The 123788-nt window shown below is 39.8% G+C and overlaps 1 protein-coding gene across 3 annotated transcripts; it reads left to right on the forward strand.

Moving 5' to 3' along the window:
• The first annotated feature begins 47979 nt into the window (after positions 1 to 47979).
• Positions 47980 to 120661, forward strand: Smarcad1 (SWI/SNF-related, matrix-associated actin-dependent regulator of chromatin, subfamily a, containing DEAD/H box 1). 3 transcript variants are annotated; one of them, XM_028880754.2, is made up of 24 exons: positions 47980 to 48381; positions 48601 to 48841; positions 68662 to 68836; positions 74067 to 74232; positions 75336 to 75402; positions 79541 to 79635; positions 83935 to 84036; positions 85457 to 85538; positions 86988 to 87376; positions 96043 to 96242; positions 102213 to 102303; positions 104683 to 104782; positions 105627 to 105686; positions 105781 to 105856; positions 107715 to 107850; positions 108378 to 108515; positions 111271 to 111366; positions 111459 to 111576; positions 111901 to 112022; positions 113325 to 113513; positions 114149 to 114267; positions 115245 to 115427; positions 116457 to 116566; positions 118957 to 120221. In XM_028880754.2, exons 2-24 carry the CDS (start codon positions 48652 to 48654, stop codon positions 119016 to 119018), a joined length of 3066 nt encoding a protein of 1021 aa, XP_028736587.1. In that variant the 5' UTR covers positions 47980 to 48381; positions 48601 to 48651; the 3' UTR covers positions 119019 to 120221. The 3 variants fall into 3 exon arrangements, with proteins under 3 accessions (XP_028736587.1, XP_028736586.1, XP_028736589.1); XM_028880753.2 differs by having other exon boundaries at positions 47983 to 48119; XM_028880756.2 differs by lacking the exons at positions 47980 to 48381; positions 48601 to 48841; positions 68662 to 68836; ... (4 more) ...; positions 85457 to 85538; positions 86988 to 87376 and adding an exon at positions 87391 to 88044 and having other exon boundaries at positions 118957 to 120661.
• The last annotated feature ends 3127 nt before the right edge of the window (positions 120662 to 123788 follow it).

Below are 123788 nucleotides of genomic sequence, written 5' to 3' on the forward strand. Positions count from 1 at the left end.
TTTGCCCTGCACCAGGCATGCATGTGGAATACATACATGCAAGCCAAACACTTGCACATATGAAATTAAAAAAAAAATAAATGAAATCTAAATTTAAAAAAAAAACAATTCTAGTCATCTTTTATGTAAGATAAATTCCTATGGACTAATCTAGAAGAATGATGCACATTAGATCATGGAATAGGTTTTTTCCATGAAAACCAATATTGTTGGCGTCTAGTATATGGAAGGGAGTAGTAATACAATGTGGCATGAAACAAGGACTGACCACATACAGGAAGCCAGCATTCCTGGGAGATTCGCTTTTTCTTAAGTCAGACTCTCACTATAGCCCAGGCTGAACTCAAATTCATGGCAATCCTCCTCTCTCCTCCTGAGTGCCTGGATTACAGAAACAAGCCACTACGCCCAGCTTCCTATGAGATTATACAGGAGCTAATAATTCCTATTTATAGAGCATCCTATTGCAATACACAATGCATGTGTAATAAAACCCACTATACACACTGCCAGTCCTGCAAAAACACATACATCACACACATGCCATGTGATAATGACACAAGCAGCTATGTGTCTAGTTCATATGGTTCTTCATTATTTTAGAGTATCCCTTTTACTTATGATAATAAAAGTGTATGCCATGATGGCTTGTGTCTAAAATTCTAGCACTTGAGAGTGCCAGGTAAGAAGATCACAGCAAGATGAGAGCCAGCCTCGGCTACACAGTGAATTTCAAGATAGTCTAGGCTACAAAGTGAGACCCTGCCTCAAAAAAAAATCAATAAAAATTTAGTGCCAAGCAGTCCAGAGTGCCATGCCAACAACCTCATACATACTGTTTTCAGAAGGCCTCTTGGTTGCATCATTTCTCCTGCTTGATTTAATCTCATGTTGTTTTTTCTTTATGGCCCCTAAGCGTACAAAATCCACTGCTACTGTCATCAGTGATTGACTTGGAAATGGAGTACAAATGATTAAGGACCACAACGGCAGAACATCAGTGGATGTTTCTTGGCAACTGGGCATGCCCCATACCCCAATCCTGTGATCCCAAAAAAACAGAAACAAAATGACAAAAGCTGTTAAGGAACATGCCTTCTCCAAGGGATTTAAGGAGGGCCTACATTATAAACTGAGAAAGTTCTAATAACCTGGATTGAGGACCAGAAGTAGAAATGTATCCCGTGACCATCATGGCTAAAGCAAAAAGTCAGAATTTAAGGAAACATTTTATTCACCAGGTATGGTAGTACAGGCCTCTGTGATCCCAGAACTCAGGAAATTGAGGCAGGAAGTAGAGCCCCAGATCAGCCTGGGCTACATAGTCAGACCCCACCTCAACTATTCCTAGCCTGGGCTGCTTTCAGCAAGTCAAGAATTGAGCTAGGTATGGTGGCACACAGCTGTAAGTATCCAGTATTTTAGGCGAATCAGGGATTCAAAATCAACCTCCAATACATAGTGAGTTCTAGGCCAGCCTGAGCTACATGAGACCCTGTCTTTAAACAAACAAAACATCCTTATTAATTAACCAATGTGAGAATGAGTGGTGAGTGTGTAGGTACTCATGTGAAGGCGGCTGAAGGATTTTTGGAAACTCATAAGCTGATTGAGTGGGAAAGTTGTTTGTTCTTGTCAGAGCAGATCTGACAAGAAAACTTTGGCAGAACAGATAGAAAAATCTGGACGATAATACCAATATACTCTATTTTACCACTCTAAATTTTTTTTTTTCAATCTGCCGGTGCTATTGATTTGGGAGGTACTTTTTTGTTTATTTGTTTTTACAGATTGAAGGTTTGTGGCATCCTACATCAAGGAAGTCTCTGAGCATTATTTCCAATGACCTGTGCTCACTTCATGTGTCTGTAGCATGTTATTATTACATACATCCCTCATGGAGACTGCTGAGCAGTGGTATTTGCTGTTATAAAAGGGAGAGAAAGAAGAAGTTCCAAGTTGTGTTTATTTTTTTTTATGTGTGTGTGTATGGATGCTATATGTGTGCCAGTACCTAAGCAGCAGAGGGTGCAGGATCCCCTGGTGCTGATGCAGGCTGTTGTGAGCTACCCAACATGGGCGTCAGTAATCAAACTCTGATCATACGAAAGAGTAGCAAATTCTCTTCAGAACTGAGCCACTCTCCAGCCTCCCATGTTGCTGAAGATCAAAACCATGTAAGAGAGTGAAGTCAGTCAATGTGTGCTCTTTAACTGGAGTTTTTAGGGTAAACTCTGTCTCCATCAGCTCCAGGAACCGTGACTCAGCATCCAACCTCAACCCTAGTTCATCTTCAGGTTACTTAGGTTTAGGGGCAGGGTGAGAGTTATGCACAATGAAGCAGTCCTGGGGACTATGCCCGCCCCCATCATTGTCTCAGTTTCAATAGTGGAAGGTGCAAAGTGGTCCCATCAACTGTCAATCTGTTAGTCCGCTGTCATCCCCAAGAGGACCAATCTGGTTCCTAAAAAAGAGTAATTTTTTTTTTTATGTCTTTGGGGAATGAAGCCAGAGCCTCACGCATAGTAAGCCAATGTTCACCCCCAACCTAAATCCCCAGTTCTGGGTGTTCAGTTTGCTTCAGGTGAGGTGTCTTCCTCATGGGTGACTGCTCACATCTGGGTGTGAGGGAGGACAGCCACATTCCTCTGGGTGTGAAGGAGAAGCCCACTGCTCCTGGGATCCAAAGGGACTGCCGGCTGTAGGCAGTGAATTGTCCCTCTACCTTCAGCCAACAAAGAAGACAGACAATGGAGACAAAGGCCAACCTTTCACCTGTGTTTAGTCACCTGCCCAAGGGAGCGCTCAAAGCTTTAGAGCAAAAGCAAATTATGCCTCTTTCACTGAAACTGCACCACTTCCAAGCTGCTTCCTAGGGACTCTATTCCTTGGTTCCTTTTCCTGAGACAGCACTGTTGAAATCAGGCACCTCATCCACTACGATTTCTAAGTGTGAAAGGAAGACTCTCATGTTAAATCAAAGGCTAGGAAAGAAGCTGGGGTGGTGGCACATGCTATCATACCAGCACTCAGGTCAGCCTTGTTGCTGATAAGGAGCAAGACCTAGATATAGCAAAGCAGCTAGAGTATTCTCTTAAGCCAAAGCCTAATCCAGTTCTCTCCAGTTCTAGGAAGGCAGAAGAAGAAAAACTAACCCAAGTCAGTTCTAGTACCTCACACTTCTAATCCCAGCACTCAGAAGAATAAGGCTATTGGGTCTGAGGCAGTCGGAGTTACAGAATACTGCTCTGCCTCAAAAAGAAAAAGAAAAAAGTTTAGGGGCTGGAGAGATGGCTCAGCGGTGAAGAGCATTGGCTGCTCTTCCAAAGGTCCTGAGTTCAATTCCTAGCAACCACATATTGGCTCACAACCATCTGTAATGAGATTTGGTGCCCTCTTCTGGCCTACAGGAATACATGCAGGCAAATACTGTATACATAATAAATAAATAAATCTTTTTTTTTTTTTTTCATTCTCACTTTTTTTTTATTGTGGCCCATTATTCTCACCATATTCAGTTTTTGAATTTCATTCATAGGTCTCACAATGAGTATCTTTAAAATTCAAATAACACACAGATTTCCATTACAGAGGACTCATTCTTCCTCTTCTTCTCCTCCTTCTTCTGCTTTTCCTCCTTCTCTTCCTCCTCCTCTCCCTCCTCCTCCTCCTTCTTTTCTTTCCTGTTTCTAAAACATAATTTCTTTATTGACTCCTGGGGATTTTCATATCATGCACCCAAATTTTGCTCATCTCCCAGTCCCTCCATTACCTCCCCTCACTCCTGCAGCAACCCCCAAAAGAAAATTAAAAAAAAAAAATCAAACCAAACATAGCAAGCTAACAAACACAAAAATAGAACAAAACAACAACAAAAAGACACCTTCCCCCCCCGAAAACTTCATTTCTCCATTTTCCCCACCTCTCCAATACCTCCCCTCACTCATCCTTGTGGCACTGGGAGTGGTGTGTCACACAGTATACGCCCCTGTCCAACCGTCTTTACTAGCAAATGTTATTGCAGTGAGTCATTGGTCTGGTTCAAGGCTCCTGTTTTTTAACACACCTACATCACTGGATCTTGAGGCCACCCATATATTAAGGGAGACTCCATGGGAATTGCTTCACAGGACTTGTGCCCCCAAGAGCTCCAGCAGGTTCTAGAAGGGGTAGATCTTGGAGTGGGCTCACCCAGTTTGCCCAGGCAGCAAGTCAAGCTGATCAGTCCGGCCCACTGGAGCTAACCCCTTCAGGCAGGGGCCTGAGACAGCTCACCTATGTCCGTGCCATCAAGGCCATTTCTTCCCTGCCTCTGATGAGGGGTAGGGCCTCGAGTGCAGAGGGCAGCTCTATTGTGAGCCAGCTCTCCTGCTGCAGTACAGAGCTAGAGGCAGAGCCCTGCCAGGGGTATGGCCAGCAAGTCAAGGTTTTCAGATTCCATTACATGTGGTGTACTAGAATTTTCTGCTTGCCACAGTCAGACAAATTTTGTCATCCAGTCCCAGTGCTCAACCAATAAAAAAGATTATATTGCATACAAATGTATGCTTGCAGCTTTTGCTATTTTTTAGCTTAAATTAATCATTTATAATTTTACTTGACGTGCTGTGTTACTGCTCTTACATACTGTTATGTGCAGCTGATGTCTTGCTCGTTCTGCTTCAGTATTTTCTTTTGTCCACTACTTCCTGCTGCACTGCAATCAGTGTTTTATTTATTGACCAATCAGAGCAACAGATTTGACATACAGACCATCCCACAGCAATGTGGTTCCAAATAATGCCCCCCAACAGGTGGTACAGGTCACAGACATCAACACAGACCCCAGCTGCAGCTGGACCATGGACCCAGAAATGGCCCTCTGCAACCAGCCTGAGCTGTTTCCTAATGGAGTATTTTCTCTGAATTTGTGAAATGCAAATGGACTAGACATTGCTGATACATTTATTGCTTGTATATGTTGTATATACTTATTGTACTCATTGTATTTAGTTTTTCTTATATTAGTTATAACTTTTTTCATAATAAATAAATAAATCTTAAAAAAGATTAAAGCTCACTGAAGTTGGTTTATGAGATTTAAGAAAAGAAATTACCTCCACAATATCACATACCACTTCAGAACACCATATACTACCCCAGAATACTTCATACTACTCCATGACAGTGTATAACATTCTACAATACAGCATAATACTCCACAATAAAGTGTAGCACTCTTTAACTTTGTATATGTCCTGAGACCACAGACAACTTGGAAAGGGATAAAGAAATAGACATGGCTGGGATCTCAAGTGCAGGTCTATAACACTGCATACTACTCCATAACATTCCATAACACCACATAACACCCAATATCACTTCATAACACTCTATACTACCCCATAACACAATATACCACCACATACCACCCCATAACACTCCATAACATCCTATCACACTCCATAACACTCTATAATACCACTTTACCACTCAATAAAACTCTATAACACAGCATACCACTCCATAACACCCCATACCACCCCATACTACCATTTACCACCCCATAATACTACACGACATCCTCTATCACTCCACAACACAGAATACCACTCCATAATAATGCATGCCTGCCTTACGTAGGGTTTCAATCACTGTGATAAAACAACATGCTCAAAAGTAGGGAGGAAAGGATTTATTTCATTTTACAACTAGCAGCCCATCATCCAGGGAAGTCAGGACAGGAACTCAAGCAGAAGCCATAGAAGAGTGTTGCTTACTGGCTTGCTCTCTGTGGCTTACTAAGTCTGCTTTCCTATACACCCCAAGACCACCTGCCCAGAAGTGGTACCACCCACAATGTCCTGGGTCCTCCCACATCAATCATCAATTAAGGAAATGCACTACAGACTTGCCTACATGCCAGTCTTGTGAGGTAGTTTTCTTAATGAAGTTCCCTTGCCCAAAATGACTCTACCTTGGGTCAAGTTAACTTAAAACTAGGCCATACAACACCACTCTATAACACCCCATATCACCCTGTAATACCACACACCACTCCATAACACTGCACATCACCCCATACCATGCCTTCACACCACATACCACTCCAAATATGGACACTACTCTCTAATAATGCAATGCACTGCTTACACAAGAGCACTGTAAACATGTGTGGCAAGGTTGATGCTGTCTTCATGCTTTCTAATACAACATCCACTCTGCCTCCTGTGGTCCAAGGAATACTTTTGGTTTTAAATTGTTATTATTTGAGAAATGAATTTTTTCAAGTATCCAGAGAAGATTCTCTATTCTTTTTTTTTTTTTGTCATCATTGTTGTTGTTGAGATATGGTATCATGTAGCCCAGGCTGGCCTCACACTGATTATGTAACCTGGGGTGACCTTGAACTCCTGATCCTCTTGCTTTAGCTTCCCAAGTATTGGGACTTTTATTTTTTTTATTTATTTTTATTGTGGATGTGATACATGTATGTATTATGTACCATAGTGCACATGTGGCAGTCAGAGGAAATCTTTGTGGCATCAGTTCTCTTGTTCCACATTTACATGGGTTCCTAGGATCCAGATCAGGTCCTTGTCATCGAGAGGCTTAGACATCAAGTACTTTAACCACTGAGCCATCCCACCTGACCCAGTATTGTTTTGTTTTGAGACATGGTCCCAAGAAGCCCAGGCTGGTCTCAAATTCACTGTGTAGTCAAGGATGACCTTGAATGTGTAATCTTCCTGCCTCTACCTCTCAAATGCTCAGATTACAGGAATGTACCATCAACTAGACAAAGATTCAAGTTCCAAATGTCATAAGAACATGTATGGTTCAAGCCAGGTGTGGTGGCTCACACTTTTAATCCCAACATTTAAGATACTGGCACAGGTATGCAGGTGGATTCTCATGGGTTTGAGGCCACCCTGAACTACATAATGAGTTTGAAAAGAGTCTGAGCTAGAGTCAGACTTTGTCCAAAAAAAAGGGGAGGGCAGGAGAGCAGTGGGAATTCAAAATTAACAGTAATTTGGAAGTTGACCCAACCCTCATGGACAACTTTGAGAGCTTAAAACCTTCACTGGCCGAAGGACCCGCCGTCATGGTAGAAGTTGAACCTGGAGACCCAACTAAATGAATGTTACAGTCTCATGGGAAAATCCTTCTTACCCCCTCCCCTTTTCCCCTCACACCACATCTCTGTGTTCCCAGCTCTCAAATTAGGAACACAAGCTACCAAAATGTCCAACAGTCATTTCTTGAGGTGAAGGTCTTCCTCATGGAGGTGATTGAAACGTTGTAAACAACAGCACAGGGCTGTGATTAGTGGAGCACCTTGCTGATAAGAACAGCTGCAGAGTTGACAGAGTTGACTCCAGTTTTGAAACTGTGGCTAAAATGATTTCAAGCCATCACTGAATGCAACAGGAAATCATTCATGACTTGCTGGTCCATTTGGCAAAATGTGTTGTCTTTTATTTTAAGACTTGCCAAATGCTGTCAAAATTGTTAAGACTTTTATCACCACAGAATACATTTCAATTGAAGTGTATATATTATCATCCAAACAAAATACTATTACAAAATTCATAGACAAAAAAAAAATTTTTAGATCTATTGGGAAATCAAAATATACACATGCTTGTCTTCCTGTGATGTTCTCTGGATTCTAGTGGTAGGAAACTAAAGCCACAGTGTTTCTGAAGTGTGCCTGTAGCCTAATATTCCTCAGCAACACACCTGTGCAACATGTCACATTGCAGAATACTGTAGGCAATTAATTAAAATACAATGGCAAGAATTTGGATATCTCAAGACATCTAAAAGACAAAAACTAGGAGCTGAGAGACGCCTCAGTGGTTAAGACCACATCTGTTCTTGCTGAGGATCTGGGTTCAGTTCCCTGCACCCACAGGGTGGCTACAATATTCTTTAACTCCAGTTCCAGGAGACCTAACACCCTCTTGTGGCTTCTGTGAGCACTGCACAAATGTGCTGCACAGACATTCATCATTCATGCAGGCAAAACACTCACACACACACACACACACACACACACACACACACACACACACACACTAAAAATAAAGAAATCAAAAATATGAAAATTAAGTATATCTAAACACAGAAGAGATTCAGTAAAAATATGACATTAAAAATAAAAAATGGAGCCGGGCGGTGGTGGCACACACCTTTAATCCCAGCACTCAGGAGGCAGAGGCAGGCAGATCTCTGTGAGTTCGAGGCCAGCCTGGTCTACAAAGTGAGTTCCAGCAAAGGCGCAAAACTACACAGAGAAACCTTGTCTCGAAAAACCAAAATAAATAAATAAATAAATAAATAAATAAGTAAATAAATAAATAAAAAGTGGACTGGGTGGTGGTGGCAAACACCTTAAATCTCAGCACTTGGGAGGAGAGGCAGTCGGATTTCAGTGAGTTCGAGGCTAGCCTGTTCTACAAAGAGAGTTCCAGGACAGCCAGGACTGTTACACAGAGAAACCTTGTCTCTAAATATATATATATATATGGAAGGGCTGGAGAGATGGCTCAGAGGTTAAAAGCACTGCTTGTTCTTCCAGAGGTCCTAAGTTCAATTTCTGGCACCCACATGGTAGCTTACAACCATCTACAAGATGCTCTCTTCTGGCATGCAAGTATACATGCAGAGTATTCATACATGAAATATAAATAAATAAATTAATTAATTGATTAAAATAAAAAGTGAACAGAAAAAGACAAATGTGCTAAAGCTGCATGGAACATATTCTCATTTGATCCGTGCTGTAATGAATACCATTACCAAATGCAGCTTAGAGGAGGAACGAGTCTATTTCAGCTTGTATTTCAAGTCTTATTACTGAGAAAAACCAGAGTAGGACCTGAAAAAGGAACTGAAGTAGAGACCATGAAGAACCATTGTTTGCTGCCTCGTTTGCTGGCTCATATTCAACTAGCTTTCTTATATAGCCCAGGACCACTAGCCTAAAGATGGTACTTCCCAGAGTGGGCTGAACCCTGGTATATCAATCATCATTCAAGACAGTTTCTCATAGACTTGACCATAGGCCAATATGATCTGGGAAATTCTTCAGTTGAGGATCCCTCTTCCCAGGTAGTCACCTAAGTTGTGTCAAGTTGACCATAAAAATTGATCAGGATGGAAAACTGATAACAAATGGAGCTTGCAGAGCTGGAGAGTACTCTAGGAATGCCAGTGAATGAATGTCAGTGAATGTGAGAGTCTGGGACATTTGTGTATAAAATTCTACATTCTGAAACCACAGTAGAGTATACCCCCATGCCCTCAGTTCAACCACTAGCACTATTTGAAAAAAAAAAAAAAAAGATAAAAAAAAATATGTATAATGTTAAGTGGTTCCTACGTGGTGGTGGGGTGGCAGAGCACAGCTTTAATACCAGCACTCAGGAGGTAAAGGCAGGTAATTCTCTAAGTTCAAGGCCAGCCCAGTCTACTGAGCAAGTTCCAGGGCATCCAGGGCTGCACAGAGAAACCTTGTCTCAGAAAACAAACAAAAAAATCTAATCTTGCTTGTATGAGATCAAAAAGTAGTGTTTTCTGTGTGACATTACACATTGACTACTTATGTTTTCACCCCCAGGATCTTCAGACCCTAAACCCAGCCATGCCCCCTGATACCTGGGATGGAGGCAGCCTGTCTATTGTTATGCCTAACATGTCTCATGTTAATCAAGCCCCATTCTTCTATTCAGAGAAAGGGGGACACACCCCACACCCAACACCCTGACCTCCTACATAACCTAATTTCTACTCCTATACATTTGGTAACAAAACATGGGTCATACATTAACTAAGCCTGCTTCCCTGTGATTCAGGGCCTCCCCTTCCCTATGAAACCTTTAAGAGTAGACCTGACACCTAGAGGAATGAAGCTTCTTACTTCAGAACCTCACTGGGCTGTGTTATGCTGCCCGTCTGCCATCTGGTTGGGGATGCTGGAGGTTAAAGGCTCAGATGGGAATCAGGTGGGGAAATAGGAGAAAGGCGAGGGCCAGGAGTGTTTCAATCAAAACTAGAGTATTTTTTATACCCTTATAGGGGGTCTGGAGAGACAGCTAAGCAGTCAAGAGCACTGGTTTTTGCAGAGGAACAAGTTCTTGCAGGTTTGACTCCAAGCACCTATCTGGTCGCTCATAACTGTAGCTAGAGTTTTCTTGCCTTGCCCACAGTCAGGACAAGTCTTTGTCATCTGCCAGTCCCACAGCCGCTCAGACCCAACCAAGTAAACACAGAGACTTATATTGCTTACAAACTGTATGGCCATGGCAGGCTTCTTGCTAACTGTTCTTATATCTTAAATTAACCATTTCCATAAATCTATACCTTGCCACGTGGCTGGTGGCTTACTGGCGTCTTCACATGCTGCTGGTCATGGCGGCTGCAGTGTCTCTCTGCCTCAGCCTTCTGCTTCCCAGCATTCTCCTCTCTCCTTGTCCCACCTACTTCCTGCCTGGCCACTAGCCAACCAGTGTTTTATTTATTGACCAATCAGAGCAATTTGACATATAGACCGTCCCACAGCACATAACTATTTGTAATTCTAGTTCCAAGGGATCCAATGCTCTCTTCTGACCTCTGAGAGCACTAGACATACACACTCATACAAACAAAATAAAAATAAATGTTAATCCCACCAATGGAGAATAAGACCACTACCACAGTTTAAAACCAAATTTGAAGCAAGTTTTTATTAAATACTGGCCAGGTGGATGGGCTCTGGCCAGGTCCATCATCAGATTTCACGATTTGCAGAGGCTTAAGAAAGAAAACCCATAATTCATTGAATTTCCCATCAGATCTAATCAAGGGCAAGCATACATTGTGACATATTTCCTGCCTGTGAACTTCCTGCCCACATGTGATCAAGCACATCCGGTGCAAATGGGTAAAACAAACTTGTTTAGTGGAGTGAAAATATGTGACTTGTTATCTCCCATAAAAAAAAAAACAATAGCCTTCAGCCTTTCAGGAACTATCTGTCCTTGGACAAGGGGCTTCTGCAACATCAGAGGTATTTTTGTTTCATGGATCTCTAAGACATAGAAATTAAAACTTAACATTTAACTTTGGCTCTCACAAAAGCTTTTTTAAAAATAGAATAGTGTGTGTGTGTGTGTGTGTGTGTGTGTGTGTGTGTGTGTGTGTGTGTTGAAAGGGGCATGTCCCCCGATAGTCTTACGCATTTGAATACTTGGTACCCAGTTGGTGGTGGTCTTTGGGGAGGTTTAGGAGGAACAGCCTTGCTGAAGGAAGCATGCCACTGGAGGGAGGCTTTGAGGATTCAAACACTCTGCACAGCTTCCCGTTCACTCTCTCAGCTTCATGCTCCTGTTTTAAGGTGTGAGCTCTAAACTTCCTGCTCCTGCCTTTAAGCTGCTTGCTGCTGTGCCTCACCATGATGGATTCCTATCCCTCTGCAACCACGAGCCCAAATACACCCTTTCTTCTATAAATTGCCTTAGTCGTGGAATTTTATCACAGCAAGAGAAAGGTAACTGACACAAAATATAAGTGAAGGTGCTGATCATAGGCATCCTGCACTGGTAGACAATGCTTCCCCTAGAAGACATGTGTTCTCACATGAAAACTTCAGTGCCAAGGGTGGGCATCCCTGTGAATCTGGAAGTCTCCAGAGAATCAAAAATAATAATTAAAAAAAAAACCACAGACTATTGCTATTGCTTTTTGTTGTTCACCAGAACTGGATGGCAAGGCCTTATTGCTAACAACACCATGCACTTTGGTTGTAGGACATTGAGATATCACACTAGGAATTAAATAAAACCTTCCTACTGTCTAGCTTTCATAGCGACAAAAGGTGCTATGGATGGTGTTGGAGGAGAAAACTAATCAATGGTATTGCTCAGAGGTGAATCCTGAATTCTGAAATACCAAACAGACAAGATGCACTCACTAGCACAATAGTGGCATGAAGGCTACAGAAATGACCAACTGCTTCCTAATTGGTGTTGAGGCCTGCTCCACAGGAGAGAGTTCATGCCTGGTACTGAAAACCTACTTAAAAGACTGGTGTGGGACAGGAATATATATATTCATGGTTGTCAAGATTCTATTTCCATGCTTGCCCTTGCTTTCAGAGGAGCCCTTCTTTCTCTATCTAGAATAAATCCCAACTTTCTATTTTGATATTAAAAATGTTCAAGTTTTCCACAATTAAAAGTAAGTCTTTCCAGTAGCAATCTCTGAAGTCTCCAGAAGAAAGATGGGGCCCTACAACAACTCTACCCAGTCCAGAATGATGCCATGGTACCCATGAACATTACTCAGTGATCAACTTTGGAATGAAAACTCTCCAGGACAGTTCCAAGATGAGATGGTCCATCATACTTCACCTCTAGCCAGAATCTCAGACAACCTTATGCATTACTCTAAGACTGGCTGAAGAATCTACAGCTAGTCCTATTGAGACCTAATTATCTGAGCTTTCTTACAGGGCCCCACAGAGATACTGTTGCCTGGCTAGGTCGGTTAGTAGAGCATGAGACTCTTAATCTCAGGGTCATGGGTTTGAGCCCCACATTGGGCACCATATAATGGGATTAATCCACAGAGTCTATTTAATGAGCAAAGGAATTTATTTGGGAGTTAACTCACAATCACAGGAGATTTATCTGTATCTGGGAAAACTGAGCTAGGTCCCACGCTGATCTGCCTGATCCAAGATCTCATGATCTAAAACCATGAGGTAGCAAAGAGAGATTACATAAGTGCATCCCAGGTCTTAAGGGTTCCCCAATAGCCATGCCCCAGGGGCATGTACCTCAAGGTCATAGATAGGTCTAACAGTTACCTGATACCTCACTGGGGGCAATACTTCAGGGCATATCTCACACAACCGCCCACTACAAAAGACCATGGATGGGAATGTGATAATCTACTATTATATTGTCAAACTGTGCTACTTTGGGTAGTTTGAATGTGATTGGCCCCCATAAGCTCATAGGAAATGGCATTATTAGGAGGTATGGCCTTGTTGGAGGAAGTGTGTCACTATGGGGGAAGGCTTTGAGGTCTCCTATGCTCAAGCTATGCCCAGTGTCTCAGTTTACTTCCTATTGTATGTGGATCAAGATGTAGAATTCTCAGCTCCTTCTCCAGCACCATGTCTGCCTGCATGTGGCCATGTTGCACCATAATGATAATGGACTGAACCTCTGAACTATAAGCCACTCAATTAAGTTGTTAAAGACTAAATAAAAGATATTTTAATTAGTTATTTAATTTAAAATATTTCTAATTAAAATTATATTTTAATAATATAATTCTGCCCTAGAGGACAATTTGAGTTAGGGCTTTTCTCCCAAATCCTACTTCTCTTTTGTCCTACCTCAAAACTTAATACATATAATCTATGCACACCTGTATGTGTGTATGTGCGTGTGTGTGTGTGTGTGTGTATGTTTTAGCCAGGATCTCTGTAGCTGGAGAATTTTCTCTCCGGGTCCCGCCAAGCCCTGGCAGTCCCTTAGCTCACTTATAAAATAAACATATAGACGCTTATATTATTTAAACCACTTGGCCATTAGCTCAGGCCTATCATTGTCTAGCTCTTACTCTTATATTCAGTCCATTTCTATTAATCTATACTTTGCCACATAGCTTGTGGCTTACTGGTACCTTACATCTTCCTTGTCTTGGTGGCTGCTGCAGGCAGTCTCCCCCTTCCCTTCCTGTTCCCTCAATTCTCCTCTTAGTCCCGCCTATACTTCCTGTCTGACTATTGGCCAATCAGTGTTTTATTTATTAACACATTTGCCATACAGAACATCCCACAGCACTTAGCACTGGCTATCCTGGAACTCACTATGTACATCAGACTGGCCTTGAACTCACAGAGCTCCACCTGCCTCTGTCTCCTGATATTGCTGGCATTAACAACATACAATACCACACCTGGCTTCCACATTATTACTTATATAATATTCACTTATTATTATTGTTGTTATTATTATATTATTATGTTCATATTTATTCAAAACAGTATCTTTTTTGTTTTTGTTTTTGTTTTTGTTTTTGTTTTTGGAGACAGGGTTTCTCTGTGTAGCTTTGTGCTTTTCCTGAATCTTGCTCTGTAGACCAGGCTGGCCTCAAACTCACAAGGATCTGCCTGCCTCTGCCTCCCAAGTGCTGCGATTAAAGGCATGTGCCACTACCGCCCAGCTTCAAAACAGTATCTTATATAGCCTACACTGGCCTCAAATTCCTTATGTAGCCACGGCTGAGCTTGACCTCCTGATGTTCCTGTCTCCACCTCCCAAGTACTGATGAAAGGCCTGAGCTACAACACCTGGTTCTCCCATAAATTTTTATTTTGTTTGAAACAGGGTTTCAGTAGCCCAGGCTGATCTCAAACTCAGTATGTAGAAGAGGATGTCCTTGACTTCTCCTACCTTCACTTCCCAAGTGCTAGGATTACAGGCATGTGCCAGAATGTTCAGCTTGCCCATACACTTGTCACCTTTAGATTACTTAAAATAACTGATATAATTCCATCTAAACTATGATTTTTTTTTATTGCAGTGGTCTGAAATGGAAACCACATTATCTCTGAAGTGGCCTATAGCCTTTCTCCTCAACTTAAACATTACCATACTGTTTAAGGAATAATTTCAGGGGGGAAATGCCTGTATGTATTTACTACAGACAATTTTTTTCATGTACTTTTGAGGGTTTATGGAATCTGATGTGGACCCTACAATGGAGATGTCTCACACTTTCCTCTGTTTTCATTCCACAGCTATCCCCATTTTATTGTCATTGAAAGTCAATTCAGTGGGACAGAGAATTCAAACATTCAAGGGGTTAATTAGAGCAAGTAAGGAGGCAAGAAGACTGAGCAGCAGAAGAAAGGGTCTGGTAGGTCTGGGAATTATATTTTTCTTTTCATGTTATTCCCTTCCCTCTTGCATTTCCTAGGGTGGGCACTTCCAGAATAGAGACACCCTTTCCTCAGAAACCCATTTTACCCATAATTTAACCTGTTATTTGTAGCCAATAGGTTTCTGAATATACCTGACAGCACAATATATCACCACAGTTATTAATAGATTTGTAAGATGGAAGAATATGGATACTGTGGGATAATGCTTTGATACACTGGTTTAATAAAACACTGATTGTCCAGTAGCCACGCAGGAAGTATAGGTGGGGTGAGCAGACTAAAGGAATGCTTGGAAGAGGAAGAGGAGAGTCAGGGGTCACCAGTCATACACAGAGGAAGCAAGATGACAAGTCAGAACTGAGAAAAGGTGCCAAGACACATGGCTAACCATAGATAAGAATTATGGGTTAATGTAAGTGTAAGAGCTAGTCGGTAATAAGCCTGAGCTAATGGCCATACAGTTTATAAGTAATATTAAGCCTCTGTGTGATTATTTTATAAGAGGCTGCAGGACTGTGGGTGAGAGAATTGTCCCAACCACGGGCCAGGCGGGACACAGAAAAACTTCCAGCTACATAAGAACAGGGGTTTAAGTACCCCTGAAGTCTAAAAGCACTCTGTGTTTGCTCCCTGTTGACAACTGGGGAAGGTTTTTATTGTTGATGTTTGAGAAAGAACAGCCAGAGGTACCTGAAAGAGTCCAGAGCAGAGAGGAGAGAGAAGTAGACTGAACACAGCCAGCAGATTGGACATGGCAGGACTCTCTGTGAGAGAGGGGAGAAAAGCAGGAGATAGAGAACAGAGAAAACAGTGAGAGGAGCAGGAGCCGAGCAAAGAGAGAAAAAACACAGCAAGAATAGCAGGGTTGTCAGGAGAAGGAATACCTGGGCAAAGGGGAACCTGTGAGCTGGAGGGAGGCTAGGGGAGGGGTGGAAGGGAGAAAGACCAGATGCTAGCACAGACTTTGAAAAGTGTAACAGATACTTGGGATACTGAGGGAGCCTAGAAGCCAGCATGCACTTTGATATGCTAACAGGCAGTTATATGTCTCTTCTGTCAGAGATAAGGGAAATGACTCCTTTTGGTAGATAGGAACCAATTTCACAAGTTCCAGCATGGTTTTATCTGTCAGAAATCCTCCTATAGTTCAGACTGAGCTCATTTCTGGAAATTTGGAACTGCCTTTTGGGTTGGAGTTTTCCTTTGGACCTTACACTGCTCTGGTGGGGAGGTCCTTTAAGCTGCTCTGAGCTGACTGAGCAAGCCACTGGTACCAGTTGTTCATAACATCTGGGTTTTGAGGTTATGAGCTCGTCTACTTGAGAGGGGTAAGGGTACCTTCTCCCCTCAAAGAGAATAAGAGAGAGAGTTTATTGTGTGACCAAATCTGAGGGACCATATCCTGGGAACACTAATTCAGGTTGCCATAAGTACAATGTTCCACTGGGGGAACAAAGAAAGTCATAAATCAAAGTGTTTCTCAAGTACATCGGTGGGGCCAGGGAAAGGTAGGTGACAGCAAAGCAGGAGAAACTGTTACAGGTTTTATATAACAGCTGATGGCCTTCTTAGCGTCTAGATTGATGAGAGCAAGTGGTCTGCTAAGAATACATTATAAAGTGTTGATAGTCACAGGCGGCTAGGTCAGACAAAGGTGTATGTAGTAGACGGCTTTCAAATGAGCTGAAAATAGCCCAAGATAATTGGCTCTGGTCTGCAACATTTTTACTCGCCTTAATCTTGAAGTTCAGTAATTTGACCTTATCGAGTCTTTAGTAGGAGTGGAGTGCCTCCCTCCTCTTTCTTCATCCTGTTCTACCTGGTCCATCTGCAGCGACCACCCTATGATCTCTTGTGCTTTATGCCCCGTTTCATTTCGGGAGGCAGATTACTTGTGACTCCAGAAACGAACGGAAAGGTTGGTTACCCCCACAGATCCCGACCTGCCATATACAACAGGGTATAGAGTAAAAGGCAATAATCTTGACTTTATTTATTTATTTATTTATTTATTTATTTGGTTTTTCGAGACAGGGTTTCTCTGTGTAGCTTTGCGCCTTTCCTGGAACTCGCTTTGGAGACCAGGCTGGCCTCGAACTCACAGAGATCCTCCTGCCTCTGCCTCCCGAGTGCTGGGATTAAAGGCGTGCGCCACCACCGCCCGGCTTGACTTTATTTATTTATACACATATATCTATGTATTGTTTATATAGGATACCACATAGCCTAGGCTGGTTTTGAACTCACTTTGTTGCTGAGCATACCCTTGAGCTTCTGATACTCCTGCCCCGAGGAAACCAGAAAAAAAGTGAAAATGGTATGTGAGCATACAAACACACACACATTTAAAAATATATATTTTCCTTGTGGTTTAAAGGGATTTATTTTTAATGTAAAATGCAGATCAATGTGCAGTTTGTCCTTAAAGGTGCCTGAACTTTATTTTTAATGAATTTTATGTGTATAGGTGTTTTGTCAACATGCATGACTGTGCACCACATGCATACAGTACCCAAAGAGATCAGAAGAGGGTGTCAGATCCCTGTGACAAGAGTTACTAATGGTTGTGAGCTGCCATATGAACGCTGGTAATTGAACCCCGTGTCTTCTGAAAGAGCAGCCAGTGCTCTGAACAGCAGAGCCACCTCTACAACCCTGGAATTTAATTTTTAATAATTATTTATTAGCATTATTATTATTATTGAGACAGTGTCTTACTACGCAGTCCTAGCTGGCCTGGAATGCTCTATGTAGACCAGGCTCCCCTTGAACTCACAGAGATGTCTGCCTCTGCCCCGAGGGCTGGATTAAAGATGATTAAAGAGATAAAAGTGTTGCACCTCCTTGCCTGGTTTATGAAATGCCAGAGATCTAATCCACAGCTTTGTGCATGCAGAGCAAGAACTCTAAAACTGAACTACATTCTCAACCCTGGAACTTATTTTTATTTAGTTCTTATCTATTATACACAGTGGGGCCATAAAATGACAATAGAGCCACTTTTGGAGACCAGAGACAAAAGCTCCTAAGGCCTTTAAGACCGCTAGCCACCTAGTTATTCTCCTCCTGTGTCTACTATTCAAGGAATCTGCCTTTCTCTCCTTTTCATCCCAGCATTTATCACAAATGAAGAACCCACCAGGTAGAAGATGAAGACCCAAACCAGGGATGGTGGCACACACATTTAATCCCAACAGTGAGGAGGTAGAGGCGTGTGGATCTCAGAGAGTTTAAAGCTGCATAGCAAATTCCAGGCCAGTTAGGGCTACAAAGTAAGACACTGTCTCAAAGAAATCAAAATAATAAATAAAAAGTCCAGGGACAAACTGCTCATTGATCTTCATTTTACATAGGAAATCTCCATTTTCCAAAGGAACACACCGTTTTTTGAATCTGGCACACAAGACCACCACCCCTCCTCCAAGAACTAGATATGATGTCCACTCTTTTCTTTGTCGTGGGCAGCCTGAGGAACAAGTTCTCTGCAACTACTGCTAAGTTTAGCTTCACTCCGGCTAGCATTAACCAGAGATTCCCGATTCCAGATTCCAAATGTCCCCTGCTACTGCAGGAAGAGTTGCTTTGATTTCATGGAGTCTTGACCCTTGGAACTGAGGCCAAGGCTTTGTCCCTCTGAAATCTATGTAGACAAAGACAGAACAAAGAAGTACTTACTGGGCTTTAAAATAAATCACTGTTAATTGTGGTGCCCTTGAAACTCCTAACAGCTGTGTTGGGGCGTGTAAGGGGCCAATCACCTTGAAAAGGCCACAGAAGTTTCAGTAGGCAAGCCTGCTTGGCCCCCTTCGCCTGCTTTCCCTGTCATTGTTTGGAACTCCTGTTTGGAAGCACAATAGCGTCTTTGTTGCCGGGGCACAGGTAAGAGCTATGCGTGTTCAAAGGTGACAGGATCGCTTCATCATTAATCCCAGAGTGACCCCACCCCACCCTTCAGAAGCTCTTAGAGGAGCAAGGCTCTCCTGTATCTGCCTGTTATAACCAAGTCCTTCTAGCCCCACTCTTGCCTCTCTCCCACCTCCTCTGCACCTACTTTTTCCTTAGGCATTTTAAGTGGAGATCCAACCTTACATAAATGAGACAAAGAACATTCTCTTTACCCTTCCAACTAAAGGAATCTTCTGAAAATACGTTAATACAGGATTAGTTAAAAAAAAAAAAAAAAAAAAAAAAAAAAAGACAAAACCTCCTGCCAAAAAAAAAAGAGGGGGGGGGGAATCTTGCCAGTGGTGCCCAGAATTAATTAGATGGGCATTAATTTAACATCAAAATTGCATTGCAAATATTTTTCCCTCATCTTCAGCATTTAGAAGACTGACTTACCAGGCATATTTTCAGGCCAAGATTATTCATGTGGAAACTTTAGCTTTATCTAGGCAAAGCACTAAAAGCAATTTCAAGCATATATAAGACTGGAGAGATTTCCATTCGCCTCAAGCACACTTTTTGTTACCCTGGTCTCTTCCATCCCTTTTTATGGTATCCCAGTTCAGAAACTTGGAAAAAGCCAGAATCTGAAATATGTTTATCTTTGAAGCTCCCTGTAAAACAGTAGCAAAGATGTGAGACTTTAATCAGAGGGAGCCACTGAGGTACACTCTGCTCTTGTGTGGATTCTGAAAAGCTAAAAATCAGAAAACATCTTTCCCACTCACAAGCCTGAAATTGGACTTGAGAAAAAAACAAGAAAGGAGAATTAGAAAGGAAAGAGCCACATTTCAAAAACAAGTCAGCAGTCATTGGTATTGTAATGAAGTTCCCTTGACCTTCACACTCAGGAAGAAAAGCTATTCAGGCTGTGGGTTTCAGGAGCAGAGGCTTGTCTAGCATGTCTGGAGCTCTGGGTTCAGCAGCACCATACATGAGATTAATAAGTAATAACATTAAAAAGTCAGCTTTGCGAAAACCACTTACTTCAATTTCTCTGTTGTCCTATTTCCTTGTCTGCATCGTGCAAGGACAATAATTTGGAAATAACCCCCAATCTGCTTTTTATTCTTTTGTTTCTAATTGCTCAACCTCTCTCTACCTTAAGAACCTACCCTTTTCTGCTCAGATCATCAGAACGTTCATTCTCTTTGACGGAATGAAGTGATCACCAGTAAAGCCAAGGAGGAACTGGACACTTACTTGGTTGAAATGTCATACTTTGTCATTGACTTAGCTGATATCAGGACTCAGTGGGCACCTCTGGAATGGGGAGCAGTCCAGGTTCTGTATACTAGAACAAAGAACTGAGGAGACACACACACACAGCAGAAGCAAGGATGGCTTGTTATGATAGATACATTTCCAAGGGATGAAGTGGACCACAGTGGAGGGACTGCAGTAGCTCAAATGGCCTAATCAACCAAGAGTTTGGAGTTTAGGTCACATGAGGACTTTGAGGGTTATTTCTACAGCACCAGCTCTTTGGTCTATTTGGTTGATACCATGGATTTTTCTTTTTTTTTTTTTTTTTTTCTTTTGGATTTTCTAATAGTAACTGTTAACATGCTGCTCTACAGCAACTTCATGCATCCTATGTCTATTAGCATGTGAAATCCCCTCCCAAAGGCATGCGTTGTTATATTATAATGAGCCCACAGTCATCTTCAAACACTCCAGAGTGTGCTGGCCCCTGTTGGGTTCTGAGGATTTTGAGCCTTGTCCATGACAAGCTATTACATTTCAACCAAGGTATGACATTTCAACCAAGTAAGTGTCCAGTTCCTCCTTGGCTTTACTGTTGAATCACTTCATTCCATCAAAGAGAGTGAATGTTCTGATGATCTGAGCAGAAAAGGTAGGTTACTAAGGTAGAGAGGGTTCTTTTTTTTTTATATACTAATTTTGCAGCCTTTTTGCCAGGTCATGGTAACTCCACTCTCTACCCTGTTCTCCAGTCTCAGCAGGAGTTACTGAAGGTTGTGATCAATCCTTCTTGTATTTGGAGTCCTAATCATGGCTGCACACAAGCAAAGGCAAGGTGGCCATAAATCTTCCATAAAGGAAACATGCCCTTAGTTACAGCCATAGATACCACGGTGCCCAACAATACCGCACATGCCAGCATGCCCAGTTCTGAAGAGTTTTCATCAGAGCAAAATAGATAAAATCAGCTTATATTTGTTATCAAGTAATTGAGCAAAACTCTGCCATGGCAGCCATCTCCATAAGAACCAGAATGATGATTCTCTCAAAAAGGTATCCCATCAAAGCTGTACTTGTTCCAGAAAATATCTGACCTTACTGAGAGAAGGTACCAAGCTATATGGCTAAACGTAAATAGAGATATGGGTTAACTTAAAGTATAAGGGTTAGCTAGTAAAAAGCCTGAGCTAGTGGTAGAGCATTTATAAGTAATAAGCCTTCAAGTCAATTATTGGGGAAGTGGCTGCAGGGTTTTGAGAGTTGCTGGTGGGACAAAAACGTCAGACTATACTGATATTCTCAGATTCCCCCTTCTGCTAACCAGTTAGCCTAGGCAGAAGGTAATGCATTCACACTTTTTCCAGTGTTGTTTGTGTTTTGATTTTTCATGACAGGGTTTCTCTGTAGTTTTGGTGCCTATCCTGGATCTCACTCTGTAGACCAGGCTGGCCTCAAACTCACAGAGATCTGCCTGGCTCTGCCTCCCAAGTGCTGGGATTAAAGGTGTGTGCCACCACCACCCAGCCTCTTTTCCAGTTTTAATAGCAGCCATTATATGTTGGGGGGGGGGGGAGACCAAATACTTCCCATGAGGAAGTCTTTTAATTAAATACCAATACAAGTATTTTATTGTCCCAAAAGACACCTCATACTCTTCCTCCATTCCCCACTTACCTGATCCCTCCCACTCCTGTCCCCACCCACCCCCCAGTCTACCCACAAAATCTGTTCTATATCCACTTCCCAGGGAGATCCATGCTTCCCCGCTAGAGTGCTCCTCTTTACCTAACCTCTCTGGGTGTGTGGAATGTACCTTGGTTATCATTTACTTAACAGCTAATATCTACTTTTAAGTGAATAGATACCATATTTGTCTTTCTGGATTTGGGTAACCTCGTTCAGGATGATTTTTTTTCTAGTTGCACCACAATGAGGTCTTACTATAGGGTTGGGGATAGAAAGAGCACTTGTGCTGGGTTGCAGAGATGGCTCAGAGGTTAAGAGCACTGGCTGCTCTTCCAGAGGTCCTGAGTTCAATTCCCAGCACCCACATGGTGGCTCACAACTGTCTGTAATGAGATCTGGTGCCCTCTTCTGGCCTGCAGACATACATGCAGGTAGAATACTGTATATATAATAAAGTAATAAATCAGAAGAGAGAGAGAGAGAGAGAGAGAGAGAGAGAGAGAGAGAGAGAGAGAGAGAGACTCTGTGAGTTCGAGGCCAGCCCACTTGGATCTTGAGATTGAAGCAGTTCTCTATCCTGGGGATAGGCCTGCCTGGCTCCAGGCTCCAAGACTTTATTTGTAAGAGGCTTCCTTTGTCCCTATTTCATTCTATCTGAAAGACACATTTGGGTGATAACAATCTATTGAGGTCCTCACCCCCCCCCCCCCCCCAGACAGGTTTTCTCTGTGTAGCTTTGCGCCTTTCCTGGAACTCGCTCTGTAGACCAGGCTGGCCTCGAACTCACAAAGATCCACCTGCCTCTGCCTCCCAAGTGCTGAAATAAAGGCATGTGCCACCACCGCCCGGCACTAATTCTTTCTATCTACTGGAATTTTTTTATTCAGTTAAATACAAATCTGAAATGGCTTCTAACGAAACTATCACAACAGATTCATACAAATTTTAAAATGCAAATATATTTATTAATAAGACCCATCATTAAAGAGCTATAATCTATAAGACTTTAAAATAAATAGGAAAGCCGTTTTAATGTGAATTCCAGTGGCTCTCAATTACCTGTTTTATTATTTTTTAATTACTGTTTTCCTGTGTATCTCATTAATATCCTAAAACTGGAGAAGAAAAAAAAAAGTTTAGTGTTCTCAGCCAGAGTTGGTCAAAGACTTCATAACATACATAATTCAAAGTGAACACAAAACACTAGAAGCTACTTACTACCTTACCTGGAAGACAAGATACTGTTAGTACTAGGCCGTCATCCAGACTCCTCTTCACTCTCGCAGGATCCCTTCTGCCTCAGACCTTTCCCTGCTCTTAAACACCAATCACTACAGTAAGGGTACTGATTCTTTTATATCTTTCATCATCATACTTTATTATTTTGCATTTCCTTTCCCCTGTTCAATGATTTCCCATAGCTGCTGGCCTCACGCCCCTTTGAGAATGAACACCATAGAATTTTTTTCCCTTATCTTTTAGATGGCTCTCAAATAATCTTTTCATTTCATCTATGTTTCTGTGGGGCAGAAATGTTTACTAGTGGCCTCCCAGCTCTATAGCCTCCAAGTTGCCTCCCACTTTCCAAATCATTCTCTAATCTTGCTTAGGAATATAATGGCAAGAAAAACAATCAGATGAAAATGTTTGATGCCTTTCAGGTCCGGGTAGTTTGTATCCTATCTTTGAGAGGCACATATGAGTAATTATCCATCTCATCCCCACACCCCCAGTTTCTAACTGCTTGCTAAACTTACTGCTTCTCAACCTCTTACCTGGACCTTGGAGGATACCTAGAAGATCATGGGTAAGTTTATCTTGTCAGAGTCAAATGTTAAATAGTAGTCACCAGAACCAGGCTTGGTAGCTGCTCCTGCCTCTGATTCACAACTGTTACTATCTAGCTCAAAATCAGTCTTTTCCTACGCATGGCCACTTGATCAGAACAACAAATAAAAGCAGGCAGCACAGAATACTTTATTGATTTATTACAGCGATGAAGCAAGATCTATGTGGCAGCTCCCAAAGGTGATCAAGTGTGTGTGGAAACCCGGATCCCTGTCCCATCAGCTGATGGTGCTTCTTAATGTCAGTTTCAAAATGAACTTTTGGGAGAATTTAACTTGAATATCTAAAAATGGATCATTTCTGCTTCAATTAGTTTCTAGTGATACTTGCTAATTACTGGAATCCAAGGTACATAGAGCTCACTGCTCTACCAAAAATGTGGGAGACAGATGGAGGTGAATGGAAGCAGGTCTGTACAAGAACAGCACTTAAGAGGATGGAGGAAACATCCACACTTCAGTTTCCACCTTTTATTTTGAGACAGGGTCTCAGTAAATTGCTTAGGCCAGCCTTGAACTCACTCTATTGGCCTTGAACTTGACATTCATTCCCCCAAAGACTCCCAAGTAGCTAGGATGAGAGCAGTGTGCTACCAGGTCCTGCTCCAAAGTGTACTCCAGTCAGCCTGGTCTACACAATAAAACTCTCTCACAGAAAGCGACAGTCACCAGACAAATCATATGGTATCCCGATATACCGTGAACTACCTGTTGCCTGCCCCCCCCTTCCTTCTTTCTGTTTTTTGTTTGGGTTTTGTTAGATACATGCTTTTGTGGGTACTCCCTTGTAACCCATTTATTTTCTGTCATTTGTAGTTCCATAATTTAAGTGACTTAAAACTAATTCTGCTGGACAGATGGCTCAGTGGTTAAGAACACTGGCTGCTCTTCCAGAGGTCCTGAGTTCAATTCCCAGCAACCACATGGTGGCTCACAACCATCTGTAATGAGATCTGGCACGCAGACAGAACACTGTATACATAATAAGTAAATAAATCTTTAAAAAAAAACTAATTCTATTTTGGAGCTGGGGCTATATTTCAGTTGACAGAATGCTTATCTAGTGTGTAGGAAGCCCTCAGTCCAATCCCAGCAATGCATAAACCTGGTATGGGGGCATATGCTCATACTTTAATCCCAGCACTTAGGAAGCAAAGGCAGGAGGGTCAGAAGTTCAAGGTCATCCACTGCCTTGAGATAGGATTACTATTGCTGGGATGTATGAACAACAACAACAACAACAAAAATAAAGAAACAAAAGCAAAGAAACCTGTGATGTTAGATAAATGTTTGTAAAAATAAGCATCATGGCACTATTAAGCAGAAAAACATACTGGGTACAGGATTCAGGTTACGGCATTTTAAGGAAGGAGATGTCAAACATGACATGCAAACTGCATGGATGATATATGCATTAGTGGTTAAGATCAAGTTAACGATAATGCATCAGTGTCGCATTAAGAAAAGAAGTAAAAGCACTTCCCTGGGAGTCATTTACCAAAACTAAGTCCGGATTGGAATCCTCTACTTCAAGCTCCTTGACTTCTGTCCTCTAGCTATCTGTTGTGTGAGTCTGAATCTGTGCCTGCATTTATATCCTGTGTGTGTGTACCTGTGTGATTTTGTGTGTCTATCTATGAGTGGTGTCTGTGCCTAACAAAGTGTTTTCTCTTGTGAATGGACTAGACATTGTTAATGTAATTCTTGACTATATATAATGTATGTACTTATTGGATATAGTTTTTCTTGTATTAGTTATTATAAGTTTTTTAAAATTTTAGACAAAAAAAGGGGAAATGTGGTAATATTGTGTCCCCCCCCCAATATATTGTGCACCTTAATAAACTTATCTGGGGTCAGAAAACAGAACAGCCACTAGATAGACATAGAGGCCAGAAAATGGTGGCACACATACCTTTAATCCTAGATTTCTGGAGGCAGAGATCCATCCAGATCTCTGTGAGTTCAAAGCACACTGGAAACAGCCAGGCATGATGACACATGCCTTTAATTCTAGGAAGTGATGGTAAGAAGCAGAAAGGTATATAAGACATGAAAACCAGGAACTAGTCTGATTAAGTTTTAGGCTTTTGAGCAGCAGTTCAGCTGAGATCCGTTCGGATGAGGACACAGAGGCTTCCAGTTTGAGGAAATGAGATCAGCTGAGGAAAGTAAGGTTAGCTGTGGCTGGTTCTGTTTCTCTGATCTTTCAGCATTCACACCAATACCTGGCTCCGGGTTTATGTTTATTAATAAGATCTTTTAAGATTCATGTTACACTGCTGAACAGTGATACATGCCTTTAATCCCAGCACTTGGGAGGCAGAAGCAGGCAGTTCTCTGTGAGTTTGAGGCCAGCCTGGGCTACAGAGTGAGTTCCAGGAAAGGCTCCAAATCTGCACAGAGAAACCGTGTCTCAAAAAACCAAAAAAAAAAAAAAAAAAAATTAATGTTACATGCTCTGTGTTTCTTGAACACAGAAAGCATCAAATGAGGAAGAAATGGGCTACTTTGCAGAAATCTTTAGCAGAGGTTTGCAAGGGATTCAGTCATTGCCTCAAACTGATTCCAGCTTGACCCAGACAACAAACATCATTTTTTTTTTATCAAACAATATCCATTAATGAATGCTCTCAACCTCTAGGATAGATATTTAGAAAGTTGCATTTAACATCTGTATTTGCTGCTTTTAGCAAATGATTCATATGAATTACTCTGACTCAAGTGCATGGGAGAATATATAACTTAAGATGAAAGTTATACATTAGTTTAAATTGTAAGAGTTCATTCATTACAGGAGAAATTCAAAGCAAGTAAAGTTGATTGTTACATTGTTCTCTTAAAGCAAACATTGTGAGTACATAGTAATCTAGCAGTTTTTAAGTGACCTCAAGGTGTATCATTAACCTTGGCTGTGAGGTCCAGCAAAAGTTCCAGACTCTTAAAGAGATATTTTCATCCGGCACAGTGAATAAAAGATCAGGAAGGCAATATTGAGAGTAGTTCAAAGGAAAAGAAGTATCCGCAGTGATTTGGATGAGAATGTCCTCCTGTAGGCTCTGGTATTTGAATTCTTGGTTCCAGTTAGGGGAGGCTTGTGAGGTATGGCCTGGCTGGTAAAAGTCCCGCACAGGAAGTAGGCTTTGAGAGGTTCAAAAATATTTCAAGTCCACTCTCTCTGCTTCCCATTTGTGGTTTGAGATGTGAAGCTTTTAGCTTCCAATTACACGCACCGTGCCTGCCACCATACTTGCCTGCAGTGATGGTGATAGACTTTTAACCTTCTGGAATTGGAAGCCCCAAATAAACACTTCCTTTTGCTGGTCATAGTGTTTGATCACAGTGATAGAAAAGCTAACATGAAAGGATGATAAATGGCGCTGGTGGTGGCGCTGGTTACCGGTGGAAAAGTCACGAGCCAGGCCATGACTACCTAGTTACAGAGAGCTTTATTGGGAGGAAGAGGGGGAGAGGAGAGAGGAGAGCCAGACCTGGAGAGAGAGAAAGATGGTGGGGTGAGGGGAGAGGGGAGCAGAGCAGAGAGAGCAGATGGAGTGTGGAGTCTGCATGCGATTTTTTTTTCTGCATGCGATTTTTAAGGCGCAGATTGTGTACACCACGCATACGTAGTCACCAGCGTCCACTGATGACATAAGACTCAAGACTTCGAACTGTGCATGTACAATCATGTAGCTGGAATGAGGGCAGAATTCTAACATAACTAAGAAGTGAGTACCAGAGAGTGGGCTATTGCTCTGATAGGCCTAGTCATACTGTTTTTTGTTGTGAGATAATCTTTTTGTACACTGTGACTTATTGTTACATGCCATCCTTTCATATGGCATGGATGGAGATTTATATTACAGTTTGGTTACAGATGTCTTTTATTATTATTATTTTTTAAACTTTATTTTATGTACAAGAAGAAAAGAAAAAAAACAAAAAACTATTTTATGTGCATTGGTGTTTTGCCATGGGTGTCAGGTCCCCTGGAACTGGAGTTACAGACAGTTGTGAGCTGTCATGTGGGTGCTAGGAATTGAACCCAGGTCCTCTAGAAGAGCAGGCAGTGCTCTTAACCACTGAGCCATCATCTATCTCTCCAGCCCATACAGATGTCTTTTATTTGCTCAAACACAGAACAAAGAATCATCTTTAGCTGACTTGTGCATACTGTACATTCCATACGTGTGTTAATGCAGATATGTCTGTTACCTTTAAAATTTTGTGTGTTTTCAGAACAAAAGGACCATGCACCAATGAAGATAAAACAAATAGCCCAGGTGACCCAGTCACACAGAATGCCTCTGTTGAAATTTCCTCAGAAATTTGTATCCAGAGGTTGGAGAGAAGCTCAGAGGTTAAGAGCATTTCTTCTATAAGTTGCCTTGGTTCTGGTGTTTTATCACAGTAATAGAAAAGTATTAATACAGGAACGTATTTTGAAAAAGGTTGAAAATTGGCCAGGTATGGTGGTGCATGTTTTTAATGCCAGCACTTGATGGTGGTATACACTTTTTTTTTTGTACACACTTTTAATACCAAAACTTGGGAGACAGAGGTAGGTGAATTTTCATGCATTTAAGACCATCTTGGTCCACAAAGATAGTTTCAGGACAGGATGACATAGTGAAAGCCTGTCTGGAAAAAAGAAAAGAAAAAAGGAGGGGGAGAGAGGGAGAAATGGAGGGAAGGAGAGGGAGGGAAAGAAAATAGAAAAGAAAAGAAGAAATTGGGCTAGTTGTATGGCTATATTAATTAGGGTTCTCTAGAGGACAGGTGTGTGTGTGTGTGTGTGTGTGTGTGTGTGTGTGTGTTTATTAAAGTGGCTTAGAGACTTTAGTTCAGCTAGTCCAATAATGGCTGTCTCCTGATAGACAATCTAAGAATGCAATGATTATTCAGTCCAGGAGGCTGGATATCTCAGCTGGCCTTCAGTATAGATTGGAATCCCTAAGAAATCGGCTCTAACAGTAGTGAAGGAGTTCCTCAGCAACAGGATATATGAACTTGCTAGTAAGAATGAGGCCTGGATGGTGGTGGCACACACCTTTAATCCCAGCACTTGGGAGGCAGAGCCAGGCAGATCTCTGTAAGTTCAAGGCCAGGCTGGTCTACAGAGAAAGATCCAGGAAAGGCACCAAAACTACACAGATAAGAAACTCTGTCTTGAAAACAAACAAACAAACTAAACTAAACAAAAGAATGAGGGCAAACAGGCAAAGAACAAAAGTATCTTTTGTCCAAGTTCTTTATTTAGGCTGCCACAAGAAGGATTAGCCCCAGATTTAGGGTGGGTCTTCTGACTTCAAATGATCCAATTAAGAAAAATCTCTCACAGATGTGCATAACTGCTTGGGTTTTTTAGTTAATTCCTGGTGTAGTCAAGCTAACAACCAAGAATAGTCATCGCAGTGGCTCACTGGGAACACATGCCTACTGCCAGGCCTGCCAATCTGAACTTGAACTTGACCCACATAGTAGAAGGAGAGAACCAGATCCCACAAGCTGTCTTCTGGCAGCTACACACATATTATGGCAACATGCACACCCACAATAAGTAACTAAGTGTAATTTTTGAAAAGTGTAGAAATTAGTAACGAACTCCAGCGAACAGAAGGGTTGTAAAGCATGAAGTATAAGGAAGCATAAACTAGATAGGCTCGAAATGCCTACTAGGCATTTTGAGGAAGCTGGGTCTTCTAAGGGCCATGGAAGCCTTTGATCAGTCTGGAGCTTTCAAACAAGAGAAGACCTGTGGTTTAGCAAAGATTAAGTGTGGATTTTTTCCCCACCTTTAGTGTGCTTCTCAAAACCAACCCTTATGATTCTTGATGACCTCAGCTTTTTTTCTTTTACTTTTTCTTTTTTTCTTTTTTTTTTTTTTTCCAGACAGGGTTTCTCTCTGTAGCTTTGGAGCCTGTCCTGGAACTCCCTCTGTAGCCCAGGATGGCCTCGAACTCACAGAGATCCGCCTGGCTCTGCCTCCCGAATGTGGAATTAAAGGCGTGCGCCACTACCGCCCCGGCATGACCTCAGCTTTTATTTTATTTATTTTTCCAAATATTTGAGATTTTTTCCTCACCTGAGGAAAAGCTATCCCAGTGCAATAATCTGTGCTCTCTGTGTCAAGAGATCAGTGTACACAGAGAAGCCTCACAGCTGGGAGCTTCCAGGTGCAGTAGGCCTAGGAGAGTAAGGGCTCCCATCTCTACACTCTCAGCTTAAAGGACCCCCTCTGAAGAGGTTATGGGATGCTTCCACCATGAATAATACTGAATTGTTAAATTGCTTATTGATACAGATGCTGAAATGTCTTCAGGATATAATTCTTCTTTCCTTCCTTCTTCCTTCTTCCTTCCTTCCTTATTTATTTATTCATTCATTCATTCATTCATTCATTCATTCATTCATTCATTTTTGGAGACAGTCTTGTATAGCTTGGACTGGCCTCAAGATCACTGTGTAGCTAAGGCTATCCTGGAACTCCTGACTCTCCTGCCCCAGCTCCCAAATGATAATTTTACAAGCATGTGCTACTGATTCCAGCTTCCAGGATATGTTTCTGATAAAAGGTACAAAAAGTATGGGGCAGGAGATATGGCTCAGTGCTTAAGAGCCCTTGTTCCTCTTGCAAAGAATCCAGGTTAAATTCTCAGCAGCCATATAGTGGTTCCCAACCATCCATAAGTCCAGTTCTAGGGAATTCTCTTCTGACCTCCTCAGAAGCATGCAGCTGAGACACATACTTACGTGCAGGCAAAACACTCACCCATAGAATATAATGAACAAATCTGATTCAAAACTTGTTAAAGCAAAACTCGCAATACAAAAATTTTCCATAATTCCATTTTTATAAAACCATGTTATACTACCATGTATATATGTATGTGTCTTAGTATGAGGCTATAAAATTAATATGCATATATATATTTATGTATATCTCTCTTTTTTTGAGGTGGGCATGTGAGATATTGTAGCTAGAGTTTTCCTGCCTTGCCCACAGTCAGGACAAATCTCTCTCACCCGCCAGTCCCACAGCTATTCAGACCCAACCAAGTAAGCACAGAGACTTATATTGCTTACAAACTGTAAGGCCGTGGAAGGCTTCTTGCTAACTGTTCTTATAGCTTAAATTAATCTATTTCCATAAATCTATACCTTGCCACATGGCTCATGGCTTACCGGCATCTTCACATGCTGCTTGTCCTGGCGGCGGCTGGCAGTGACTCCTTCTGCCTTCCTGTTCTTTCTTTTCTGCTCTCCGTTAGTCCCTCCTACACTTCCTGCCTAGCCACTGGCCAATCAGTATTTTATTTATTGACCAATCAGAGTAATTTGACATACAGAGCATCCTACAGCAAGATATGGTCTATGTAGCCCAAGCTGGTTTTCAGTTCTCTATGTAGATAAGAATAACCTTGAACTTTTGATTCTCCTACCTTCAGCTCCCAAGTGCTGAAATTACAATCATGCACCAGCTCTGCACCTTGCTGTATAGTGATGCATTATTTATTTGTTTATATTGATTTCTTAAAGACCATGACCAAAACAAAGATGGGAGGAAAGGGTTTTTGTTCATTTTACACTTCCAGGTCATGGTCTATCCCTGAAGGAAGTCAGGACAGGCACTCCAACAGGGAAGGATTCTGAGGGCAAGTACTGAAGCCATGGAGGAACACTGCTTAAATGTTTGTCCCCCATGTCTTGCTCAACCTGCTTTCTTATATATCCCAGGGCCATGTGCTCAGGGGTGACACTATCCACCATGGAATGGGTCCTCCCAAATCAACTATTCATTAATCAGGCTGGAGAGACAGCTCAGTGGTTAAGAGCACCAACTCCTCTTCCAGAGGTCCTGAGTTCAATTCCCAGCAACCACGTGGTGGCTCACAACCACTTGTAATGAGATCTTGTGCCCTCTTCTGGCCTGCAGGGACACATGCAGGCAGAATACTGTATACATAATTAATAAATAAATAAATAAATAAATAAATCTTTAAAAAAATCATTCATTAATCAAGAAAATGCCTTATAGATTTTCCTACAGACAATCTGGTGGAGGAGTTTCTTTTTATCTCAGTTAAGATTCTGTCTTCCCACATATATCTAGGTTTGTGTGAGGTTGACAAAAAGCAACCAGCACAGATGACATGAATTTTTAGCACAGCTGTGAGAGTGAGTAAATTCATGTCCATTCACTGAGCCTTCCATTTCCTTTCATTGAATGAGCACACATTTGACTGCACAAGTAAAGAAACCTCACAGCCTGCTCCCCTGGAACTTTGGCTCAGTCCTCTCCTCTCACCTCCTCTTCCCTCCCCTCCCCTTCCCTCTCCTTTCCTCTCTTTCTCACCCCCTTTTATTTTTGAAACAGAACCTATCTTACATTCTCTTTTTCCCTGTTTTCACCACATCTTTGTTATCAAAAAGACAATCTCAATTTTTATCTCTCTACCAGCTAGAAAATGGTTGGTCTCTTAATCTGTAGCCACCCTCTTTTTTTTTTTTTTTTTTTTTTTTTTTTTTTTAGTTTTCCAGGAGAGCAAGAGTGCCATTGGTATAAATCTTCATCATAAAAATATTTTCCTGCCTCCCAAACTCCAAACTTTACACTGTCAGCAACCAGGTCAGATTGTTCCAATCTCTTACACATCTTCAGTTTTCTGTTAGGGGGCTGGAGAGATGGCTCAACAGTTAAGGGCACTGGCTGCTTTTCCAAAGGACCTGGATTTGATTCCCAGCACTTACATGGCCTCTCACAACCACCTCTAACTCTGGTCCATGGGGATCCAATTCTTCGTTCTGACCTCTGTGGGCACTACATGCATGTGGTGCACAGACATGTACGGACATGTTGCAAGCAAGACACACACACACACAAAATAAAACAGTTTTCTGTTTTGATTTATTTCAGGTGGGTTTTTGAGACAGGGTCTCATTCTTTAGCCTAGGCTGCCCTGGAATTCACTATATAGCCCAGGCTGCCTTCAAACTCTCCTCTGCCTCTGCTTCCTGACTGCGGGAATAACTGGCATGAATTTATTAACCACAGTGGCATCCTTTAACAGTTTTAAGGGCAGGAACCTTGACAAGTCAGTCTCCTTACAAACTGAAGACTTCATTTAATGAAGACTTCATTTAATCTGCCAGATCTCTGACATTACCCTGGACAAACATCCATCCATCTTTCCTTCCTCTCTCCCTCCATTCCCCCCACCCCTCTCTCTCTTATGTAACTGAGAACTCCTGATCTTCCTGAATCTGTCTTTCAAGTGCTAGAATTGCAGGCATGTGTCACCATGAATACCTTTTTTGAATGGTTTTTGAGTCAGGGTCTAGTAGTCCAGGCTGGCCTCAAACTCATGGCAATTCTCCTGCTTCAGCCTCCCAAATGCTAAGGTTACAGGTATGAGCCAGCATGACTGAATTCACATTTAAAAAACTTTTTTTTTTTCACCTTTCAAGACTGGGTTTCCCTGTGTAATCACCCTGGCTGTCCTGGAACTCTCTCTGTAGACCAGGCTAGCTTTGAACTCACAGAGATCTGCCTGCCTCTGCCTCCCGAGTGCTGAGATTAAAGGTGTGCACCACCACCTTGCCATATTTTAAATTCTTACTTAGTCCTTTTCTATACACCATTAGCCAACTCATGGGTCCATCCACATCTACGGATTCAGGGAGACTTCTGAACAAAAGGTAGGACCAGAGAGTTGTCACCAAATTCACACAGAACCACAATGGCAGTGGAGAACCATTGAGCCAGGCCCCAGACCTCCCTTTACATTGCTGCTGGTTTATAGGATGACCTTTTGAGCCAGGATGTCTTTCTTCTCTGCTTCTTTTAGGGCCATACAGCCCAGGCTACCCTCCCGCTTTCCAGTCCTAGCCTCAGTCTCCCCAGTGCGAGGGTTGTAGGTATATACCACTGTACCCAACTGAATCTTCACCACAAATTAAAATTTATCATAACATACATAGTTACCCATTTAGCATCTCTAGGTTAATTTCTAGCTTGTTTTATATTTTATTATTTATTTATTTTGGCTGTTTGAGACAGATTCTCATTCTGTAGCTCAGGTTGGCTTGGAATTCACTATGTAGCCCAGGCTTGTCTTAACTCATGATAATCCTGTTTTGTCTTGTCCTCCTGAGTACAGGGATTACAGTTGTGAGCCAACATGTCCAGCAGTTATTTCTTATTAATCATGTTTATTATTAGGTTATTATTAATAGGACTTTTTAATTTTTTTGGTTTTACGAAACAGGATCTAATATAGCTCAGGCTGGCCTCCAACTCACTATTATATAGCCAAGGCTCATCTTGAACTCTTTTTTTTTTCTCTCCCCACAGCCAGTTAGAGTTTCTCTGCACTTCTGGCTGTCCTAGAACTTGCTCTGTAGACCAGATTGGCCTCAAACTCAGATATCTACCTACCTATGCTTCCAGGGTTCTAGGATTAAAGGCGTAGGCCACCACACCCAGCTGACCATGAACTCTTAAAGCTCTGTCTCCATTTAGCAAGTGCTGGTAATAGATAAATTAGCTAATAAGTAAAGCCTGATTGCTACCTCATGAGAACATTTGACACAGAATCTCCAGACAAGGGACTCCAGATTTCTGGTCCTCGGAAATGACATGAAATAAGAAGCATTTATTGTTATACTTGTTAATTTTTAGAAATCACATGTTAAACAGTCATGGATAGCTAATACACATAATTGAGAGTACTGAAGTGTTACTAGTAAAATTTCTGGAACTCATGAAAATGAACTGATAAGATGTTAAAATAAGCCAGGCGGTGGTGGCACACGCCTTTAATCTCAGCACTCAGGGGCAGAGACAGGCAGATCTCTAAGTTTGAGGACAGCCTAGTCTACAAAAGTGAGATCCGGGACAGGCACAAAAACTACACAGAGAAACCCTGTCTAGGAAAAAAAAAGGAAGTTAAAATAAATGATGTAGACTAGAAGAGAGCCAGGTGGTGGTACACACCTTTAATCCCAGCACTCAGGAAATGGAGGCAGGATGATCAGCAAGCAGTTCAAAGCTAGCCTGGACTACATTACCTCATGTCAAAATATCAAAAACCCAAACCAGCCATGGCTGTTGGTGTGTGTCTTTAATCCTAGCACTTGTAAGGCATAGGCAGAGGATCTCTATGAGTTTGAGTACAGCTTAATCTACCTAGAGAGTTCCACACCAGCCAGAGCTACAGAATGAGATCTTGTCTCAAAGTGACACACTGTACATTTTATTTTGCCAAACTCCAGATGTTTGCATTCTATACACCTTTCCTTTATCATTATTAACATAAGATGATTACACTTATTTAAATGGTTAACGATTTCTCCTGTTATTCTACTTAAAAAATTAGTATTCATGTAGAAACTCATCTGAAGCTGTTTTTCTAGTTTATAATTTAGAGCAATGTAGAATACCTATTTCTGAACACATTTAGTAACCCTTGGCAACAGGTTCTAACAGATATGTTATAAAAGTCTAATTCTAACAATGATAATCCTCAATTTCAAAAAGTGTTCTAGAATGAGTTGTATGCCAATAAAATATAAACTTAAAACAATCATTGATTAATGACCAAAAAGATTAATTGTGTGGGAAACAGTTCTGACTATCTTTATTCTATTGAACAATTTTTAATTTTCTTTTCTTTTTTTTTTTTTTTCAAGACAGAGTTTCTCTGTGTAGTTTTGGTGTCCATCCTAGAACTTGGTCTGTAGACCAGGCTGGCCTGAACTCACAGAGATCCACCTGGCTCTGCCTCTCAAGTGCTGGGACTAAAGGTGTATTTCACCACCACCCGGATGAACAATTTTCTTTTTTTTTTTTTTTCTAAGATTTATTCATTTATTATGTAATACAGTATTCTGCCTACATGCATGTCTGCAGTCCAAAAGAGGGCACCAGAATCTCATTACGGATGGTTGTGAGCCACCATATGGCTGCCGGGAACTGAACTCAGGACGTCTGGAAGAACAGCCAATGCTCTTAACCACTGAGCCATCCCTCCAGCCCCCAACAATTTTCTTAATCACACTAAATTATTCATGTTGAATTTAGATCATTTTAATCATAATATGTCTATTTGTTGGTTTTGTGTTTTTTGCCACTATATTTCACTATGCAGGCCTGACTGTCCACGAACTCAATATCCCCCTGCCTCAACTACCAAGTACTGGAATTATAGGAATATGCTACCATACCTGGCCCTAGTAGATATCACTTAACCAAATATTTTCATTCACAGATTGAAAAATTCCAACTAATAATAATGGCATATTTTAGTAAGGGGTGTGTCTGTGGAACATCAATTAAACCCATGGCTCCATTCCTAGTTTTCAAGACAGGCTTTCTCTGTGAAGCTCTGGCTGTCCTGGAACTTGCTCTGTAGACCGGGCTGGCCTTGAACTCAGGGATCTGCCTATGTCTGCCTCCCACTTGCTGGGATTAAAGGTGTGTGCCACCTCCACCAGGCTTTGTTTTTCTTTCTAATAGAAGTCATCACTTTCTAAAATGCTGCACAATTTATATATGTTATAGAGTTTGTGACCTGTGGAAAAAGACCATAGACTCAATCCAATTATAATTGAAAGATTTATTGATTAAAATAAATAGCAGGACAAACAATCTCCAAGCCAAATTTGAGATTGCTGTGAAGGATGGGTATGGGGAAGGAGTTTTAAAGGGGGAAACCACATGAAGATCTTCCATCTCTATGCAACCAAGTTCTATTCTGCCAAGTTAAGTGATTATTAAGGCAACTCAAAACAATCTTTGGGTATCTGCTTAAGCAAGTTACAGAAGCAAGGAAGCAGTTAGTCATATCATAACAAGTAGATAGTCACAACTGTACATTTCTCCATGGGGGGCATCACTGAGTCAGGGTTACTAGGAACTTATCTTCCTGGAAATGGAGACAAACGGCTGATGGGTACTGATGGGTACCGAGATGGATGCCTAGCATAAAATGGAGCTTCTTTAGCTGTAACACATATTCATTATTCTATTATTAGGCTAAGTGATTTTCCCATTATCATACATCTTGAGCTAGAATTAGAATATGGATCTCCTTCTATAGGTTGACAAATAGGCTGCATGCTACTGAGTTGCACAGTACAATCTAGCCACAGACCAAGTTCCTCCTTTTTTTAAAAGGAGGAGGAAATGCTTTGAAAATGATTTGAAAGTTCAATGAGGATGTAGTGGCTCCACACTAGAGGCAGAATGAATGCAGGAGGTCAAGGCCAGTGTAATTTACATAGCAAATTAGAGGTCAGCATAGCTGCAGGTCTCCATAGGAAAACGCAATTCAGAACTTGATGTCTCCTGGCCCTCTCACAGGAATACAGAAATGTCCCTCAAAAAGCCAAGTCTTTCATCTTAGAGTATTCATGCTCACGATTAGCTGTGTGATTAGGAACTAGAATTCAGGCACAATGAAGAGCTGTTTGTGACTCACCACGAATAGGTTTTGGGTGGCACTTTGCCTGTGGCAGTCCAGGCCTGTAATGGCAAATCATCACAGGAATGATGATTTTTCTCCCTCCCGGTTGAAATCCTCTATCAAATGGATAAGTACATTTAAGTAGCCCAATACTGTAAACATAGAAGTTGGTTTATGATATTAATGTACCTTTTCCCAGAATTTTCACTGAGGGCTTATATTTAAGCAGTTTTATTTTGATCACTAGTTTGCCCCTATATAACAATTCCAAACTGTAACTCCAAATCGAAGGTGTTTATATACTAGATCACTTATATCTTTATTAATTTTTTTTTTGTTTTTGTTTTGGTTTTGGTTTTTCCGAGACAGGGTTTCTCTGTGTAGCTTTGGAGCCTGTCCTGGATCTCACTGTGTCGACCAGGCTGCACTCAAACTCACAAAGATTCACCTGGCTCTGCCTCCCAAATGCTGGGATTAAGGGCGTGTGCCACCACCGCCCGCCGAGAATGGTTTGTTATCATTGCGTTTTCACTTGCAGTGCTGGAGATTAAACTCTCAACCTTGCACATGCTAAGTAACTGCTCTACCACTTAAGATGTACCCTAGCCCTTGGCAGTTCAGATGACCCCAAAAACCTCCTTCCTGAGCATCCCTTTAGATTGCCATTATGGACCATCACTGTGGGATAGCAACACTTCACCTAGAAATACCACATGTTCTAAGAACACTGAGAATGATTAAAATAAGTCATCAAATTCTTCACTAGTGGACTGGGATCACCAGAAGGCAAGGAACAGTGTTCAGGGGCCAGAGGTGGGGAGCAGCATGTGTCAGGGCTAGAAAGGAAGAGTGAACCAAGATGGAAAACAGCAGATCAGTATGGTTCGTGAAGGGGTCCTTACTGAACATGAGATCAGAAAGGAACCAAGGCTAGAAAAAAATCTAGAAAAAATCATCCTGAGTGAGGTAACCCAGACTCAGAAAGACAAATATGGTATGTACTCACTCATAGGAGGATACTAGATGTGGAACAAGGATGACTGAACTGCTACTCACATCACCAGTGAGGCTACCTGGAAAACAGGACCCCAAGAAAGACACGAGGATCGCCCAATGATGGAGAAATGGCTGAGATCTACATGAACAACCTGGACATGAGTGGGAGCAATGAAGGGCGAGGGTCGAGGGAAAGAGAGCAGGAGATCCCAGTTGGATCAAGAACAGAGAGGGAGAACAAGGAATAGGACACCATGGTAAATGAAGACCACATGAGAAAAGGAAGAAACAAAGTGCTAAAGAGGCCCACAGAAATCCACAAAGATACCCCCACAAAAGACTGCTGGCAATGGCCGAGAGACAGCCAGGACTGACCTACTCTGGTGATGGGATGGCCAAATACCCTAGTAGTTGTGCCAGAAACCCCATCCAAGGACTGAGGAATCTGGATGCAGACATCCACGGCTAGGCCCCGGGTGGAGCGCCAGGAGTCTAATTATCGAGAAAGAGGAGGGTTTATATGAGCGAGAATTCTTGAAACCAAGGTTGGATAAAGCACAGGGACAAATAGCCAAATGAATGGAAACACATGAACTATGAACCAAAGGATGAGGGGCCCCAACTGGATCGGGCCCTCTCAATAGGTGAGACAGTTGATTGGCTTGATCTGTTTGGGAGGCATCTAGGCAGTGGTACCAGGTCCTGGGCTCACTGCATGAGTTGGCTGTTTGAAACCTGGGACTTATGCAGGGATGCTTGGCTCAATCTGGGAGGAGGGGACTGGACCTGCCTGGACTGAGTCTATCAGGTCCATCTCAGTCCTCGGGGGAGGGCTTGCTCTGGAGAAGGTGGGAATGGGGGGTGGGCTGGGGGGAAGGGGAGGGGGGCAGGAAGGGGGATAACAAGGGAATCTGTGGCTGTTATGTAGAACTGAATAGTATTGTAAAATAAAATTAAATTAAATTAAAAAAAAAAAAAGAAAGAAAGAAAGGCACCAAGGCATTTTCTCCAGTAAGAAAACTGTGCACTGAGCTATTTGTGGATGGTTCCAATTCAACTAAGTTCTTCACTGGCTTTTTGATTCAAACTCAAACCTTTGATTGTAATTTAAAATCAAATTCGAACTACAAAGGTACAAGGCAGAAACAGCCAGCAATGTAAATTCAAAGTGTGAAAGGCCATTTCCTTTAGCCCAGGCATCCAGAAAACCAGCCCTTAGATGTTTAAAGTTGGGGAAATAATGCATAAGGACAGAATGATGAGTTTCCTTTATGGCCAATTTAAAAAGAGACACCCCCCCCCCATTCATTGTTCCTTGTTTGTTTGGGGGAATTTTTTGTTGTTGTTGTTGTTGCAATTTTTGAGACAGTATCTCACTATGCAGCCCTAGGTCTCTCATCCCTGTCTCCTCTCTAGGAGGCCAGAGATTTACCCGGGAATGCTTTACCCATTAAGCTGGAGCTTTTCTTTTTTCTTTTTTTTTTCTGGAGCTGAGGACCAAACCCAGGGCCTTGGGCTTGCTAGACAAACGCTCTACCATCAGTCTCACTTGGTCTGATATGGATTGCTGCGTTGGTGGAGATGCTTATGGGGTGCAAAAAACTTTTCAAACACATGAAGCTTCACTTTCTCGAGGACCTTGGAAATGATTGCAACAATCCTCTTGTCTCTGACTCCTAATGGGATTCCATGTGTGCCTTGCCTTCCTTTGTTTGTTTTAGAAGCCTACGTTGACCTTAAACTCCCTAAATAGTTTAGGCTCCTCCTAAACTCCCGACCCTCCTGCCTCCTAAGTGTTGGAATTCCAGGCACTTGCCAACATACCTAGTATCTTAGTCATTGTTCTACTGCTGTGAAGAGAAGTCATGAGCAAGGTAACTCTTATCAATGAAAGCGTTTAACTCAGGGTTTGTTTACAGTTTCCAAGGTTTAGTCCATTATTGTCGGGACAGGGAGCATGATGATAATGAGAAGTAGCTGAGAGCTACATGCTAATCTGAAAACAGAGAAAGAGACTCTGGACTAGGCCTGAGAGAAAGCCACAAAAACAAAGTCACAAAAACAAGTCAGCCTTCCTGGAAGTGATGTGTTTCCCAGGCTCAGAAGTATCTTCTCTCAGGAAGAGGGAAAAGCCAGTATGTTATGACAGTTTCCAGTGGAGCTGAGGTCTGAGCTCGTAGAACCAAAAACACAGTGTTTGACTGCTGAAGGTCACTGATCTTACTTTTTCTAAGATTTAATATTATTATTTATTATGTGCGTGTGTCTGGGGTTACAGGCATATGTGAATGAAGTATGGAATCTAGAAGAGTACTTCAGATTCTCTGGGGTTGGAGTTAACAGTGAGCCTCCCTCCTAAGTGCTGGGAGCCAAACTCTGGTTCCCTACAAGAGTAGTATGTGCTCTTAACCACCGAGCAATCTCCTCAGTCCCCAAAGTCCCCATTGTTGATCTTTTTATATGTCTATGTCTTAGTTAAGGTTTCTATTGTTGTGAAGAGACACCATGACCAAGGCAACTCTTTTTTTTTTTTTTTTAAAGCAAAGAGTCTTTTATTTCAAGCTCTGGAGTCTGGAGCTTGGTCCCTCTGTCCGACACAGTGATGAGAGCAGAGAGCCAAGGCAACTCTTATAAAGAAAAAAGCATTTGCTTGGGGTGCTTTTCATTTTCAGAGGTTTAGTTCATTATCATCACTGTGCAACATGGTAGCATGCCAACAGGGTGCAGGAGAAGGAGCTAGGAGTCCTACATCTTGACCTGTAGGCAAGAGGAAGTGGTCTAAGTGTCACACTGAGTGTAGCTTGAACATAGGAGACCTCAAAGTTTGCCCCCAGAGTGACACACTTCTTTCAGCAAAGCCACATTTCCTAATAGTGCCCCTCCCTATGAGCTTATGGGGGCCAATTATATTCAAACTACCACAGACTATTAAGGCAATCTGTTGAAGTACCCTAAAATATCTTGAATATTGTGACCATCTGGCAACATCTTAAACAGACACCTCTAGACTTATAATAAAACTGCCTCCCTCTATATAATGGCTTAGGCATGCATTTGTCTTAGGACATAAATTTAAATACTTATTACTTCTTAGGTTTCCAAAGAAAGGTGGTATGTGTTTGCAGGTATGAGCACAGAGCATCTGCCTACCCCTCATGCATTTCGATCTCTAGTCAGAAGCACAAGTGAAAACCAAAGTCTGTGCAGTGGCACCACCTGAAGCAATGTCCGCAGCACATGTCACAGTAGATTTTTTTCTCTTACAGTATTTATTTACTTATTTATTTAGACAGCCTTACTCTATACCTCAGACTGGCCTGAATTCAATCTGTAATCAAGGCTGGCTTTGAACTCTCAGAACTTCTCTTGCCCCAGTCTCCTGAATACTAGGATTACAGATTTGAGAGAGCCCCCTCTCCAGCAAATTTTTATTTACTTATACTATTTATTTGCTTTTTTTTTTAATTTGGTGTTTTGAATCTGTACCCCAAGTTTGCTGGGAAGCAGGTTTGTAGCACTGGCTAGCCTCAAACTCCTGGTCATCCTTCTGCCTCAGCCTTCCTAGTGTTGGATTATAGGTGTGCCACCACCACTTCTGACTCATGGAAAGTTTTTATGCTCTATTTTACATTTATTCACTTTTTTTTTTTTTTTGGTTTTTCAAGACAGGGTTTCTCTGTGTAGCTTTGCGCCTTTCCTGGAACTCACTCTGGAGACCAGACTGGCCTCGAACTCACAGAGATCCGCCTGCCTCATTTATTCACTTTTGTAACACTGGCAATTGAACCTAAAGCTTCATATATAAAAGACAAGTGCTCTAACATTAAGCTGCACACTCCCTCCATTCCTTTCCTTCATTCTTTCACTTTTATCTTGGTTTTAAAACAGTTTCATTCTATCGCATGCTATCCTCAAACCTGTGATTCTCCTGTCTCATCATCGTGAATGCTAGAATTACAGGAGAGTGCCACTATACCCAGCTACATGGTGATTTTTTTTTTTTGCTTGAATTTTAAAATGATTGAATACTTTTTTTTAAACAGCATCTCACTGTGTAGCTATGATTAGCTCAAACTTGTTGCAAACCTCTAACTTCTTCCTCATGAATTTTATGGATATGGATGTGTGCTACTGTGCCCAGCTTAAACCCAGCACTATCCTTTTTTTTTTTCAATTTTTCTTATTTTTTGAGATTATAATTCCATCATTGCCCCAATTCCTTTCCTCCCTCCAAACCTTCCCAAGTACCCCACACTTGGTTTCTTTCAAATTCACAGTCTCTTTTCCTTTAGTTGTTACATATATACGTGAGTGAGTGAGTGTGTGTGTGTGTGTGTGTGTGTGTGTGTGTGTGTTCCTAAATACAACCTGCACTGGCTGACCATTTGGTATTGGCTAGCCAATTGGTATATTCTTCTCTAAGGAAGTCTGTCTCTCCCACTCTCAGAGTTCCTTGATTGCCTGTAGGTTTTAGTGTAGGGTTGAGGCCTCATGAGCTTCCACCTGAGCATGTCTAATAATGTCTTCCTTGTTCAGGTCGCGTTTAGGCAGCCATGCTGTTGGTAAGAGTAGATTCTGACATTTCTAGAAGACACATTTTCACAGCAACCTCCCTGATAATGTGGCTCTTACAATCTTTCTGCCTCCTCTTCCACAATGATCCCTGTGTCTTAGGTGCTGGAGCTGTATTGTAGATCTATCAGTTGGGATTGGACTCCACAACTCTGTTGTGGTTTTCTGTAATGGTCCCTGGCTGTTGCAAAGAGAAGTTTCCTTGATGAGGGGCATGATGGGTATAATGGTAAATATTTAGGTAGCAGTATCTTTCTTTTTTATTTACTATTATCATGAGTATGTACATGATGGGTATGGGGTGTATGAACAAGCCACAGTGCATGTGTGGATATCAGAGAAGGACTTTGTGGAGTTGGAGAGGTCTTTACGCACTGAACTATCTCTCTGGCCCCAATCTAGCTTTATTTACAGCAGCTGTGGGCTGGCTTTCTGGTCTTAGCTCTGTCCTCTGTAGCTGAAACACGGACAAAGTCATTGGCACTTACTGCTTCCAAGAGTCAGTTTCTTCATTTAGAATATGTATAAATGCTGTCTCCATGAGTTTTACCTGCATTAGCTGAAATGATGCATGTCGTTTTTCATTTCAATATTCTTTAATATTAATGATTTTTTTAACTCTCTAAAAATTTAAGGAATATCCACTCCAACTTCCCCCTCCTACTTCTCTCATCTTCACATGGCCCATCCTCTTAAAAAAAAAAAAAAAAAAAAAAAAAAAAAAAAAAAAAAAAAAAAAAAAAAAAAAAAAAAAAAAAAAAAAAAAAAAAAAAAAAAAAAAAAAAAAAACGCACTGAACCCATTTAGTGATGCCCGAACACACATGGGTGTGAGGCCATCCACCAGAGCACGAACCACCTGCCAGCAGCCACACTCCAAAGAGAATGACTCCACCTCCCCTAACTGCCCTCAGTTGCCGATAGATCCTCAGCTAGAGGTGGGGGTCTCATGAGCCCTTTCTCCCACCTTGCTGGAATGCTGAGTCTTACGTCCGTGACCATAGCTGCCGCGAGCTCACGTCCAGAAGAGAGCATTGCATTGCACTTCTCCTCATGCTTCCTCTTTTGCATTCTCACTGCCCCTCTTTCAGGCTGTTCCCTGGGCCCTGGAGGGGGTGATAGGGGTGTCCCATTTAGGGTTGAGCACTCAGTAACCTCACTTTCTCGCAGCCTTGTAACCAGTTGTGAGTTGCTAGATTAATGGGCTGCCCATCACAAAAAGAAGCTCCACAGGTCAAGCTTGAGCATAGCATTGCTACATTAGTATAGACATAAATATTTAGGAGGCACGTTGACAATGTGTCCACTTAGCAAAATAATAACAGGTTCCCACTTTGGGTTTATGACCTCCCCAGCCACAGACTTATGACCAGGTTTGCAGTACCAGGCATGAATTCTTTTCTGTGGAGCAGGCCTCAAATCAAACCGGAAAGCAGTTGACTGCTCCATAACCTTCATTCCACTCTTGTGCCAGTGGCCAAGCCACATCTTGTCTGGCAGGTGGATATCATATGCAGGGTTCACTGCTGGATAAGACCACACATGACTTTTTTCCCTGAGTGTGCTACACAGTACCATTTGTGGAATACACAAGGGTAACATTTATACATTTTTTTTAGTCTTTTTTTTTTTTTTTCCTTTATATTCTTCTTACTTTGGTTTGGTTGAGACAGAGTACCACACTATAGTTCAGGCTGTCCTAAAATTTACTATATAGCCAGGACTAGCTTTGAACTCATGGTGAACCCCAGCCTTATTTTCCCCAAGTGCTGGAATTACAGGTATAAACTGCTGTAGTATAGTGATTTCCTCTAGCTGACATATTAAGCAAGAAGGCACTTGAAACTCAGGAAGTAAACAGCTTACAAGTTTCAAGAAGTTCCTGGAACTAACAGGATACACAGGGCCCCTCCTCAAAGCTATGGAAGCAGTAAATTGCTGAGGTGATAAAGCAGCTCTGTTAGCCAAGCTGCCCGGAGGAGACTCCGACCTCTGGAGCTGCTGGCTAGTCTCGCAGAGAGCTCCAGGGATGCAGCTTTCATAAGACACTGCCCATGCTGGGATGGGCTTTTGGGGAATGTAGCTGCTTTTGAGTCACCCCTGCAAATGCAGAACCACTCACCCACAATCGAAAGAAACTTGTTGATTCACCAAGCTGGACTTTGCTGTAATCAGTGCCAGTCCCCTATCTTCAGCGAATAGACATTTATTTCTCCCAAGGAGAAAGTCTCACACAACAGCAGCCTCCACATCAAGTTCATCTGCGTATTTTCTGGTGCTTAGCTTTGATCCCACTGCCCAGTCCTCGCTAGCGAGCACTCTAACCCTGCACTGCATCCCAGCCCTATTTACTCCCCCCCCCCCCTGGCCGCCGCCGCTGCCACCACCACCACCACCACCACCACCACCGGAGCTGAGGACCTAACCCAGGGCCTTGTGCTTGCTAGGCAAGCGCTCTACCACTGAGCTAAATCCCCAACCCCAGCCCTATTTACTTATTTAATTTATTTATGTTTTTTGTAGGGGCTTTGTTGAGAAACTTGAGAAGTATTAAATATTCGTGTTTGCTGTTTTATATAAACCACACTAAAATGTGTTTCAATAAATAAAAGTCGGGCGCATCAGTCACTGGGGATTGTGACTAAATTGGCATGGTCAAGAACAGTACAGGTTGTTGCTTCTTTATTTTTTTTAATGACATATTTTTATTGATTATTTGGATATTTCACATAATGCACCCTGACCACATTTTCTTCCCAGTTCTCCCAGATCCATTCCCCACCCTTGTGACCTCCCCCCAAACAAAAGAGGAAAAAGAAAAAAATACCAAATCTAATTTGTGTTACCCATATACTCACTGGAGCAAGGTCAAACTCCTAGTGGGCAGCTCCTTAAAGAAAACTGAGTCCTTCCCCACCCCACCCCCGCCAGAATCCATCAACTGTGAAGAGTTTCAGCATCTCTAGCACAATCTTTAAGAATTCTCTTCAGTGGCTTCCTGTCTAGACTCGTTCTTTTTAGGGGTGGGGGTGGGGGAGAGAGGTTGTCACGGAGGCCTTCTGTGTCTTCATTCTCAACTATGAGTCTGCAGTCATATATACCACGGAAAAAGAAGCTTCCTTGTCCTTCAGGGTCAGTGGCAGCACAGACCATGGACTTCCACATAATTCCTTAATTTTTTTTTAAAAAATAACTTATTTATTTTATGAACATTGGTGTTTCAGCACCCTAGAACTGGAGTTACAGACAGTTGTGAGCTGCCATGTGAGTGCTGAGAATTGAACCTGGGTCCTCTGGAAGAACAGTCAGTGCTCTTAACCGCTGAGCCATCTCTCCAGCCCCATGCTTCCTTATTTTTAGCTACTACCTGTAACAGGATAGTGAACACAAATTGAAACACAAGCTTGACTTGCTTAGTTCTGAGACAAGAGACCTAAGCATAGTCTTTAAACATATTCATGTTACTGTAATGTAAATATAAGTATAAACCCAATGCTCAACAGGTCTGGAGGCAGCATTCCCCACTGCTGTACAAAGCGGTAAAGTCATTTCTTTAGAAAGAAACAGTAATCGTGTGAAGGTAATACAGACTCCGTCTTAGGGTAGGGCCGCCATCTTAGACCGCCTGCTGTACTGAGTTCCAGGAAGGACCTCAGGAATGTGCCATGACAACTTGAACAAATACAGAGCAGTATGCCTGGGGACATTCTGTCTGCAGTTTATGGCCCTTGAAGCTATCTAGATAATCCTGCTGAGCAGTCCAGATAATCCTGTTCAGTGGGTTGTGGTTTCCCGGCAAAAGTACAATCCAATAGTTTCAAATGTGGCTTCACATTTAAAGTATAACTAAACAAAAGTCTAGACTATTGTTTCAAAAAACAATAGTTTCAAAAAACAGTTTCTGTGTGTAGCTTTGGAGTCTGTCCTGGAACTCACTCTGTAGACCAGGCTGGTCTCGAAATCACAGAGTAATGGGATTAAAGGTGTGCACCACCACCACTGTCCGGCTGAAGTTTCATTTTTTAAAAAGGATCATACTACCTACGGGAGGCCTGTCCTTTCTTAACAGAAACAGAGGAGGAGTGGATGGGGGAGGGGAAATGCAGGGAGGAGGGAGAAAAGGAGGGAGGGGAAACTGTGGTCAGGTTGTAAAATAAATAATACATTTTAAAAGATATTTACTTCACTATAAGCCAATTTTACTTAAACCAAGACTGCTAAACCAAAAGCATCCTGTTGGCCATTCACAATCTGAACTCTGGTGTATGGACAAAACTTTAGTGCACACTGAAAGCCGTTTGACATTTCTGAGTTGCATTAAAGAGTAACTGTCCTATTTACTCATTAAGATATCTGTTGTTTCTTCCTGCCTGCTATTAGTTGCTCTCAAAACATCTGTATGTGGAGTCCTGAGTCCCAGTTAATTCAGAATGTGACCACATTTAGAGATAGGGTCTTTAGAGAGGTAATTAAGTTAAAACGAAGTAACTACTATGGGCCCTTGTCCAGTACAAGTCATGTTCTCATTAGGAGGAGAAATGTGGACCAGGGCAGAGGTAAGGTGTAGCCACATGGGGATGGCACCTGCAAGCCCAGAAGAGAGGCTTGGAATAGATCTGCTCCATGAAATAATTTCACAGTGTACTGAAGATCTGTGAGAAAATGCTTCCTCTTGTTTAGGCCATCTGGAATGTGCTATTATTTTACCGCAACTGCCTTTGTTTGGGTATGGCTCGTGTGTGTCACCCAAAGGGTGATGTACACAGTAGAAGCAAGTTCCTAGTATAGTAGGATAGTAGGGTAGACGTAAGGAAACCTTACAGGGTGGGGTCCGGTGATGGGGCTACGATCACGTGGAAGCCAGAGGACACCTTTTGCAACTGGTTCTCTCCTTTCCCAATATGGGTCTGGGTGATCGAACTCAGGTTCATCAAGCTTAGTAGCAAGTGCATTTCCGGGTTTAGTCATCTCGCTAGCAGGCCTCAGCTTTTTTTTTTTTTTTCTTTTTTTTGTAAACTATCTTGTAATGAAGGAGGGTACCCAGCTAAAACACTGTCAGGTCCAAAACGACAAACACAATTCTAGTGAAAAATTGCATTGCATATCTGACATTGTGGAACACAGCAGACAAACTACATGTTAATTATGCATCCCGACGCCATTTGTTACCATTGTGCTGCTATTGTTCTACTGGCGCAGTAGCTAGCGTGGAGGAATGGAACCAAGGAACAATCACGCGCCTCGAACCTAGCGGAGGTAGATACGAGTTACCATGACAACAGCGCGCTCAGACATTTTTCTGACCACGCCGCGCTTGGAAGCCCAAGGCCTGGGCTGCGTGTTGCGTCATCACTGCGCGCTCGGTGGCTTGCTCCGCGCTGTCTAGGAAGGTCCCGGCCGGGCTACCGTCGCCTCCCGCCAGGAATTATTTTGTTCTTTTCCACCTTTGTTACAACGCGGCGCTTGTGAAGCTGTAAGTGCGGTCGGGCGGGCGGTCGGGCGGCCCGGCGGGCGGGCTCCCCTCGGCGGCGCGCGGCGGCGGCGGCGCGCCGGCCTGTGGGCTTCCTCCCAGCCGGGGCCTCGCCGCGTCTACTTCCGGGCGCAGCGCCGCTCCCGCTCGGCCCTTTGTGTCCCCGCGGCGGAGGCGCGGGCCTGGCGGGCTGTGAGGAGGCGGCGGCGCTGGGCTGGGTTCGGGCGACGCGGCGGGAAGGCGGGCGCGCGCCTCTGCGGCCCGGGTGAGGACCGCGAGGGGTCGGGGCGACGGCGCGGGGGCGCGACGGGCATCGGGCAGGGACGCCCGCCCGCCGCCTCCGTAGGGCCTAACAAAGCGCAGCCGGAACCGGGCCCCGGCGTCTGTGCGGTCCCCCTTTCTCTCCGAGCCAAGTGTGGTGGCTTTGTGTGCTTCCTTGTTTTCACGGCCTCCTCCCCCCCCCTTTTTTTTTCCCTCCCTGCAGCTAGTTCATTGAAAGCTGCCAGCCCCCCTCAGGGAGGTGGTTTCTATCAATATGAATCTTTTCAACTTGGACCGTTTTCGCTTTGAGAAAAGGAATAAGATTGAGGAAGCTCCCGAAGCATCCCCTCAGCCCTCCCAGCCTGGTCCTTCATCACCAATTTCTCTTAGTGCTGAAGAGGAGAATGCTGAAGGGGAAGTTAGCAGGGCAAACACGCCAGACTCAGATGTAACTGAAAAAACAGGTGAGTTACAATGTTGCAAACTGATCGAGCATCCAAAGGTGACAGGCCCGAGGAATTCGTAATATTACACAGCTTGATACGTTGTCTCTGATTTTTGCCCTTTGAAGCACAGCCAGCACTGGTGCCGCCATAGGCACCGACACCTGCCAACCGAGCATACCTCCATTGTTGTATCACTTGTAGGAGTTCTTGGAATACAGCGCAACGATGGACGCGGAAAGCCCAGGGTTAGGTCAGAATGGCTACTCAGAGAGCAGTGTAGTCCGACCTGTCGTGTGCTAGGCCTCGAGGCTGTTAATTTGATTACAGGTTTTCATTCATTCTAATACTCGTTTAGGTTTTTTTTTTCCCCTGCCCCTTGTTGTTTGAGACAGGATCTGATTGTGTAGCTTTGAGCTGCTGTGAAACTCACGATGTAGACTGGGCGGCTTTGAATTTGTGATCCTCCCGTCTCTGCCTCCCGAGTGCTGGGATCACAGCCGCGTGTCACACCACATCTGGCATCTTCTGGCTTTTTGAAACTGGGTTCTTGCTGTGTATTCCAGTGCTGCTTGCTACTCATTCTGTAGACCAGTGTGGCAGTGAACATAAAGCAGTACCCATGCCTCACGCCCTCCAGTGCTGGGATTGCAGCCATGGTTACAGGCCGGACCCACTTCTGATGGCCTCTCTGAACTAGAGCATCAGAGGCCTAAAGATAATGTCTATGTCCAGCTAAAGATTAAGTACTGCTTCCAACTGACTTCTTGAAATAATCTAGAATTCACTTGAGTAGTATTTGTTATTACTCTTGGTGAATGACCATTTTAAGCCAGTTGTTGCAGATGGTTTGGGACAAGCAACTGAGGAGAGTAAGTCCAAAATGAAAAATTTTGGAACAAAGATGTAATTCACATAGCATGTTGTGGAGGTCAGAGGACAATTTGAGAAGTTTTTCTCTACATCGTGGTTCTCTGGGTGGAACTCAGGTTGCCAGGTTTATAGGGCAAGCACTTTTTTTTTTGGTTTTTCGAGACAGGGTTTCTCTGTACAGCTTTGCGCCTTTCCTGGAACTCGCTTTGGAGACCAGGCTGGCCTTGAACTCACAGAGATCCGCCTGCCTCTGCCTCTCCAGTGCTGGGATTAAAGGCGTGCATCACCACCGCCTGGCATCTGAATACTAATTTTTTTAGGTATAGTGGTGAATGCTTCTCATTATGACACTTAATCCTATAAGATAAATGTCAAATTTTTGTAAAGGAGACTCATGGAGGTTAAGATTTAAGAGACTTAGTAGAATCTATTACAAATTCAAACATTCTTGTTTCTGAGAACAAGCCACAATCATACTAGACAGTTTCTTCCTTGCTTCTCTCCTTCCTTTCTTTTTTGTGTTTTTTGAGATAGACCTTCTCTGTGTAGCTCTGGCTGTTCTTGGAACATGCTCTGTAGACCAGGCTGTCCCGGAACTCAGAGATCTTCCTGACTCTGCCTCCCAAGGCAAGTGCCACCATCACCTGGTTATATTAGTTTCTTATGAATGTGATGGTAATGTTAGAAGCTTTAGTTTCTGTTTCAAAAACTTATTTCTAATGACAAACAGTATTTCAAAAGCTTTTAAATTAGTGTGGCCAGAAAGATTGAGAGCATGTATTTTCGACCATTGTACTGGATAGTTTTATGTCAACTAGACACAAGCTGAAGTCATGTGAGAGGAAGGAAACTCAGTTAAGAAAATGCTGTAGACCAGGCTGTAGGCAAGATTTTTTTTTTTTTTTAATTTAGTGATTAATGGGGGAAAGCCCAGCCATTGTGTGAACTGATAGGGCTGATAGTCCTAAATTCTATAAGAAAGCAGGTTGACCTGGGCAGTGGTGGTGCACGCCTTTAATCCCAGCACTTGGGAGGCAGAGGCAGGCAGATCTCTGAGTTCACAGACAGCTTATCTACAAAGCTAGTTCCAGGACAGCTAGGGCTGTTACACAGAGAAACCCTGTCCTGAAGAACTAAAAAAAAGAAAGAAAGCAGATGAGCAAACCATGAGGAGCAACTCAGTTAGCAGCACCCTTCCATGGCTCCTGCTTTAACTCCTACCTCCAGTTCCCTGTCCTGTTTGAGTTCTTGTCATGGCTTCCTTTATTAAGGAACAGCTATGTGGAACTCTAAGCCAAATAAACCCTGTCCTCCACAACTTGCTTTTTGGTCATGGTCTTTCATCACAGCAATCAAACCCTAAGTAAGACATCTCTGTATCTTTTTATCTTTTTGTTTGCCACTCTTACCAGAATGTAACATTGGCTGGTTATCCTTAAAATAACCTTTTATTTTATTTTTTTAGACAGGGTCTTAATGAAGCCCAGGTTGGCCTTGAATTGATAGGTAGTGGAAACTGGCCTTTCACTGCTTCAGCCTCCCATGTGCTGGGATTACAAGTGTGTTGGGCAACACTCCTAGTAAGCAGGATAACCTTTTTTAAAAGACTTTGATGTAATTGAAACTTGATAGATTAAGAGTCAGATTTCCAAAGGCTTTGATCTAACTGGAAGAATTTTAAGCACAGAACTAACATTTTTGTTTACTATTTTATATTTTGAATTGCATGAAAATGTTGTATATACATATGTAGTTAATGTCTGGTATCCTGGTAATTTTCCAGTAGTTATTACCCCCCCCCCTTTTTTTTTTCTAGACAGAGTTTCTCTGTGTAGCCCTGACTGTCCTGGAACCCAGAGATCCCACTGACTCTGCCTCCCCAGTGCTGGGATTAAAGGCGTACACAACCACACCCAGCTAAACACTCAATTTTTTAAGATAGCCCAGGCTGGTTTAAGATAGCCTTTAGCTGGCCCGAAACTCACTGTGTAGACCAAGCTGGCCTCACAGGTCAGATCTGCCTGCCTCTACTGGGATTAAAGGCAGGTGTGTGCTATCCCATCCTGCTGTTTATTATTTATTTTTGGGACAGCATATTTTGTGTAGCTGAGGTTGAGCTTGTACATGTAATGTTCCTGTCTCTGACATACATGCTTTCTGGTTGCTCAGAGCAGAGCTATGGGCTCCCACACTAGGCTTCAGGTTTCAGGCTTCATTGGGTTGAGAAAGAATTGGATGTAGGTAGATCATTTTGTGTGCATAGAAGCCTCAGCTTCATTTTAATTCAGTAGGCATTGGGTGAGACTTTTTTAAGTCTCATCTCTGAAAGTAAAAACACTTTGTAAACTAGATTTCAGTGCAATGTTTTAGTTATTTATCAGTGCTGCTAATATGTATGTATTTTATTTTGTTCTTTGTTTTTTAAACTTAAAAAAATATTGTTGGGGGCTGTATGAGCATGTGTTTGGATGTCAGAGTACAATTTGCTGGGGTTGGCTCTCTTCTATGTGGGTCCTGAGATTTAAATTTGCTCCTTCATCTGCTAAGCTGTCTCACTAACCTCTTTAAAAGGGTTTGTTTTTATTTTTTATGTTTTGCCTACATATATGTATGTGCATCATGAGTATGCCTAATGTCTACAGAAGCCAGAAGAGGGCATTGAATCATCTGGAGCTGGAGTTTATGTGTATATTAGCCTCATGTGGGGGTGGGAATTGAAAAAACAGTAAGCCCTTTTAACCTCTCAGCTATTTCCCCACTTCGGTTTTTTTTTTTTTTTTCCAGACAGGGTTTTCTGGTATTTGCGCTTTCTGAACTCATTGTAGCCGGCTGCCTGAACTCACAGAGATCCACCTGCCTCTGCCTCCCGAGTGCTGGGATTAAAGGCGTGCGCCACCACCGCCCGGTCCCTCCTTTTTTAATATATGAAAAATTTAATTGCTTCTTCCAGGGCTGAGGGTGAAGCTCACTATTAGCATACTTGCCTAGCATGCATGAGGTTTGGTCCCCAGCACTGTCAAAATTGAAGCAAAACAAAAGGATTGGGTTGAATTGCCTTTTCTAATCAGAATGTGGTTTTGCTTAACTTTTTTTAAAGAACCATCATCATCTCTGTGTGTGTGTGTGTGTGTGTGTGTGTGTGTGTGTGTGTGTGAGAGAGAGAGAGAGAGAGAGAGAGAGAGAGAGAGAGAGATGTGTGAGAGAGAGAGAGAGAGCGAGTGAGAGAGAGAGAGAGCGCGAGCGAGTGAGCGAGCGAGCAGGTACTCGCAGAGGCCAGAGGTATCAGATCACACTGGAACTAGAATGGTAGGTGCTTGTGAGCTGCCTGATGTACTTGCTGAGACTTGAACTTGGATCTTCTTGGAGAACAGTGTGTGCTTTTAACCATTGAGCTATCTCTGTAGCTCCAATCTTATTTTTTTTTTTTTTTTCTTATCCTTTGTTTTTGTTTGAGACAGGGTCTATATATAGCCCTGGCTGCCCTGGAATTGTAGACCAGGCTGGCCTTGAGTTCAAGTTAAGATTGACTTTGAATTTCTCAATCATCCTGCCTACACCTCCCAAGTGCTGGGATTATAGACCTTTTAACAATCCTTATCTTTTTTTCTAAACATTTATATATTTATTTACTTAATTGTGTGTATAGGCATGTTTTCTTCCTCTTTCCCTTCCCCCTCTCCACCTCTTTCTTCTGTCCCTTCCTCTCCATGGCCTTATGTTTGATACACAAGCACTTAACACTGAGCTACATAGATGGCTTCATAAGCATTCTTAGCTTTTGGATTTGAAGGTGTTCAGTTAATTAGTAGGTCTTGATTGATTTATTTAATTTATTATGCAGAATGAACCCAGAACTTTAGAAATGCTAGGCAAATGCTCTGCCAAAGGCATGTGCCACTACACCCAAACATCTTTACTGTTTTTTAAAAGTATAATTTAAGTAGCCAGGTGGTGGTGGTATTGTATTCAGAAGGCAGGGGCAGGTGGATCTCTGAGTTTGAGGCCAGCCTGGTGAACAGATCAAGTTCCAGGATAGCCAAGGGCTACACAGAGAAACCTTGTCTCAAAAAACTACAGTAACAAAAAGTATAGTTTAGTGTTCATGACACATTTGGTCTAGTGCATTTGCATAATTTTGCAAACACTCTGTAGAAGTTTGCTCATCTTGAAACACTGGTAACTGCTCCCTGAAAACTACCTTCTACTCTTCTCTCTTAATTTTATTACACTGTGTACCTCATTAGAGTCATACATTGCTGGTCTTTTTTTTTTTTTTTTTTTGGTTTTTCGAGACAGGGTTTCTCTGCATAGCTTTGTGCCTTTCCTGGAGCTCACTTGGTAGCCCAGGCTGGCCTTGAACTCACAGAGATCCGCCTGGCTCTGCCTCCCATGAGTGCTGGGATTAAAGACGTGCGCCACCACTGCCGGCTACATTGCTGGTCTTTTTGATTAGCGTAATGTCCTTTTGGTTCATCCAAATTATAGTATATATCAGAATTTCATTAATTTTTTTAAATGATTTATTTTAGGTGTATGGGTGTTTTGCTGGGATGTATGTCTGCACCATGTGTATGCTGTGACTGAGTAGACCAGAAGAGGGCATCATATAACATGGAACTGGAGTTAACAGAGCTACAGGGTGGGTACTGGGACTCTAACTCTGATCCTTTGGAAGAACAGCCAGTGGTCTCAACTGCTGAGCCATCTCTCCAGCTCCAGAATTTCCTAGTTTTTATTAGCAAAATCATATTTCATTCTTTGTTACATCTGTCAGTGGATAACTGGGTTGGTTTTCAAATTGTGACCCATGTGCTATGAACATGGGTATGTGCATATCTATTTCTTTGGTGTCTCTGCTTTCATTGCTTTTTGAAGAACTGCTATACTATACCACAGTGGCTGTACCACTTAACATTCCTACCTCCAGTACATGGATTCCAGTTTTTTCACTTTCATTTTTTTTAATTATAAAATTTTACTCTGTGTGTGTGTGTGTGTGTGTGTGTGTGTGTGTGTGTGTGTATGTGTATGTGTATGTATGTGCATGCACGCTAGGAATTGAATCCAGAGTTTATGTGGGTTGACTGTATACAATACTACTGAGCTGCAACCTGAGTTATTTTCAATTCTGTTGCAGCTTGTTTTGGGGGAAGAAAAATGGTTTTAAGTTTTGTTTTTGAGAGCTTTGTAGTTTAGGCCGGGCTCATTACAATCTTCTTACCTCTGCCTTCTGAGTGTTGGAATTACATGTGTGAGTCACAATATCTTGCTGATTTTGTATTTTTGATAATAACCAACCTTCAGAGTATGAATCGGTATACATTGATTTTTAACTTTAAATCTCATCTAGAAATAAAGGGTGATGACTTTTTCCTCAGCTCAGTATTTACCAGTTAGCATCCACTTAATGTATTATCCTCATTTCTAAGGTCTTAGATGTTTGATTCTGAGGTCAATAGTCTGTTTTTCTAATCTATCAGTTCACTAGTTTATTTTAATTCTTCTAATGTTTACACATACATATATGTTCTAGAATTGAATGTGTTTCTTTCCCTCTCTTTGACTTGAAAGTTGTTAAAAAGTGATTTCTATGGATTTTGTAATTAAAATTTCCAAGTGTCTGAAATTATGTTTGCATTTTAAAAATACTTGCTGCAATTTAATTGTAGTTGATAGAACTGTATAAGTGGGGTTTGCTATAATATTTTCATATATGAATTATGTCATGTATATTGTGTCAGTCCACCAACCTTATTGAGATTCTCTTTGTAGCCTTAAGATGTAATTAATTTCTACCAAGGCTGTAGGAGCTTGAGGAGAAGAAAATATTTAATTTAGCGTCAACTAATATGCACTACTTATTTTTTTACTTTTAACTTTAGAAAACCAAAACCTGCCGGGCGGTGGTGGCACATGCCTTTAATCACAGCACTTGGGAGGCAGAGCCAGGCGGATCTCTGTGAGTTCGAGGCCAGCCTGGACTACCAAGTGAGTCCCAGGAAAGGCGCAAAGCTACAGAGAAACCCTGTCTCAAAAAACCAAAAAAAGAAAAAAAGGAAAAAAAAACCCTGAATATAATTTACAGCTGGTAAAATATTCACTAGATATTTTCTTTCACAACACAGCAATTAACATCTGCTGTGTGGTTTATGGATAGAGGATGAAGGTTAGACTTAGGTTACTCACTGCTTTGGAGTGAGGAGATCTAACACACAGATGGACCTGTAGTCCCGTGTCGTCGTCCCCCCCCCCCCCCCCCCCGTGTCCGCCCCCCCCTGTTTTGTTTGTTTTTGAGACAGGGTTTCTCTGTGTTGTTTTGGTGCCTGTCCTGGATCTCGATCTGTAGACCAGGCTGGCCTCGAACTCACAGAGATCCGCCTGGCTCTGCCTCCCGAGTGCTGGGATTAAAGGCGTACGTCACCACTGCCTGGCCATTAAGAAACAATTTTGTTATATTTTATGTGCATTGGTGTTTTTGCCATGGGTGTTGGGTCCCCTGGAACTGGAATTACAAACAGTTGAGAGCTGTCATTGTGGGTTCTGGGAATTGAACCTGGGTCCTCTGGAAGGGCAGTCAGTGCTGTTAACTGCTGAGCCATCTCTCCAGCCCTATTTATTTATTTATTTTGGTTATTTGAGACAGGATTTCTCTGTGTAGCTTTGTGCCTTTCCTGGAACTCACTCTGTAGCCCAGGCTGGCCTGGAACTCACAGAGATCCGAATGCCTCTGCCTCCCGCGTGCTGGGATTAAAGGTGTGCACCACCACCATCCGGCTGACCTAGCATTCCTAAGAGTGGAATTTTATGTACTCTGCTAAATAAAACAATGTACTCAAAACTGTTTGTCATTCTTTTTGTTTTCAGTCACAGTGTGCACAACAGCACAGCAAGATGGCATATTTGATTTCAAGTCACAGTTTCATCCTCTTCTGACTCCCCCCCCCCATTTTATGTACTAGGGATAAGAAAGTTCAAGGGCTGAAGTGATGGCTCAGTGGTTAAGAGCATGTTGCTCTTGGAGAGAACCTGGATTCCAAGTACCTGAATGATAACCAGTTCCAAGGGATATTGTATACCCTCTTCTGGCCTCTTCGAGCACCAGATATATGCTATACATATGTATATACAGGCAAACACTCATACACATTAAAAATAAGAATGTCCAGGCCCATATGCACCCACTAAGCATTTTCTTTTCCATCCACAACACAAAAAAGAAAAAGAAAACCAATTTTTAAATAATTAGAAATGATTGTATGTATATGTGTGTTTTGCCTATATGTATGCCTTTGCACCACATGTGTGCCTGTGCTGTGGAGCCCAGAAGCAGAAATTGGGTCTCCTTCAGTTGGAGTGGCAGTAGTGAGATGCTGGGAATTGAACCTTGGCTGTAGTGGTATTTGCTCCTCCCATGACCTTGGGCTGTACAGGCCGAAGGAGGCGGTACTTCTTGCCGTTTGCATGTGACCTCTTGAAAGTGAGAAGATGGGTCCTGAGGCCCCTTCTCCGTTTCCTGCGGACCGCCAGGTGAATTTGGTCCCGGCCAGATCAGAGGACAAATTAAGCTGTCTACTTAGTTCTGTATTCCTGAGTGTATTTCCTCAATTTATATCCTAATAAATTCCCTAATACTCCATAAGCAGACTCCTGTGGATTTCTCGAATTACTTGGCCCTCGGTCAAGAGTAGCCAGTGCTTGTAACTGCTGAGCCATCTTTACTTCCCCATAAGCCATTATTTGACTATGTTTTTATTTTTATTTCTTTGTAGATAGGGTCTTGCTATGTAGTTCTGGCTGTCCTGGAACTCACTAGGTGGACCAGGTAGGTCTCAAACTGATAGAGATCCCCCCTGTTGCTACCTTGAGTGATGGTGTGAAAGGCCTTCACCATTACACCCAGCTTCAGAAGCCATTTTTTAATGAGAAAAACGAGAAACTGGAACAGATTCAAGTTTCTCCATTAAATACTTTAAAAAGCTGGGGTTATGGCTCAGGTTAGCAGTAGGAGCAGAGTTGAGGTCATTCTCAGTCACCTTGGGTTACATGAGGATGCCATGTTCTTGTACATTTGTATGCCAAGGGGTCCAAGACAACAGAGTTCTCCAGGTACAGCGCTTCAAAGCATATAGCTCCTTTGTCCCCTAATGTGGATTTGCTACCTCAAAGGAGCTCCATCTTATTAATTCATAAGGGGGTTTCAAACTATGGAGTACAAGTATTTTTGTCATAAAATTAATTCTTGGTGTAACTTTTTGTTTGTTTCTTTCTTTCTCTGTTTAGCCTTGGCTATCCTGGAACTCTCTAACTCAAAATATCCATCTGCCTCTGCTTCCTAAGTGCTGGGATTAAAGGCATGTGCCACCACGGCCACTGTAACATTTCTGTTTTAAGTTAGTGTTTGTAGGTCTTGAGGTTACAGTCAGTGTGTTAGCTTGACAATCTAAACTGCCTTACAGTGGGGTCCAGTCACAGACATTTTTAAGCCTGTTCTGTGTCTTAACTTATTTTTGTGTTCTTTGCTTTCCTGAGACTTGAGGTGTTAACCTTTGTGCTTTTGACTGTCTTACACATACTGCAGTTTTGGTGAATTTTGTTATTAGTATTGACTGAGATTTCCCAGTTACGTTTTTATTAATGATATTCTGTGATCAAGTTCCTCTCATAGGCTTAATGTTTTCCTTTTCCATGATGAGGATAGAACATCGGGCTTTGCACGTGCTAGACAAGCACTTTACCATTTAGCTGTTTATCAGCCTTTTACTCATTTTTTTTTCCTCCTTTGGCTTAAACTTGAAGTGATTCTTTACTCACATTTCATCTTGGAACATGATATTAGAAATGGCTTTTCAATCCTGTATTTAGTGTATTCATCAATTTTTTTCCTAAAGCTTTCCCCACAGAGAGAGCATGCGAGTTATCTACTAGAAATTATTGTAATAAAATGATTTTCCTATTTTTTTTAAATATTCTTTTTGTTTGTTTGTTTTTTAAGACAGGGTTTCTCTGTGTAGCTTTGGTGCCTTTCCTGGATCTCGCTCTGTAGACCAGGCTGGCCTCGAACTCACAAAGATCTGCCTGGCTCTGCCTCCCGAGTGCTGGGATTAAAGGCGTGCGCCACCACTGCCTGGCATAAATATTCTTTTTTTAATGATTTATTTTTTTAATTTTTTGTGTGCATATATAAAAACTAGTGTTTTGCCTGCATATATGTCTGAGGGTTTAGGATTCCTTAAAACTGGAATTACAGACAGTTGTGAGCTGTCAATTGGGTGCTGGGAATTGAACCCAGGTCCTCTGGAAGAGCAGCCAGTGTCCTTAACCACTGAGCCATCTCTCCAGCCCTGATTTTCCTATTATATCATTCAAATTAAGATGGTCCAGTTTTACAGTGGATCGTTTTTTACATTCTAGTTGTCCTTTTGTCTATTTTGGTATTTTGACAAGGCTTTACTGTATATACCAGCCTGGCCTTAAGCTTAAGATCTTCCTGCGTCAACCTCTAATTGTGCTGGGGTTATTTTTAGAAAATTGTGTGTGTGTGTGTGTGTGTGTGTGTGTGTGTGTGTGTGTGTGTGTACTGAAGTGTATGTACATGCACCATTTGCATGCAGGTGCCAGAAGAGGGCTTTGAACAGTCTAGAGCTGTAGTTGTTGGTTGTAAGCTGCCTATGTGGGTGCTGTGAACTAAACGTGGGTCCTCTACAGTAGCAACTACTTTTAACTGCTGAGCCATTTCCCTAGCTTGTTTGTTTGTTTGGTTTTTGACTTTTTGGTGCATGATTTTATGTTACTAAGGTTAGTTTCAAACACATGAAACAAGACTGTCCTTAAATCTCTTGTATCTTTTCCCCAAGTTCTAATATTACAAGCTTGTGTCACCATACTGGTGCATGTCTAACTTCTGTTTGTCTTCCTCTACATATATATTATTTTATCTACCTCTGTCTGTCTATCTGTCTATCTGTCTATCTATCTATCTATCTATCTATCTATCTATCTATCTATCTATCTCTATCATCTATCATCTGTCTGTATGGTGAGGAAAGGTTGCACATGTGCATGTGTGCATATGTGAGTCAGAAGACAATTTTGTGGACTTGTTTCTCTTTACACTTTGATATGGGTTCTACCTCATGTCACCAGACTGGGACAGCAAATACTGTCCATCTATGGGCCATCTCACCAGTCCTGTTTGTTCGTTTAGAAGGACAAATACATGGTTTAACTGATATTACAGGAAGTTGTCTTGTAAATAAATTGTCATGTTAGAGCAATATCTATGATTATACATTGAGAATTTGCCAGCTTCAAGAAATCTACCTCATGGATGTAAAGATTCTTTTCCATTCTATGTTGATAGAAGCTTTGTTTATGGATTACAAGGGTAATTTAAATTAGCTCTGAATGTTTAATATTCCAGTAGTGATTTATTTGTTTTCGCCTGAGCCTTGGTGTTGGGCCACTTAAAAATACAAAAATCAAACTCAGCCTTTGGGAGGCTGTAGCAAGAGAATGTCAAGTTCTCAGACAGTTTGTGCTATATAGCCACATAACAAGACCTGTCTGAACCTCCCTACTCTTCAACAAAAGAAAAGACCAACCTAATGCAGGCATGAACCTTTTTTGAGACAGGGTCTCTTGTTTCTCTGGCTTGAGACAAACCCATTACATAGCTGATGATGACCTTGAACTCTCTAACCTCTTGTTTCCACCACCACCCCCCCCCAAATGTTTTGATCCCCATCATACCCTGTTTCACCTGAACTCTTAGAACTCTTACTCTGGTTCATTATTCAGATATGAGAATGGGCATAAGAGAGTTTAAAAGTTGGGTTTGCTTGTGCATACTGCTTGTGGAAAACTTATAAGCTAATGTTATTGGCTCCTGTTACTTTTGGTAATGATATAGTCTGCTTTTAAAAAGCCATTTTACTTTTTTTTTTTTGGTGGGGAAAAATAGCTTGTTTTCCCTCATTGATTTAGCATTTTGTTTAGTCTTCTTTTATTACATCTCTTGTAATTTGTGTATGTGATTCTTGTGTCATTATTTTTCTTTAAGGGCAAGTTGAACAATAACTTGCCTTCTGTCCGGAACCTTTTGTATTCTCTATCTAATGATAAGGTGCCTTGAACACAGAAGGCACAAAAGGCATTCAGCTGTGAGTTAGTGCAAGGCTTCAAACTGTTTGTAAATACACAATTTACTTAAAATGTCTTTAAAGAAATAGCTGGGTGGTGGTGGTGGTGGCAGCAGTGGCAGCGGCGCATACCTTTAATCCTAGCCCTTGGGAGGCAGAGTCAGGCAGATCTCTGAGTTCGAGGCCAGCCTGGTCTACAGAGCGAGATCCACGAAAGGCACAAAGCTATACAGAGAAACCCTGTCTCGAAAAACCAAAAGAGAGAGAGACAGACAGAGAGAAGAGCAGTGGGATATTTGTTTTCAGTTAATTGGTCACTTATTTGGCTTTTGGAGGCATGGTCTCACTTTGTAACCTTGGCTGGCTTGCTACTCATTGGCAGTCTGACTGACCCTGCCTACTGAATGTTGGGGAAACAGACATCTACCACAATGTTCAGCCACATTTTATTTGAAGGAATGATGGCTGACTAACTTATATAAACTTAGGTATTTGGCAGGGTTTCTCAGTATCATCAAAGTGATATCCAGGAAAACTACACAAGGCTTGTCAATATAGAGTATCTTACTTTCCAAAGGAAAGCTACAACTTTGGATTGCTAATCTACTAGTATACACAGCTCTGAGTTTGATAGCATCCAAATACTTAGATTGAAATTACTAGAGATATTGATAATATTATATATATGTATCTGTCAGGTGTTGGGCTCATGTGGGTCCCTGGAAAGAAGAAACATAGGCATTCTAGGATGAATTTTAGTCTTTTGTGGCCTAAGGAGAGTCAAGCCTCTGGTGAATTGATTCCTATAGCTTAGCCAAGTGCTCCTTTATTCAGTTTACACCTTTTAGCAAGTCAGTTTCTGTAAACTAAGACCTCTTATCTGAAGCTCCTAAAGAGACAAATGCCAAAGCAATTCCTAGCCACAGAACATCTCAATTTGCTGAGTCCTCCTATAACCAAATTTTGCTTAGACTTTGAACCTTTAGGAAACTCTTAGATAAGATTTACATACTTCAAACAGAAGGTACTGGACACAAAAGGTAGCAGTCACAAAAGGCAAATCAAAGCCAGGTCCTAACATTCTGGAGTCAAACCTGTAGTTGCATATTTTTCTCCTGCCCGCCAGTTCAAATAACCATTCAGAGGCTTAATATTATTTATAAATGCTCAGCCAATAGCTCAGGCATCTTTCTAGCTAACTCTTTCACTTGCATTAATCTATATTTCTTATGTGCTTCGCCATATGAATCGTGGCTTTTTACCTCAATTTCTATACATCTTCCTTCCTCAGCACCTGGCTGGCTTCTCCCTCTGACTCTGCCTTCTTCATCCCAGTATCCTCAGTTTGATTGTCCTGCCTAACTACGTCCTGCCTTTCTATAGGTCAGTCAGCTTCTTTATTAAGCAATGAGAGTAATACATATTCATAATGTACAGAAGGATTATTCCATAACATTTCTCACTTTTTGTCTAATTAAAATGGAAGGTTTTCACCTTAACATAGTAAAACTGTATATAGCAAAATAGTTAAGTAAAAATTAGTTACAATATCTAGTTTATTTGTATTTGGCAAAATTAGATACTCTTATCATTTAACTTTGTGAGTTCAGAGTTTTGTATCTAATTTACCTTTTATCATAACTAAGGAAAACTCCATCAGAAACCCCAGAAGAGTGAAATGTTACCTAATGATAGGGACATCTTGCTGCCTGGACAGTCAGCCAAAGTTCCTCTGTAACTTTGGGGTATCCAACTCTGGCCTACAGGCCTAGCTTATCTGACAGACTTTGTTGTGAAGCAGGAAATTCTGAAGAACTAACTGTCCTACTTGTCTTGGCAAAGTTTGGCAGTTGCCTTCCTTGCATCCTGCTGGTGCAATTTGGACAGTGTATTGTCAGCAATTGAGGCAAGGGCAGTTTCTTGCCCTAATGGCTCATTCCACAAAGAAAGCAAACTCCATATGGAGTTTCTTCGATGCCTATCATCTCCTCTGGAGTAGATTGGTGCTGCCAGGAGCAGACATGTCTCACTGTCATGAAAAGCCTTAGGTTATTAAACATATTAAATGCCATTGTCTTTGAAGTGTTTGAAGACCTTCTATCTAAATATATTTGTGTATGACCTTGAAAACATACCTACCATGACTTAAGTTTGACTATTATAGATGACTGTTAATCTGTATTTCTTAATTATACACACACACACACACACACACACACACACACACACATTTTGGTTTTTCAAGACAGGGTTTCTCAGTGTAGTTTTTGGTGCCTGTCCTGGATCTCGAGCTGTAGACCAGGCTGGCCTCGAACTCATAGAGATCCGCCTGGCATTGCCTCCTGAGTGCTGGTATTAAAGGCATGTGTCACTGCTGCCCCACTTAATTATACATTTTTAAATGAGCTACGTAAGCACAACACCCTGAACAAGAGTAGAAATACACACACACACACACACACACACACACACACACACACAGTATAACAAAATTAACTTTAAATTTGTATTAATAAAGCAAATCCATGCCAATGTAAAAATTTTAAGTTTAATAATTGTATTTTGGGTTAGAGTAGATTTAGTAATCTACCCTTTTATCCTATCATTTCTGAATTACCCTCTTTCCTTTTTAGAATGAGATCCCTGAATCTAATCTCTCTTGTTCAGCTTTTTTTTTTCTGACCATATCCATTAACAACTTGTAAACAATCCCCTTAAATGATAATAAATATTCATAACCCATTTTTTAGGAATATGGACATAGTTTTCGAGACTACTTCCTGTTGATTGGGGCATCTGGTAATTTTTGGAGGAACCTTGAGAAAATCAGGATAGGTGTTAGGTCTTGGATGTAGTATTCTATGAGGCTGAATCATCTCAGTCAGCCTCCTGGAAGCTGTTTTGGATGCTGGATCACTGGGCCATCCATTTTCATTGGTGTCTGGTCTCCTTACTCTGAAACTTTTAAAGGTAACTTGCATATCTGCATTAGTACAAGTATAGATTGGGCATTATACACAAGTCAAAGGTGATTTTTTTTGGTTTTAATGTGTTTGAGCAGGTAAAATATATATCACATGTCTTGTAATTCTTTTAGGTTTATTTCTATTTTTATAGACAGGATTTTCAGTGTGTCTTCCTTGATCAAACATGATCATCTTTAACTTTGAATGAATCTACAACCTTTTATTTCCTGTGGAAATAAAAGTAAAACCACTCCCCCAAAGTAGCACACATTTTTGACCTAAATTTTGAAGTCAAGATATTTTTAAAATATATAGGTTGGTTGAATCTAGCAGTTTTCATAATGCATTGTCTCTTAGCAACCAAAAAAAAAAAAAAAATCAGAGACAACACAGTAACATACAGGATCCAGACTCTCTGTGTATTTCCTTCTTTACGTGACATTTTTCTTGGACTTTATTTTATTATTTTAAAACTATATTTTTTTAAATCTATGATTGTACATGTTCTTTCTTTTCTCTCTCTGAAGCCCATGTTTATTTTTAAACACACTGTGAATCATTCAGAGTTTGTTTTTTTTTTTCCTCATCTGAATCTGTCTTTACTGCATATCTTTATCTTTTTCTGACTATATGAGCTTTTAAACTGCTAAGTAGTCTGGCTAGAAGTAAAATAGCTGCCAAATTGGCAGCTGGCTGTGCCTGGCTTGGTTTCTTGAGAGCCTAGCTTCATGATCGAGGTACCAGGGAGAGTCATGCTTACTGCCCCAATTCTGGGAAGCTGTTGGGTAAATGCTGCCACCAAGTAGCATGCTGTCCACTGCTCATAAACACCATTTAAGTGTTTGGTAGTAGGACCTCTTAAAAGAGCTGCCCATTTTTGTCTCTAGCATCATACCATAAAGCCCTCTCTTAGAGGAGCCGTGCCTCTCCTTACTGCCAGCAAAAAGAGCCCAACTGAAAAAATGCTGCTACCAAGAAGCCATGCTTGACTCCATTCTTGTGTGTCTAGAATCCCTTTTTAAGCTTTGGTCAGGTTTTACATGGAAATTATGGCCCCACTGGGTGGGAACACCCTATGTAGTCAGAAATTTGCTACTGCCCTCCAGTTCCCAAATAACTACTCAGAGGCTTAATGTGACCTATAAATGCTTAGCCAATAATAGCTCAGGTGTGTTATTTGCTATCTCTTACACTTAAAATTAACCCACATTTCTTATTTGTGTTTCGCCTCGTGACTCTTGGCTTGTAACCTCATTTTCTTTTTTTTTTTTTAATTTCTTGTTACTTTGCTTTCTGGCTATTGTACAGCTGCTTGACTCACGAGATCGCTGCTCTGCTCGAGTGCTGGATGGCGTGTGCACAACCCGCGTACCTCATTTTCTATACATCCTGTTTTCTCAGTGGCTGGCTGGTGTCTCTGTCTGACTCCACCCTTCATCCTGGTATCCTAAGTTTGATTGTCCTGCCTAACTTTATCCTGCCTTGCTATACGCCAGTCAGTTTCTTTATTAACCAATGAGAGTAATACATATTCACAGTGTACGGAAGAATTATTCCACAGCAAAAACCAGCTGCAGAACTTTGCAGGAATTCCTGTAACATGTTCACATTTGGAAGATGTACATTAATCAGCTGGTATTTTCTAAATGACCAAGCCATATGTTACAGAATAATACATGGATTAAATGAGGCATTAAAATGCAGAATGGGCCAGTGATTTTAATGTAACATAATGCAATGGTTTTGTCAGATAGTTACACATTCCATAAAGCATCTGACCTTTTAGATGAGACCACCTGTTAAGCCATTGACATAGCTCTTAAGGTTAAGGTCAAGACTGACCTTGGTTCACCAGGACCCTCATGATAGGAGGAGAAAAAGTCTCCCATGTTTTCCACTGACCTCCACATGTATGCTGTAATAAATATGAGAAAGAAACAGTTAAGTTTGGATTTAATATCAAGAACTACTCAAAGAAATCAAAGGTTGGAAAAACAACTGAAGCATGACTTTTTTCCACAGATGAATGAAGTATTTGGCTAACTTGATTTACATATATTATATATTGTTCATGTGCCTTATGATTGCTGGGGCTAAGATAGAGCTCTGAGGCAGTTTTCCTGTATGAGGCACTGTGTTCACTCCCTACCACTGCATGGAGAATAAAGGAACGAGTATAACGATGGTTACCATGGTTCTGGAGTTTCAGACTGCTCATTTAGACTTCCAGATGGGGGTTGGAGCTGTTCCTTTCTTAGCACGTACCAGGAGATGCTCTTTTATTCTTCACTTCAGTTTCATTTACAAAATAGTGAATTGCTGTGTGTCCTACAGGGTTATTGTTTATTATGGTTGAGGGCTTGATAATGACTTAGGAAGTAGTTAATCCAATTACTATTACTTAAATTTTTAAAAAATTCATTTTTTATTCGACAGTTTTATACATGTATATAATATATTCTGATTACTCTCTCCCACCTTCTCATCTACCTCTCAGCCTTATCAACTGCTATGCACTCATCCCTACCAACCTTTTCCCAGACTCTTGACTGTTGGTTGTGTTCTGTCACCCATTTAGTTCAGCCAGGACCATCTGTGTGACCATTTGATTAGAACTCCCCATTGGAGGCTAGTGGGGTCATATGGTGGTTACCTCTCTTCCTGAGTCTATCAGTAGTGAGGGGTAGCAGTTATTAATTTTTATTGTTTTGTTTGTTTTATTTGAGATTTAAAAGTTTCTTTCTTTCTCTCTCTCTCTCTCTCTCTCTCTCTCTCTCTCTCTTTCTTTCTTTCTTTCCCTCTCTTTCTTTCTCTCTCTCTCTCTCTTTTTTTTTTTTTTTTTTTTTTTTTTTGGTTTTTCGAGACAGGGTTTCTCTGCGTAGCTTTGCGCCTTTCCTGGAGCTCACTTGGTAGCCCAGGCTGGCCTGGAACTCACAGCTATCCGCATGGCTCTGCCTCCCGAGTGCTGGGATTAAAGGCGTGTGCCACCACCGCCCGGCTCTCTCTCTCTCTTTCTTTCTCTCTTTTTCTTTCTTTCTTTCTTTCTTTCTTTTTTTCTTTCTTTCTCTCTCTTCCTTTCTCTCTCTTTTTTCTCCCTCTCTCTTTCTTTCTTTCTTTTTCTTTCTTCCTTTCTTTTTCTTCCTTTCTTCCTTCTTTCTTTTTCCAGAGCTGAGGACCAATCCCAGGGCCTTTTGCTTGCTAGGCAAGCATTCTACCACTGAGCTAAATCCCCAGCCCCTAAAAATTATTTTTAATTATGTGTATGTATGTGTGTCTCTGGGATTTTGTGCACATGAGGGCAAAGGTCAGCAGTACCTGATCCCACGGAACAGAGTTATAGGAAGGAGGGTGTAAGCCACCTGATTTGGATGCTGGAAATCAAACTGTTTCTCTGCAGTAATAGTATATGCTCTTAACTGCTGAGCCTTCTTTCTAACTCTAAGATTTTCTTTTGAATGTTTAGATCAGCTTTATTAATAACACTCAAAGCCAGAATCACCACGATGTTTAACTGGAGAAACAATGAATATGAATGAAACATAAAACTGTTTTGGGAAATCTTTGGAGTTCTTGCTAACCTTTGAGGCACAGTCATTTCATACTAGCCCTAATTGACTAGTAATTCTTTTTTTTCTTTGAATGGTGACAAGAGAGCCTCACTATTCTGAGAGCATATTATGCAGTTAATGGTTGCTGGGTGACAGTTTCTTCTGTGGAGTAGCCTCTAATGAGGTACCTATGCTTGGTGTAAACAGATCCTCCTGGTACTCTCCTATAGGTATTGAAAACCAGTCTTCAAAAACATACAAGACAATAGAAATGTGTCTGACAGGAAAGAGGAAAGGGATCAGTGGGAGTGGAATGGTAAGGGAGGGATGGTGCTGGTGGATATAGTTGAAAATGTGTATGCGTGAAAATGTGATGAAGCTATATTATGTCTGATTAACACATGATATTAATAAAGTTATAGGAAAGACAGGCATATTGGCTTATGCCTTGTAATCCCAGCCCTTAGGTAGCTAAAGCATGTGGTTGCAGAGAGATTTTGAGTTTAGGAAGGCCTTTTCTCAAAGAAAAGTAGTGTCAGCAGTGGTGGAGGCAGAGGCACAGGTCCAGGCTGTCACTCTTAGCAGCCTGAGGAGTTCCTGTATTGCTTTGGTACCTGACTCAGGTAAAGCTGCATTCTTTTCTTCCTGCAGAGAATAATTCCAGGATTAACCTAGGTACAGCAGATTGAGGTTTATTAAACGACACTTTTAAATAAATAAATAAATAGATAGATAGATAAATAGATAAAATAAATAAATATATAATAAATGTGTATATATATATATATGTATATATTAAATATACAAATAAAGAGAATTGTTTGGGTAGAAACTAAATACCCCAGAACATGATGATGGGTTAGAAGTAAGATTTTGGAAGTTTTGGGAGTTCCCTTGGTTTCTGGGTTTCTGAGGTACCGTTCCCTTCACTCTTTATTTCTCTTTGATAATTGAGGTTATCAGATGGCTGTATCTGTGGGATTACAGTCAATAAGATAAAACTAAGCCACTAAATTTGCACAAAGGAGTTGAAGCTTTTACTGTAAATCTCTTGTTTACAATTGGTTTACAATTGGGAAGAGAGAAAGACCTCAAGCAAATGTTGGTTGTATTGTAAAAAATCTTCGGGTTTTTTTTTTCATATCTTTTCATATTGCCATAGTTTTTCTTGTCCTGTTCTTCATCAGTGGAAAACTTTTTTTGGTTTTAAAACAGAAGCAATGTATAGAATTGGTGAATTTTATAATAGCACATGAATGTAATTAATAAGAATTTCCCTTGGAATTGCTCAGAATATCTTCTTTTTTCTTTTGCAGAAGATTCTAGTGTTCCAGAACCTCCAGACAATGAAAGAAAAGGAAGCTTATCATGTTTCCAAAGTCAAAGAGGAATACAGTATATTGATTTGTCTTCTGATAGTGAAGATGCTTCCCCAAATTGTTCCAGTACAGTTCAAGAAAAAAAATTCAACAAAGACACAGTCATTATAGTGTAAGCCACTTAACAGTCAACTATGTTTGCACCTGTTAAGAGTTTTCAGAAATGATAAGTAATTTGAAATATTTGTGTAATTATTTTTGTCTTTATTTGTGTGCATCTTTATTGTTTTTTCTGTCTTCTGTTTTCTAGAAAATGATTTTTTTTTCTTTTGGTTTTTCGAGACAGGGTTTCTTTGTGTAGCTTTGGCTCCTGTCCTGGAACTCACTCTGTAGCCCAGGCTGGCCTCGAACTCACAGAGATCCACCTGGCTCTGCCTCTTGAGTGCTGGGATTAAAGGTGTGCGCCATTACTGCCTAATATGGGTTTTTTAAGAACAGATGGAAAAGCTTCATTGAGAACATGGTGCTGAGCAAACACCCGAGGGAATGACATGTTTAGTGGCCCTGAGGTGGTAATTGCGTAGTGTTTGTAAGGAAAGCTGGAGGCAAGTTATGAGGTGAAGATTTCAATGTAAAGGATATGGTAGAGGTGGCTTTTTTTATGTTAGGATCATAGTCTTTTGGCTTCTATTGCTTTTGTTTGTGTTTTGTTTTGACATGGTCTCATACTGTGTCTAGGTTGGTTTGTATAGTAGAGGCTAGTTTCTAACTTGCAGGGCTCTTCCTGTTTCAGCCTCCTGGGTTCTAGGAGTTTAGCCATATACCACCAATCCTGGCTTGATTTTTCATTATAGATGAGATGAAAAATCTACAGAGAATATTGAGCAGAGGTACAGTGATCTTGGATGTTTAAAAGATTTTGGTAATTCTGGGGACATGGATGAACCATAGATGTTATTGTTACTTTTCAGTAAAAAATACTTGAGATTCAAATGCATTCAGTAATTGTGCAAGTGAAAAGTGGTTAAATTCTAGACATTCTTTGAAAGTAGAACAAAAAGAATTTGATCATTGATTTCTCATGGGTTGGAGAGAAAGGAGTCACCCCATCACTTTTGGCTGAGCAAGTGACAGGATGAAATTACCCTTTACCAAGAAAAAAGACTTTGTTATGATCGGGAAATGACTTTAGAGTGAAAGTCAGCAATTAAGTCTTACATGTATAGTGTCAAGAAAACTCTTGAACATCTGTAGAGATGTTAGTGAGGATATTCAACATCTGAGAAGTCTAGGTTGGTATCCAAATTCTAGGGTCTAGAGTATTATTACTCTGCCTACCTACTTACCTACCTATTGCATCTTTGTCTCTCTTTATTTGGTGTTGGGGATCAAACTCAGGACCATGCTCATGTTAGGCAAGTGTTCTGTCAAATTCCAAGCTCTTGTTTTGTCCATGTAGCTCTGGTTGCCTTCAACTCATGACCTCCTATCCCTGACTTCTGAGTGACTGGACTGTTAAAGTTAAAGCCACATTGTCATATGAGGTCATTAAAGGATACAAGTATAACTGAAGAAGACAGGGCCTCTAGATTAAAATACGTAAGCCAGCGGGGCTCTGGTTAATAGGGAGGTGAAATGATATCTAGAGAAGGCTCTTTAGAAGGATCAATCAGAGCCGTGCAGTAGTGGCTCACACCTTTAATCCCAGCACTCAGTAGGCAGAGGCAAGTGGATCTCTATGAGTTCAAGGCCAGCCTGGTCTACAGAGTGAATTCCAGAACAGCCAGGGCCATTATGCTGTTATATATAGAAACCCTGGCCTGAAAAACAAGAAAAACAAACAAACAAACAAAAAAAGGATCAGTGAGCTTACAGCCAACCAGTTATGTGATCTCAGGGTTGGAGAGAGGGTTCAGTGGTTAAGAGCATTGACTGTTCTTACAGAGAGGACCCAGGTTCTATTCCCAGCACCTATATGGTGGCTCCAACTCAAATTCCAAGGGATCTGAGGTCCTTTTCTGCTCTCCATGGGCACTGGTCAAGCATGTAGTGCATGTTCATACGTGTAGGCAAAATACTCAGTACACATAAACATAAATCTTAGGGGAAAAAAAGGTTATGTGATCCTCTAGAATCCTAGCAAAGAAAGTGTTTCAAGAGGGAACAAAAGGTCAGATTAATTTCCTGCTGACAGTTAGATGAGGTCTTACCTTAAACTGAACAAAGCCATACATAGTAACATCTTATTCTGAAATAGAAAACCGCATACAGCTTAATGTTTAGTCCTGACAAAAATGAATGCATTAGTTTTCCTAGTCCCCACTTTTTATTTTAGAAAAGCTTTAAGTTTATGGAAAAGTTGCAAAAACAATATATCCAACTTCTCTGTAAGAAGAATCACTGATGATTTCATATTTCCTTTAATAAGCAATTTAATACATAGTAAATACAGTATGGTATAACTATTCAAAATGCTGATTTGTAAACAAGAAAGATTTTCAGCAAGAAAATCTTTGGGAAAAAAAAATCAGCCCAACTAAGCATTGTACTTAATAACATAGTTTTTTTTTTTCCCCCCCTTTCTTAAATCAAACGTAAGTTACTTATGTTGTATTGACATGTTAAGCAGTTGGGAGTGCTAGCAGTCATCTCTTGGACCATGAATTGAGTAGGATTTTATAGTCATTTTCCCCTCAGAATCATACAGTGGATTGATTTATTATTGTTGTTAATATTTTGAGACAGGGTCTCGCTCTGTTGTGGCTCATGCTAGCCTGGGACTTACTTTGTATCCCAGGCTGGCCCCCAACACCTAGCAATTCTGCCTTATCCTTATGCTTGTTTGTCATATCTCTTTAATTTCATTTGCTATGAACTGTTTCTCAGCATGTTTTTTCATTATAACTACTTTTAAAGGTGACAGGTCAGCTTTTCTTAGAATGTCTCTAAATTTGAATTTTCCTGCTCTTTATCATTAAATGTAAATCTACTGGGAGGAATACCACAGAAATGATCTTGTGCACTCATCATGTTGTAGGAAGTGAATGGTATCCATTTATTTGTCCCAGTCTTTGCTCTTGTTTTTTTCTGGCCTGAGCTGAATTTTCCTAAGGAGTTACCATTTTTTCCTTTTTTTTTTTGAGATAGGGTTTCTCTGTATAATAGTCCTAGTTGTCCTGGAACTCGCTTTGTAGACTAGGCTGGCCTTAAACTCACAGAGATCTGCCTGCCTCTGCCTCCTAAGTGCTGGGATTAAAGGCATGCGCCACCACCGCCCCCTTTTTTTCCTTTGTAATGGTTAAACAGTCTTTGGAGAGAGTCTTCAAGATAGGGTAACACCCATTTGTTTGTTGCAGGAGGGCTTCTCTCCAGGTTCCACCAAGCCCCTCAGTCCCACAATCCACGTATAAAATAATCACTCAGACGCTTATATTACTTATAAACTGTATGGCCGTGGCAGGCTTCTTGCTAACTGTTCTTATATCTTAAATTAACCCATTTCTATAAATCTATACTTTGCCATGTGGCTTGTGGCTTACCGGCATCTTTACGTGTTGCTTGTCCTGGCGGTGGCTGTAGTGTCTTTCTGCTTCTCCAATTCTCCTCTCTCCTTGTCCCGCCTATACTTCCTGTCTGGTCATCTTTTTTTTTCCATTTTTTTTTTTTAAACTTTTTTATTTTATATGCATTGGTGTTTTGCCATGGGTGTCAGGTCCCCTGGAACTGGAGTTACAGACAGTTGGGAGCTGTCATGTGGGTGTTGGGAATTGAACCCAGGTCCTCTGGAAGAGCAGGCAGTGCTCTTAACCACTGAGCCATCTCTCCAGCCTCCATTTCCATTTTTATTCTATAATTCTTGCCTCCATTGGCAATGCTAATTATAAAATGGGGTATTTTGACTTTTATTCTAGAACTTAAACTTTTCATTAGTTTTCTACTATATAGAAATTTCACCCTTCTAATTTATTCATTTATATAGAGTATACCAAATGTCAATATAGAGTCTTAGATGCTTATTTATTCAATGGCTTATAATCATTACTCATCTTGATGAGCATAATTGTTTAGTTAGATGATGACCCTTTCAAATTAGCTGCTGTATCTGGTAAGATTATCATTTTGGGTGTCATTTCCTTCTGGCACAAGAGTTTCAGCTTGGACTTGTCCCTACTTCAGGCCTGAACTTAGAATGAACCATGGCTATTGTTCGTTTTAGTAGGGAGTGGGTGGTATTTTAAAATTTATTGACCCATGTTCTTTCTTCGCTGTTGTGTGAGTTAGAGGGTTATGACATTGTCCTTCAAACACAATGACTTAGGTTCTCAGACTGGGGAAGTAAGAGAAGGGGAAGCCACAGCATGTGGTGGTACAAATCTGTAATCTCAGGACTTGGGAGTTGCGGGGCACAAGACTCAGGAATTCGAGGCCATCTTTAGTTACACAGCAAATTTAAGGCCAGCTTAGGCTAGATGAGACCTTGTGTCTTCCTTTCTTTTCCTGTTGCTGTGATAAAATATTCTGAATAGGAATTTGTGCTTACTTGTGCTCAGCTTGCTTTCTTATTACACAGTCTAGAATCCCTTGCACAGGAAATGATCCAGCCTGTTATTAACGTGGGTCTTCTCATATTAGTTAACATGACCAAGATAATCCTTCACAGATATCCCCAGAGGCCCATCTATCAGGTGATTCTAGATTTTGTCAAGTTGATAATTAATACCATCATACTCTATCTGAAAAGAAGAGGGGAGAAAAATAAAAAGTAAAGGTGAAGGAGAGACACAGAGAGAGTGCATGTGTGTGTTCTAGTCTTAGAAAACCAATAGTGGACAATGAGATTCGCTTGGGGCTAAGTGAGGGAAGTTTGCTCTAGATGTCGAGCATAACAGAGTGGAACAGGACTAAAACTGGTTGTTATATATAGAATAAACCCCCTTGTGTAATAAATCCTTTGTTTGCTGAGATGTTTTGTTCCTGATAGCCAATAGTACCTCTTTGATTTTATCACTACAATCCTGTTAACCTAGCTATTTACAGAAAAATTTTCTATTTTTGTGTGAATGTAGGTTTCATACTGCCCCAGGAGCACATACTTAGCATCATCCAGCATGGTGAACAGAAGTTTAGGAAGGAGAAGGTGGGAAATTGGTAAATGTGTATAGATATATCAGTGAGAGACAGGGAGTTTTCTTTCTGAGAACTTTTTCAATGTGTTCTTGTATTTATAATATAGATTGTATACCTGACAGTGTTAAGATGATAAAAGTTATTTTCCTTTGACAAATATTGGTTACATTTAATATTCTTATAAATGTTCTTTATGTCATGTGTTTGCATATAGACAGCATGATAGCATTAGTGGGATACATTAAGAGTGTTTTCCTGTGTGATAATATTTGTAGTTCAGAGCCATCTGAAGATGAAGAGTCCCATGACCCTCCTTCTGTTACACAAAGAAATGACATTTCAGAACTGGAAGACCTTTCAGAATTGGAAGATCTTAAAGATGCTAAGCTTCAGACGTTGAAGGAACTTTTTCCACAAAGAAGTGACAATGATCTCCTAAAGGTTATTTATACCTTTTTAAAAATTCGTACATCATTTTAGTTATTTTTTTAAAGACTTTTTTTTTTTTCAATTTATGTGTATGCATGCTCGCTTGCATGTGTGCATGTACACTGCTTACATGCCTGGTACTAGTGGAGACCAGAAGAGGGTGCCAGATCCCCCTGAACTGGATTCACAGACCATTGTAAGCTGTCATGTGAGTGCTGGGAATTGAACCTGAGTACTCTGCAAAAGTAGCAGCTGCTCTTAACCGCTGTGTATGGTGCATGTGACATACACACACGCCACTGCATACCTGTACAGGTCAGAGCACAAGTTGTCTGAGTCAGTTCTCTCCTTGATCTGTGGAACCAACTCAGGTCATGCAGTTTGTGTGGCAAATGGTGTGCTTGTGCTCACTCATCTATTTAGTTTACGCAGGTTTATACCTTTTATGGCAGTTATTTGCTGCTGTAATGATTTAAAAAAAAAATAAATAAAACGTCTCCTGAATTCGATACTGTATTTGTAACACATAGACATTTATCTTGGCACCTTGTGAGGCCTGCTGGGAACAGGACCTCTAAAAGGCAAATAGTCTGGAAGGCGGTGCTGCAAGGCCATTTTGCTGGTCCTCAGAACCAAAGAGAACAAACAGCTTTTCTCAAAATGGAAGGTGGTTGTGCTGGAGATGAAACTGAATTCTACTTAGGCTAGAGATGTGCTTATGTGTGTAAAGCAAAAAACAACATGGTGACTCCTGGAGGTAAACCAGTGGCACAGTTCATGCCATATTCCTAAGCAACCTTCCCCTAGAGGCTGGTGGGTACAGAGTCTGTGTGACGCTATACCCCTCATGGGTTACATGATAATGAAAAGCAAATAGATAGGAGTGGATTTGTGCCTTTTTTTTTTTTTTGAAGATATCTTATGTTTTTATGTTTGAATTTTCAGTAATAAGTGTAAGCCCTCAAAATGAAAATTTACTACAGGCTTAGACACTGATCAATGCCCCTGCCTAGATGATGTTTCCTATATTTGTTCTATTTGTTTGATACTGAGATCTTTGTGAAATAGTTCTTTTAGGGGTTCATTTGTAAACATCTGTCTTTTTTCCTTGTTAGTTGATTGAATCAACAAGCACTATGGATGGAGCCATTGCTGCTGCCTTGCTGATGTTTGGTGATGCAGGTATGCTTTCTTTAGCCTTGTTATCATAGATACCATCTCTTAATGCTTGCTTAACGTTTACCACCAACTTTGTGAGGTATCAGTAGCTTCCGTTTCTGGTAGAAGAAACCAGCTTAGGAAGGTTAGGTAGTGATGGATATCACACAGCTGTTTGGTGATTTTGCTTGTTTTCTGTAGATTCAATTCTATTAATTCAAATTTTGAAAATCATGTTTACTCAACTCTCTTTTCTGATTGCATGGTGATTTTGTTTATAGGTCTATAAACTTGAGTCAGTAAGATCATAATTAATGTCTTGTGAAAAACTAACTGGTAATCAGCATTCTTTCTTGTGTAAATATTTTTGCTGTTTCAGGCTTCTGATAGAAAACCAAATGGATTTGAAGGAGCTTACCACAGAAAACATCTTCAGTTGTTTAGCAGTTTTGATTTTCCTTTAACTTATGCATATCTATCATCTATCTATCTGTGTATATGGCTATGTATCTATCTACAGAGGACCTGTAAACTTACTAAAAAAGCATATAAATTGATAAAAGTAAACTCTTATACTCTATTAACCACTGTTAACTTTTACTTTTGTGAGTGATTGTGTTTTGAGATAAGACTTTACTTTGTTCCCTAGGTTAGCTTTGAACTTTCAGTCTTCTGCCTCAGCTCCCAAAGGGCTAAAATTACAGGTGTATCTTTTCCACCCCACACAAAACACATTAGATTACAAAACGTAAAACTATTAGCTTACATTTATATAACATGATTTTCTTTATCACAAATAGCATCTCGGTTCATCTGAGTTTTTCTAATTTTAAAAAGGACTTTATGGTACTACTTTGTGATTCCTTATAGGATTTCCTGTAGGCATTATATCCATTACTTATTATACTAATAAAGTAAATCTCTTACATAAATCCTAGGTTATTCCTCTAGGCTAAACTTCTCACCGTGTTGCTTAATCAAAATGTATGTACATTTATATGCACTTCTATATTACTTTTACTAAAATTTATACGAGTTTATGATTTCAATAATGAATGCTCATTTTCCTGAGTGGATTTTTCTATTAAAAAATTAAAAAAAATTTTTTTTTTGGTTTTTCGAGACAGGGTCTCTCTGTGTAGCTTTGTGCCTTTCCTGGAACTCACTCGGTAACCCAGGCTGGCCTCGAACTCACAAAGATCTGCCTGGCTCTACCTCCCGAGTGCTGGAATTAAAGGCGTGTGCCACCATTGCCCGGCAAAAAATTAAAAAAATTTTAAACTCAAAATACATAACCAAAAAGTTCCTGAAAAAACATAGTATGTTCCCATGGACTCTGTCATCACTTTCAGCAGGTTGTCTACCTCATTTTCTATCCCCTCACTGGATTGGCTGGAGAGGATTCTAAGTGTGATGCCATTTCCTCCCCATTAAAAACTTACATACCTTTCATTTCCTCCAGTTTTGACAAGGGAACAGTATTATGTGCGTGCCATCTGCATAGAATATTGAGGATATTTCTGTAACCCCTTCTTAGGTGGCCTGGGGCAGTCCTGCCCAACTCTTCTGAGTCTTGTACTCCTTTGCAGTGAAGGGTATAAATACTAGTGTCAAACTCATTGGTTGTGAAGAAGTGATGAAGCAGCAGATGCTAAGTCATTGTGATGACTGGTCCATGTTACAGCTCTTAGTGCCATCTAGATAGAGAAACGCTACAGGAGCAGGTTGACTGTCTTCATTATTTCAGAAGTTCCCAAAATGGGCTCAGTTAATACATCAGTTGCATGATGACTTTGGAAATTTCAGACATTTTCTTTTTTGCTTTTAGATTGTTCTTTAATCTTTCTACTGAAAAGTAGAATAACCATTCAGTTGTAAACACATCTTTTTCTTTTTGTCTTAAATAACATCTCAATTGATGTATTAATTTAACAAGTATTATTATCATTACTATTCAACTAATAGGTAGCACCTGCTATTTTAGGTACTTCAGATTTATAAAAAACAAAATAAAACAGATAACCACCCCTGCCTGGTGAAGTGAACCTTAACCATCTGGGTTTATTTCTTCTATCTTTGCCTTCTTCTTCTTCTTCTTCTTCTTCTTCTTCTTCTTCTTCCTTCTTCTTCTTCTTCTTCTTCTTCTTCTTCTTCTTCTTCTTCTTTCTTTCTTCTTCTTCTTCTTCTTCTTCTTCTTATTTATTTATTATTTATTTATTATGTAATACAGTGTTCTGCCTGCATGTATGCCTGCATGCCAGAAGAGGGCACCAGGTCTCATTATAGGTGGTTGTGAGCCACCATGTGGGTGCTGGGAATTGAACTCAGGACCTTTGGAAGAGTAGCCAGTATTCTTAACCTCTGAGCCATCTCTCCAGCCCTGCCTGCTTCTTATATGTCACTTAAGTGCTAAGTGGCAAATTACACGGAAACAAGAAATTAGGACTTTCTTGTTCTTTAACTAACGTTCTTTTCTAATTCTTGGGATTAACAAGGCAGTCATATTAGACATCTTCATTTTTAGTAGAATGCACTTTGAGGTGCTGTGTAGAATGACAGCTTATCTAAGCTAAAGATGAGCTGATCTTCAGTATACCACCTGTCGTTAAGACACAGCGTTATTTTGGATATTTTGAGATGTTTTTCTAACAAAAGGCTTTTCAAATATCTGTGAGTAATCTTAGATAGTTATACCAATCATAACTTTGAACAGCCTATAGATAGTATCACCCTTGGGTAATAAACAAGAAGGTGTTTTTTAAGCTTGAAATTTTTCAGTTGTGCATACTGAGTGAGGTTTGTTTGTAATTTTTTTTAAAGTTTGATTTAGTTTTTATGTATGAGTGTTTTGCTTGCATGTATGTCTATGTACCACTTGTGTACCTGGTATCCAGGAGCCAGAAGAGGGCACTGGATCCCCTGGAACTGGAGTTACAGGTGCTGTGAGCAATCTTGTGAGTGATGAGAGTTGAAGCCAGGCCCTCTGAAAGAGTAGCAGTGATCTTAACCACTGAAAGATCTCTCTAACCTTGATATACTGAATTTAAAAGTATGTCTATATCTCTACTTTCAACTTTATGAGACTAAAAAATAAGATTTTATTGATGTTATCAGAGAGAAGACTCGAGTTATGTCTCTATTTAGGTAAAAATTAAGCATATGTATGTTACATAACAGAAACTGTCTATATTGAAGCTTTTTTTTTATTTTTTTTATTTTTTTTTTTTTTTTTTTTTTTTGAGACAGGGTTTCTCTGTGTAGTTTTGGTACCTGTCCTGGAACTTACTCTGTAGACCAGGCTGGCCTCAAGCCCACAGAGATCCACCTGGCTCTGCCTCTCAGTGCTTGGATTAAAGGCATGTCCCACCACCTCCCAGCTTGAAGCTTTTTTATGAGTAAAATATTACTGGCAGTACTTACATAAGTCCACCAACTATGTGTGATGATGAGGTGGATTTACTTTTTCCTTTTAAAAGGAGATGCTGAAAATCAGTTGTATGTGCAGAAGGAGATATATTATGAAGTAAACCAGGAGGACACATTAAGTATTCATACTAACCTGATTGTTAGTCTATAAAAAACCAGGAATCAGTTTTCTGTTGGAGCCATCATATTGGAAAGTTTTCAGCTTAGAACTCCAAAGCTGCTGTGTATGTACTCGCTTTGAGTAAGTGTATTTGACTGCAGGTTAAAAACATGTGTCTTCATTCCTTTTGATTTGTGAAATAAAAATATGACCCTTTTGTAGGTTTGTTATGGAAAATAAGTGAAAAATAGTTTATACAAGGCCTTGCAATAGCCTAATATGCAGTAGGTGCGTATTTACTGGTATCACTGATGCTGTTCTGATAGCTTAAGCTTGATGAGCAATCATTTTCACTTCTAGAACCCATAGTCTCAATATTATTTTGTAGAATTACTTGTTGGACAAAAGAAAGAAATTTTTTAACACCAGTAATGTAATATTTTATAAATGAAGTGTAGCAATGACTTCCCTTTAAAAAGATTGCAGAGAGTCTTTACTTTTCCTTTAATCTACTCATGTAACTGTAGAAGAATCATAGTCCCTCTGTCAAGACAGCTATATTGATATAATACTTTTTTGTTTGAATTGATTCTTGTTATTTCTGTTTAAAATCTGAGTGTGTTTCTCTTTTAAAAGGTGGTGGACCCAGAAAAAGAAAATTATCTTCTTCTTCTGAGGCATATGAGGAGGATGATGATGATCAGTCTTTAAAAAAGCCTCGAGTGGATCGTGTAAGTTGCATTTGAATTGTTGTATGAGAATTAGAGTATGTTGAGTGTAGGGCTACTGAGGTGGCTCAGTAGTTAGGAACACAAGCTGCTTAGCCAGAGGACCTGGATTCAGTTCTAAATAGGGGGTTCACAGCCCTCTGTAACTCCCGTCTCAGGGAGCCCAACGCCCTCTTCTGGCCTTCATAAGCACTGTAACTGCATGCACGTGATGCTTACATGCAGGTGGAAAAACTCACCATTCACATCAAATAAAAATAAATAAATAGGGTTGGAGATTTAGCTCAGTGGTAGAGCGCTTGCCTAGCAAGCGCAAGGCCCTGGGTTCGATCCTCAGCTCAAAAATAAATAAATAAACAAACAAATAAATAAATAAGTAAATAAGTAAATTAATTAATTAATTATTTTAAAAAAAGGACTATGCTGAGTGTGTGGGTATCAGACCTGAATGTCTACCTAAGTAAATCAGTCTTTTTGGGGTTTTTTGTTTGTTTGTTTGGGTTTTTTTTTTTTTTTTTTTTGGTTTTTTGTTTGTTTGTTTTTTCAAGACAGGGTTTTTCTCTGTGTAGTCCTGGCTGTCCTGGAACTCGCTCTGTAACCCAGGCTAGCCTTAAACTCATAGAGATCAACTTGCTTCTGCCTCCTGTGTGCTGGGATTAAAGGCGTGTGCCTCCACTGCTCAGCTGTCAGTCTTCTCTTTTGCAGATTCTGTGTCATTCATAGTAGTTCTTTTTGCCATGCTACTAGATGGTTCTAGTAATCAAGCCAATGTTCTTAAACCGTGTTTAAAGTTGTTTGTTTCCTTTATGTGGTCATAAACTACTACACATATTGCTGTAAATACTGGTTGAAGAACTGTTAGGCGTGTTGTTAGGGTTAGAGCATGGATCTGGGCAACCCTAAAAATCTAAACTCAGTCCTATCCTCAGTAGGCCAACGGACTAAATAAAGACAGTAGAAACCTAAAAACATGGCTTGTAAAGCATTTATTTGCATAATTATTAGAGCCATCCAGTGGTAAACACCTGCTATAAAATAGCCCTGAAGAAGACTGTTGCAGTTGGGGTTGTAGAGTTGTTAGAGTGCTTGCCCACCAGCATGAAACACTTGAGTTTGATCCCCACGGCTACATAAAACTAGATGTGGAGATGTAGGCCTGTAATTCCAGTACTCAGAAGGAGAGGCAGGATGACTGAAGTTCAAGGTCATCCTCATTTACATATTGAGTCCAATACTAACTTGGACTATGTGAGACTCCATCTAAAAATAAATAAAAGGCATTGCAAGAGAAAAATGTCAGTAAGGACAAGGCATAATAAATGAAACTGAGACCAGTTGTAGAATGTTTGTTACCCTGCTCATGGCCCTGAGTTCAAGTCCTCATACCACCAAAATACATAGCTAGAGCACACACTTATCAGCAGCAGAAAGCATACATAAGTCCTGAGTCATGAAGTATGGGACCACTGTGTAGTTTTAAAAAAAAAATGCTGTGTATAGAAAGTGTCTGTAATTCCAGTACTTGGGAGGCTAAGACAAGTTTCAGTTACAACCTCAAATTTGGAATAGTAGCTGCAATTGGAATCATCATCTGATTTATTTATGTTGCTCTGAACAAATTCTCCAAAACCCATCCACTTTTGCGGTGAGCCAAGGAAGTGTATTACATTGGGCTGAGATGATCATTTTGTTTTCTGCAGTTCCCTCAGGAACGTGATTGTGATCATGGTTTGAGTGAGAAGGGCAATTCTTGGCACTTTAATTTGGTATTTCCTCACAGTGGTCCATACTTTGGTCTACATGGCCTAATGTGTGATTTCTGCCATTGGTAAATTTGTTCTGTAGCTATGTATTCTGGTGCTGGAATCCTAGGATTAAATCATAACTTCTAGTTCCACTGAGACAGATTTGGGTTCAGACGCCACGTATGGCTTCTGTGCACCAGTGTAACCATTGAACCTTGGGTACTTTTCTTTTTTATTTCTTTTTTGGTTTTTCGAGACAAACGGTGACTACTATAGCTGAGAGAAGAATGGAATCCTAAAGGAATAAAAAATGATAGGCACAGCAGCCCCTGAATGCTGAGTGTTTCATTTGTGCTATCATATATTTCATTCGAAAAACTGTTTTCCAGATACCTGGTTTTGGAGGTGCTTTCATGGCTGTTATTTGGTCTTGGAGTTATGATCGAAGCCTTGCACGTGTTAAGCTTGCATTCACTCCAGCTCCATATTTTGTTGAAGAGAAATTGACATAGCATAAAATTACCATTTTAGCATGAGCAGTTTAGTACATTTAGAACATTCCCAGTGGTGGGCACTGTGACCATGCTTGTCTAGTTCCAAATGTTTCATCATTCCATGATGGCAGGCTGAACACAAAATGAGGGTCTCCTTGTTTTCTTCATTTTCCTGGTCCATGGCAATCATCAGTCTGCCTTTTCCTCCTCTGGATTTACATATTCTGGGTATTTTATAAATATAATAATACAACCATTATATCCTCTTTGAAGGTTTATCCAAGCTGTAGCATATATTTTTTGTTTGTTTATTTCTTGAAAGTCTTGAAAGACACTGTAGTCAGTCTGGGCTCACCTTGAACTCATGTTAATCCTTATGCCTCAGCCTTCTTAGTGCTGGAATTAAGTTTTCTATTTGATGGGTATGTCACCCCACCCCCCATAGTTTGCTTTTCTATTCTTCATTGATAGGCATTTGAAATGTTTTTAAGACAAAACAGGAATAAACAGAATTGTGGCAGCTAGAACCTCTATTCCCATAGCATTTGGGAGGTAGAGACAGGATAATCAGGAGTTTAAGATCATCCTGGCTATATAGCAAGTCCAAGGCCAACCTATGCTACACAAAACCCCGTCTCAAGAGGTGGTTCAGTGGTTTATAGCAAGTTTGGTTCCCAGCATCCATGTTGGGTGACTCTCAACTGCCTTTAATTCCAGTTCCTAAGGATCTGCCACCTTTTTCCTGACTTCCACAGGCAATCACACACATGTAGCAGACACACTACACACAAATAAATAAAAGTAATACAATTTATTAGTTTTTGGTTTTCATAGGCAGGGTTTTTCTATGTAGCCCCGACTGTCCAGAAACTCCCTCCATAGACCAGGCTTGCCTTGAACGCACAGATCTGACTGTCTCTCCCTTCCAAGTGCTAGGATTAAAGGCATTGTGCCACCATGCCTGATCTAATGGCAAGTCTTTTTAAACAGATGTACAAAGAGGGTCTGAGAAAATGACTTAAGTTGGTACAGCACTAATGCTTACCCTGAAAGCATGGAACCTGACTTTTGATCCCTAGCAGCCACATAAAAAGCTGTGTGCAGCGGTGTGTCTGTATAAGCCCAGTAGCAGGGATCAGAAACGGGCTAATCTTTGGAGCTTGGTGTCCAGCCAGTCAAGCCAATTGGTGAGTTCCAGATTCACTGGGAGTACCTGTGTGAGCAAAAGTGTAGGGTGCTTAAGAACACTGTTATCAACCCATGGCCTCTACATGCACAAGAACATTACACCTACACACACTTGTACCCACGTGAACACATACCCTCTGGGATGACTGAGGTTTCGGAATGTGTTGTGGAAAACACCTGTTTATTTTGCCCTGTCTGTTGGCTGTTTATGTCTCATCTGTAATTTTTGATTGTGAGCCTAGCCTTTTAACAGCTGAGCTATCCTTCCACCCCTCATCTGTAATTTTTAAAGTGCTTAGAGATTTCAGCACCTTCACTGAATGCAATGTTTCAGTTCTTTAATGTTTCATCAACTTTGTTTTGTTTCCCAGATAATATGAGTATGTTTAGGGTCACTAATGCTAAGTGAAGTTGTTTAAATTTCTGAGGATTTTGGAATATTTCCTCCAAATACTATTGTTCCCCTGCTCAAAATCCTATTCTTCTAATGCTTCTGAGTAGTGGCTTGTAGCCTGTGACGCTCACTATATTCCACCCCACCGCACCACTTTGTTATGAAATGCATGCAGTTTTATTCTTCCTATTGCCGGTTTGCTTACAGTTTGTTTTTACATTGTTGGCGACCCAACCCTGGCCTTTCCGGGTGAGGTATGAACATTCCCACAGGTTTTATGCCCCCACATAGGACTTGACTTAAACCTGTCTTTATAGAGTGTCATATTGTCCCTCTGTGAGTAGCAATCACAAGTAGATATTTTTTCTTTGGCTATTGAAAGAGAACTGTAGCAGCTCAACTGCTAGATAATACAGATAAAGGAGAGTGGGGAAGACTTGATCTTGTCTGTTTTCCTTTCCCCCCACCACTTACCCCATAGGGAGAAGAATCAAATGAGTCTGCAGAAGCTAGCAGCAGCTGGGAGAAGCAGGAAAGTATTGTATTGAAATTGCAAAAGGAATTTCCAAACTTTGATAAACAGGTAAGAAAGGGTAGAAGTGTTCAAAAATTTAATGTGTGCTATATGTTTGTATTATGAAATAGTGTTTGAGTTAAACCATGTCTAAATTCTGATTAGTATTATATAAATATTTTAAACTACCTGCTAAATACCTTAATTATTTATTGTTTACTAACTGTGGTGTCAACATTATAAATGAAATCATAATAAACATACCTGTAGTAAAATTGTGAACCCTTAAGTTTAAAGGGCTGTCCTAACTGCTCCCATGATGTTCTCACTCTTGAAATTTTTCCTAAGTTTTTTTTAAATTGCCATAATGATTTCAGTGTCTTCATGTTGCATAAAGGTCCTTCTCCTCCCTAGTTAATATGAAAATGTTCAGTGTCACTCATGTCTCATGTCAAGCATGCCAGTGCTTTAAAGAGGCCTCTGCACTATCGCATTACTACATATTGAAGCACATACTCGTTTAACATTTGGAAAATCTTTATAGTGTTGTGGATGAGTTCCATTTTGTGCTCAGGCAATCCATCTGAATTCTGGTGAACTGAATATAGTCTTGATATGCTTGTTCTTTATGTGTGTTTTCCAGCTGGGGATATAACACAGATGGTAGAGCACACTTGCCATATATACACAGAGACTAGGCTCCATCCCCAGAAACATACTGTGTATGCTGATGTATGCTTGTTATCCAAGCACTAGGTAGGTGAGGTAGGAGAATCTGAACTTCAAGGACATCTTTGGTTACATAACAAGTTAGAGGCCAGCCTGGACTACATGAGATCCTGTCTTACAGAAAAAAATGAATTACATATTTTTTTACCAGTGTAGTAGTGAAATAATTTATAATCTATAGGCAGGAAGATGAGGAGTTCAAGGCCATTTCTGGCTACATAATCCCGGTCCCAAAGAAACAACAAAACGTAGCAAAAACAAAGGCTGAAGTTGGCAGTTTATAAATGCCTAGCTGAGAATGAAATACCTGTTGTAGTTACTTAAATGGATTTTTGTTCTCTAGTGTTTAAAATACTTTAAAGAGAGCTAGAAATTAGAAAAAAAATCACACTTTCATCCCTTTTAAAGTCTGTATTTCTGAAAGTGAAATTAGACAAATAATTTATAGAGTAGCACTAAAACAATGACAGTGCTGGGCAAGGTGGTGCACACCTTTAATCCCAGCACTCAGGAGGCAGAAGCTGATAATGGATCTCAGTGAGTTCAAGGCCAGCCTGGTCTACATAGAGAGTTCCAGGACAATCATTGCTACAGAGTGAGTCCCTGTCTCAAAAAGACAAAAAATAATAAACAAAAAAAGATAGTGATAGTGATATGAATTCTTTATTTTTTTCAGTGATTGCAATTTAAAAGAGCATAAACATTTTTCTATATTGCTAATTTCACATTTTTAACAGAAAAATACATAACTTAATTTCAGGAACTCAGAGAAGTGCTCAAGGAGCATGAATGGATGTATACAGAAGCCTTGGAGTCTCTCAAAGTGTTTGCAGAAGATCAAGGTAATCATAATTGGCAGTGTGCATACCTCCCTCAGCCCTGTGTCTTACTGTGGAAGAGCCTTTCAGATACTGACTTGCAAGTGATGCTGGGAGTAATGATGTTCACTATAATAAAAGTCAAAATAATACATGACTCCTTCTTATATAATCTTTCCTGATTCTTAAGGCAGCCTTTAAGTTGTGTTGAGTTGTTTACATTTTGACATCTGTCAAGATGGATTTTGCAGTTGATTACATATTAGCCTGCACTTGCATGAATTTGAAAAGCACTGGCCTTAAGAACTCAAGAGTGTTATCACCCTAGAGGAACAGTCTCTTAATCCATATGGAGCTGTGAACTACAGAACGTGGTGGAGGAGACAGGTGGTGACACAAAGTTAGGTTGTATGTATTTAGTGATGTTTCTACCCAAGAATCAAACCAAGTCAACATTTCATAATTGTAAAGATGACTTCTAAAGTCTAGCACAGGGACCTTGATTTCTGTTTTAATTCATTTAATTATGTTTTTACATGGACAAAAGCATGAACATATAATAACAAAACTCTGGAAGCTCTTTGAATAAATAGACAATAAAAATTATAAATAACCACCTCTTATTATCTGTGGGGTTTGTTCAGGACCTATACTGATACCAGAAATCAACCGGCACTCAAGACACTCAATTCTCTTATGTAAAGTAGCATGATGTTTACATCTGACCTATGCATATTTCCATATGCTTCAAATCATCTTAAGATTGTTTACAACACCTGATATGACATAAATGCTGTGCAAGTTATTTTTATCTTATGTACAGAATAATGATGAAAAAATTTATGCATGTTCAAATTAGTTCCAAGTTTTTTTTCTAATGTATTTTTATATGACGTGTTGGATCCATAAATTTGGAACCCAAGGATACAGAAGGCCAGGGCGAATGGTATGCATTTATAGATTCATTAGTGCCTTTTTCTTATGAAAATATTGTCAGAAGAACTACTTAAATCATTACCATCAAGCTTAGAATTCAGGGAAATACAGAGTTGTGGCACTTTGAAGTAATATATTTAAATAATGTTTAAATGATGGTAAACTTGAATTAGTAGGCATAGTGACACTGTTCTGCTTCCCTCAGGGTGCAGTGAGGCCTGGCCTCCTGGATGCTGTTTGGGTAGTTGTGCATATACAGCAGCTGTCATCTGTATCCTAGGACCTTGGATAGAAAGTAGATTGATGTTTAAAAAGGAGTTATCACCTCCTTTTGAAATAAGTCTTTCTAGCTTATTGGTGACGACTCCACATTCTGTTTTATATTGTTCCAATATATGTCAAGATTTGAGAGTAAGTTGTGGTTGAATTCTTCAGTGTTCACAAGGAAAATGTAATGTAACCTTATTTGAAGTCTTACGCTTTATATTTTATTTATGTATTCCTAAGTTAGTTACAATTTTTATGTTTTGTACACAGATATGCAGTCTGCTTCACAAAGTGAGGTTACAAATGGAAAAGAAGTTGCAAAGAATCAAAATTATTCTAAAAATGTAGCTAAAACAAAAATGAAACAGAAAATTTCTATGAAACCACAAAATGGATTTAACAAGAAACGTAAGAAAAATGCATTTAATCCTAAGAAAGCCACAGAAGACTCTGAGTACGATTCAGGTTCTGATGTCGGGAGCTCACTGGATGAGGACTACAGCAGTGGTGAAGAAGTGATGGAGGATGGCTATAAAGGCAAAATTCTCCACTTCCTTCAAGATGCTTCAATTGCTGAACTGACTTTAATTCCTCAGTGTTCTCAGAAAAAGGCTCAGAGAATAACAGAACTCCGGCCCTTTAATAGTTGGGAAACTCTGGTAAGGCGTGTATGTGTGTGTGTTTGTGTGTGTGTGTGTGTGTGTGTGTTTAATTTACAGTACCGTTTATAGTCAGATTGTCTTCAGCTCAGGGAAGCATAGATGGGTGGCCTTATCCTGTGGAGAGTCAAACATTACTTTCATTGTAAGCCAATAGTATTTCAAATAGTGTCATATGACCTAATTTTGAATGAATTAAGGGGTGATTTTCCTGAAAAAACCCAAGCTGATTGGCTGGGAATGCTGTCACTCATCCTTTTGCATAGAAACTTGGTTCATTTCACTGCAGAAGAAGAAATTGGAGCTTACTTTCAGGAAGGAGTTGTTTGCTAGCCAGTTCTGATCTGTTACTGCTGAGACACCAACCATGCAGAAGGCAAGAATGTGGCAGACTTTGACTACAACGCGTGAAGAGCAGTAGCAGCGGCCAGAGGCGTTCCATGGCCCACATGCCGGCCTAAGTGCTTTGTGCTTCCCACAGAGAAGCAGTTGTTTATTTTCTTTTTCTTCTAAATGTGTCAGCTCAGTTTCTAACGTGTTTCTTCTGGTTAAACAACGTGGCCTTTTGATGGAGTATAACAGGTTACAGCATTTTTAATTGGAAAAATAGCAAAGTTGTGGAAGCATAGAATTCAAGTGTAGGTGAAAGAAGGGCGTGATGAGTTCTGGTGAGTACACTTTGCATGATCATTTTGTGGTGTTTGACTTCCTGTGAACGAGTTTTATCTAAAATACCTGTTTTTTGAGTTTTATGAATCTCACCAGTTCTCAAATCTTACTCCTATACTCTTTTGTGTTTTAGATTTTACTTCAACTTTTATGAAAATGTGGGGCTTTATTCGTGAGTTTGTATAGGCCCTCCAAGCAATGCAATATGGACGGTTGTTTATGACTGAGAGATGAGGCTGCTTTGTGGAGGTTTCAGAGTTGTAGTCATTGTGCTGTGGAGTGGAGATGCATGCATTTGTGAATAATGTGTACCTGTAACAAATCTAAATGAGCATGAGTGACCTCGGCCTTGAGATGCTGATCAGGGAGGTTTCTGCACAGCAGTTTTAAAAAAGCCTTTTGTTTTTTAAATTAAAGTATTTCAGCATATAGAAAAATATTAGTCCAGTACAACTTTAAACACACACACACACACACACACACACACACACACACACACACACACACACACACAGACAACCCTTTCGTTTTGCCCTGAGCGTTTGCTTTTACAGAGAACATCTGTCAAAGCAGATCCCTTTCAAAACTTGTTTGGCTTTGCCTGAGTGATTATTTGTTGAGGTATTTGCTGAAGGGCTTTCTCGTTCTTCTTTTTTCCCTTTTTATTTTTCTTTTAATCTTTAATAGTCTCCTGTGTTGTTATGGAGTTGGATTGCTCAGGCTTGTTAGGATTCTAATTTATTTAATAAGGGATGCAGTTATCTGTAATAGTTTGTGTAGTCACTGTAACTACTTGCCCAGATAGCTTATAATAAAAGCAGATTATACAGTTTTACAAAAGTATATGTGCCAGATGCTTAAAAAAAGATTAGCAACTTAACATGGAAAAGACATATTTCCTTAATTAATTGGCAGAGTTTATATCAGTCTTGACATGAATTTGGAGATTATGCACTACTTACTCAAGTCTCTTGACTTCTTTTACCTTCAAGAAATGGAACATAAAGACTATATTGTTTGTTCAGTCAACCCATCTTAATGTTGAACACTTTATGAAATAGTGAAAAAGTAACTGAAAAGTAGACAGTTTACTTCAGTTCACTGAGTACAGTGTTTTGTTATCCTGAACAAAGTATACACATAAGCTTTTGCAAATTAGTAATTAGATAAATAAATGTCTAAGCCTAAATTCTTAATTTCCTTAGAGCTTTTAGCTTCTACTTTCCAGGACCAGCATTTTGAATGTGACTATAAAGTAATTTATATCAGTAAAATTATCAGTCAAAAAGTTAATATTATGCACATTTCTATAGACGCTATGTAATTTACTCTGTTCCTTTTTATTGGTAATATGTGATAATATATCCACTGTTACACAATAGCAAAAATGCTTATTCCCCCCAACTTTTTTTTTTTTTTGATACCTGCTGTACTCAGAAATTACTATGGCAGTAGAAGTTTTAATTGCGTTACACAAAACTTACTGAATTTACAAATATTACAAATTTAAGATAGCCTTAAACCCTTCAATCCCTAAAATGATTGTTGGAGTTTAGTCTTAAAGATTATATGGCTGTTTAACAGTGTTTGGGTAAACTGTAAATTAATAAATCTTTCAATGATGCAAACTTGTCAAAAATGCAACTTGAATATGAAAACTTGAAACCAAACTTTGAAAAGTCCTAGAGCATGGGTTTTCTTTAAAGCCTTATGTATTTAATGTAATGTAAATTAATTTACATAATACATAATATATTTTCTTAATAATGGCATATAATATATCAGAATAATTCCAAGTCCTATAGTTTTCTATATTACTCTAGTTTTCTTTCCAGAGGATTTTTATCCCTCCTTAAGTTAAAATGTTTTCAATTTTTCTAATCACCTTCATTTTATTTGAGAAAAAAAAAGGTCACTTAAAAGATGTGAATTGAGAGTATTTATATTTGTAGCTTTGTTCATTCCTTTCTTTTTCCTTGTATTGTGATTTCAATAATGTTAGATTTCCTTTATGGTTTTCCTCTTTTACTCAAAATCTTGTTGTTTTAGAATAGCAATACTTTACATGCTCATATAAGGAAACTAAAGCATTAAGTCTAGCAGCCTTTGAAATGTAGCAAGTCAAAAATGGCATTAGTTTAAAAGTCAGTATTGTTAAAGTGATAAAAATGGAGTTTTTTATTGGCAAAGTTCACATTTGATGCCATCAGTTCACCAATTCCTTGCTGAATTTTGGTTTTTCTAGCCTAGTATAAAATAGGTTAAGGGTACTATTACGTCCATATTGTATTTTTAATTGCAGTCTTTTTTTTTTTTTTTTTTTTTTTTCCTTTTTGGAGCTGAGGACCAAACCCAGGGCCTTGCTAGGCAAGGGCTCTACCACTGAGCTAAATCCCCAACTCCTTTATTTGCACTCTTATATGCAGATTAGAATATGTATTTATGGGGGCTGGAGATATAACTCAATTGTCATAGGCTTGCCTGGCACACATAAAGCCCAGGGTTCAATCCACAGCACCAAATAAATCAGACACAGTTGCATACACCTATAAACATAGCACCTGGGGTCTAGATACAGGAGAATCAGAAGTTCAAGGTTCTCCTTGGCCATGGAACAAATTTTAGGCCATATTGGAATCTAGGAGACCCTGTCTCAAAATAAATATACTTTGTTCAAAATGCATGTGTGTTTATGAATAGCTTGCTTCATGAATGTTGACCTACCATCTTCAGATCCGTATCTCCGTTATGAATGTTGTGTTCAGTATAGATGTGATTGAACATTGCCTGAGCAGGCTCAGCTCCTGGCCAGTGCTTTGTTCTGCCAGTACTGCTTTGTCTCCTAGTGAGTCACAGACCCCGTGCCTGGCTTTCTTTCCCTGGTGTGACTCTAAAATGCCTGTCTGCATGTCACTTCAAGCCCTGACATGGTTATTTCTTCTTTGAGAGAGAGTGGCTTCATTATTCTAAGATTACTTACTCTCCTGGGGCTTTGTTTTAGTATGTACAGGTTTGATAAACTTCTACTTAAATTACAAATGCATTCTGAGTAGTTTGAAGGCTGCTGCCAGATATATGTAATAATGAGTAAGACTGTGCTCAAGCTGCTTCTTAAGTAGGAATTAAGTAACTAGAAATTTGCCTTTAAACAATTTTCCTCCATTTAGAAAAATTCAAAAGTATTTGTTTTGCAAGAGTGACACACTGTGGCAGGAGAGAGGTACTTCAGGTCCAGGGTCTACCATTCCCTTCTCTTCTCAGTCCTAGGCCTCAAACTCAGTGCAGAGGTCCACCCCCCCCCCCCCACACACACACACACTCTGCCTTTCAAAGACAGAAGTTCTTGGGATGCTCCTTGAGGTTTTAATGAGATGCTGATCATTGTCATGCTGATAGTCTTTTTTGCATGTAACTATCCAGTAAGTAGGAATTGTTTGTTTTCTTTATTCTCCCTGAATGAATGTTGCTTTTGAAGATGATTTTATTTGTGTAAAGGAATGAAAAATGTAGTTTATTCAAAATTCTACCAAAGAGACCCACCACTTAAGATAGTTTCATTGTCATGTTTTCATTGATATATTTCATGCCATGTAAACAAGATTCTATTTTCTATGCTTATCTGTGACCTAGGTTTACTAAAAGTCCTGTTTATAGGGTGACTTTGTCCTGCTTCAGTTTGTATTTAAAATCTCTGGTAGTGGTTTGAACTGTTGGCTTTTGCTCTTTTGTTCAACTTTTCTGCATTATAAATACCATGTTATGTTTTTTATTTTTTTATACTCAGGACTAGAGTTAAACAGTTTACACCAAGAATTACAATCACCTTTCTAGTACATAGAATTTGTAATAACATAGTAATATTCCTTTGAATTTTTATTTGAATTAAACTTTTTTTTTCTTAATTCTATTATGTGTATGGGTGTTTTGCCTGCATGTATGTTTGTGCACCATATGTGTGTCTGATGCCCATGGAGGCCAGAAGAGAGGGTGTTGATTCCAGTTGTGACCTGCCAACTCTCTCCTGCGGGTGCTGGGAATTAAACCTAGGTCCTTTGGAAGAATAGCCAGGGAATGCTCATAACTGGTGAGCTGTCTCATGAGTCCCTTTTATTTTAATTTTTTAGACAAGGCTGTGTGGCCTAGCTTGACATCAAATTCTTGATCCTTTTGCTTTGGCCTTCTGACTGCTGGATTGAAAGTATGTATAGGGTCTCATGTAGCCCATGCTGACTTCTGCTCAATGTATAGTTGAAACTGGCCTTACACTCTTGATCTGTCTCTATCTCCCAAGTGCTGGATTTATAAGCATGTACCACAAGACTTCAAATTCAGTAACTTGTTAAAACTAAAAAACTTCCCAGGCTTAATGCTTCTTGTGGTCAAGCTTTCACAGTGTTCTTTTAAAATAAGAAATCTTAACCTTTTGACTTAAAAATTTTCAATTGCTTTACAGTGTTCATCAGAGTGGTCCTTCTATCCTTTCTCACTTGCTTGTTGAAAATAATCTTGTGCTCTTCTAGGCTCTGACATGTTGATTTTGTGGTTAAAACAGTTCTTTATTACATCTGGGCTTACTGTACTGAAAGGACTTTCTAGATTTTAGTAGTCTGCTTGTGATACAGGCCTGTGAAATTGATCCTTTATTGTTAACATTTAGATTGTCTTTCCTAATAAACCATATGAGGGAGGAACTGTTTCTGTATAGCAGGTACTTTTAACAGTTAGTCATATTTGCTAAAGAACAAAACAAACAAACCTCCATAATATTTATATAATAAATAGTAGTTGACTACAGAAAAGAATATTAATTTACAGAAGTGATATCACTTTACCAAAAAGAATATTACTTATTTTGAGCTTTAAAAAAATTTTATCTTTTCTCTATGTGCATGCATTTATGTCTGTGTTTGTATGTACATGTGTATGATTGTCTGCAGAGGTCAGAAGAGGGTGTTGGATACTTTGGAGCTGGAGTTATAAACCTGATATGGGTGCTGAGAACCAAACTAGGGTCCTCTACAAAGTAACAAGTACTTTTAACTTTGAGCTGTCTCTCCAGCTCTTGGCTTCAGGTCTTAAAATTATTTGAGGGGAGATTTGTTTACGTTAAAAAAAGCACAGAATTTGGATTTTTATGGAGCTTTATGACATAAATTTTATGGATCAGAATTGTTGGTTTAATGAGATGTTGAATAAAATGCACCTTTTATTTTTTGCACACAGTCTATGTTCCTTCTTGATTTATAGTTAGTTTTGGAGGTTTTCTCTCATAAGCAAACTTACAATAAACTGCACAGTAGACATGGGGATTTTTTGCTAATTTTTTTACTCATTTTACACACCAACCACAGATCCCCCTCTCATCCCTCTATTTTTTAATGATTTTTTATTATTTTTTCTTTTTACATTCCAACTGCAATTTCCCCTCCCTCCTGTCCTCCCAGTCTTCCTCTCCTACCTCCCCTCACCATTCCAATCCTCCTCTGTTTCTATTCAGAAAGGGCCAGGCCCCCATAGATATCAACTAAATATGGCATATCAAGTTGCTATAAGACTAGGCACCTCCCCTTGTATTAAGGCTGGGCAAGGCAACCCAGTATGAGGAATAGGGTCCCAAAAGCTAGCAAAAGAGTCAGAGACAGCCCCTGCCCCCACTGTTAGGAGTCCCACAAGAAGACTAAGCCACACAACTGTGACATATATGCAGAGGGCCTAGGTCAGTCCCATACGGTGTTTTTCTCTATAACTTTTTATTCCATTTAAAATTTCATTTTTTTTTTTTTTGGTTTTTCGAGACAGGGTTTCTCTGTGTAGCTTTGCGCCTTTCCTAGAACTCACTTGGTAGCCCAGGCTGGCCTCGAACTCACGGAGATCCGCCTGCCTCTGCCTCCCGAGTGCTGGGATTAAAGGCGTGCGCCACCACCGCCCGGCTCAAAATTTCATATTTTAATGAAGAATTCTTATAGAAACTCTTCCCCTACTGATTATGGATAATTTCCCATTGAATGAACCAAGAGGGCAAGGGGTCACCTAGTGATTGTGAATATTGTCCCTGTAGAAATGTGATATACAAACATGTAGTTGGGGCATTGGAAAGATATCTCAATGTTTAAGAACACTCACTGCTCTTCTAGAAGATCCATTTTGATTCCCAGCATTCATATGGAAGCTCACAACTGTCTGTAACTCCAGTCCCAAGTTATATTATGCCATCTTGTGCTCTCTGTGGGCACTGTATACATGCAGGGAACATACATGAAAGCCAAACACTCATACACATAAAATAACATATTTTGAAAAATAAAGGATATGGGAGCCAGAGGTAGACTGATCTCTATTAAAGGTCACAAGGTCTATATAGTGAGTTCTAGGCCAGCCGCTATACATTGTGAGACTTGTCTTAACAACAAAAATACTGTAGAATAGATTAGAGAATTTGTCTCCTACCAACTTACTCTAATATAGAAATGAAAATGTATTTTGTAGCTGAGTGGTGGCGCACACCTTTAATCCCAGCACTCAGGAGGCAGAGGCAGGCGGATCTCTGTGAGTTCAAGGCCAGCCTGGTCTCTAAAGCGAGTTCCAAGAAAGGTACAAAGCGACACAGAGAAACCCTGTCTTGAAAAACCAAAAAAAAGAAAATGTATTTTGTTACAAATTGCATTTTTTTTTAACAAAAATAGTAGCATATTTCAGAACTGAATATCTGTTGTGTGTGTTTCTCATTACATTTATAAACACTAACCACAAGGAAGACTTATTGTAACTTGGAAGTATATGGTAAGGTGATAGGAATCAAAATGATCTGTTTTTAATCTAGCAGATGGTGTGTGTGAGCTTTCTCTTTTCAGCTCTGGACTGGGTTTTTTCTTGATTCTCAGCAGGCTGTCAAGTGGCTTCTGAGCTTTTTCATTGTCTCACAAGATAATTTAGCTTTGTTCTTCTGGGTGAAGATTTTTTAGCTATCTGTATGAAAAATTCAATTCAGGGTTTACTTGTGAAGACATTCTTTAAAGTTTCACACAAAATCATTTACACAGGTGCTATATTATAATTGGTTTTAAAGAGTTTTATGTAATTACTAAATTGGTCATAATTAGCTTGTGTGTGTGCTGCTTGTGATCAAGCCCAGGGTCTTTCACATGTTGGCAAATGCTCTACCACTGTGGCATACACTTAGATCCTAAAATTATCTTTTGCTTTGTGATACTTTCCTAATTAGTAATCTCAATTTAAATGTAAGATAATAGCCTGTGTCATAACACATGCCTTTAATGCTATTCACTAAGGAGGCAGAGGCAGGCAGATCTCTATGAGTTCCAAACCAAGGCAATATGAGAGCCTGCCTCAATAATTGATTAATGAATTAAACAAATAAATAACTTGATATGTTGAATGATAAATAACTGTTTTTGAAACTTGTGGGTTGTACTTTGCTAGAAATGTCTTAAGGCTAATCTTAATACTCTGTCGTCACAGAAAATGACGGAAATGGAAGTGAGTTTAGACCCACAGTACATTTTGCTGTTATCTCTACCCATAGGGATGAAGCTGTGCTTTGGGGGAAAACTTAGCTGATAGAAATAGGAAAATTTCGTATTTCTAATATAAGGAAACAGTTGCTGTCAGTATCAGAGTGATAAATTGGAGACTGTATTTTGTGTGGAAAGAGACCTACTGTGTTAGAAGTGGCAGGATATCAGAGCGAAGCACATAGGAATTGTGATGTGGATATGAAAAGCCAGTTTACTCAGCTCTTCAGGAATAAGGCTTTACAAGCTTTTCTCCCCTCAAAGAAAGAACTTGGCTGCCCAGCATGGTTGTGCACTCCTGTCACCCAGTGTTTGGGAGGCAGAGCGAGCAGGTTGCAGTCTTGAGGCTAATCTGAGTCATAGCATGAAACCTTCAGTAAGTTAATTAGGTAAGTAGAAAAGAAATGGAATTCTGCTACTGGATTTGAACTGTTAAACTCTTTTTTTTTTTTTTTTATGTCATAGTTTACAAAGATGTCCAAAATCAATGGCCTATCTGAAGATTTGATATGGAATTGTAAAACGCTAATTCAAGAAAGGGATGTAGTTATAAGACTTATGAACAAATGTGAAGACATTTCAAATAAATTGACCAAACAAGTGACCATGCTCACCGGAAATGGAGGCGGATGGAATATAGAGCAGCCCTCCATTCTAAACCAAAGGTATCATTAATTGAACACAGTTATTTTGATCTTGTATAAAGTATTTGAACATTTATTTGCCTTGTGGCTAGGGAAATTAAATGTGATTCAGCAACTAAGATTAGAAGAAAACTCCCTAAGTTTTCTCAGTGGCATATAGTAGTATACAAGTGTATTTTCATTGGTTGTTCCCTCCCCAGCAGGGTATTTTATTTATTCTGTTGCATCATAATGTAGTCTTATGTAACCTTTGTCTTCCTTACCTGCTAATAGATAGTTTTATGTGTATTCACAAAAGTTATAAGGATTATTTTAGCCATGCTTCTGTAAGCTGAGTGTTTTCCTCTTTGTGCTTCTTTTCTTTTTTCTTTTTTTTTGGTTTTTCGAGACAGGGATTCTCTGTGTAACAGCCCTAACTGTCCTGGAACTAGCTCTGTAGACCAGGCAGGCCTCAGACTCACAGACATCCACCTACCTCTGCCTCCCAAGTGTTGGGATTAAAGGCATGTACTACCACCACCTGGCTTCTCTTTCTTTGTTTCTTAACTAGTTTGAAAAGCTCTGATTTTTCAGTTTCCTTGGGGATAGAAACACCTTAGAGAGGACATGGCAGATAATATCTTTCTTCCAGATGCTACTCAATAAAATTATAATACCTTGCCAGAGCCCTGGCAAAAGCTAAACCCCAGAACCATCCAACCATCAGTAAATACTCAAGTGGCATTTTGTCATTGTGAACTGCTTATGTGGTGGTATTGGAGGATTGTGGTAGGAAAAAGTAAATTTTTTATTTCTTCTAATAATTTGCTTAATTTTAAGTAGTTTGGAAACGTAGAGCTGTTCAGAATACTTCCTTTCAGGAAATATCTGCAGTTGCTTATTTTGATGTTTTCTTGTTTTTTTAATTTTGTTTTTGAGACAGGCTTAATCTACATAGCCTTAGCTGGCTTAGTGCTCACTCTGAAGTCTAGTCTGGTCTCATTTTCATGGCAATCCTCCTCACTCACCTACTCAGTTTATAGTTGTACTCCATCCACACCACTGTACTTGGCTTATTATACTTTTTGTGGTGGCAAAACTATGAAAATAGCCCAAGTTCTTAAAACCAGGGAATAGTTAAAATAGATTATGGTAGATCTACACTATGCAGTGTTGCACAGCTTTAAAAGCATCCCTGAAATCCCAGCAGGGAGACCAAAATAAGGAGGATCATCATGAATTTGAGGACAGTGTCGACTACATTGTGAGTTCTAGGCCAGCTTGGGCCATGGGGGGAAACAACCAGAGAGAGAGAGAGGTTGTTTACAGTATTTGTACTTTTATGGTTGTGGAAAATGTTTCTTGCATTTGTTTTTGTTTTTAGCACTAGGGTTTTGGCAAAATGATGACCTTAGTTGCTTTTAGTTACACCTGTATTTTTCTAATTCAGTGATCAAAGCATGTTTGCTGATGATCATTGGTTAATAGTTCAAAATCATAGTATGAAGCAAACAGAAAGAGATGTGGTTATTGGCCTTTAATAGTAAGCTCGAATCTTTTCTGTGCCCTTCTAGGGTGCTATGTGGTGGTGTAGGGAAACGTGATGCAGCTCCCACAAAAGAAGCCCTTTGTGTGTTTCGTAGACAGAACTATGTCAGCAAAGTCATCTCCTAAGTGTAGTTGGAGCTGCTGCTGCTGCTTGTTCTTCAGCGTGGACGTGGGGAGTTCTTCACTCTGCCAGACTTTCCCAGTTGAGTCCACTTTATCATAACTTGGAGTTGAACATTGAGTACTTTACTGCATCACATAAAAACTCTCAACTCACATTCACCAATTCCTCTTCTAAATAGTGTGGTCAGGTAATACTCTCCTTGCCCTTAGACTAAGGTTTTTAAGCCATAGTTTAATTATAAATAGTGATGGGTTTCTTTATGACATTTTTGTTTTTAATGAAATGCTTCATAGATGAGAAATTAATTTTTTCGTTCTCCTTGGATCAAAGTCTGAGCTGTACCCCCAGTTTTTACTTGGACTGGCCAGCCTTTGCAGCTGCAGGGAGAAACATTTGCAGCTGGTCCTTGCCTTACAAGGGTAAACAGTGTCCAGTCACCAACTACCACACCTGCATCTTTGTTTAGCTTTGATGGTGCCAGAGATAGAACCCAGGCTTTCCCTCGTTTTTTACAGTGCTGCATTACATCCCCAGCCCTAGGATCTTTCTCTGAACAAAGCAGACCCTCTATGGCGAAGTATACACGGAAGCAGTGCTAGTGCTAAGTATTGAGTTTTCCACTGGAAGTTGGTGTGAATTTTAAGAGGAGAAAATTTGCCTTTGGAGGTACAGACATTTCAGAATTCATGTTATAAGTGGTATCAGGCTGTAGAGATGGCTGCTCCTTCTGAGGACTTGAGTTCAGTTCCCAGCACCCACATCAGGCAGCTCACAAATGCCTGTAAATCCATCTCACTCCAGTGATTTGATGCCTTCTTCTGGCCTCTGTGGGCACTCATATACCCCTTTCCTTCCATACACATAAATAATAAAAACAAATCATTAAAAAAAATCCTGTAGAGAAAAATAAAATTTGTTATGTGTACTTTCAAAACTATTATTCATACTCATTATTTCACAATGTTAAATTTGTTTAAAGTTAAAAGATAATGATGTAAGGAACAGTGGCATCAATTTTCAGCTTAATTAGTTCACCTGTTTAGAATAAGCATGTTGGATATTGTTTGATAGTTTTTTTTTTTTTTTTTTAACTAAAGCTTCAGTGGTTGATACAGAATTGATCAGTTTTAAATTCTCACTGAAAAGATTTCTAACTTGTTCGAAATATAGTATTTTGCCTGTCTTTTCCAAGCTAAATCTATCAAAGTCCTTATCTTGTTTGAAAGGATAGGCTTTCTGTCCTGTTTTTAAACAGGAGCTGGGACCATTGACAATATAATATTTTTTTAAAAAGGCCATGATATGGAGTCAATGCAAATAGTTTAACTTGAATGGGTCTATTGAAATAACTAATATAGTAATGTTTTTAGGAGCCATGACATGCTTAGAAGATACAAACTTTGGTTGGATGGCAGATCTCATCTTTGTGTGGAGCACTGTTCAGACAAGCTTTCCAGCTCCACATTTTTTAATTTCACACTAATTATATGTGGTCCTGGCATCTCTGCTCTGTCCTTTCACTCCTTTGAAAGTCATGTTGAAACTAGCTTTTCTCACAGCAGATGTAGGCCTTATTTCATTTCACACTGAAGAAATCAGAATGACCGGGAGGATTCTTTTTTCCCTATAGCAGAAAAGCCACTTCCAAATAATCCATTTCTTCATTTTCTTTTGTAATCACAGGAGACCTTAAAGTAGTAGCATTTCCCTGCATGGCAGGCAAGAGAACCTCCAGCCTAGAGATGTTTGTCAGATTATACATTTAGAGTTTTGAATACTTCCTACATTCTTACCAGTAAATAAGTGGTTGGTGTTCACACGCAGTCATTGAGTTCTTAGGAAATTGTCAAAATAAGTGAGAGGAAGGTTTGATTACATAGCATCTAGATAATAGGACCTGCTGGAGAAAGAATATAGCTTACCTATTTCAATAATTTGCCATGTTAATTAGAGTGCCGCCCCCCCTTTAAAGTGGTATTGGGGATCTGACCCAGAGCCTCATCCATGCTAGGTAAGCACTCTTTAACAATTGAGCCGTATCTCCATCCAGTAAATGTAGTTTAAATTTTCTTTTTTAAACCTACCTATATCTTCATTGATCCTTTTACGTTGGTTCATTTGTGTTCTGGAGAAAGGATCTGTATCAGGCAGCAATTATGTCATATGAAGCAACACAGTCATGTGATTTAGACAAAAGTAGCCAAAGAGCATATGCATGAATATTTTATTATACACACACACACACACACACACACACACACACACACACACACACACACACACACACTTATATGTGAGTATGTATTTTTGAAACAAAATACTCCTATTAAATAAAGCTATTTAGTCAAATGCTAATCCAGGTACCTTAGTTAGGCTTCCTTGTGATTGTAAATAAGTCAATATTCCTTGAATGGGCATTTCTGTGTAGTTGATGCTTTTCACTTACCACATTTAAAAATTGGTATATAAACATTTTGACAGACCTTTTAAACCTATATTAGTGACGAAAACTTGTAATTTTGGTTGAAGACTATTCCTTGTTTTTTCTGATAGGTTGTGTGTTGGAGTGTTGTGGTAGCCCTCAGATATATTTTTAAATGTTATAATTCTCCCTTACCAATTTTTTTTTTCATGAAATATCAACTTTATATGTATATGATGACTAAAGAAAGCATCGGTAAGGACTCAAACATAATAGAGAATTAGGTGTTGACTTGACCATATAGGATCGGTCAGCAAAAGCTTTTGGGTTTTGTTATTTTGTAGTTAAAGGGTGGGCTTTGGAGCTAGAGAAGTGCCTTAGCACTTAAGAGCACATGCTGCTTTTGCAAAAGACCTGTGTTCAGTTTCTAGCACATTGAACAACTCACAAACCACCTACAACTTGAGTTCTGGTCTCCAGGCACCAGAAGTTCATGTGGTGCAAAGACAAACACCTGTACACATTTAAAAAAAATAATAAGTTATTAAGAAAGGTGGGCTTTAGATTAGGTCTGATTAAATCCTGGGGCCTCGGGAAAGTCTTGTCACACTTCTCAAGGCAATGGTGCTGCATGGGTAGGCTCATTGCCTCTGTAGGAGCACAGAGTAACATTGGTATGTTTTTTTATAAGGCGGGCAAATAACTGTGATGGCTTTAGAAATGCTGATAACGTTTTTATGTATTGCAACCCCCAAGGCTGAGACATAGATTCGTGTTTAAGGTGGAGGACTTTGAACCCCACTTCACTGGAATAAAAGATGTTTGGTTTCAGACTTTAACCCCATAGCCACTTACATGCCACAGCTTATGTCTAGACCTCTTTTCTGTATGTAGACAGAATGTATGTAGGAGAAACTAAGGAGGCAGAATAAAAGCTGGGGATTTTTTTACAGGCTTTCACATTTATGTGTGGTGAGTGCTGTCCTCCTGTATATGAGAATAGGCTTTGGATTGAGTATGACTCCCAAATTAAAATCTGAGACTTTACATTTGTAGTTGTCCAGCCCCAAATTCCTGAGTCTCACTTTTTTTCCATCTGAAAAACTCATGACAATAGCTACTTTATAGCATTCTTAAAAAGTTAATAAAGTGACATCTGAAAAATGACGTGTTCATTACATAGTAGATTTTCAGTAAAATGACTTAATTTTAGTTTAATATTTTAAACGTTTAGGAAAGTGTTGTTTTCATCCATTATTGCTCTCTAAACAAAACTATTCTTAGGAATTAATTTGTTGATGCATTTCCAAGTTAAAAACACTTGCATATTACTTCAGTGTTCATCGATGCTTAACAAATTTATATATGTAAATATATGTATATGTGCATATATGTTGCTTTGGAACTACACAAAGCCATTATTAAGTAACCTGGCAAAAGAACAAATTTTGTTTGTGCCTTTAGTTCCAAAACTTTTAAGTTCTTTAGTGTTTTAAAAGTCCAGTCATTATAATCCAATCTACTTCTCTAGAACATGTGTGAATTTTATAATGTATTATCATAGTTAATATTCTGATCATTTATGGAATTCAGTAACTTGGTGGTATTATGATTTGACCAAATATAAAAATGTTTTATGTAATTTGTACTGCCAAAAGAAATAAATGTCAAACTTTGATACATTTTTATGAGATTTTAAAATTATTGTAGATTATGTTTTAGATTTACTTTCTTAAAATGTACATAGGTTGTAAGATTCAAGCTAAAAGGTAATGCTCATTTAGCTAGTTCTGGGTATTTTTTGTGTGTATGTTCATTATAACCCAAATGTCAGAAAATTTTATAGAATAGAAATTTCTACATTAGTATAGAAAATTAATAAAAGTATAAATCTGTAATATTTGTTTTTTCTTATCAGTTTGTCCCTCAAGCCCTATCAGAAGGTTGGTTTGAATTGGCTGGCACTGGTGCATAAACAAGGTCTCAATGGCATTTTGGCAGATGAAATGGTAAGTATATACTATTAATAGAATTTGTGATACAACATGTCATTCAGAGTATGTTGACATTTAAAACATGGCATCTTCTCTTGCTGTTGTTTTGCTTTTTTATGGTTTTTATTGTTCTTTGGTTGCCAGGTTGTTTTTGTGGAGCTGTGAGACCCAGGGCATGTTAGGCAAGCATCCTACCACTGAGCCACTTCCTAGCCCTCCATTGGGCATTATGGTTTTCACTGCTCTCATTTCAGCATCTTACACACTCTCCCCTTCCTTTGTTTTTATTGCTGTAGTTTTATCCTCACTCCTCCACAATTGAGAGAAGCTTATCTTTCTGGTTATGATTATATATCAAAGTAAACATTACATGACAATATCAGCAAAATCATTTCAGTGTCCTTGTAATTTTATTAAATGTCTTTCCAAGTTATTTTCCCCCAAATTACAATTGCTTTGAGCTAAACTCATAAAATTTGTTACAACCACTATATATATGACCTTAACTGTTAGTTTGATATGACCACCACCTTCCTTCAGCTGTACTTGTAAAAAGTATTTATTGTACATGAGTTATATGCTGGCTCTGTTGCATGCAGCACTTGGGAGACAAAGGCTGGAGGATTTCAAGTTTGAGGCCAGCATGGGCTACATGTGAACCCTATCACAAAAAAGGCAAGCAAACAAAGAAAAGGTTGTGTCCGGTGAATAAACACTGAGTACATTAAATCACATTGCGCATTGGAGTCTCAAAAATGAATAAATGCAGTAATGCATATTCTCACTGTCATTTTTTGGTAGGTGGGGGTGAGACAGGGTTTCTCTGTGTAACTTTGGAGCCTGTCCTGGAACTCGCTCTGTAGACCAGACTGGCCTCGAACTCACAGAGATTCACCTGCCCTTGCCTCTCAAGTGTTGGGATTAAAGACATGCGCCACCACTGCCCAGCCTCACACTGTCACTTCATACTTACTAAAGATGCTATTTATTCAATATAAGAGTAAGTAATGTCTGAGGCATTTCAAAATGCTTACAAACATCAATTGTAAAGAGCCTGACAGTTGTATAAATGAACTTTGGAATCAGACCTGGGCATTGAATGTCAGCCTTGCCTTCCATGGGCTATCAAGTTCTTACCAGATGACATAATCTTTGAGAACTAATATTAATAAAAATATTTTATTTCTATATTAAGATTATATTTGGTATCAAAAAGAATATATGATGTGAAGTTTTATACATAAAGCACAAATTTGTAAGTTGTCTGATATTTAAGTTTGTCAAAACAAAAATACCATGATCATACCATACAAGTTTGTTTCCCACAGCTCTGGAGACTAGAAGACTAAGATGAAGGTGCTAGCAGGCTTGGCTTCTTTTAAGGCCTCTCTTATCTTGCAAGCATTGACATTGTTTCTATGTCCTCAGATGTCATTGCCTCTTTGTGCCAATCCTTGGTCTTTTTCTTCTTAAAAGAACATCAGTTTGAGTGGATTAGGACACCACCTTCAAGACTGCATTTACCTTAAACCTCTTCCTATGGCCAGTCCTCTGAATATTGTATCCTTGAGTGTTAGGACTCCAGCAGAATGCGTTCAGTTTGTGACAGTTGGTTGGTGCTACTTAGCTCTCTTGAAGTGCTAGTTCAGTGACCTTTTATGTTGTGCCTTTTTGTTTTGAAGTAGGGTTTAACACTATTTCCCAAGCCAGCATGGAACTTTCTGTATTATAGCCCAAGCTGTTTCTTCTAAAATTGGTGTAGAACATCTTCCTCAGCCTCCCAGTTGACTGGGATTACAGATGTGATCACCAAGCCTAGCTCTATACCTCAGTTTTGAAACCTGTCACTAGATGCTGACCTCAGGCTACACTGTACAGTTTTTCTGTCTGGCTCATTCAGTACAACATGATGCTGCTGGGATTCATCTGCTACCATTATGTCAGAGTTGGTTTTCTTTTTAACTGCCATGTAACATGGTCTTCTTATCTATCCTTAAGAGTGCACTTGCAGAGCAATAGAGTTAAGTATATGTTTTGCTCTATTTATGAAATGTAGCTCAGTCCATCTAGGCCACAGTCCTGGGCCCATAATAATCAAAAATTAATCTCCTTCTAATACAGTGCAAAATTCTTTCATATTAAATGTGTGTCATATATAAACCATGTTAAGATCCATCATCCATGCTGCTCATTAAAATAAGTTATAGAATCATTTGTAGGTTCTACTCATCTCATTTGAGGGCTAAAAACTTTGTAGAAATTCTCAGATGTGGATTATGGGAAATGGAAAAATCAATCCTGCCCAGAAATGCTACTTTTGCTTTTGTTCTTTCAATTATTTATTTTCATTCACTTTAAATTTTCATATATTGTCTTTTAAACTTTTAATTTTAGGGCCTAGGAAAAACCATTCAAGCCATTGCATTCCTGGCATACCTCTTTCAGGAGGGTAATAAAGGGCCTCATTTGATTGTTGTTCCAGCCTCCACCATAGGTTTGTAAATACCGGGGACAGCTCTTTGTGTTTCATGATGTTTTATATTAGTGTGTATATGTGGTGGTGATGATGAATATACTTTCTCCTTTTTATAAATGTACGTGTGGGGGGGGGAGGAGAGTTTGGGTTCATTAACAATATTTTCAAAGAACTTGACAGTCATTTATTTTGGTTTCATAATACTTATAAATTACTTTTTGGAGTCAGAGGAGCTGAGTATGGTGGCATACACCTGTAATCTTAAATACTTGGGAGTAGAGTTAGAAATATTGGGGTTCAAGGTCATCTTCATAAGTGTAGTGAGTTTGAGGTCCGCCTTGGCTACACAAGGTCTGTGTGGGGGGAACAAAAAATAGCCAAATGCAAAAAATAAAAGAGTATGATACAATTTTAGGGGATGGGGGTTGAAAGGAACTCTTTATTATGTTGTCTATCCATGCTTCCATGAACTCTTGGACTAGGGTGATCCTTCTGGCTTAGCTCCTGAGTAGCCGGTATTACTACCCTTCCCAACTTTATAAAAAAAAAAAAATTGAATCTAGAAGTATGTAATTTAATTCCTGCTTAAGTAATTAATCTGCTTCTGAATTAATTGAATGTACAAGTTGGCACGAGAGTGTTTTGTGCATATAAGTATAAAGTAAAGACCGTCTCTCCCTGAGTTGAAATTATCACTTCACTGAAGTTGTCTTCTGCCCCTTCCCCTGACCTTGATGCCGCTTCAGAACCTCTCATTTTAATCCTGAGGGGTAATATTCATAGTGATGTTGTCAAAGCAAAATTGACTTCATAAATATAAATCCTGTAATAGCAGATTCAAATCATCTCTTGTGTTTTATAGATAACTGGCTAAGAGAAGTTAACTTATGGTGTCCTACTTTAAATGTGCTCTGTTACTATGGTAAGTCACTTGGTTTTCATCTTAAAATTCTTCAAAATTAAAATATATAATTAAACACAATACAATTAAAGTATGCTTCCTTTTAAAATTCTAGGTTCTCAAGAAGAACGTAAACAAATTAGATTCAACATCCATAATAAATATGAAGATTACAATGTAATTGTTACAACGTGAGTAATTGTTACAAAGAAAATTTGGGGAGGAGGTGGAGAGAATTTGTATAGTCCTCTTTTTTTCTTTTTTCTTTTTTTTTTTTTTTTTTTTAAAGGCAGGGTCTCCTTATGCAGTCCTGGCTAGCCTGGAACTCTATGTAGATTAAGCTGAATTCCAACTTGGCTGCCTCTGCCTCCCAAGTACTGGGATTAAAGGCATGTACCACCATGCTCAGCTAGAAAAATATCTTGTAGTAGTAATGTGTAAGTTAGTTTATGCTGGGACTGTGCAACAGAAGTGATAGAGTGATTTATGCTAACAATGAAGGCACTTCCTTTTAAATGTATTGTGTAAGGCCTTTTGTTTGAGTTTGTTTGGTTTTGGTAGCTCACTAAAAAAAATGGGGGTAAAATTTTGTTCATTTAATTGAGAGCATAACAAAACTCAGTTAAGCTTAAGATAAAATTTGAGATCTCGTACCAGTAATTTATATTTGTAACTTGCAAATAAGTATAGATAATAAATATAATGAAATCTCCTACTCCAAATGAAAAATCTGAATTTGGGCAGAATAAGGAATACGAGGAAACTAATTCCTTTTGTTTGTTTCTTTCACCTTTTTGAGTTGGGGAGTCTCATTTAGGTGGGCTGATCTCCAGTTCACGTAGCTGAGCACATCCTTGAACTCTTGATCCTTTTGCCTCCTGCCTTTCTCCGCCAGGTGCTGAGATAGATGTCAGGCTGGCACCACAGCCAGTTTCAACATATCTAAATAGTCACTATGTGCTTGGAACTATGAGTGTAAATACGTGGTGGAAAGCTTAATATTTTTATAGGACATTTAAATTTTTATTACTGCCATCTTCTACAGGAGTCCATTGTTGAATTTGTCCAATTTCATATATGAGCATATGTGCCTAAGTGTATGTACAGTTGTCAGCAGAGACCAAAAGAGGGTTTCAGATCCCCTGGATCTGTATTTATATGCAGCTATGAGCTGCCAGTATAGGTGTTAGGAAAGGAACCCAGGTCCTCTGTTCAAGAGCAAGAAGTGCTCTTAACTGCTGAGCCGTCTCTGCAGCCCACCCCCTTTGAAGAGATTTATCATTTTTTTTCTTAAGTCAAAAGACCCTATATCTAGTCTTGAACTCTTAGGTGTTAACTGGTTGTTAGTTCTTTGACCCTTTCCTATTTCACCTTTGTGTTTTACTCTGCTTCCTGGAAAAATTTATGGGGCAAAGTATACAGCAGTGCTAGATTATTTCTAAATTATTCTCAAATTTGCTGCTTCCCAAGTGTGTCAGAGTTGTCTAATATTGTGACATTTCAATTTCCTTTTTGTTAATACTGCATAATTTGGTTACACATATGTAAATATTCAGTAAAAATACATTGGTATTTGAGAGCTGACTGTTTATTGCTGTCTTGTTAGAGCTATTAAAAAATGTCAAAAGAAAATAATTTAGAGGCCAGTGAGATGGTTTAGTAGGTAAGGCAATTGTCCGTGGACCTGACAATGTGAGGAAGGAAAGAACATGATGTATACACCTATGCCTTTGGTGTCAAAAATGTAATTATATAACAAACAAGAAATAAGTAAATGTAATTAAATACTTTTTTTTTTTTTTTTTTTTTTGGTTTTTCGAGACAGGGTTTCTCTGTGTAGCTTTGCGCCTTTCCTGGAGCTCATTTGGTAGCCCAGGCTGGCCTCGAACTCACAGAGATCCACCTGGATTAAAGGCGTGCGCCACCACCGCCCATTAAATACATTTTTAAGAAAAATGTTTTTAAAACTCACATTACATTGTATCCTAGTAAACTCTAAGCCTCTAAATGTATGCATAATCTGAAACAACTCATTTTCTTTGGCCCCAGGTATAATTGTGCAATCAGCAGCTCTGATGATCGCAGTCTCTTTCGACGGCTGAAATTGAATTATGCAATTTTCGATGAAGGCCATATGCTGAAGAATATGGGCTCTATCCGATACCAGCACCTAATGACAATTAATGTGAGAATGTGCTTTATAAATGGTTGTGATAAAATTTACCTTCCCTAACATAGTGCGCATGCACACGCAAGCACACACATACAAAATTCTATATCAAGGAACCAGCATACTTTGTCTTTAAGGACCTTTTTGCTTGGCCACTGTCATGTACTTGTTTCTCTTTCTTCATTAATTCTTTAAAAATGTAAAGAAAACCAAAAACCAAAACCAAAAACCGACAAAACCTCTTAGTACTGTGTTGCACATGAGCTTCAGTTTGTACGACAGGCTATATATATCAAGTATGGTTCATCTTTCACCACCTCATAGACATTACTCCGTTCCAAATGTGACCAGCAGTTTCACATTCTGCCTGAAGTACAGCAGATATTAGTAACTGACATCAGTATCTCAACTCTCTTCTACATGGAATGTAAAACTGCTAATGATGGTTATAATTTTCTTGTGTTCTTTACTGGACAAGGTAGACAAGAAGGGAAGGAGAGATGCTTAAAGAAAACTAATCTAAGTTTTGTCTTCACTCTCAGGCCAATAACCGTTTACTGCTCACGGGTACACCTGTGCAGAATAATCTGCTAGAACTCATGTCATTGCTGAATTTTGTTATGCCACACATGTTTAGTAGCAGCACCAGTGAGATCCGAAGGATGTTTTCATCTAAAACGGTGAGCATGCATGTTTGTTTTCCTCAACTGTGGAGGTGGTGTTCTGACTCTTGTCTTTTACTCTTGGGTCGATGGCACACGTGCTATCACATGAGCTGAAGTACTTGGTATACCTGTGTATAAATATATCCACCACAGTGTGGAGGAAAATAATGATCAATTCTATTATTAGTATTCAGGAGTTTTGAATTTTGAGTATCCTAACAAGTTGAGTAAATACATTTTTTTTTTCCTTGTATATCCTTTATTCGGCTTCTACTAATTTTTCCCCCTGAGACAGGGTTTCTCTGTGTAGCTTTGTGCCTTTCCTGCAACTCACTCTGTAGCCCAGGCTGGCCTTGAACTCACAGAGATCCTCCTGGCTCTGCCTCCCAAGTGCTGGGATTAAAGGCGTGCGCTGCCACCGCCTGGCTCGGCTTCTACTAAATTTAATATCTTATACAGTTATCTTTATCAAAATACCATTATTAAGACAAAACTTGTATAATACTATCAACTAAAAGACAAAGACTGAAATCTAGTACTTAGTACCTAAACCAGAAAGGTCCTCCATCTTGGAGAGGGTGACTGGCCTTTCCAAAGCTAGAGCTAGGGTCTTAGAGTTTAGGATTTCCAGATACCCAGATATCCTGTCTGCCTAGGCACTGTCTTGGGAAGCCAGAGGCTTCTGGGAGTAGAGCTTAGAGGTCTTACCCAGAAGCCTGATACTAACCAAGTGACTCCCTGACATCCCTTTAGATCTATGACTCTACCATGTATAGTCTGATGAGAGGGAAAATAGTGTGTTCTCAGACTTAGATGCATTTCATAAGAATCTCTTGTGGTCTGTGTCTACAGAAACTATCATGATTAAATTGTTAGATTTTAATAGAGAATATGAGCATGTGAAGATGCCCAGTGCTTTGTGCAGGAAGCTCTATTTTACTGCTTCATTCCATGGCTCTTCTTCTCCACCTGCTACAAGCAAAGAGAGTTAACTGGAGTCAGGGGGTTCCATTTCTTTGCTTTGAGCTGAGTGAGTGACCTTATCTAAGCAGCTTCATTCTTGAGCATCTTGCTTGAAGCTTGAGATCCACCCCCGAGATCCTTAAGATGGCCTTCTTTGACTTTTCTGTTTGTGCATGTGCATGTTCAAGCCAGAGGTTGACATGAGGTATCTTCCTCTGTTGTTCTCCACCTTATTGTTTTACTATTATTAATTTACTCATTGATAATTTCATACATGTTTATAATACATTCTCGTCATATTCATCCCCCAGCCCTCTCTTAACCCCTTACCTCCATCTGCTACCCTCTTCTCACCAAGTGCCAATCCCACTTTCATATCTACTGTTTTTACTTGGCAACCCACGGGGCTTAACCAAATCCATATTTACTGGAGCATTGATAACTCACCAGTGTCTATAGCATGAATGCAGTGACTTTGATTTCCCCAGCAGCTCTGACTACTATTAGCTCCTCTGGACAGGCCTAATGACCCCTGCTCCCATCTGTGACTAAATATTTAGGGGCTCTGTTTCATGTAGGCCCCCTAGGCAGTCTGTCTCCATTGCTGTGAGTTCATGAGTGCCATGGCCATGCTCTGCCCATAGGACAGCATTTCATAGTCCTCATTCCCATCATCTGACTCTTACACTCTTTTTATTCCCTCTTCCAGAATGGCCTGTCAGCTTTGCAGGGGGTGATTTGAGTGTCTTGTTCAAAGCTGTGCACTTGTTTAAGGCTGAGGGCCACCCTAATCTTTTCACTGCGATGTCCACTAACCATTGCTATGTGTCCAGGGCTCTCTGAGCTAGTCTGTTCCTGTAAACCTGGCTTATCTCTGGACCACTGACTGGTCCTAGTGCCCACCAGCACTTGGTACCTCTCCACTGAGCTGGAGCACCATTTCTGCTAGACTCAAGATGTGTATTTTTCTTATAAGATTGTTTCTATGGATTGTTGCACTGCATATCATCTATCTGTTTGATGTTTACTGATTAATTGCTCCCATTTGATGTACAACTGTAGAAATAGACTGGAAGATTTTATGAACTACTCTTCCAGCTCTTAAGTCTACAGGACCCTTCACATAAAGCTTTACTGTGTAATTTTTTTTTTTCCCCCCAAGACAGGGTTTCTCTGTGTAGTTTTGGTGCCTGTCCTGGATCTTGCTCTGTAGACCAGGCCTACCTCTGCCTCCCGAGTGCTGGGATTAAAGGCATGCTCCACCACCGCCTTGCTACTGTGTAATTCTTTAAAAGCACTAGCTTTGACTGGGTACTGTTCCTGTTTTTAATTCCTGTGATTTGCATCACATTATATTGACTTTGGGAAAGACTTTTTTTTTTAAACAAAGACATGGTTTGTTGTCCCCTCATCCTCTTGTTCTCTCTCTTTAAACGTGTGCACTCATTTGATCTATTCAGTCAGTGACTGAATTGGATGATTAGGTCTAAATATCAACTAGTCTGGTTCAGATTTATTTCTTCAGTAAAATATATGATAATATACATGAAACCTCAAAATATATATGGAGCTTTAAATAGATTACAACTCAGAATTTAAAAGTGACTTTCTGGGACCAGACAATAGCTCAGTGTAAAACACCTGCCTGTCATATCCAAGGCCATGAGTTTGACCCATACCACTGCATAGGGGAAAAGCCCCAACAGTCAAATGTGCATTCCCATCTGTGACTCGAGGGTCTGCAGATTATGCATATTGTAATACGGGATTGTTGTGATGATTTAAAAGATGTTTTTGTTTTGCTTAGAAACCAGTAGATGAGCAGAGCATCTATGAGAAGGAGAGAATAGCACACGCAAAGCAAATCATAAAGCCCTTTATTCTCAGAAGAGTGAAGGAGGAGGTAATTCTTCATCTTGGTGTTTTGGGGATGTAATGTTTTTCTTAAGAATTCTGTTTTCTTAGAAAAATCATGAAGTGATTTTCCTTTCCCAGGTTCTCAAGCAGCTGCCTCCTAAGAAGGATCAGATTGAGCTGTGTGCAATGTCAGAGAAGCAGGAGCAGCTCTACTGGGGCCTTTTCAATAGACTGAAGAAGTCCATCAACAACCTAGGTACATCTATCTGACGTCCACAGCCTATGGGAACGTGACCTTAGACTAGGGCGGGTGGTAATTAGGGGTAATTATCTTTTTAAAGTCAACTGGGATTTGAAGAAATTTTCTTTTCTTTTTCAAGACAGGGTAGCCCTGGCTGTCCTATTACTAGTTCTGTAGACCAGGCTGGCCTCAAACACAAAGATCTGCCTGCCTCTGCCTCCTGAGTGCTGGGTGTCTACTACCATTGCCTAGCTTAAAGAAATATTGAGGTAGACTTTAGTAATAGTTCCCTTTCACTTTGATTTCTTTTTTTTTTAATGTATATTCTTTGGATCACAGAAAAAAATACAGAAATGTGCAATGTCATGATGCAATTGAGGAAAATGGCCAATCACCCTTTGTTACATCGTCAGTATTATACACCTGAGAAGCTGAAGGAGATGTCTCAGCTAATGCTGAAGGTAAGGAAGGGCTTATGCTATACTCTCGCTGAGCTTTGCTGATAACACTGGGAAATGTTTAGGATGGTCTTATGCTGAGAGTCAGGCTGCTGAAACATTGGGCATATTCACCTTTGAACCATTGCAGGACTCGCACATGCTACCCAAGCTCTGCGTCATCTATCTGTAGCCCTATTCTTAAATACATTTTATAGGCAAAGATAATTTGAGGGACAAAAGAGAAAGGGCATATAATTAGGCCTAGAGTCAGCAAACTGGGCCAGTAACTCTTTTTGTTAAAACACAAGCATGCCCATTTATCTGTGTTGTTCTTTTAGGGTTTCTCACTGTAGGGGCAGAATAGTATACCAACCAAGCCCAAAATACTTAGTATTTACGAATTGACCCCTGGCCCTTTATGAGAAAAGTTTGCTAATTTTTCAGCTAGGCTTTCATACACATTTTTAAGTTTTATAAAAGAGAACTAAACCAAACTAAAAGATCCTCAGATATGTGTCCTGGTTAATGGGATAGTGTCCTCATTTATTTTCTCCACTTTGTTTTTCCTTTGTTGTGTTTTTCTTCTTGTCAGTTTAGGCTTTATTTTAGACTCATTCTTTCTTAACTCCTTATTCTTTTTGTAGACAAATCTGTGTTCAATGCAATGAGTTGTCTTTTAATTATTTTGATATTTTAAATTTATGGAACATTTTAAACACAAAAATACGAAGAATTCCTATAATGGACTCTCTCTGCCTGTGTTACTTTGACTCATTTTTAGTTAGCATTCATCATGATACTACTCTTGTTTCCTGTAAACCTCTAGATAACTTTGCCAGGGTTATTTTGAATTTTTTTTATTCAATTTTAAATTCCAAATTGTAGAATAATTATTTATATAGTAAGAGCAAAGGGTGTTTTTATATGTTAATAATGTTTTTTGAGACAGGGTTTCTCCATGTAGTTTCCTGGATCTCACTCTGTAGACCAGGCTGGCCTCGAACTCACAGAGATCCGCCTGGCTCTGTCTCCCAAGTGCTGAGATTAGAGGCATGCACCACTACCGCCGGCAGAAATGGTTATCTTGATAAGAAGTGTTCAGACAAATACAAGCAAAAGTTTTTTTCCTCTGTGTTTGAACATGCTATCTCTAGAAAAGTTACGAATGATACCCCAGATTAATACACATTTCTTATTCTTAATCTGTTGTACTAAAATGGTGTCTGGTTTGGGTATTTTTTCAAATTTGGAATGTTCCTATTAAATTATTCTCATCATATTATAAATTATGTATTATGTTTTGTTGTGTTTCATTTTAAAAAGGAACCTACACATTGTGAGGCTAACCCTGACCTGATCTTTGAAGACATGGAAGTTATGACAGACTTTGAACTACATGTACTTTGTAAACAGTATCGACACATTAATAATTACCAGTTAGACATGGATTTGATCTTAGATTCTGGGAAATTCCGAGCCTTAGGATGCATCTTGTCTGAGTTGAAACAGAAGGTATTTAAAAGGATGACTGTCTCTGTATCTGCCCAGCTGAAGTTTTGAAGCAGAGAGCATTAGAAAGAATGACTCTCCTTTTGTTGTTATCCCAGGCAGTTTAGTGTTTAGAATATTTGCTTTTACATATCTTTCTTTCTGTAGAACTTCAAAGAAAATATAAAAGTCAGATTAAATCACCTGTGTGTTAATTTTTTAAGTATTAATTATCATTTCAAAGGTAACTGATGTCTTCAAATGATACTGCAATTTGTATGAAATAGCTCAAATTTTCAGTGTTAATGTCCAAATAGTGATTATGTAGCTGGACTCGATGAATGATGCTGTTTTATTATAAAAAGGAGATAATAATCAAACCTTCAACTTAAAACCTGACAGTTAAACTTCAGTTACTGAAGTTCAGAAGTAATGTGAATTTATCCATATACAAGGAAAAAATACATTTATCCTTGGTATCATTATTTGATTTTTACTTTAAAAAAAATTAATGAACGCTAAATAATTTTATCATGAAGAATTTTCTGCAAAGTTGCCAAAAGGCTCTTTAAAGAACTCCTTATTTTGTAGACCTCAAGGCTTTGGGTAGTATAATGGTTTTACTTTCCTGTTTCTAATCCATAAATGTATTTCCACAGGGTGATAGAGTTGTATTATTCAGCCAGTTCACCATGATGCTGGATATATTAGAGGTTCTCTTAAAGCATCATCAACATAGGTACCTCCGATTAGATGGAAAGACTCAGATTTCAGAAAGGTTGGTATTACTGTCAGACACCACATTTGTGCACCTGCTAGCATTTTTAATGAGAGAGCATTTCATAGAAATTTCTCGTTATAAGTTAGTTTCAGCCTATGTTATTTCAAATTATTATGGGGTATGTGTGTGTGTCTTATTTTCCTTTAATTTTTTCCCCCCAGAATTGTATGCTTTTCATAATTTCCCCTTTTATGTTATTTTTATTTTTGCAGTGTTAGGGATTAAACCCAGGGCGTTTCATGTGCTAGGCAAATACTCTGTAACCAAGCCATGGCCTCAGCCCTGAATTTTTCCCCTTTAAAAGTTATTTATGTTTAAGGCATCTTACTGTTTAATCAACATTATTTTAAGCTCAGATTTTTCATATTTTGAAGGTTTATTAAACTTTTAAAAATAAAAGTTCTTGTTTGGCAGGAGGATCTAACATTGGAAGCCAGCCCAGCCCCTGTGCCCACCCTCAACCCCCCCTAGCCCCCCAAAAAACAAACCCCCAAACAAGTTTTTACAGGTTTTTTTAAAAATGAAGAAAGTAGAATAATTTTTCTAGTCTGTTTAAGTGGCATTTGTATCTTGGTTTATTTTTATCAGCTAGGGTGAATTTTTCCCCCTGTATTAGTGTTAACAGTCAGAGTCATGACAAACAAATCCTGGGATGCCATCAGATCATGCAGTTCTTGGTTCATCTGGTGTATTGCTGTCTACTGGTAGCTGTCAGACAGCTGAGAAAGTTAGACTGGATGAGTATTCTTTAGCCAAATCCAAAGTACCCAAAAAATAAAATAGTATTTCAGTCAATCAAATGGAATGGTTGAACTAAAATGAGAGGGTCTTTAGACATAGGACAGAAGAAAGTAGATGTAATGGGAAGAAAATGTATGTATGGCCCCTAGGTTTGCTTTCCATGTGAAGTGATTGTTTTCAGTTTTACGTATTTACCATTTAGTGAAATTGAACCTAATCCATTTGTCTTATAGGATTCATCTAATTGATGAGTTTAATACAGATATGGATATCTTTGTATTTCTCTTGTCAACCAAAGCTGGTGGATTAGGAATAAATCTGACTTCAGCAAATGTCGTCATACTTCATGACATTGATTGCAATCCATACAATGACAAACAAGCAGAAGACAGGTGTCATAGAGTTGGGCAGACTAAGTAAGTATTGTCAGTTAAAATTTAGTTTTCATCAAGTGCTGGCTTGATTAGTACAGAATGTGTGCTGGATGCTCTGTCTTTAGGTTTTATTTTTTAATCAACATACATTGATGCTATCCATTATGTAAAGTACTGTATACTCATTCATTTTCTAGTAATTAAATTAGCCTCCTACCTCCATCCCAATTAGTTTTACAGTTTACGAGACATATATTATCAGTAGTGGTAGCCTATATGCATCACTTGAGAGGCTAAATCAGATTGCTACAAGGTTCAGGCCAGCCAGCCTGACCCTACAAAGCAAGTTCTTGGTAAGCTTGGGCTCCATAGAGACCTGGGCTAAAAATAAACCAGAAAAATATAATCAGGCAATCATGCATGTCTAGCAAATGCTCCATCACCAAACTATCTCCAGTTCCATTGTAATGAGGTTTTATCAGTAATTCTCAAAGCACACATATTTTTCTGTTCTCTTGGATCAGTAGGAAAGGATGGATGTCTGGATGTTTTAATACTTCTAAATGCCAGTCTCAAGTAGTTTGAATAAAAGAAGTTAATTATGGGTCTGTCTTATTCACTGTCCTATTGCTGTGAAGAGACACCATGACCAAGGAACTCTTATAAAAGAAAGCATTTAATTAGGGTCTTGCTTACAGTTTTAGAGGCTTGATCCATTGTTGTGATGGTGGGGAGCATGGTGGCAGGCATGGTAGATGTGGGTGCTGGAGTGGTACTTGAAAGTTCTACATCCTGGTCCATAGGCAGAGAGACACTGGGCCTGGTATGGGCTTTTGAAACTTCAAACCCACCCCTGTGACACACTTCCTCCAAAGCCACACCTCTAATCCTTTTAATATGCCGCTCCCTGGTTGTGACTCAGCATTCAAATACATGAACATATGGGGGCCATTCTTATTCTAACCGTCAGAGTCATTTGCTTACTGTTCTTATTAGTCTTATTGAACTGTTAGAAATATTTATTTAAATAACTTTAGTGACATATGGACAATGTCATGTGTTTATTTTTAGAGAAGTATTAGTTATTAAATTAATAAGCCAAGGAACCATTGAAGAGTCCATGCTAAAAATTAACCAACAGAAGTTGAAACTAGAACAAGATATGACCACAATAGATGAAGGTAAGCTGTTTGTAAGCAGAAATGCTGATATTTATTAAAGTATAGATTACCAGAGATCTTAACTAGCTTGTATGATTTGGAGGACAAAATAGGAAAAGATGTGCATAGTTATGTCAAGTATAACAGTAACTAAGATTTCTTTTGCCAGAATTGATAAAAACACCTTGATTTTGAAAACATCTGTCTCTTCCATCTCATATAATGGACACCATAATATCCCCAAAATGAAATCAAGTTTGATCTATAGCTTCATTCACAATTTTATGATTTGTCCACTAAATGAGTAACATTATCAACTCAAAAGGTTGAAAACGTATTTTATAATGTAAGTAACTTTAAGAGCCCTAATACTTAGATCATTTTATTTTTACTAGTAAATATTTATCAAAAGAGAGTACAATAAAATACACTTAAAATTTTTAATGACGTTTTTCAGATTGAATTACTTGGGCCTTAGAAACCTCAAGTAAATGACTCCTTTCTATGCCACTGTTAAAAAAGATAATTTTAAGTTTAAATGTTTTATTTTTGTGTGTGATTTTTAATGAGTAGTATAGTCACATAATTTAAAACTGAAGAGATAGAAATGTGCAAATGGGGCTGGAAAGATGGCTCAGTTGTTGAGAGTCCTTCTTAAGCTCGTGAGTTCATCCAAGCACATTGGGGAGCTCACAGCCCTCTTCCCCTGTGTGTTTCCTTTGTTCTGTGAAAGGTGTTTACCTGTTTGTTGTTGTTTGCAACAGGAGATGCTTTATTTCTTGCCCATAAAGCTAAGGATACAATGTTACCCTTTTTTACTTTCAACTGTAAGAATTGTATCTTTAGCTGTGGCCGCTTTCATTTTTAAAAAGACTTGCTGATGCTGGGCCTAGAGTATATGTATTCCTTCCTTTCTCTCACATGGAGTTCTTTTGCCCTGTGAATGAAGGCACATTTGTAGATGAGTGTGTATATTGACAGCATGGTTAAAGCATGATTCCTCTTAGTCTGTTTCTCTAGAGCTGGTCTTGGGCTCAGATTCTGCAGTTACATGTATCACCTGGGCACCTGCCAGTTTGAAATGGAGATTTCCAAATTCTCTATTGCACTTATGTGCTTAGGAACTGTGGTGTTGGTACGCTAATTCAACAAGCCTTCTAGTTGTATTAAGCAGAGAACCGTTGTTTTATGATAAAAATTGTGGGATTCTTTCTTAAAGCAACTGGTTAATTATACTTTTGAACTTTCATTACAGAAATTTTGATATAAAAATGCTGGAAAGATAGTGTGAAGGAAAGCTCACTGACTGACAGCTTTGATGGGTACAGTCTGTGCTTACTTTCTCTTCTCCAGCACTCAGGATTTTAGACAAATATTTTCTGAGTTGTTTCAAGCAAGTGATTTTCAGATATAATCACATTTCCTACTGAGATTTCTCCCAGTGTCCTTTTAATATTTTTTAATGAGATTTGTTTACTTTGTTATGAGTGTGTGTGTGTGTGTGTGTGTTTGTGTGTGTGTTGCCTGCATGTATGTTGTACACTGCGTTTGTGCAGTTTACACTGAGGCCAGAAGAGGGCGTCAGATCCTTGGGAACTGGAATTATCAGCCATCATGTGGGCGCTTAGAATTGAACCCAGGTCCTTTGGAAGAGCAGCCAGTGCTCTCAAATGCTGAGCCATCTCTCTCCAGCACCCTTATAATATTTTTATAGTTACTTTTTTTTGAAACCAGGGTCCTACAAAAGTTTACCCTTTAGATATTACTTTGTTCTGTCTGTAGTATCTTTACCCTGAAAAGACACTCTTTGCTCTCCTTGCATTTCTTTAGGGTGGTACCAGTTAGTTTAGGACAAGTGTTAAAACTTGGTACCATGGACTGTCTTCAGGTCTGTTGAATAAGCTTGGAGGGAAGGGGATCCAGGAACTCCTTAAGGGTTTGTCCAGTGTTCTGGGCCCTGCACATTTGTGTCTTTTACCAGAGAATACTGCAGGTGAAAGTGTTCTTGTAGTTTTGTGTGAGAAGTGATTCATTGTGCTTCATTTCAGCTGTGTAACTCATAAAGTCATTTGTAGTTTATGGCTGCACACATTAGAAATATTTGTGACTTCACAGCTATGCCATTGCCAGTAATTAGGAAATGAATAACTCAGTTGCATGGTTAGGACAGATTTTTTTTTTTTGAGCTGAGGACTGAACCCAGGGCCTAGCAAGCGCTTACCACTGAGCTAAATCCCCAGCCCCTAAGGGCGGGTTTTTAATGAGATGACGCTGAAACAAACTGGGTATGAGTTATAGGTAGGAACTCACAAAAAAAAAAAAAAAAAAAAAAAAAAAAAAAAAAAAAAGAAGTATGTCTTAGAAGCCTGGATATTTCTGTGTAATGTTTCACATCATTTTCTGACCTGCAGCTGATGAAGGGAATATGCCAGCAGATATAGCCACATTACTAAAAACGTCAATGGGCCTGTGAAGGGAGAACTCAGAAGTCCCGATTGATGAGGAAATATCAACTTGGTGCACTCAAGGACATTCACATCACAGTGACCATGGGGTTTATGAGCATTTGTAACTTTTTATAATTTCATGTTGCATTTCTCATAGTATGGACAGCTTTTTGCCACTAACTGGATTCTCCAGATATTCACATCCTGAAGATGTTGAATCATCATTTTACAAAGCAGTTTTCTGAATGGGGATTATTAGTTGGTGATTGTTTGTAACAAATATGCTAATGCTTTAGAAATGTCAGTATTTTTGTAATTATTTCTACCTCCAAATATATATATATATTGTCTTTCACTGGATAATGTGTGTAGATTTACATGTGCCTTATTTGACAATGCTTATGTCTTGTTTTTGCTTGTCTCATTTGAAGTTTTTATTATGTTAAAGAATGAAGCAGTATAGGTTGTTTAGCCTTCATTTTATTGCTATTTGAAGCAGATGTTCACCAATGTCAGTAAGAACTTAGCCTGAATTGAAAGGTGGCATTCCATCTACTAACATCCCCAGGTCCTCTTCCTACTTGTGTTAGACTCATTTGTTTGGCTAGGCACTAAGTTGTTTTCCAGTGGGTAGTAACTAAAGCCTTTCTCCTGCGCTGTGGCTCATTCCTCCTCTCCTTTTCTTTCTGCACGTGTGTGCTCACTAACCGCCTGCTCTGGTGTGTGCTGCCATCTCTTTCCTCGCCCGCTTTTGCTTCTCTTGCTGTTGCCCAGTCACTTCGGCTGCAGTTCTCCACATACTTCCTGCTACCATACACAGACCGGCAACTGCTGCGGATGCTCTTCTAGGCCAGCAGAGCAGGTTAACTTCAAGTTCCTTCACTTCAAAGGAGACTGCGTGTGACTTCACGCTAAGGCAGCACATAGACATAGGTCATTATAAATTCTTACCAAAATATAATTTACCAGTTCCCAGGATTTCCAATACAAGACCACTGAAGAGAAGCCATTGTTCAATTCCGGATCAGTGTGGGTGACAAAAATGAAATTTAGAAGTAAAATTGTCTAGATGATATTTCAGTCTTTATTAACTATTCCTTTAAATTTTGCCTGTCAGTCTATATTGCTGTTTTTATTATACACCAGATTCTTTGTACAACTTGTGAGTTTTATGTGTTTTGTTTTTATTATGTAAATATCATTATAAATAAACTTATTTATAAATGAGAGATTTCTTAATTATTGGAGCTTACTTTTCAAGACGTCCTGACTGCTAAGGTGCTAGGTAAGTTGTTAGAAGGTTGATAGGATCTTGCAGTGCTTTTTTTTAGGTACCCAAGACTCGGAACTCCTGACTTAGATATAGTTTTGATGCTGTATGAATATATATGAAATATCAGCACTACAGGGCTACCAGTAATCTGCAGGTGTCCATGCTACCTCCTGATCACAGTACCCAGGTCACTTAGCAAGTTGTTGGGAAACATACCTCTTAAAGCCACGGTGAATTTCTTAACTTTGCTGTATGAATGTATCTCCCATAGTAGGCTCTTTTGTTTGTTATATTCATATTTCTTCTAATGAAATGTGGTTGGAGTCTCCCTGTAATATTCTGTTATTATGTTTCGGGCTTAATAAAAATATTTGTGATCATTGTTGTATTTCACAACCTTTGTAATAGTTTCTAACCTTCTTTCAATCCTTCCACATAGAATATAGAATATTGAGCAGAAATGGGATCATCTTGTGTTGAAGATATTGCTTGGCAATAAATTGGGATTTGTTACTTAGAATGAATCCTTAGATGTTCCTTCATTGGGCTGGTGCCATTAAATATCACAGCCCATTATTTACAGAAAGCATACAAAAGCCACAAGGTGTTAATATCATCACCAACTGAGGTAGGCATTTTATTGGCTTGTTTTTGGTTTTTCTAGACAGGATTTCTCTGTGTAGCCCTGGCTGTCCTGAAACTCACTCTGTAGACCAGGCTGGCTTTGATCTCAGGGATCCATCTGCCTCTGCCTCTAGAGTGCTGGGATTAGAGGCATGTGCCATCAATGCCCAGCATGAAGTAGATTTTATTTTATTTTATTAGTACAAGTCACACATGGATAGTAAGTGTATCTTGTGTGTCTTGGACAGGTAACTTTGTCCAACAGGAGTTATAGAGTGAAGGTATGGATGGATCAGAAGATTGAATTTCCATTTGCACAACACTTAAGCAGCCCATAAAGGAGAGATCCACCCTCAGTGGCTTCCTGACATTTAAAATTATGTTTAATATTGCCCTATAGAGCATGCTGTGGTTACATTTTTACACTTGAACTATGAATCATAGAAATATGTAAGACTATCTTATTTTGAGTTTCTATTTTTGCTAAGTTTGTATTCATTACTTCCCCTAAATTATATTTCCATTGAAGACTATTTTTAATGGAATGGTATGTGGAGGGAAATGCCTATATATATAATAGGCATTATCATCTTCCTTCAAAGCATATTTCTTTAAAGACTTTTTTCTGTAGATAGTTTAAATCACATGCTGTCTATCTGTGCAATGAGATTCTTTTTTTATTAGCAGCACCAATAACAAAATTTTATCCAAAAGATCAAGGTCCTTAGGAAATGCATTTTGTGTTTGTGTATAGCGTATAGTAACATGCAAGGGTTTTGCCTCCCTACTCCTTTACCCCCTGCAAATCAGAACACTGTTTTAAGAAAAGAACACACCTAGCTAAATAAGAGCGCATCTAACTGGACGTGTATTTCCTTTCTCCCTATACTCTCCTCTTTCTCTCTCTCTCTCTTCCAACAATATATAGTTTAAAATAGGAATTGAGGCACGACAGCAAAGAAACAGGAGGCAGAGTTGAACTGAGTCTAAAGGCAGCTTGGCCAGGTAGTGCATTCTACCACCCTTGAGATACCGAATGAGACCCTGTCTCAAAACAATACAAAACAGTCCTCTAGGATTATTTAAATAGTGCTAATTAGAAGACTTTTAAGAAAAAAATTATTGGACAGAATCTGCCAGCTCTGATTGGACCAAGAGAACCTTGATCCAGTAACTGATGGAAGCAGATGCAGAGGTCCACAGCCAAGCACCAGGCTAAACTCCAGGACTCCAGTTCAAGAGGGAAGAGGGATTCTACAAGGGACATCAAGATCATGATGGGGAAACCGACAGAGACAACCAAACCAAGCTAGTGGGATCAAGCTACTTTAGATCAACAGTTTGGAGCCTCCATGGCACTGGACTAGGCTGTCTGCATAAGTGAGACAGTTGTGTAGCTTTGGTCTCTTTAAGGGGCCTCTGGCAGTGGGATCAGGATCTATCCCTTGTGCAAAAGCTGACTTTTGGAGTCTATTACCTATGGTCAGACACTTTGCCCAGCCTTGATGCTGAAGGGAGGGACTTGGACCTGTCTCAGCTGAATACCAGGCTTTCTCATGGGGAAGCCTTACTTTTTCGGAGGAAGGGATGGGGCGGGGGGTTAAGGTGGGGTGGAAGGCTAGGAGGGCAATGGGAGGAGGGATGAGAGGAGGATCTCTGGTTGGTATGTAAAAATGAATAAACATTTCTTAATAAAAATTATTGGATTTTACTTAATAATAAATGTATTGTGTGTGAGTGTGCATGCCACAGTGCCTGAGGGGAGGTCAGAGGACACATAGGTAGACGTTTAGTCTTTTGCTTCATTTACGTAGGTGCCATGGATTGATCTGAGGTCTTCAGGCTGGCCTCAAGTACCTTTACCCATGGTGCCATCTCACTGGTACACAGAGGATTATGTGTGTCTCTTTGATTCCCAGTCACCATAAGTTAGCAGTCATTTTGCCACACACTGCCCACCGTGACATTTTGCTTCTCCATAGATCCAACCCAATGGAGCCAGCTAATCATTGGGCTGAAGTCTATGAGATGGAGCCACATAGATCTTATCCTGTACGCCATTTGTGTCACAGTTTGTCAGTGATTAAAAAGCTAACACAGATTTTGGATTTTTTTTTTTCCTCAAAGTCGTCTCGTGTTCATGGTAACAAACACTAAGGAGCAGTCTGATATTTTGATAGACTCCTGTCCCCAGACCTACAGCCTCCCAGGTAGCAACATCTGGTCTCCTATAAGCCACAGTTTGCTTTACAGCGGACTTTTGGTGTTCTGCATTCTGAGTCAGTTTACAAGTGTGAGGACGTGTGCCTGTCACTGCAGACAGCATCCCACAGAATAGCTTGACTGCCCCAGATCTGCCACCAGTCCTGCCCATGTCACCACTGACCTGGGCAACTTCTCATTCTCTTCGTTGTCCTTTTTCCATCATCATATGAAGTTGGGTCCTTTTTGTATACTCTCCTTTCATTTGGCCCTGAGTAACCATACCTGATCTGTATGTACCAAAGTTTATTTATTTCCTGCTGAAGAGTTTTGAAGTTTTGACAGCTGTATGTAAAGCAGTACCCAACACGCATATTTAGGCTTAATGTGGACATGCTTTCAGCTCATTTGGGTGAACCCCACGGTGTGAGACTACTGGTCCTGGTGGTCAAAGGACATTTTGTTTTATGAAACTAGGTCTCATGGTGCCAACTTTTACATTCGGCCATCAGTCCTAGTTCCCATTATGCCACTGCCTCTCCAGTGTTTGTCTGATGTCCGAGATTTTTACCATTCCAGTCTGCACAGCTATTATAATTCCCTGAAGCCATTGTGTTGGCACCCCTTCACATGCTCGTGGCCACCTATATACCTCCTTAAACGTCAGCTACTCTGCTGACGTTTTAATCAGGATGTT

This window comes from Peromyscus leucopus, chromosome 3 (assembly GCF_004664715.2).
Source record: "Peromyscus leucopus breed LL Stock chromosome 3, UCI_PerLeu_2.1, whole genome shotgun sequence".
Classification (NCBI taxonomy): domain Eukaryota; kingdom Metazoa; phylum Chordata; class Mammalia; order Rodentia; family Cricetidae; genus Peromyscus; species Peromyscus leucopus.

What these genes read in the sequence shown, in the direction of transcription:
- Smarcad1 (XM_028880754.2), top strand. Translation starts at nt 48,652, where the DNA reads ATGAATCTTTTCAACTTGGACCGTTTTCGCTTTGAGAAAAGGAATAAG. An exon ending in AAATGTGCTCTGTTACTATG is followed by an intron (nt 105,687 to 105,780) that starts GTAAGTCACTTG and finishes TTAAAATTCTAG; the next exon opens with GTTCTCAAGAAGAACGTAAA. An exon ending in GAAGTCCATCAACAACCTAG is followed by an intron (nt 111,577 to 111,900) that starts GTACATCTATCT and finishes TTTGGATCACAG; the next exon opens with AAAAAAATACAGAAATGTGC.